Below are 143,759 nucleotides of genomic sequence, written 5' to 3'. Positions count from 1 at the left end.
CAGAATATTAGGGATCATTGAAAGAAAGCCATCTAAATGTATGCATATTCACCTCCGTTTCAGCACCAATCCTGTAGATTATTTAGGGTAAGGAAAGTATTTATGAATCACAAAAAAACAGGTTTGGAAAGCCTTTACACGCAAAATATTGATCCTGAAAGTTGCCATATTCAAGTTCAATCTATGAGATATTGGAAGGTGAGAAAATTGTACAATAGGGGTTCAAGAATATTCCTATAAATACATTATCCCTTACTAATCATGGATTTGTAGCCTAATGACTGATCCAGTAATCATGAACCGTGCACCAGGTTTAAACTGCTAAGTGTGGTCTCAGTTCCATAATGATTTAATTAGGCTACATGTCCCAAATTATTGCAGAACGTAAGCCTGATATGAGCCACTAATGCTAGCGACTCAGGAACAATTTACAAGGACGTGACAGAGGAAAGAAAGGTCAATAGAATGGCAATGAAGGATGAGAAATGTAGGCTACAAATTGAAAGAAACTAACACTAAAGTGACAGTTACAAATGAATGTGGGTATTACTGGCAGTGGCTCCAGATTTAATGGATAATATTTAACATTATAAACTGTAAAAATAAAAAATAAACTGAGAAAAGCCTGGGCATATAATTAAAACATTCTATAGTGCATAAATCAACTTGGTAGGACATAGGCCTACAATTAACATTTTGAATAACGACACAGACATTTTTAGGTAGGCTGCATTTTCATGAACCCTAAGCACCTGTGGAAAAAAATTGATTGGGAGCGCATAAACCGCACAAAAGTAAGAAAACAGTGCTTTAATGAACTTAATTAGCCTATTTATTTATTTTTACGTGATCCAACTGTTACTAATGATCCTCAGCAACAAGCACACAGCCATGACAGTGTTTACAGAGGAAGCAAATGAAGGTAAACAAAACAATGTAATTAAATGGAATGATTATGTAGGCTATACCAAATGAAGGGAACTAACAGTAAATTGGCAGTTGGATATGTGTGGTTATTAGGCCTACTGACTGTAGATACTGATAGTGGCTAATATTTAACATGACAGAAATAGGAAACAGAAGGCCAGGGTAGCCTATAATTAAGACATTAGAGAGTGCCCCTCTCTGAAAGTTAAAAGGCTGTACAACTTCAATTCTGCATAAATGGCACAACATTTCATAAACTTTTCTGTGGGAAAGTTGATATGTAGATATGCTTCAGTACTGCCATATGACTGGTTTCACATTCGTCTCCAGCGATTATTAGGTCAAATAGATCTAGATGCTATTCTCAAACTTAAGGGAATTGCGTTCCATTTACGCGCGCTTAACTCTGGTCAGAATTCCCCCTATTATGCATCAGCTAGACTGCTAAATATAATATGCCGCTAGTTAGCTGCGTAATTGATTAATCTAACAGTTAATGTAATGTCTTAAACTTCGCAGCATACCCAATGATGTCTATAGGCTTACGCAATCACTGCAAATGGCAGATGTGCGCTTCCTGCGCACCGTTCCATATAAGCTATATCTCAAAGCCATAGCCTACCAGATACTTTGGTTAAAAAACGCTGCTCCAGCAGTCCATATTGAGAGTTGAGAAGTAAATGTAATACCTACAGAAAGCTGAGACCCTCCTCTCTCCAACAGTCACAACAGTAGGCCTATTAAACTGTCATTTTTTCGCAATTGCAATTTGAAATGTTGCAATCACAATGCATTTTACTCTCCTCTCCCACTCATTCAGAGCCCAGAGCGAGCGAGAGCGAGGTTTTGAGGATGGATGAGACGTTTCGGATAATAGCAGCGAGTCTATTTAAATATAAAAATGTGGAACATGAAATTGAATGTCATGGTCAATACACCTGCGTTTTCAGAATGCAACACTTTATAATTTTAACTAGAGCGCTGAGTATCAGGCTATTAGCAAGTTTGACAGGCTTCTAATGCCCATCAGAGCCATTCATTTACAGAGGGCAGTTTTGGAGTAGCCTAGTTACCGTGATTCAGGGGGGTAATACTGGGCCCTCTCTCCCGTGTGGACCTTTAGGTGCATCTTCAGTTGGTGCTGGTGGGAGAACCTCTTCTCACACTGGGGGCAGCTGTAGGGTTTCTCCCCTGTGTGGACCCTCTGATGCCTCTTAAGGTTGCAAGTCTGGGCAAAGCTCATGTGACACTGGCTACAGCTGTAGGGTTTCTCCCCTGTGTGGACCCTCTGGTGGATCTTCAGGTTCCAAGCCTGGGAGAAGCGCATTTGACACTGGCTACAGCTGAAGGGTTTCACCCCTACGTGGACCCTCTGGTGGACCTCCACCTTCTGGGGGCAGTTGAAGCCTTTGTTACAGAACATGCAGAAGAACCGTTTCTCTTTAGTACCGCCTGATGTTGCTCCCCCTTCCCCAGCCTGGACTCTAGCCTTGTCGTTTGAGTTCAATACCTGATCGAAAAGGATGCGGCCGTGCGAATCGGAAGGTGCCATCAACGTGGTCACTGGGTCGCGATCCCTGAGCGCGTGTAAAGGGGAGTGGGTTGCGATATTTGGATTTGGCTCTAAGCTTTCCCTGTAGTCTAAAAAGTCACTGGTGTTGCCCTGCGAGTGTCCTTCTCCTAAGTGAGTCTGGTCTGCATTCCATGTCAGAGGATCGTCACCCTCCTCTTTCACAGTCACCTCATCTACAACCAGACCATCCCCTTTCTTATCTAGGAACCCTTCAGAGTATACACTACTACTGTACTGGTTCCAGTCCCCTCTTATTGGATTAGTATCTAAGCCCACAGGCACGTCACCAGGTATCATCCCGGTCTCTGTAGCGTATGAACAGGTCGGATCATTGCCAGTCTGTAACGCGTCACCTGAATCCTGATGGCTCGGGTTACCGTAAAGTAAATACTCTGAGCGGGGAGTAGGAGGACAGCCCAGTCTCCTCAGCCTCGTTAAAGTCTCTGTCTCAGACTTGTGGACGGCGTTCGGCGTTCTACTGATGTCCCTGGGCTGCGCTGGGGTGGTGGTGGGGTCCTCCGTGACTATATGGGGCGCTCCAGTCTGGATGTCGCTGCCGTGTTGTGGATCCTTCTCTCCTTCAGACCTCTCCTGCTTGACTCCAGGACCTGCAGCCTCTGTATCTGCAGACTGACACAATAGGAGAGGCTATTATTGTTACATGAGTTGAATTAGATTAAAATGTCATAAGGAAGTCTCACAAGCTCCCCTATGGACAGGGCTGTGCACAGACCCCACAAAATGCCTCTGAAGCTAAAATAAATAAGCCTATTTATTTCTGCAACAACTCACTTACTCATCACAAATTGCAAGAAAGCTAGTTACAGTAACTCCTAAAGCGATGACTGGCATTGGGAAAAGAGGTTGGGCTATCAGCTGATTATTGATGTTGATGATTGATGTAAATCTGCTAGTTAGTTATCTTGATTCATTTTACTGATTGGGATTTACCTCTGTATTTCTGCCTCTCTCAGCTGCTAGTATCAGCCAACCAGACCGAATATTGACGATGATGTAGGCCAAATCATGTGTGATCAAGTGTTAATAAAATGTTATGCTGCTGTGGCACTGTTGATATTTAATAGCAATCTCCGTACAGGGCAGACTTGGTAATAGAAGCAACCGGGCGTGCGCAATCTCCGTACAGGGCAGACTTGGTAATAGAAGCAACCGGGCGTGCGCAATCTCCGTACAGGGCAGACTTGAAATAGAAGCAACCGGGCGTGCGCAAGCTCCGTACAGGGCAGATCAACAGGCACAACCAATGGGGGGGGGGGGGGGCTTGACAACAACTTGGGTTCCCGAACAACAATGACCAACAAATATTTTGGAGGAAATTATACCACCACCCAAAAAGGCATTTTGGAGACTGGAAGGGCAAAGGGACATGTGCTCTGCACAGGTAGAGCCCTATCTGTGCACATGCCTGCTTATGGCAGATACATGAGGATGTACATGTAAGCAAGTGAATAGCTGAGGGGAGCCTTTCTGAAATAAACAGGCCACATTTCATTTACTCATTTTCAATTCAACATTATTTCACTAACCTCTATCACAATAACGTGCTGGGTTGAGGTTCCACTTCCCTCATCAACAGTGATTGGTTGGTCATCTCTCCATGTATTGTGTCCCGCTGGCTTCACAAAGCTCCTGTGGCCTCCAGTGAGATGTCCTTCACCTGAAAGAGTTATTGGGGGAAAAGAGGTGCATAGGTTAGCTACTGTCAATGCTCAACACTATATAGTGAATGTAATGTAACACTTCTCATAAGTTATTGATATAGGCCTACTGTTTATTGATCTATGTATTATGTTCCATGCATCATATTGTTTTCAATGAGTAAATAATAGGAAATGCAGTAAATCAAGAATCTGGTTAGAATATGATATTGTGTCTTTGCGCAAGTTAGATAAGTAATCAGGGCCTTCTGCAAATTGTACCTCTTGCCATTCCTCTGTATCGGTCGACGAGCTTGACACTACTGGGACGACTGGCGAGGACGCGCTCCCGTGCTACCTTCAGTTCTTGTAGCTGTAATTTCCTCCGCAATGCCCTGTTTTCTTTCTGGCTTTGAGTTATTTCCAAACGAAACACTGCATAGTCGTCGTCTACGAGTTTACAGATCTCTGCCACGGCTGCATTCGCTAGCACCTCCATGATGGAGGCGATTTGAGTGTGGAAAACCATACAGTTAGCCATAGCTAACCTTAGCAGCTAGCTAGCGTCACCTATATACTATCTATCAACCAAGTCGTCTCCAACGCAAATTAAAGACTACATGGGGTAAGTATGTGATGCTGTGCAGTTAAAGTTAGTCATATTTTGAATTCCATGGTGTTAATAATCGTCTAAATAACAACAAGAAAAACGCTAACGTGGAAATAGTTATTGGTCATGGTTTACTTCCGTTTACACTGAAGAGAAAGGATGTTATTGGTTGGCGCCATAGCTCAAAGGGTGTGGCTAAATGAAAAGGATGTGCGTGCTGTTCTTTGAATTTTACATTAGACATCAAATCTCCTATTCATAATCAGTATCTTTCAAGCTCAGAACAGAAAAAATGACTAGCTGGAACTCGTCTGAGCGGTCGGCTATGAATGCCCGCACCCACTAGTACTAAAGTTGTATTGATTTAATTTTATGAATGAAGAACAGTAAGAAAAAAATATATGCAGGTGCATCACTACTCCCATTGAAGATATATTACTGAATGTAGGCTATTTCTACCTGACCTTGTTCCCCCATCTTTAGTCCACTCAGCAGATCAATGCTCTCTGGTTCATCTTCTATTGTCTCCTCTTTGACTGGCAGCAGATCAGGCTTCCCATCCTCCATGTCTACTGACTGTAAGAGATACAGAGTGAGAGGATGTTGGATCAAGAATGATATGAGCACCCTGCTATGGATCATCTTCTGATTGTGCAATGAGGGATTGCTGTGATTACTATGCAAACATGTTAATTGATATGATACTTTGCAAATGTGTTAGTTGATTTGATTACTTGACACTCTTTAATGGTTTGATCATTCAAAGGCATGTACAGACTTAAGACACATTTAATCACGACCTGGTATCCACAAAGTATCTCAGAGTAGAAGTGCTGATCTAGGGTCAGGTTCCCATCTGTCTGCATAGTCTTATTTATTATTATCTAAAGGCACTCCTGCTCAGAGTTTTTTCTCTATTAGTCTACACCTACTGTTTATGAAGCATGTGACAAATTACATTTGATTTGATTTTGAGTCCACAGTGGACTCACCTCAGTGAGACTGTGTGTGGTCCTGTGCTGCTCAGCTGGTTCCTCTGTGGGTTCAAGAGGAGGTGTAGTCTGGTTGTCCTCCATGACCATGGTCCCCTCAGGGTTCCCCAGACCCTCCTCACACCCTCCTTCACCAGCAGCACCTCTTCCCCCAGGAAGAGTCAGGTGATATAGATTACACAGAACAACACTCCCTCAGGTACGTACACACACACACACACACACACACACACACACACACACACACACACACACACACACACACACACACACACACACACACACACACACACACACACACACACACACACACACACACACACAGATAATAACCACACTTTCAACATGGAGTGTTTACCCATCCCCACTACTTTTGAGTACTATACTGTTACAGAATGACTTCATTGTTGTTAAACTATCATGGCGGACATAAATGATGTTGAGTCAGCTAAATGATGTATGAGTCAGCTATGATAAGTCAAAAGCCAGACAAACCTGACTATTTATGTGTACAGTAGGTGTTTGTTAATGTGTGGATATGTGTAGGTACATTTAGTAAGTCTATAATGGTTGTCGGGTATATGCAGAATAGGGTGAGATCAGATGATGTACAGTGAGGGGAAAAAGTATTTGATCCCCTGCTGATTTTGTACGTTTGCCCACTGACAAAGAAATGATCAGTCTATAATTTTAATGGTAGGTTTATTTGAACAGTGAGAGACAGAATAACAACAAAAAAATCCAGAAAAACGCATGTCAAAAATGTTATAAAATGATTTGCATTTTAATGAGGGAAATAAGTATTTGACCCCTCTGCAAGACATGACTTAGTACTTGGTGGCAAAACCCTTGTTGGCAATCACAGAGGTCAGACGTTTCTTGTAGTTGGCCACCAGGTTTGCACACATCTCAGGAGGGATTTTGTCACACTCCTCTTTGAAGATCTTCTCCAAGTCATTAAGGTTTCGAGGCTGACGTTTGGCAACTTGAACCTTCAGCTCCCTCCACAGATTTTCTATGGGATTAAGGTCTGGAGACTGGCTAGGCCACTCCAGGACCTTAATGTGCTTCTTCTTGAGCCACTCCTTTGTTGCCTTGGCTGTGTGTTTTGGGTCATTGTCATGCTGGAATACCCAACCACGACCCATTTTCAATGCCCTGGCTGAGGGAAGGAGGTTCTCACCCAAGATTTGACGGTACATGGCCCCGTCCATCATCCCTTTGATGCAGTGAAGTTGTCCTGTCCCCTTAGCAGAAAAACACCCCCAAAGCATAATGTTTCCACCTCCATGTTTGATGGTGGGGATGGTGTTCTTGAGGTCATAGGCAGCAATCCTCCTCCTCCAAACACTGCGAGTTGAGTTGATGCCAAAGAGCTACATTTTTGTCTCATCTGACCACAACACTTTCACCCAGTTGTCCTCTGAATCATTCAGATGTTCATTGGCAAACTTCAGACGGGCATGTATATGTGCTTTCTTGAGCAGGGGGACCTTGCGGGCGCTGCAGGATTTCAGTCCTTCACGGCATAGTGTGTTACCAATTGTTTTCTTGGTGACTATGGTCCCAGCTGCCTTGAGATCATTGACAAGATCCTCCCGTGTAGTTCTGGGCTGATTCCTCACCGTTCTCATGATCATTGCAACCCCACGAGGTGAGATCTTGCATGGAGCCCCAGGCCGAGGGAGATTGACAGTTCTTTTTTGTTTCTTCCATTTGCGAATAATCGCACCAACTGTTATTACCTTCTCACCAAGCTGCTTGGCGATGGTCTTGTAGCCCATTCCAGCCTTGTGTAGATCTACAATCTTGTCCCTGACATCCTTGGAGAGCTCTTTGGTCTTGGCCATGGTGGAGAGTTTGGAATCTGATTGATTGATTGCTTCTGTGGACAGGTGTCTTTTATACAGGTAACAAACTGAGATTAGGAGCAGTCCCTTTAAGAGTGTGCTCCTAATCTCAGCTCGTTACCTGTATAAAAGACACCTGGGAGCCAGAAATCTTTATAATTGAGAGGGGGTCAAATACTTATTTCCCTCATTAAAACGCAAATCAATTTATAACATTTTTGACATGCGTTTTTCAGGATTTTTTTGTTGTTATTCTGTCTCTCACTGTTCAAATAAACCTACCATTAAAATTATAGACTGATCATTTCTTTGTCAGTGGGCAAACGTACAAAATCAGCAGGGGATCAAATACTTTTTTCCCTCACTGTATACTAAAGAGTCTCAATTTAAGTCCCATTTTGTGATGTGTTAAATACACCATATGAAAATCACACATACACGTTTCAATTAAAAATCTGCATGAACTTGTTAAACTGCATTAATAGGCATGAAATCTAGAAATATAAATAGGCATTTGTGAACTTCATATAGCCTACACAGTACAAAAAATATTTAAGACTTTTTAGGTTTATATACAATTCCTAAATGCAACATTCTACCCAGGAATATTCAACACTAAAATCTGTTAATCCATTATTCCAAATGAATCTTTTTATCACTTTATGTCACGATCGTCGTAATAATTGGACGAAGGTGCAGCGTGAGTAGCGTTCCACATTATTTATTAAAGTGAAAACTTAGAACAAAACAAATAAAGAAACAACGAACCGTTACTACAGAGGTGCTACGTGCACTAACTCAAAACAATATCCCATAAAACACAGGTGGAAAAAATGCGTCTTAAATATGATCCCCAATTAGAGACAACGATTCCCAGCTGCCTCTAATTGGGAATCATACAAATAAACTAGAACCCCACATAGAAATAATAAACTAGAATACCCCCCAGTCACGCCCTGACCTACTTCACCATAGAGAAACAGTGTCTCTCTATGGTCAGGGTCGTGACAGTACCGTCGCCGGAAGCTCTGGACTGGGAAGGCGCAGTGGAGGCCTGGTGCGTGGAGCTGGCACTGGACGCACTGGGCTGTGGAGGCGCACTGGAGACCTGGTGCGTAGAACCGGCATTAATGGTACCGGTTCGATGACACACCTCACACGGCAAGTGCGGGGAGCTGGCACAGGATGCACTGGGCTGTGGAGGCGTACTGGAGACCTGGTGCGTAGAACCAGCATCAATGGTACCGGTTTGATGACAAACTTCGCATGGTGAGTGCGAGGAGCAGGCACAGGACGTACCGGACTGGGAAGGCGCACTTGAGGGAGAGTGAGAGGAGCAGGCACAGGACTGGGGACACGCACTTCAGGGGGAGTGTGAGGAACAGGCACAGGACGCACCGGACTGGGGACATGCACTTCAGGGAGAGTGCGAGGAGGAGACACATGACATACCGGACTGGAGAGGCGCACTTGAGGCCAGAAGCGTGGAACCGGCACAGGTTGCACCAGACTGCTAACCGGATCCTCTGGTCGGATGTTGAGCAGAACACACTTGCACAACATCTCTCTCATCTCACTCACTCCCAACTTCTCCATTGCCTCCTTGACAGTCTCTGGCTCTTCCCTCTGCTCAGTCGCCAGCTCCATGTGCCCCACCCCCAAAATAAACTTGGGTTGTCCTTGGGCTTTCTGTAGCCGCGAACCCCTGTCTTCGTCGCTGTCCTCCATTATCTCCTTCCGATGTCCAGAAATCCTTCACCTGGTGAACACGCTGCTTGGTCCTGGTTTGATGGGATATTCTGTCACGATCGTCGTAATAATTGGACCAAGGCGCAGCGTGAGTAGCGTTCCACATTATTTATTAAAGTGAAAACTTAAAACAAAACAAATAAAGAAACAACGAACCGTGACTACAGAGGTGCTACGTACACTAACTCAAAACAATATCCCATAAAACACAGGTGGAAAAAATGCGTCTTAAATATGATCGCCAATTAGAGACAACGATTCCCAGCTGCCTCTAATTGGGAATCATACAAATCACCAACATAGAAATAACAAACTAGAACCCCACATAGAAATAATAAACTAGAATAGTCCCCAGTCACGCCCTGACCTACTTCACCATAGAGAAACAATGGCTCTCTATGGTCAGGACGTGACACATCTGTTGATGTAAAAAGGGCTTTAAAAATACATTTGGTTGATTGATTCTGCAGACAACAATGAAAAAAAAAATATTTAAAGGGGAATTGCTAAATGTATGTAGATCAAAACATTTAATAAAAACATGTTTGTGAAATGCTTACTTACAGGCCCTTCCCAACATTGCAGAGAGAATAATATAAGAAGTATATGGAATAAATACAAAATGAGTAACCAGATATTCTAAACTAAGTGTTTTGATAACTTTCAAATGTAGTATCAGGTCCATGTAGAATAAATAACCCTTTACATAAATCAAATAACATTTTATTTGTCACGTGCCGAATACAACAGGTGTAGACTTTATTGTGATACGCTTACTTGCGAGCCCTTTCCCAACAATGCAGAGATAAAAATGGAGAACATTTTGAAAAAAAGAAAATGGTAACACAATAAAATAACAGCGAGACTATATACAAGGAGTACCGGTACTGAGTCAATGTGCAGGGATATGAGGTAGTTGAGGTAATATGTAGGTAGGGGTAAAAGGGACTAGGCTAGATGGATAAGGATAGATAATAAACAGAGTAGCAGCGGCGTATGTGAAGAGTGTAAAAGTGTGTTTTGTGTGTGTTGGAGTGTAGTAAATGTCAGTGTAGTATGTGTCAGTGTGTGGGTAGAGTCCAGTGAGTGTACATAGAGCTGGTGCAAGAGGGTCAGTGACTCAGTGCAAATAAAAAGGTGTCAATGCAAATAGTCAGGATATGGAAAGATAAACAAAGTGCTCGATCCTCGTATATAATCCAATGAACAGAAATAGGATAGCACTCCTGTAAATAAACTTAACGACACGTAGGGTAGAAGATGGGGCTAAATTACTTCTCCAAAGAGAGACATATTGGATAGTCCGCTTGGGCACTCTTGCCCCAGCAGGCCTGAATGAAGAATGTTATTTTTCGTTGTATGTTTTTGTAGTAGTATATAAATAGGCCAAACATTTAGGAAATGACATCATTACTGAAGAAGAGCTCATACCCGAAATGTTCGTGCTGCAATAAAAATTGTCAGGGTAGCCACTTGACTAACTGTTCAGCAGGGCTTTCCTCTGACATCGCTTGGAATAAAGGTCCTGGATGGCAGGGAGCTCGACCCCAGTGATGTACTAGGCCGTACGCACTACCCTCTGTAGCGCCTTACGGTCAGATGCCAAGCAGTTGCTTGGGCGGTATGTAAATCAGAGTGGCTCCATGGTGTCTGGGATGATGATGTAGCAATGACCAGCCTTTTAAAGCATTAGGAAGTGATCTTCATGGTTACATTTAGGAATGGATGTGAATAGCAGTTGAACTGTTGTGGTTTTACAAGGCAAAAATATGCACAACTTGTGAACAGTAGTTAAAGCGTTATAAATATGCAATATAAATAGGATAAATACACATGAATGAATAACCATAGCATTACACTATTATAACAACTATAAACAGGGCTATTAACATAGCAGTATAACATTATCCTAAATAATAAACACTAGACAGAGAAACCAATTACTAAGACAGACAAGAGAAAGATTTCTGGCACTCTCTCCAGCCTGGTGAAGCTGGTGAATCTGCTGAGTTAAAGATCTGATCTGCCTGGCGCCACAGAGCCGTAAATTACAGTTCACAACAGCAACAGTAAGTGGCTACATTGAGAAGCGCCACGGTAGCATGCTCATACGACACTCTATTTACCAGTACAAGCAATAACAGTACACTTGTGCATAACCCCCTGTGCAACCAATGCAGTAGCAGGCACTTACACTGAACAAAAACATGAAAGCAACATGTAAAGTGTTGGTTCCATGTTTCATGAGCTGAAATAAGATCACAGAAATTTTCTGTACGCACAAAAAGCTTATTTCTTTCAAATTTTGTGAACAAATTTGTTTACATCCCTGTTAGTGAGCATTTGTCCTTTGCCAAGATAATCTATCCACCTGACAGGTGTGGCATATCAAGAAGCTGATTAAACAGCATGATCATTACACAGATGCACCTTGTTCTGGGGACAATAAAACACCACTCTAAAATGTGCAGTTTTTTCACACAACACAATGCCACTGATGTCTCAAGTTTTCAGGGAGCGTGCAATTGGCATGCTGACTGCAGGAATGTCCACCAGAGCTGTTACCAGATAATTTAATGTTAATTTCTGTACCATAAGCTACCTCCAACGTAGATTTAGAGAATTTTGCAGTATGTCCAACCGGCCTCACAACCGCAGACCACGTGTAACCACGCCAGACCAGGACCTCAACATCTGGCTTCTTCACCTGCGGGATCGTCTGAGACCAAAAACACGACAGCTGATGAAACTGTGGTTTTACACAACCAAATAATTTTTACAGAAACTGTCTCGGGGGAAGCTCATCTGTGTGCTCGTTGTCCTCACCAGGGTCTTGACCTGACTGCAGTTCGGCATCATAGCAGACTTCAGTGGGCAAATGGTCACCTTCAATGGCCACTGGCACGCTGTATGAGTGTGGTCTTCTCGGAATTAACTGGGAATTGACTGGTTTTCTGATCCACGCCCCTACCTTTTTTTGTAAGGTATCTGTGACCAACAGATGCATATCGGTATTCCCAGTCATGTGAAATCCATAGATTATGGCCTAATGAATGTATTTAAATTGACTGATTTCCTTATATGAACTGGAACTCATTAAAATCTTTGAAATTGTTGCATGTTGCGTTTTATATTTTTGTTCAGTGTATATATAGACAATATGCATAGCAGTATTGGCAACACACTTACATTACAGTTTGGTAGTATAGTAGAAAATATGTCTGCGAGCTTATCAAAATAACTTTAAGTAATTAGTGGTAATTATTATTATTACACACCATGTCAAACCCCCCAATAAGAACCCACGCAACTTACATTTCATTACATTACATTACATTTAAGTCATTTAGCAGACGCTCTTATCCACTGGATATCATAAGGTGCATTCACCTTATGATATCCAGTGGAACAACCACTTTACAATAGTGCATCTAAATCTTTTAAGGGGGGGGGTTAGAAGGATTACTTTATCCTATCCTAGGTATTCCTTAAAGAGGTGGGGTTTCAGGTGTCTCCGGAAGGTGGTGATTGACTCCGCTGTCCTGGCGTCGTGAGGGAGCTTGTTCCACCATTGGGGTGCCAGAGCAGCGAACAGTTTTGACTGGGCTGAGCAGGAACTGTGCTTCCTCAGAGGTAGGGGGGCCAGCAGGCCAGAGGTGGATGAACGCAGTGCCCTTGTTTGGGTGTAGGGCCTGATCAGAGCCTGAAGGTATGGAGGTGCCGTTCCCTTCACAGCTCCGTAGGCAATCACCATGGTCTTGTAGCGGATGCGAGCTTCAACTGGAAGCCAGTGGAGAGAGCGGAGGAGCGGGGTGACGTGAGAGAACTTGGGAAGGTTGAACACCAGACGGGCTGCGGCGTTCTGGATGAGTTGTAGGGGTTTAATGGCACAGGCAGGGAGCCCAGCCAACAGCGAGTTGCAGTAATCCAGACGGGAGATGACAAGTGCCTGGATTAGGACCTGCGCCGCTTCCTGTGTGAGGCAGGGTCGTACTATGCGAATGTTGTAGAGCATGAACCTACAGGATCGGGTCACCGCCTTGATGTTAGTGGAGAACGACAGGGTGTTGTCCAGGATCACGCCAAGGTTCTTAGCACTCTGGGAGGAGGACACAAGGGAGTTGTCAACCGTGATGGCGAGATCATGGAACGGGCAGTCCTTCCCCGGGAGGAAGAGCAGCTCCGTCTTGCCGAGGTTCAGCTTGAGGTGGTGATCCGTCATCCACACTGATATGTCTGACAGACATGCAGAGATGCGATTCGCCGCCTGGTTATCAGAAGGGGGAAAGGAGAAGATTAATTGTGTGTCGTCTGCATAGCAATGATAGGAGAGACCATGTGAGGATATGACAGAGCCAAGTGACTTGGTGTATAGCAAGAATAGGAGAGGGCCTAGAACAGAGCCCCGTTTCGATGCACGCACAACATTCAGGTATTCGGGTTAATATCCACAATAAAAAGTCCTCAGAAAAACATGTGTCTTCTTCCTTCGCATATTGATAACACTCTTTTGGATACTGGAACATCTTCACTGTAGCCAGGTCAGTATCAGGCAATACGAAGGACCATGAAAAAAAATGGTCTGAAAAGAAAAATCTGAGCGGTTGGCTGTGAATGCCCTCATCCGCTAGTACTTAATGCTGATTAAGGATCTGACTCACTACAGGCTGTCCGGCAAGAACAAGGCAGATGTTTTATTGGCTCTTGGTCACAACCACACATTACCACATAAACACAGACTAAAAGTGATCGTCATGGTTACAATTAGGAATGGACAGCAGTTGAACTGTTGTGGTTCTATAAGGCAAGGGTGTGCACAACATGTAAACGGTATTAGTTAAAGCGTTATAAATCTGCAATATAAATAGGCTATATACACTAGTCATTCAGAGTAACAGTTATTCCAAGATCCATTAGAAATAACCAAAGTGTGTGTGTGTTCCAAATGTGTGGTAGTGATGAAGAAAATGAATAAAAACCCTGAAAGAAGAAGCATCCACCTTGTTCTTACCGGGCATCCGGTAGAGCAGTGGTTCCCAAATGTTTTATTGTCCCGTCCCCCTTCAAACATTCAACCTCCAGCTGCGTACCCCCTCTAGCACTAGGATCAGCGCACTCTCAAATGTTGTTTTTTGCCATCATTTTAAGCCTGCCACATACACACATTATACGATACATTTATTAAACATAAGAATGAGTGTGAGTTTGTCACAATCCGGCTCGTGGGAAGTGACAAAGAGCTCTTATAGGACCAGGGCGCAAATAATAATAATAATAATATAATAATAATCAATCATTTTGCTCTTGACCTAGCCATCTTACATATAAAACCTTATTTGTTCATCAAAAATTGTGAATAACTCACCACAGGTTAATGAGAAGGGTGTCCTTGAAAGGATGCACATAACTCTGCAATGTTGGGTTGTATTGGAGAGTCTCAGTCTTAAATAATTTTCCACATTCCACATACAGTCTGTGTATTTAGTTTTCATGCTAGTGAGTGGAGATGGCTCCAGTATGAAGTTGGGGGGCCAGACACTGGTCTCTACACAATGAGAACTGTTTTTACAGCAGATACTGTCTGCTGTGAATTATAAGGCTCTTTCATACAGATCTTAACCTTGTGACCCATTCCATACATCTGTTGTTTGTCATGTAGACTGAAGGAGGATGGACTTTGCTATAAAATGCTGTGGCTCAAACCCGCTAGTTGAGTTCGCAGTGATCACCTCCAGGGGTGATTACCGACCAGCTCCGTTACTACAATAATTTAATAATAAAGCTGGATTGTTTTGAAGAAATCTAAAAGTCTCTTCTTTTAATGACAATAATTCCACCACAGTCATTGCGCACCCAACTCACTCAGGTGCTTCGCTATATCACATTTGACATTATCCGTAAGCTTTCGTTCATTTGTACACAAAAATCATACAATGATGGAAAGACCTGTGTGTTGTCTTTGTTAATGCAGACAGAGAAGAGCTCCAACTTCTTAATCATAGCCTCATTTTTGTCCCGCACATTGAATATAGTTGCGGAGAGTCCCTGTAATCCTAGATTCAGATCATTCAGGCGAGAAAAAACATCACCCAGATAGGCCGGTCGTGTGCGAAACTCGACAAGTGAAAATTATGGTCAGTGAAGTTCTTTAAGCTCGTCTCAATTAAAAAAAACGTGTCAATACTTTGCCCCTTGATAACCAGCGCACTTCTGTATGTTGTAAATGCGTTACATGGTCGCTGCCCATATCATTGCATAGTGCAGAAAATACGAGAGTTCATGGGCCTTGCTTTAACGACGTTAACCATTTTCACTGTAGTGTCCAAAACGTCTTTCAAGCTGTCAGGCATTCCCTTGGCAGCAAGAGCCTCTCGGTGGATGCTGCAGTGTACCCAAGTGGCATCAGGAGCAACTGCTTGCACACGTGTTACTACTCCACTATGTCTCCCTGTCATGGCTTTTGCGCCATCAGTACAAATACCAACACATCTTGACCACCAAAGTCCATTTGATGTCACAAAGCTGTCCAGTACTTTAAAAATATCCTGTCCTGTTCTCCTGGTTTCCAGTGGTTTGCAGAAGAGGATGCCTTCCTTAATTGACCCCCCATAAAAGTTAGGGACATATACCAGGAGCTGTGCTAGGCCCGCCATATCTGTTGACTCGCTTGTATGCGAAGCAGTAATTGTTTTAAATCATCTCCTGCCATGTCACTGATGCATCATGAAACAGTGTTGTTTGATGAAGGCATTGTCTGTATAGTTTTTATGGCCTTTCCCCCCAGCATTGTCCCAGCCATATCAGCAGCAGCAGGAAGAATTAAGTCCTCCACAATAGTATGTCCTAGCCACTCTGTAGCTCACCATATAAGACGCTTCTAGCCCCTTCTTATTAATGGTATCTGTTGCTTTTATACATGTGTTACTACTCTAAAGTCGTCTTAATTCTTGCTCAAAAAACTCCCGCGGCTTATTTTTCAAATTGCCATGTTTTCTTTCTAAATGTCTGCTCAAGAGTGAAGGTTTCATTGAGATGTGAGATAGCACTTTTGCTCATACACTACCGTTCAAAAGTTTGGGGTCACTTAAAATATCCTTGTTTTTGAAAGAAAAGCAAATTTTTTTACCTTTAAAGTAACATGAAATTGATCAGAAATACAGTGTAGACATTGTTAATGTTGTAAATTACTATTGTAGCTGGAAACGGCAGATTTTTTATGGAATATCTACACAGGCGTACAGAGGCCCATTATCAGCAACCATCACTCCTGTGTGACAATGGCACATTGTGTTAGCTAATCCAAGTTTATAATTTTAAAAGGCTAATTGATCATTAGAAAACCCTTTTGCAATTATGTTAGCACAGCTGAAAACTGTTAAAACTGGCCTTCTTTAGACTAGTTGAGTATCTGGAGCATCAGCATTTGTGGGTTCGATTACAGTCTCAAAATGGCCAGAAACAAAGGACTTTCTTCTGAAACTCGTCAGTCTATTCTTGTAAGGGGGCAGTAGCTCTTCAGCTGCATCAGATTCACAACTGTCAGTGTCCATGCTAGCTGGGCTAACAACACATGTGGAATTACTGATGCTAGCATTAGATGTGCTCGTGGAAGCAGAACAACTTGTGTCGTTGACTTGTGCAGGTGTAGTACTGCTGGTAGTAGCAGTACTACCAGTAGAGCTGGTATGTGTGTAGCTGGACACGGGCCTTACTTTTTTTTAACCATTTATCAATTTTCGAGCAAACGGAATGAGCAGCAGCTACGTTTGGCTACATACAGACCGTTGGTGGAATTCCCGCAAGAGAGTAACGGTTAATGTGATTGGATGTTAATTATTTGACTAGGCTACCTGTATTTGACATGGTGTTGTTATTTTGCTGAACACTAGATGGTTGAATTTTATTTTTGGCAGTGAAACGAGGCTACTCGAGTGAGAGAAAAAACCTCACCCAATGTATAGCCCCGTTGGAAAATATATAAATGGACTGTTTGATAATGTGAAAAAAAGTGTGTTAGCAAGAATGGAGTAGAAAATAATAAAATGCAATACAATAGAAATACTTTATTCCATCTACATTACCTCAGTAAGGTAAATATTCAACTGTCCATGTTCTAGCCAAGGATTACTCTCTCTCTAAAAACAGGTATTTACAAGCCTGTTTCAAATTATTAACAAAGGGTTAATGAGGGGTATGTGGTTAATTACCATCTTACCCCAAGACACTTCACAACTATAATATGCCAGCTAAGGAATGGTTCCCACATATCCCCTGCGTACATCTCAAGCCACACTGCTACGATTTCTCCCCATTGTGGACACTCCTATATCTGATAAGGCTAGTCAGGAAGGAGAAGCTCTTGTAACATAGTTTGCACTTCAAGGATCTCTCCTTGGTGTGAACAGTCTGGTGCCTTTTTACGTAGTTCGCCACAGCGAAGAGTTTCCCACACGTGGGGCAGGCGTACAGCTAATTGGCGTCGGTCCTAATACTTGGCCTCCCATGTTGTCACCCAATGACACCAGAGGTAGAAGCAGGAGCCACCACCCTTAGGTGGTTAGTCTTTGAGCTGCCTCCTTGACCTCTAGCTATTGTTTTGGTGTTGTTGTGATTGGGTACTGTGTTATAGGCTAGGTACCTCTTCTGGTGAACGCCTATCCAGAAGCTGTCTGTATTCATGGGGTAACAATGAGGTAGGTGAGTAATGCTAGATCCAGGCCTTCTATGAAGCCGTTCACCAGGCATTAGTAGACAGATTTCCTGATAGACTCCCCACAGCTGGAATTCCGTGATTTTAGTTGCAAGGCCATTTGGCCTTCAAGAGGTGCCCAATCTTCCAGGGCACCAAAGCCATCTGCCAGGGCACCAAGGACATCTGCTAGGGCACCAAGGCCGTTAACCAAAATAGCCAATTAAATTGATTTGAAAACCAAAAAACACTCGCTATTCTGTTAAGAAAAACATAAGTGTATGTAAATGTACGTAAATAATTTGCCTGCAGGTCAAAGTGTACGTGATAGCCTATGCGTATTGGCTACAGCCTGTCATATCCAGACCGATGCTGACATGAGGGAACCCCTGAAAATGTAGCCAAACTTTAATGAGACTTTTAATTACACATTTTATATATATATAGGCTAAACACCAGTCATGTTTGACAAATATAATGTAGGATCATTATTAATATCCAAAGGCCTGATTCTGTCGAAAATACTTGAGGCATTGTTTGTTCCGACAGGAAAGAAAGGCCAGTGCCTGTTGTGCACTGCAACATCACCCACATGGCAATCTGTATATTAATTTGAAACTATGTAACCGTAAATGTAACTGTTTAAAACCTGGACGTTTTTTTATCATTTTATGAGGCATGTCTTACCATTTTCCAACCATAGGAATGTCAAGGGGGATTATTTTATAAACACTTCCTCATATCCCATTGAAACCAGTAGGGCCTATTTTTCTCATGTTCTCAACTTTCTTTCCTTGTCCAGCAGCCAAAGACACAATCCTAGTCATATTAACAACCCATGCTTGTTGTTGCATCTTTAGATCTTCCCTCTTTCTAAATAATTTTTTAAGGATATTTTCATCCCTGTCATATGAAACCACTTGCATTTGCAGTGTACTTTTGAGAATGGTGTTTTCCTACTAATTGCATTTTGGAACATTCACGGTTATAGCCTACGCATTGCTGCGTTCATAATGTGAAGAAATAGCCTAATAGTTTAGCAAGATTTTATACTAAACCTTCTGATCTGTTGCATAAGTCTCATTGCTTTTAAAAGGGTTTTTGATGTACAGGGGTTGTATTAATTTGAGATCTATCACATCCCACAACATGTTCGGAATATATCTTTCTCGCACAGAAGGACAAGCTGACCAATAGAATAAGTCAACTTTAGTACTATGGGGGATAGTAGATTGACATAGGCTGTTCGTTGGGCCTACTCATCTTGTTGGCTGACGAAAAGTAAATGTAAACAGTTCTAGCATCTTCAATATGCGCCTTGGACACACGCCATTGCATCCCAGATGTGTCTCTCTGATGACCACCAGGACTGAGGTTGTTCAGTCCACCTGTCCACAGGTTGTGTTCTGTGTGGTGGTTGTTGTGGAGTCTGCCCCTCCTGATCTGGGGCCAGGGTTTGTGACCAGCCGATTCAGAGGTCCGGTCTCCCCCGCCAGCAACACCGTATATCAGCAGGTCCTCATGGACTGCAGACTGTAAACACAAATTGTACAGAAGAGCATATAGAGGTTTATATCAGAAACTCTTTGCTGTAGAAACATGATATTTTAAAATCACAGTCAAGCCCATCTCTAACACTGTGATTTAAGTACATAACAATAACGGATCCATTGGAGTTTAATGTAAAAAATGTCCATATGTGAATTAAGTATAATGTTTTGGTTTGACTGAGATAAGGAATACTCAGTCCCTGCAATGACCCAAAAATAACCAAGTCAGTCAGCAGAGTCCATTGTGTATTTAATTTCAACAAAATTGTCATTTACTCACATAATGTAGAATTACACAGAAGTAGAATAACTGTTCTCACTGTGGTTACAGTTTTATTTTTTGTAAATCTGGTACCCACACTTTGATCAAATGAATTTTAGAATACTTTGGAAAAGGTTCAACAATTCACACATCTTCATGTCAAGTAAACATGAATTAAGGCACTCATTTCCTCATTATAAAACACCAGCATCAGACATAATACAGGTTGTCACTTTTCACCAGTGAAGCATTTTTACAGACACCATCACCATATCCTCTACTCTGCCTCATCATTGGGGAGAAGGGCCATGGTCAGGGAGGTGACCAAGAACCCGATGGTCACTATGACAAATCTCTAGAGTTCCTCTGTGGAGATGGGAGAACCTTCCAGAAGGACAACCATCTCTGCAGCACTCCACCAATCAGGTCTTTATGGTAGAGTGGCCAGACAGAAGCCAATCCTCAGTAAAAGGTACATGACAGCCCACTTGGAGTTTACCAAAAGGCACCTAAAGACTCTCAGACCATGAGAAACAATATTTTCTGGTCTGATGAACCCAAGATTGAACTCTTTGACCTGAATGCCAAGAGTCATGTCTGGAGGAAACCTGGCACCATCCCTACAGTGAAACATGTTGGTGGCAGCATCATGCTGTGGGGATGTTTTCAGCAGCAGGGACTGGGAGACTAGTCAGGATCGAGGGAAAGATGAACGGACCAAAGTACAGAGATTCTTGATGAAAACCTGCTCCAGAGCGCTCAGGACCTCAGACAGGGGCAAAGGTTCACCTTGAAACAGGACAACGACCCTAAGCACACAGCCAACACAATGCAGGAGTGGCTTCAGGACAAGTCTCTGAATGTCCTTGAGTGGCCCAGCCAGAACCAAGACTTGAATCCGATTGAACATCTCTGGAGAGACCTGAAAATAGCTGTGCAGCAATGCTCCCCATCCAACCTGACAGAGCTTGAGGTGCCCCGAGTGGCTCAGCGGTCTAAGGCACTGCATCTCAGTGCAAGTTGCGTCACTACAGTCCCTGGTTCAAATCCAAGCCTTATCACACCCGTCCGTGATTGGGAGTCCCATAGGGTGGTGCACAATTGGCCCAGCGTCGTCCAGGTTTGGCCGGGGTAGGTTGTCATTGTAAATAAGAATTTGTTCTTAACTGACATGCCTAGTTAAATAAAGGTTAAAAAAAAATATTACAAAAAATTAAGAGCATCTGCAGAGAAGAATGGGAGAAACTCAACAAAGTACTGAGTAAAGGGTCTGAATACTTATGTAAATCTGATATCAGTTTTTTATTTTTAATACATTTGAAAATAATTTTAAAAAAAAAAGTTTTTGCTTTGTCATTATGGGGTATTTACTGTGTGTAGATTGATGAGGGGGAAAACGATTTAATCAATTTTAGAATAAGGCTGTAACTTAACAAAATGTGTAAAAAGTCAAGGGGTCTGAATACTTTCCGAATGCACTGTTTTAGACCATGCATTTAAGCTATGCATGGTCTACATTATCAGATGTGCTACTAGCAAGAAGCATTATTACCTGTAGCCCAGAGGCATAGTTGCTATAAAATGTACATAGGCTGAAGCATTTTTTAACAAATGCCAAAACTGCTTTGAAAATACATTTGACAAAACTGCTTTCAAAAGTGTTTTCCTGCGATTGCATTAAGAATTGTTGTGCATTGACTGCTTGTCAGAATATATGTAGCCCTCCCATTGCGCTTTAAACTTGAATGAGCCTCGAGAGGAATATTTATCTGGCATAGAAAGGGAAGGGGGCGGGTGGGATATACCGAGTCAGTTGTACAACTGAAAATGTGGCATTTAACCCAACCCCTCTGAATCAGAACACACAAGGTAAACAGGTACAGTGCTTCATTTGAGCCGGATCCTGCCAGACCAGGATCCGGAACCTCTCGGTTTAAGACTGTTTTGTCCCGGAACATATTTGGCAGGATCCGGTACCTCTTTTGTCATGGATTTTTCTCTCTCAATTGCCTCTTTGTTTATTCTCCTGCCCCCACAAAAAAAAACGTTATGTGAAAAAGTACATTTTCAGGAGGGGTCTAATGTTCTAAGAGTTGATTTGGGTTGGGCCGGCCCGGGTTTAGAGTTTGAGCAACATTGTAACCTATGTTTGAGACCAACGCTTGGCGGTGGCTGTGTGAGAAGCGCGCCTGTATCTAACTAGAATGAGATTCAATTTCTATGATCTCTCGCTCTTGGCTCTGATAGACATGAGCCTGCAACTCATCTCTCCAGCGTTGCACTTCATAATTTATTTCCTTATAGAATCAAAGCTACGCGAAGGGTTCTGGAGGAACTGCAGCACGACTGATAAATTGAAATAGATTTGCCGAAGTTATAGAATTACTGCTGTTTGTTCAAAAATAAACGAAATCATTCAGAATAGCCTAATACACCATGAAAATGTATATAATTTACCAACAGAGGATCATTGGCTTCTTTTTTAAATAGCCTAGCTGTGGATTGTACCCCAATAACAAAGAATAGCCTATAGTCGGGAACACGCGGCAAATCTGTCAGTGAAATATCAGCACGCAGACCAAACAGGCCTTAAAACCTCTTAGGGATAGGGGGCGGTATTTTCACGTCCGGATGAAAAGCGTGCCCAGAGTAAACTGTCTGCTATTCAAGCCCAGAAGCTAGGATATGCATATTATTAGTAGATTTGGATAGAGAACACTCTGAAGTTTCTAAAACTGTTTGAATAATGTCTGTGAGTATAACATAACTCATATGGCAGGCAACCTGAGAAAAATCCAACCAGGAAGTGGGAAATCTGAGGCTTGTAGTTTTTCAAGTGATTCCCTATCCAATATACAGTGTCTGTGGGGTCATATTGCACTTCCTAAGGCTTCCACTATATGTCAACAGTCTTTAGAACGTTGTTTCAGGCTTCTACTGTGAATGGGGAGCGAATAAGAGCATATGGAGTCAGGTATCTGGAAAAAAAGGCATGATGAGCTCAGTAACGCGAGCTGAGTTCATCTTCATTCCTAAAGAGAAAGGAATTGTCCGGTTGGAATTTTATTGAAGATTTATGATAAAACATCCTAAAGATTGATTCTATACATCGTTTGACATGTTTCTACAAACTGTAGTATAACTTTTTGGACTTTTCGTCTGGACTTAGTAAGCGCACGCCTTGCATTTGGAATAGTGAACCTAACGCGCGAACAAAATGGAGGTATTTGGACATAAAGATGAACTTTATCGAACAAAACTAACATTTATTGTGGAACTGGGATTCCTGGGAGTGCATTCTGATGAAGATCATCAAAGGTAAGTGTATATTTATAACACTTTTCTGACTTCTGTTGACTGCACAACATGGCGGGTATCTGTATAGCTTCTTTTGGTGTCTGAGCGCTGTACTCAGATTATTGCAAAGTGTGCTTTCGCCGTGAAGCTTTTTTTAAATCTGACACAGCGGTTGCATTAAGGAGAAGTGTATCTTTAATTTTGTGCATAACACTTGTATATTTTATCAAAGTTTATGATAAGTATTTCTGTAAATTGATGAGGCTCTCTGCAAAGTCACCGGAGGTTTTGGAGGCAAAACATTACTGAACATAACGCGCCAATGTAAAGTGAGATTTTTGGATATAAATATGAACTTTATCGAACAAAACATACATGTATTGTGTAACATGAAGTCCTATGAGTGCCATCTGATGAAGATCATCAAAGGTTAGTGATTAATTTTATCTCTATTTCTGCTTTTTGTGACTCCTCTCTTTGGCTGGAAAATGGCTGTATGTTTTTTTGTGACTAGGTGCTGACCTAACATAATCGTTTGGTGTGCTTTCGCTGTAAAGCCTTTTTGAAATCGAACACTGTGGTTGGATTAATGAGAATCTTACCTTTAAAATGGTGTATAATACTTGTATGTTTGAGGAATTTTAATTATGAGATTTTTGCTGTTTTGAATTTGGCGACCTGCACTTTCACTGGCTGTTGTCAAATCGATCCCGCTAAAGGGATTTGATCCGTAAGAAGCAATATTTCAAACACAATCGAGGGAAAACACAGGTTGGAAAGCAATGGCTCCTGCTGAAAAGAGAAGACTTTTCTGTATGCTACCAAAATATTTGATCAACTTCCAAATATTGTTTTACAAAAGAGAGAAAAGCTTTTGGCATGAGCGCATCGACAATCACCAGCGAGTGACCTGTGCATCATTGGGTGAGTCAATGAAACTGGAAAGCATTTTAAGGACTATAATTTCCTCCTCATATTGTAGCCTACATATTGTAGCCTATATACACACCTAGGCCTAAGCTATTGATGGATTCAAGACAAGGTGGCTTTTATTGATCTCAGATTCTCGGTTTGACAGTGACAAAGTAGCCTGCCATTTAGATAATTTGTGCAGAATTAAAAAAGATTCTGCCAAAGTCTCCAGTCATGTAAATTACGTAGAATTGCATGAAATGCGTTTATAAAAGGCCAACTTTTTCTCGGACCCTAGGCTACTAAAAATGTTCCCCGTGTGTGCAACTTCTATAAGTGCTTCTACTCTACTGCTCCATGCAACTACTCAAATGCGATGATATGCATGCAATGCTTTATTATAAAGGTGTTTTTTTCCCCCTCATGCGTTCTGGTATCTTAGAACTCCCCAGGTCACCCCCCTCTAGGGCTCACTTTGTTCTGGCACCTCCAAATTTACAAAGTAGGCACTGAATAGGTACACTATTCTACTATTGGACTGTCTGATTTGGTTTTAATAATAACAACATTACATGGAAAAAAATAGTAGCACTGGACAGTAACATCCTGAGTGATGAAGTAGAGCCTTTGAATTACTTTTCCAGCAGCTACAGTAAGCTACACACCACTGTCTGAGTTGAGAGCGCTGCTGAGGTGCCCTTTACAGACCATTTCATCCCTTCCATCTGAACATTGGAGTGTCATCAACAATCATGCATGTCAGTTCACTGCACACAGTTTAACAGAGAATATGCAATATTTGGGAAAATATTTCGATGAACAAACATGCTTCTGTCTGTATTAGGCTATGTCATCTCCAAACCAGAATCCATATGACTGAAATCCATGGCAGTGACTGAGAACTTTATGGAACTAATGTTATACATGGGCCATGTGCTTTTTCTGCTGGTGTATACTGAGGTATCTCCTCTCTGAGAACCTCTTCCCACAGTGCGTACAGATGAACGGCCTCTCTCCAGGTTCATCTTCAGCTGGTGGGAGAACCTGTTTTCACACTGGGGCAGCTGTAGGATTTCTCCCCTGTGTGGACTGTCTGGTGCCTCTTCAGGTTGGAAAAGTGGGAGGAATTGGCCCTGCACAGATGGCAGCAGAATGATTTCTCCCCTGTGTGCATCCTCTGGTAGATCTCCACCTGTTTGGTGAAACTGAAGGCTTTCTCACAGAATGAACACGGGAAGCGCTTTTCTTTACTACTGGATCTACTGATAGCATTACTACTACTGTAATTTGTGTAGCAATTTAGTGTTGAGGCACTGACATTGTCTGAGGTCTTGTTTAACATAAGGAGAGTGTGAGGAGGATGAAGGCCAGGGAGTGTCTGTGTTGTCTCAGGATCCATGTTCCAGTTGATAGATCCTATAGAAGGCAGGCTGAAGGCAGCACCTGTTAGGGGGTTAACCTGAGGTGCCATCAGTCTCTCTGAATCACAACTATAGGAGCAGGATGGAGCATCTTTAGCCGAGTCAGTATCTGTTCTCTCCCCCTGCATACGGACACCACCCCGTCCCCGCAGACCAAATCTACGCCTCGCCCTGGTACTCAGCCGTCTTTTGTCATGGAAACTAAGTTCAGTTGTTGTTTTGTGTTCGACTGTTTCTGGTTGTGGTGTTGATACCCAGACCAGAGTTGAGGACGCTGTCTCATCCACTGACTCCCACTATGTCGCTTCTGGTCCTGGCCTGCTCGGGGGAAGTCGTCCCCTGGGCCCTTGGCTGCACCCATCTGGGTCTGGGAATCCAAGATGGCCACCCAGTCTCCTCTTTTAGTCTCCAGACCAACACCATCAGAGAACTCTACATATACAGTTGAGTCAATGTTTGTTTTAGTATCTAAACAAGTTTTATTCATTTCATTGTATGCCCATTAGTAATATAATAACATATGCCATTTAGCAGATACTTTTATCTAAAGCGACTTAGTCATTCATGCATACATTTTATGTACGGGTGGCCCTGGGAATTGAACCCACAACCATGACTGTGCAAGTGCCATGCTCTACCAACTGAGCCATACGTACAGTGCCTTCAGAAAGTATTCATACCGCTTGACTTATACCACATTTTGTTGTGTTACTGCCTGAATTCAAAATGTTTTAATAATTTATTTTCTCACCCATCTACATACAATACCCCATAATGAATGACAAAGTGAAAACTGTTTGCAAATGTATTGAAAATGAAATGCAAAAATCTAATTTACATAAGTATTCACACCCGAGTCAATATTTGTATAAGCACTTTGGCGGCGATTACAGCTTTGAGTCGTCTTGGGTATGTCTGTATCAGCTTTGCACATCTGGATTTGGGGATTTTCTCCCATTCTTCCTTGTAGATCTTCGAAAGCTCTGTTAAGTTAGATGGGGAGCTGCCGTGAACAGCAATCTTCATGTCTTAACACAGATTTTCAAATATGATTCAAGTCTCGGCTTTGGCTGGGCCAATCAAGGACTTTCACATTCTTGTTCTGAAGCCATTACAGTGTTGCTTTGGCTGTATGCTTGTAGTCATTCTCCTGTTGGAACGTAAATCTTCGCCCCCAGTCGAAGGTTTTTTGCATTCTGAAGCAGGTTCTCATCAATGATTTTCCTGTATTTGGCTCCATTTATTGTTTTCTCTATCCTTACCAGTCTCCAGGTCCTGCCGCTGAAAAGTAGCACCATAGCATGATGCTGCCACCACCATGCTTCACAGTAGGGATGGTGTTAGAGGGGGGGAAGAGTTGTGCCTGGTTTTCTCCAAACATAGCACCTTGGATTCAGGCCAAAGAGTAACATTTTTGTCTCATCAGAACACAGAATCTCAGTCTTTCACATGCCTTTATGCCAACTCCAGGTGTGCTGTCATGTACCTTTTTCTCAGGAGTGGCTTCCGTCTGGCCACTCTCCCATAAGTCCCAAATCCCAACTCTGCAGTTCTGTCAGAGTGGTCATTGGGTTCTTGGTCACCTCTCTGACCAAGGTCCTTCTTACACGGTTGCTCAGTTTGGTTGGACGGCCAGCTCTAGGCAGAGTCAGGGTACTTCCATATGTGTTCTTGGAAACGTTCAACACTCTAGAAACTGTATTATAACCTTCCCCAGATATACGCCTCATCACAATTCTATCTTGGAGATCTACGGGCCGTTCCTTGGACGTCATGGTATAGTTTCTGCTCTGACATGCACTGTCAACTGTGGGACCTTACACAGAGTGTACAAAATATTAGGAACACCTCTTTCCATGACATGGACTGACCAGGTGAATCCAGGTGAAAGCAATTTGCCCTTATTGATGTCACCAGTTAAATCGACTTCAATCAGTGCAAATGACAGGGAGGAGACAGGTTAAAGAAGGGTTTTTAAGCCTTGAGACATTAATTGTGTACATGTGCCATTCAGAGGGTAAATGTATCAAGAATGGTCCACCACCCAAAGGACATCCAGCCAAAGACGGGTCACTGATGAAACGGAGGCAAAGGAGGCTGACACAAATTGTGCAGCACAACAGACTGGCTAGTGTGAGTCAACTAACAGTCCAGTACAACATTGGTGCCCAAATAACCACAAAATAATAAACAGCTCATAGTACCTTGACACAAAGGGATTATGGCAGCTGACAAACTTACAGAGTTCCACTTCTTTCAGCAAAAAACAAGAAACTGCGGCTGCAGTGTGGCAAAGAACAAAAACACTGGAGAATGTGAAAAACATTGCCTGGTCTGATGAATCCCTGGTTCCTGCTGTTTCACACTGATGGAAGGACTAGGGTATGGAGAAAACCACGAGTACATGCATCCATCATACCACGTGTCAACATTGCAGACTGGTGGTGGTGTGATGGTGTGTTTTCATGGCACACATTTAGGCACTTGATAAAAGCGGAGCAACGTTTGAATGCCACAGGATATCTGAACATCATCGCCAATCAGGTGCATCCCTTCATGTCAGCAGTATATCCATCTGTGAATAGATTTTTTCCCAGCAGGATAATGCCCCAGCCACAAGGCTAGGATTGTCCAGGAATGGTTCCACAAACATGACAGCGAATTCAACTTACTGCAGTGGCCTGCCCAGTCACCAGATCACAATCCAAGTGAAGATCTGTGGGATGAGATGGAACGAGCTATTCAGAGTAGAGATCAACTTCCAGCCAACTTGACACAACTGTGGGAAGCATTGGAGTCAACATGGGCCAGCATCCCTGTGGAACACTTTCGACACCTTGTTGAGTCCATGCCCTGACGAATTGAGGCTGTTCTGAGGGCAAAAGGGGGTGCAACTCAGTATTAGGAAGTTATACTGTTTTGTACACTCAGTGTATATAGACAGGTGTGTTTCTTTCTAAATCATGTCCAAACAATTGAATTGGCCACAGGTGGACTCCAATCATGTTGTAGTGACATTTCAAGGATGATTGAAGGAAATTGGATGCACCTGAGCTCAATTTGGAGTGTCATAGCAAATGGGTGTGAATACTTATGTAAATGAGATATTTCTGTATTTCACTTTCAATAAATGTGAAAAATACTAAAAACGTGTTCACTTTGTCATTATGGGGTATTGTGTGTAGATGTGGAATAAGTCAAGGGGTATGAATACTTTCTAAAGACACTGTATATTAAGTTCTGTATATGTATTTCTCCCTTACCTTCCTCCCCCATCTTTAGTCCACTCAGCAGGTCAATGCTCTCTGGTCTGTCTTCAATTGGGCATGGTCCCACGCTTAAGACAAACTGGACCCATATCCACAAAGTGCTGATCGAGGATCAGTTCCCCACCTGTCTACATAGTCTTATTCATTATGATCTAAAAGGCTAAATTTATCCTAGATCAGCACTCCGACTCTGAGAGGCTTTGTGGATATGGACTAGAGGTTGACCGATTATGATTTTTCAATGCCGATACCGATTATTGGAGGCCCCAAAAAAGATACCGATTAATCGGCCGATTTTTATATATATTTGTAATAATGACAATTACAACAATACTGAATGAACACTTACTTTAACTTAATATAATACATAAATAAAATCAATTTAGTCTCAAATAAATAATGAAACATGTTCAATTTGATTTAAGTAATGCGGTTTAAAGAAAAAGTGTTGGAGAAGAAAGTAAAAGTGCAATATATGCCATGTAAAAAAGCTAACGTTTAAGATCCTTGCTCAGAACATCAGAACATATGAAAGCTGGTGGCTCCTTTAAACATGAGTCTTCAATATTCCCAGTTAAGAAGTTTTAGGTTGTAGTTATTATAGGAATTATAGGACTATTTCTCTCTATACCATTTGTATTTCATATAATTTTTACTATTGGATGTTCTTATAGGCACATTAGTATTGCCAGCCTAATCTCGGGAGTTGATAGACTTGAAGTCATAAACATATGCAAACGCAGGTAAGTGCTGTTTGAATGAATGCTTAGGAGCCTGCTGCTGCCTACCACCATTCAGTTAGACTGCTCTATCAAATCATAGACTTAATTATAATATGATAAACACACAGAAATACGAGCCTCAGGTCATTAATATGGTAAAATCCGGAAACTATAATTTCGAAAACAAAACGTTTATTCTTTCAGTGAAATACAGAACTGTTCCGTATTTTATCTAACGGTGGCATCCCTAAGTCTAAATATTGCTGTTACATTGCACAACCTTCAATGTTATGTCATAATTATGTAAAATTCTGGCAAATTAATTATGGTCTTTGCCAGGAAGAAATGGTCTTCACACAGTTCGCAACGAGCCAGGCGGCCCAAACTGCTGCATATACCCTGACTCTGCTTGCACAGAACGCAAGAAAAGTGACACAATTTCCCGAGTTAAAACAAATTCATGTTAGCAGGCAATATTAACTAAATATGCAGGTTTAAAAATATATACTTGTGTATTGATTTTAAGAAAGGCATTGGTGCTTATGGTTAGGTACACATTGGTGCAAGGACAGTGCTTTTTTTCACGAATGCGCTTGTTAAATCATCACCCGTTTGGCGAAGTAGGCTTTGATTTGTTGATAAATTAACATGCAACCCCTTTGATTATATGCAATGCAGGACAAGCTAGATAAACTAGTAATATCATCAACCATGTGTAGTTAAAACCTCTATGGGCTAGGTGGGACGCAAGCGTCCCACCCGTGGTGCACTCCATCAACAGCAGGTGCATTTCAAGAGCGGCAAATTTGAATCCAAATAAATGTCAAAATTCAAATTTTTCAAACATACAACTATTTTACACCCTTTGAAAGATAAACATCTCCTTAATCTAACAACGTTTTCCGATTTTAAAAAGGTTTTACGGCGAAAGCATAAATTTAGAGTATGTTAGGACAGTACATTTACAAGAGTTGTGTGTAATGTTGTGCCAATTCAAAGACAGGCGTCACCAAAACCATAAAATCAGCTAAAATTATGCACTAACCTTTTACAATCTCCAACAGATGACACTCCTAGGACATTATGTTAGACAATGCATGCATTTTTAGTTCTATCAAGTTCATATTTATATCCAAAACCAGCGTTTTACTGTGGCGTTGATGTTCAGGAAATCGTTTCCCTCCAATAACCGGCATTCAAGTCAGCACCACAAATTAAATAATTAAAATTAGAAAACATTGGTAAAATATTATATTGTCATTTAAAGAATTATAGATTTACATCTCTTGAACGCAATCAACTTGCCAGATTTAAAAATAACCTTACTGGGAAATCACACTTTGCAATAATCTGAGCACTGCGCCCAGAAAAATACGCGTTGCGATACAGACTAGCCGCCATGTTGGGGAGATCTAAAATCGAAAATACTATGTAAATAATCCATTACCTTTGATTCTCTTCATCAGATGTCACTTCCAGGTATCACAGGTCCATAACGAATGTAGTTTTGTTCAAAAAAGCTCATCATTTATGTCCAAAAATCTCCGTCTTGTTAGCACATGATCTAAGCCCGCCGGACTTCACTTCATGAACGAGGGGAAAAAATATATTTACGTTCGTTCAAACATGTCAAACGTTGTATAGCATAAATCATTAGGGCCTTTTTTAACCAGAACATGAATAATATTCAAGGTGGACGAATGCATTCTCTTTTATAACGTATTGGAACGAGGGTACCCAACATGAACTCGCGCGCCAGGTGTCTAATGGGCCATCATCGTTCCATGGCTCTTGTTCGGTCAGATCTCCCTCCAGAAGACTCAAAACACTTTGTAAAGGCTGGTGACATCTAGTGGAAGCAATAGGAAGTGCCAAAATATTCCTCAGCCCCTGTGTTTTTCAATGGCATAGGTTTAAAGGTAATACAACACATCAGGTATCCACTTCCTGTCAGAATCTGTCTCAGGGTTTTGCCTGCCAAATGAGTTCTGTTATACTCACAGACACCATTCAAACAGTTTTAGAAACTTTAGGGTGTTTTCTATCCATATATAATAAGTATATGCATATTCTAGTTACTGGGTAGGATTAGTAACCAGATTAAATCGGGTAAAAAAAATTATCCAGCCGTGCAAATACTGCCCCCTAGCCCTAACAGGTTTAACTAGTGATTATGTTAAGATTGATTGTTTTTTATAAGTTTAATGCTAGCTAGCAACTTACCTTGGCTTCTTGCTGCACTCGCGTAACAGGTGGTCAGCCTGCCATGCAGTCTCCTCGTGGAGTGCAATGTAATCGGTGTCCAAAAATGCAGATTACAGATTGTTATGAAAACTTGAAATCGGCCCTAATTAATTGGCCATGCCGATTAATCGGTCGACCTCTAATATGGACCCTGACCTAATACCATTCAGACAGTAGTTCACAGTGGGCTCACCTAAGTGAGACTGTGTGTGGTCCTGTGCTGCTCAGCTGGTTCCTCTGTGGGTTCAGGAGTTGTTGTATGGTTGTCCTCCATGACCATGGTCCTCTCAGGGTTCCCCAGACCCTCCTCATACCTCATTCATCAGCAGCACCTCAGGACCCTCCTCCTCCTGGAAGAGACAGGTGATACAGATTACACAGACATACACTCCCTCAGTTACGTACACACAGATAATAAACACACTTTCAACATGGAGTGTTTACCCATCCCCACTATGTTTGAGTCCAATACCGTAGTTACAGAATGACTTCATTGTTGTTAAATCCATCATGGTGGACGTAAATATGTTATGGGTAAAAACAAGTCAGCTAAGTCAGCTGTCAAAAGTCAGACAAATGTGACTAAACTATTTTGACGTATACAGTAGGTGTTTGTTAGTGTGTGTGTGTGTGTGTGTGTGTGTGTGTCAGAAGGTAGGCATATTTAGTGTATACAGTGAGGGGAAAAAAGTATTTGATCCCCTGCTGATTTTGTACGTTTGTCCACTGACAAAGAAATGATCAGTCTATAATTTTAATGGTAGGTTCATTTGAACAGTGAGAGACAGAATAACAACAACAAAAATCCTGAAAAACGCATGTCAAAAATGTTATAAATTGATTTGCATTTTAATGAGGGAAATAAGTATTTGACTCCTCTGCAAAACATAACTTAGTACTTAGTGGCAAAACCCTTGTTGGCCACCAGATTTGCACACATCTCAGAAGGGATTTTGTCCCACTCCTCTTTGCAGATCTTCTCCAAGTCATTAAGGTTTCGAGGCTGACATTTGGCAACTCGAACCTTCAGCTCACTCCACAGATTTTCTATGGGATTAAGGTCTGGAGACTGGCTAGGCCACTCCAGGACCTTAATGTGCTTCTTCTTGAGCCACTCCTTTGTTGCCTTGGCCGTGTGTTTTGGGTCATTGTCATGCTGGAATACCCATCCACGACCCATTTTCAATGCCCTGGCTGAGGGAAGGAGGTTCTCACCCAAGATTTGATGGTACATGGCCCTGTCCCTTTGATGCGGTGAAGTTGTCCTGTCCCCTTAGCAGAAAAACACCCCCAAAGCATAATGTTTCCACCTCCATGTTTGACGGTGGGGATGGTGTTCTTGGGGTCATAGGCAGCAATCCTCCTCCTCCAAACACTGCGAGTTGAGTTGATTCCAAAGAGCTCCATTTTTGTCTCATCTGACCACAACACTTTCACCCAGTTGTCCTCTGAATCATTCAGATGTTCATTGGCAAACTTCAGACGGGCATGTATATGTGCTTTCTTGAGCAGGGGGACCTTGCGGGCGCTGCAGGATTTCAGTCCTTCACGGCATAGTGTGTTACCAATTGTTATCTTGGTGACTATGGTCCCAGCTGCCTTGAGATCATTGACAAGATCCTCCTGTGTAGTTCTGGGCTGATTCCTCACCGCTCTCATGATCATTGCAACTCCACGAGGTGAGATCTTGCATGGAGCCCCAGGCCGAGGGAGATTGACAGTTCTTTTGTGTTTCTTCCATTTGCGAATAATCGCACCAACTGTTGTCACCTTCTCACCAAGCTGCTTGGCGATGGTCTTGTAGCCCATTCCAGCCTTGTGTAGGTCTACAATCTTGTCCCTGACATCCTTGGAGAGCTCTTTGGTCTTGGCTATGGTGGAGTTTGGAATCTGATTGATTGATTGCTTCTGTGGACAGGTGTCTTTTATACAGGTAACAAACTGAGATTAGGAGCACTCCCTTTAAGAGTGTGCTCCTAATCTCAGCTTGTTACCTGTATAAAAGACACCTGGGAGCCAGAAATCTTTCTGATTGAGAGGGGGTCAAATACTTATTTCCCTCATTAAAATGCAAATCAATTTATAACATTTTTGAGATGCATTTTTCGGGATTTTTTTGTTGTTATTCTGTCTCTCACTGTTCAAATAAACCTACCATTAAAATGATAGACTGATCATTTCTTTGTCAGTGGGCAAACGTACAAAATCAGCAGGGGATCAAATACTTTTTTCCCTTACTGTATTGGTTATAAAGCGCTGTTGGGATGTAGAATAGGGTGAGATCAGTTACCATCTTACCTCAATTAGCCACGAAATCCCTAGTTTGAAAGTGACAAACAGTTTTCTGGAAGCTGTGCTGCGCCATTTTCCCTACATTTCTCCCCACGTGGACCAGCCCCCTAGCAAATCGAGATCCAGCCAATGATATTCACCCCCTCGATGTTTTTTGAGTGATAGCTAGCAAGAATCACACACAGCAGAACAAGAGAGAGAGCAATGACGTGAATTGAACATACACTATATACACAAAAGTATGTTGACACCCCTTCAAATTAGTGGATTTGGCTATTTCAGCCACACCCGTTGCTGACAGGTGTACAAAATTGAGCACGCAGCAATGCAATCTCCATAAACAAACATTGGCAGTTGAATGGCCTTACTGAAGAGCTCAGTGTCATTCATTATGGCACCGTCATAGGACGCCACCTTTCCAACAAGTCAATTTGTAAAATTTTTGCCCTGTTGGAGCTGCCCCGGTCAACAGCAAGTGCTGTTATTGTGAAGTGGAAACGTCTAGGAGCAACAACGACTCAGCCGCGAAGTGGTAGGCCACACAAGCTAACAGAACGGAAAGCTTAACGCTACAGCATACAATGACATTCTAGATGATTCTGTGCTTCCAGCTTTGTGGCAACAGTTTGGGAAAGGCCCTTTCCTATTTCTGCATGACAATGCCCCCGTGCACAAAGCGAGATCCATACAGAAATGGTTTCTTAAGATCGGTGTGGAAGAACTTGACTGGTCTGCTCAGAGAACTGACCTCAACCACATCGAACACCTTTGGGATGAATTGGTACACAGACTGTGAGCCAGGACTAATCGCCCAACATCAGTGCCCGACCTCACTAATGCTTGTGGCTGAATGGAATTAAGTCCCCGCAGCGATGTTCCAACATGGAAAGCCTTCCCAGAAGTGGAGGCTGTTATAGCAGCAAAGGGGGGACCAACTCCATATTAATGCCCATGATTTTGGAATGAGATGTTCGACAAGCAGGTGTCCACATAATTTAGGTCATGTGAGGTAGTACGCAATTTTCGGGGACCACTTCTGGCTCGTGGGCTACTTTCAGAAGAACTGGCTAAAAAGAATAATGAAAGTCTTAGAATTAAAAGTCCCATTTTGTGTTTATTAAACAAACAAGTTTTAAATACTCCATATGAAAACCACAAATACACGTCTCAACTAAAAATCTGCATGAACTTGATAAACTGCATATATTTTCTCATTAAAAGTGTCTTGGGGGAAAAATTAAGTAGTTGAATGGAAGTAATGAAATCGGAATTTGTGAACATCATATAGCCTACACCAGGACTCTCCAACCCTGTTCCTTCGAGAGCTATCGTCCTGTAGGTTCACTCCAACCCTAATCTAGCACAACTGATTCTAATAATTAGCTGGTTGATAAGCTGAACCAGGCTCGATACAAGTAGGGTTGGAGCAAAAACCTACAAGAGACCCCTGGCCTACACAGTACAAACACAATATGTAGCAGGCTTTTTAGGCTTATAAACTGTATGCCTTATATAATCAGAAAATGTCTGGTTGCAATATTCTACCCAGGAATATTCAACACTGAAATGTGTTACTCTCGTTATTCCAAACACATCTATGGATCTATTCTGCTGACAACAATGAAAATCAATCTTTGTCTTTAATACAGGGCTTGATCTAAACGTCAGAAGCCATCGGGTGGAATGGTTACTTTCTATATTATAGAGTGGAATGGTTTTTTTGCTGGTGTATCCTGAGGTAGCTCCTCTCTGAAAAACTCTTACTACAATGCGTACAAGCAAACGGCCTTTCTCCCGTGTGGACCTTCAGGTGCATCTTCAGCTGGTGCTGGCGGGAGAACCTTTTCTCACACTGGGGGCAGCTGTAGGGTTTCTCCCCTGTATGGACCCTCTGGTGCCTCTTCAGGTTGCCAGCCTGGGCAAAGCTCATGTGACATTGGGTACAGCTGAAGGGTTTTACCCCTGTGTGGACCCTCTGGTGCCTCTTCAGGTCACCAGCCTGGGCGAAGCGCATGTGACACTGGGTACAGCTGAAGGATTTCACCCCTGTGTGGACCCTCTGGTGGATCTCCACATTCTGGGGGCAAGGGGAGTGGGTTGTGACATTTGGATTCATCTCTAAGCTTTCCCTATAATCTAAGAAATCTCTACCTTGTGAGTGTCCTTCTCCTGAGGGAGTCTCGTCTACATTCCATGTGGGAGGAGCGTCTCCCTCCACTTTCACAGTCACCTCATCTACCACTATAACCTCCCCTTTCTTATCTAGGGACCCTTCAGAGTATACACTACTACTGTACCGGTTCCAGTCCCCTCTAGACAGATCATTCTGTGTCTCTAAACCCAAGGATATGTTGCCAGGGTCCATCTCTGTAGCGTAAGAACAAGACAGATCATCACCTCCAGTGTCTAACGTGTCACCATCACCACAAGAATGAACCATCCCCTGGCTCTGGTAAAATACTGGTAGGTATTCTGAGCCAGGAGCAGGAGGACAACCCAGTGGCCCTAGTCTCTCTGGGTCTGATCGGTGGTCAGATCCTGTGCGTAAGAGCCTGTGTGTTACAGTTAAAGTCTCTGTGTCTGTCGCTGACTTGAGGATGGCGTTCGGCGTTCCACTGACCTCCGTGATGCTGCGTCGAGTCCTGACCTGCGGTGCGACGAAGGTGGCGAGGTCCTCCGTGGCTACAGGGAGCGCCACTCCAGTCTCTGCACCCGTCTGGATGTCTCTGCTGTGTCTTGAGTTCTCCTCTCCTTCAGTCTTCTCCTGCTTGACCCCAGGTCCTGCAGCCTCTGCTGACTGACACAAAAAGAGAGAAGGTTATTACCTGTACAGTGGAATTGGATAACAATGTCGTAGGGCTCTCACATGCTGAGGATGTACATGTAAGCAAATTAATAGATGAGGGAGCCTTTCTGAAATAAAAGGGCAATGTTTGACGAACTGTCATTTTCAATGTCACACTATGACACAAACCTCTATCACGATAACATGCTGGGTTGAGGATCCACTCCCCTCATCTATAGCTATGGGTTGGTCATCTCTCCACGCATTGTGTTCCGCTGGCTTCACAAAGCTCTTAAGGCCTCCAGTGAGATGTCCTTCACCTAAGAGAGTGATTGGGGAAAAAGGGGTGGTTAAGTTAGGTACTGTCAATGCTCAACGCTATATTGAACACTGTTTACAATTGGCAAGGATGTAAGGTAACACTTCTCATAACGTCAAGATATACTATTGATGGATTGATTATGTTCCATGCATCATATTCTTTTAATTGAGTATGATAATAGGAATCTCAGTAAATCAACAATCTGGTTAGAATATGATATTGTCTTTGTGCAAGAATCATTTGTTCTTCATTGACCTACCTGGTAAAAAAAAAAAAGCTAAACAAAAAAAAAGCTAGATAGCCTACACCAGGACTCTCCAACCCTGTTCCAATCCGATCCTATTCCACCTTTGATTCCCATCCTTGTGATTGAATAACGACTGGTATTCAAACTCATTAAAAAAGGAGAAATGTTCCAAGACCCAATTCTACGTAACACAACTGAACACATGCACAGAGGGGAAAGGGGCGATAGCCTCAGACTTCTGCAAAATGTACCTCTTGCCATTCCTCTGTATCGGTCGAGGATCTTGACACTACTGGGACGACTAGTGAGGACGCGCTCTCGCATTGTCTTCTCTGCGCGCTCCCGTGCCACCTTCAGTTCCAGTAGCTGCAGTTTTCTCCGCAATGCCCTGTTTTCTTTCTGGCTTTGAGTTATTTCCAAACGAAACACTGCATAGTCGTCGTCTACGAGTTTACATATCTCTGCAACGGCTGAATTCGCTAGCACCTCCATGATGGAGGCTAATTGAGTGTGAAAAACCATACAGTTAGCCATTGTTAGCTAACGTTAGCAGATAGCTAGGTAGCGTTACCTAGATAACATCTATCAACCAAGTCCTATTTCCAACGCGAATCAAACATTACCTGGGGAAAGTATTAATCATATTTTGAGTTCCAAGGTGTTAAAACAGGTCTAAATAACACCAATAAAAATGCTAACGTGGAAAATATTCTTGGTTACTGTTCTTTTCCGTTTACACTAAAGAGAAAGGATCTTATTGGTTGGCGTAATAGCTGAAAGGGTGTGGTTAAAGTGATACGTAATCCTCGCTGTTCTCTGAAGTACTGTACTGGTTATTACATAATGGCGTCTTTCTGCAAGCACACACTCAGCCATGTTGGTCAAAGCCCAAGGTGAAATTGTAAGAGTTTTGGATAAACGAGAAAAAAATCAGGTCGTCTGTGGTAAACACAGGTTTTAGGAGATCTTATACGTCTTCTATGAGATGTTCTTCATCAGCCAACGTAACTTTTTGTGAATTTTGAAGCATTTGAGATGTTAAAACATTTATGTAATCAACGCACGCACATAAAGACTTCACAATTCATAAAGGTAATATTAACTGACTGATATTATCTCATGGGTCGTTCCATGTCATTTCAGCAAGCCATTTTAGGCTGTCCTGAAATCGTTTCTGTAGTTAGAAACAAGATTACCATTCCTGCAACATTATTTTGATGAAATATAATTTGAAATTAAAGCAATTGATGGCACCCAAATTGGCCATTTTAATTTATAGGACTCATATAATATTCAATAAACATAGTACCTAACATCCGATTTGAACCCAACTTTTTTTCTAACTCTAACCACGTTTCCATCCACAGTTGTATTCGAGTAAAATTATACCATATAAAAAAAATCACAACAGCTGTGATGGAAACAGGAAGTTTCGGTACAATTTTATAATTTTGTATTTATTTATTTATTTCACCTTTATTTAACCAGGAAGGCTAGTTGAGAACAAGTTCTCATTTGCAACTGCGACCTGGCCAAGATAAAGCATAGCAATTCGACACATACAACAACACAGAGTTTCACATGGAATAAACAAAACATACAGTCAATAATACAGTAGAACAAAAGAAAACAAAAAGTCTATATACAGTGAGTGCAAATGAGGTAAGTTAAGGCAATAAATAGGCTATGGTGGCGAAGTAATTACAATATAGCAATTAAACACTGGAATGGTAGATGTGCAGAAGATGAATGTGCAAGTAGAGATACTTGGGTGCAAAGGAGCAAGATAAATACATAAATACAGTATGGGGATGAGGTAGGTAGATAGATGGGCTGTTTACAGATGGGCTATGTACAGGTGCAGTGATCTGTGAGCTGCTCTGACACCTGGTGCTTAAAGCTAGTGAGGGAGATATGAGTCTCCAGCTTCAGAGATTTTTGCAGTTTGTTCCAGTCATTGGCAGCAGAGAACTGGAAGGAAAGACGACCAAAGGAGGAATTGGCTTTGGGGGTGACCAGTGAGATATACCTGCTGGAGCGCGTGCTACAGGTGGGTGCTGCTATGGTGACCAGTGAGCTGAGATAAGGGGGGACTTTACCTAGCAGGGTCTTGTAGATGACCTGGAGCCAGTGGGTTTGGCGACGAGTATGAAGCGAGGGCCAGCCAACGAGAGCATACAGGTCGCAATGGTGGGTAGTATATGGGGCTTTGGTGACAAAACGGATGGCACTGTGATAGACTGCATCCAGTTTTTTGAGTAGAGTGTTGGAGGCTATTTTATAGATGACATCACCGAAGTCGAGGATCGGTAGGATGGTGAGTTTTACGAGGGTATGTTTGGCAGCATGAGTGAAGGATGCTTTGTTGCGATATAGGAAGCCGATTCTAGATTTAATTTTGGATTGGAAATGCTTAATGTGAGTCTGGAAGGAGAGCTTACAGTCTAACCAGACACCTAGGTATTTGTAGTTGTCCACGTATTCTAAGTCAGAGCCGTCCAGAGTAGTGATGCTGGACGGGCGAGCAGGTGCGGGCAGTGATCGATTGAATAGCATGCATTTAGTTTTACTTGCATTTAAGAGCAGTTGGAGGCCACGGAAGGAGAGTTGTATGGCATTGAAGCTCGTCTGGAGGTTAGTTAACACAGTGTCCAAAGAGGGGCCAGAAGTATTCAGAATGGTGTCGTCTGCGTAGAGGTGGATAAGAGAATCACCAGCAGCAAGAGCAACATCATTGATGTATACAGAGAAGAGAGTCGGCCAATTGCCGACAGATCATTTGTTCGTTTAACATGGTGGGATCTTTTTGTGTCATTAAAATGAATTATACCAGGAAATGCGGCAGAAACAACTTTATGCACAAATATTAATATAATAACTATCATAACAAAGTAAATTCGGAGTCACGCGATGATATGGTGTGTGGTCCTCCCACTACGTCTCGGGAAACCATGCAGTTTATTAAACTACAGATTAAATAAATTATACTGAACTTCACAGGGTGGTGAAAGTGCACAGTGATACAGTAAATTTGAATAACAAATACAAATATTCTGGCTCTTATCCATAATAATATCGTCATGTAGACTCACTAGCCTACTCGCACTGTACGTAAATCCGAGACACTCCAAATAGTATGAAATGTTACGTTTCTTATGGTATGTATTCATGTGTGGATTTCTATCACCCATTTCTTGTGATATGTTATGAATGACATGTTATGAATTTGCAAAAACGTACACTACCGGTCAAACGTTTTAGAATACCTACTCATTCAAGGGTTTTTCTTTATTCTTTATTTGGGTTAGGGAAAGGGTTAGCTAACATGCTAAGTAGTTGCAAAGTAGCTAAAAAAGAATAAGTAGTTGAAAAGTTGCTAATTAGCTAAAATTGTCTGTGATAATATTTGAATTCACAACCTTTGGGTTGCTAGACGTTCTGGTTATATGCCCACCCATTGCCTTAAGTAACCATCTGGTTACTGTAACCATACCAAAAGTAACACATCATACTAAATGGGGTGTCTCGGATTTACTTACAGAATAATACAAAATGCTCTGAAACCAGGTAGGTATACATTATCAGTTCTCTATGTCTTACAAGTAGTATGGAGTTTTATTTATTTTACCAGGCAAGTCAGTTAAGAACAAATTCTTATTTTCAATGACAGCTTAGGAACAGTGCCTTGTTTAGGGGCAGAATGACAAATTCGTACCTTGTCAGCTCGGGGATTTGATCTTGCAACCTTTCGGTTACTAGTCCAACGCTCTAACCACTAGGCTACGCTGCCGCCCCAGTTGTGGCATGGAGTATTGTTTCTTCATCCTATGTAATGTATTACTGAATTTGCTGATGTTTTTTTCCCCCTCTTCTGAGAAATTAGTCAGTAACCACGTTTCCATCCAACCATTTCATGCAGATTAATTACCTGACGCATGAAAAAATAAACTACGGGCTGATGGAAACATAAAATGCCGATACAATTTTATTAATGCCGACAGACAATTTATTCCTTCAACATGGTGGGATCTTTTTGTGTCAGTTAAATAAATTATGTGAGAAATGGCGGTGGAAACACCTTTATGCGCAAATATTGATATAATAACTATCATATCGAAGTAAACTTGGAGTCATCGATGATATGTTGTGTTGTTGTGTTGTCACTACGACTCGGGAAGGCATGTAGTGTATTAGCAGTGGTGGAAAAAGTGCCCAATTGTCATACTTGAGTAAAAGTATAGATACCTTAATAGAAAATGATTCAATTATAAGTGAAAGTCACCCAGTAAAATACTACTTGAGTACAATGATACAGGTATTTGGTTTTAAATACACTTAAGTATGAAAATGTAATTGCTAAAATATACTTAAGAATTGAAAAATGAAGTACAAATGATTTCAAATTCCTTATATTAAGAAAACCAGACAGCACCATTTTCTTGTTTTTTAAATTTACAAATAGCAAGGGCCACACTCCAACAATCAGACATAATTTACAAATGAAGCATGCGTGTTTAGTGAGTCCACCAGATCAGAGGCAGTGGGCATGACCAGGGATGTTCTCTTGATACGTGCGTGAATTGGACCATTTCCCTGTCCTGCTAAGCATTCAAAATGGAATGAGTACTTTTGGGTGTCAGGGAAAATGTATGGAGTAAAAAGTACACTATTTTCTTAAGGAATGTAGTGAAGTAAAGTAGTCAAAAATATCAATAGTAAAGTAAAGTACAGCTACCCTCCAAAACTACTTAAGTAGTACTTTAAAGTATTTTTTACTTAAGTACTTTACACCAATGTTTGTTAGTCTACAGATTAAATAAATGAACTTCACAGAGTGGTGAATGTGCAAGGGAATGAGCATCATGCTCCTTTCCAATAAATATTGAGGGTCTTATTCTGGTGAGAAATTCTGGTGTCTGTAACCATTTAGAGATAGCCTACTTAAAACAAGTTGTTGTTTCATTTTATTATAATTGTATTAATTATTCATCGTCTTTTTAGGTCTTATCAATAGCCTAGCGAATTTAAACTTTCTTATTGACAACATTTGGCATATCCATGGCTCAGACATAATTAATGCATTTCAGTGTGAATGCTATGTTTAACATTATTAACTGGGTGGTTCGAGTCCTGAATGCTGATTGGCTGACAGCCGTGGTATATCAGACCATATACCACGGGTATGGCAAAACACTTATTTTTACTGTTCTAATTCCGTTGGATAAACAGTTTATAATAGCAATAAGGCACCTCGGGGGTTTGTGATATATGGCCAATATACCACGGCTAAGGACTGTATCCAGGCACTCCGCATTGCATCACGCATAAGAACAGCCCTTAGCCATGGTATATTGGCCATATACCACACCCCCTCGGGCCTTATTGCTTAAATATATTTCCATATCGAAACCATGCAATTACTCAGAACAATGTGGACTGCAAACATGTTAAACATATTTAGCAAATATGGCATAGGCCTACATTGAATTATTTTTGTTTCTGTAGGCTATTTAACAAACTAGGCTATAACGGTCTAACGTTAGAATTGGAGTTGATGAGAATGCAATACATAAAAGACCATAAAAACACAACTTGAAGCAACCACATATTTAGCCATGGAGTACGTTCTGATTGGCCAGTGAAGGGTCGTCACTACTTACCACAGATCCAAAGTCATAAACCCCTCTCTATTTCTACAATTTGTCTTCTTAAAATCTGATTTTAAACCTAACTCTAATCTTAATCACACTGCTAACCTTTTGCCTAACCTTAAAGCTGCAATATGTAGCTTTTTGTGCTACCCCACCAAATTCACATAGAAATGTGAGTTATATATATGTCATTCACATCGAAAGCAAGTCTAAGAATCTGTAGATCTGTTCTATGTGCGCTGTTTCTATACTTCCCATTCTTAAGTTTCATTTTTGTGTCTTACTTTCGGTTTCATACACCAGCTGAAAATACAATATTTTGGGTTATTGAAAATATATTTCACAGCAGTTTAAATGGTACAATGATTCTCTATGTGCCAAAACAAGCAGTGTAAACTGAAATTAGGCAAACTATTACAATTTTCACAACCAGGAAATGGCAAAGCGATTTCTGCATATTGCACCTTTAAATTAAGACCAAAAAGCACATTTCTGTTTTCATTCATTTTTACAATATAGCCAATTTTGTTGTGGTTGTGGCTAATGTAACTAGTGACAACTGGGGTCAAGCCTCAACACCTACATCTTGTTTATTCATCAAAACCCAGCCTTTTCACACCAGCTACTGTGCCCATAATTCCAACTGTGAAATAAAATAAATATTTGACACACCCCTGAACCTATAGCACTACCACCCCAGCCTCGCTAAGATTTACCATTAGGTTTGTTAAAATAGAGCCCCATATCTACTATGATCAGTATCTTTCAAGCTGAGAGCAGACTTTTTTTGTTGTTGAACAGTATCTTAGCAAGCAAATAATAGAATTAATGACTTTATTCCATCTACATCACCTTAGTAAGGTAAATATTCAACAGTCTTTGTTCTAGCATAGGTTTACTGTCTCTGTAAAAACAGGTATTTGTTTAGGCCCGTTTCAAATGACAAGCTAACAAAGTGTTAATAAGGGGTATGTGAGTAATTACCTTCTTACCCAAAGACCCTTCACATGTACATCTCAAGCCACACTGCTACGATTTATCCCCATTGTGGACACTCCTATGTCTGAGAAGGCTACACAAGAAGGAGAAGCTCTTGTAACATAGTTTGCACTTGAAGGACCTCTCCTTGGTGTGAACAGTCTGGTGCATATTCACAGTACACATCAGTAAAGTGCTTACCAAACATGGGGTAGGCGTACAGCTTGTCGGCCTTCCTAATGCTCGACCTCCCACGTTGTGACCCAATGACACCAGAGGAGGGAGAAGCAGGAAACACCACCCTCAGGTGGTTAGTCTTTGAGCTCCCTCCTTGACCTCTAGACATTGTTTTGGGTGTTGTTGGGATTGTGTGCTGTGTTGTAGGCTAGGTAACTTTCGTGTCCATATGTGAATTAAATATGTTTTGGTTCGACAGAGAACTGAAACTCAGTCCCTACAATGATACAAAAATAAGCAAGTAAGTCAGCACAGAGTCAATTTTGTATTTAATTTAAAACAAATAGTCCTACACTCATAACGTGAAGTTCAGTACTTTTATTGCACAAAATGTTACATGTGACAAGTAAAAAGAAAACAAGTAGAATAACTTTTCTCACTATGGTAACACTTTACCGTACATCTAGTACCCTCGCTTTGATAAAATACATTTTAGAATACTTTGGAAAAGGATAAAACATTACATTGCACACAAACAGGACAAGGTTGTCACTTTACATCAGCGAAGCACTTTTACAGACACCATATCATCTACTCTGCCTCATCACACTCATTTCCTCAGTTTACCTCCTCGAGTTCCCTACTACATCCCAAACGAACTAGTACTAAATCATCAAATCAAATTATATTGGTCACATACACGTGTTTAGCAATGTTATTGCGGGTGTAGCGAAATGCTTGTAAATGCTTGCACTACATTACATGTCCCTATACTCTAGACATGGGTCGTGTGCATTTTCTGCTGGTGTATCCTGACGTGTCTCCTCTCTGAGAACCTCTTCCCGCAGTGCGTACAGGCGAGCGGCCTCTCCCGTGTGGACCTTCAGGTGCACTTTCATATTGTGCTGGTGGGAGAACCTTTTCTCACACTGGGGGCAGCTGTAGGGTTTCTCCCCTGTGTGGACCCTCTGATGCCTCTTCAGGTGGGTCGATCTGGAGAAACGGGCCCGGCACAGGTGGCAGCCGAACGGTTTCTCCCCTGTGTGTATCCTCTGGTGGATCTCCACCTGTTTGGGGAAACTGAAAGCTTTCCCACAGAACGAACACGGGAAGCGCTTTTCTTTACCGATTCCGTCTCTACTACTGTCATTTGTCAATGGGCTTGTGTAGCCATTTAGTGTTGAAGCATTGTCTGAGGTCTGGTTTAACTTAAGGAGAGTGTGAGGAGGATGAAGGCCAGGGAGTGTCTGTGTTGTCACAGCGTTCATGTTCCAGTTGATGGATCCTATAGAAGGCAGGCTGAAGGCAGCATCTGTTAGGGGGTTAACCTGAGGCTCCATCAGTCTCTCTGAATCACAACTATAGGAGCAGGACGGAGCATCGCTAGCCGAGTCTGTGTCTGTTCTCTCCAACCGCATACGGACACCTCCCCGTCCCCGCAGACCAAATCTACGCCTCGCTGTGGTCTCAGCCAGTCTGTTGTCATGGAGACTAAGTTCAGTTGTGGTTTTGTGTTCGGCTGTTTGTTTCTGGTTAACAGTGTTGATCCCAGGCCCAGAGTTGAGGACGCTGTCCCATCCACAGACCTCGACTATGTCGCTACTGGACCTGGCCTGCTCAGTGACGTTCTCCCCTGGGCCCTTGACTGCACCGGTCTGGCAATCCAAAATGGCCGTCCAGTCTCCTCTGTTAACTTCCAGCCAACCACCTGCAGGAAGAGTTAATAAAACAGAATATAAGAATATTTGGAAGATAAATACACAACGCAGAGAATGAGCGGACGAGAGTAAATAGTTGGTCTTCAGTTCAACAGCTGCTAGAATCTGTGGAATGTCAGTCCTGCACTCAGAGCTACGAGTGCCATGTTTTCAATGGTCTGTACATCGAGTCTGGAGCAGGATACTTGTTATTTGGCCATTGGCCCAGTTGTACGGCAAGGACTTCTGATTGGTCAACCCCACGCTAGGGTGGAGGGTTATGAATGGCCTCCTGTTCCTTTGTTCTGTGGAGAAAAGCTGAGGACAGGGGAGACTGAACATCTACCTCCCAGCAAAACATCTATGATTGGTCCTCTTTGAATAAACCTATTTGTCTCGCCGATTTGCTTTGGGGTTTGTGTTATTGAAGAATAACATCAACTGCTAACAAGACTTTACAAACGTGGCAGAGAAAACATAACGTTATGACTATAACTACTGTTCCCTGAAGGAGTGAAACTGGATTTATTCCCTAAATTTAATACCGCTCTTCACCAAGCCCAGGAATGGGCAATGCAGGGCCAAACGGGTGTTGTACCTAATTTCTCTCCTTCAGGGAACAGTATTATAGACATAACATTACATTCCCTTTCAGTCAGTCCAATTCGGAATAGCATACTATGGGGAAATATAATCACGCCTTAAGCCGACCCCAACAGATACTAAATGAAACAGCTCATGGCAGACCACCCACAGCGTGCTGCCTAGTTATTTCCCATCCCAGCCATAAGCACATTGTGGGCTACACTGGAGCAGTGACATCCAAGCGATTTTTTTTTTTTAAAGTGTGGTGATGCCCAACTCGCCGTGGCACAAATATCTCCTCTAGTCAACCTTTTAACCTCTCTGGTATCATTGGGACGCTAGCGTCCCACCTCGACAACAGCCAATGAAATTGCAGGTCGCCAAATTCAAACAACAGAAATCCCATAATAAAAATTCCTCAAACATACAAGTATTAAACACCATTTTAAAGATAAACTTCTTGTTAACCCAACCACAGTGTCAGATTTCAAAAAGGCTTTACGGCGAAAGCACACCATGCGATTATGTTAGGACAGCGCCTAGCCACAAAACACCATACAGCCATTTTCCAGCCAAGGAGAGGACTCACAAAAGTCAGAAATTGCGATTAAATTAATCACTTACCTTTGATGATCTTCATCTGGTGGCACTCCCAGGACTCCATGTTACACAATAAATGTTTGTTTTGTTCGATAATGTCCCTCTTTATGTCCAAAAACCTCAGTTTTGTTGGTGTGTTTAGTTCAGTAATCCAAAAGGCACAAAGCGCGCTCTCAACACCCAGACGAAAAGTTTTTAAAAGTACAATAAAAGTTCGTAGAAACATGTCAAACGATGTTTAAAATCAATCCTCGAGTTGTTTTTGTCATAAATAATCAATAATATTTCAACCTGACAAAAGCTTCATCAATAGAAAAGCAGAAACAAGAAAAGGCACGCTCCCGATCACACGCTGGACTCATGTCTGGAAATTTCCACTGTCCATTCACTGAAAGTGCTGCATCTCCCGCATTTTTCAGAGTAAAAGCCTGAAACAATGCCTAAAGACTAGCCACATGTAGAAGAAGCAATAGAGATCGTGAACTGGGTCCTAAGTCTTTGTATGGTGGAAAAACAGCCTTTCAAAATAATAGTACTTCCTGGATGGATTTTCCTCAGGTTTTCGCCTGCCATATCAGTTCTGTTATACTCACAGACATTATTTTAACAGTTTTGGAAGCTTTAGAGTGTTTTCTATCCAAATCTACCAATTATATGCATATCCTAGCTTCTGGGCCTGAGTAGCAGGCAGTTTAATTTGGGCATGCTTTTCATCCAAAATTGCTAATGCTGCCCCCTACTCTAGTGAAGTTAAACAATGCCCAATATGCTGCCAGACCCCTTGTCAAGTAGGAGCTGCCACAGCTAGGTAACCCTTGCCGCTATATGCCAGGGAGATAGCCTCCACAACCCAGTGGGAGAGAGAGTGTTTAGAGAGCGCCCTGCCGCGAGCTGGATTAGCAACACATACAAAAAGCTGGTCACATAACTGGATATCCCAGGTCAGTTCAAAGTACGTGCGTAAATCCCACACCGGACATGTAACCTCTTTTGCTTTTCAGAAGCAAAATGAGGAAGCGAAAAGGGAAATAGCTCAAAAGCTAAAAGGACCTGTAGAACATGACTTTCAGGGCGAAGGCCGCATTGTCAACCTTTGCCGCCCAGGGCGAACTGAGTCCAAGAAGAGTGTACGGATAACGCGTGGAAGTCCCCAACAAGTTTAACTGAGGCCAAAGCCATGAGTATAGATCTTTTGTAGAAGAGGATCTTCAGATCCACCGACTCCAGAGGCTCAAAGAGGGCCGCACATAGTGCCTCCAAAACCAGAGCCAAGTCCCATGTGGGCACAATAGGTTTAGAGACCAGTCTGAGACGACGTACAACTTTCAGGAACCGCACAATCGGGGGGTGGGCCCCCAGTGAGGCTCCGTCAATTCCCACATGACAGGCTGAGATGGCGGCCATGTACACTTTTAATGTTGAGAATGCCCACCCCTGCTCGAAATGCTCCTGTAGGAACATAAGGATGTCCCTCAAAGAGCACTGATAAGGAACAAGACCTTTATCTAGGCCCCAGAATTCAAACACTAACCACTTATATGCATACAGCCCTGTTGTGGAGAGCACCCTTGCAGACTGAATGGTAGCAATAACATTTGGCGGTAAACCTCTAGCCATCAGATTGGCCCTCTCAGGGGCCAGGCCCATTGAACAGAATATCCGGCCTCCCGTGCCAAACCTGTCTGTGTGCCTGGGACAAGGCCACTGGTGCACCAAAGCGATTGTTTCCAACTGGGCACTCTGGTCCCTCAATGACAAAAATAGATGACACTGTGCGTTTTCCGGCAATGTTGACCCTAATCTCCACTCCTGAGTGCCAAGTACACCGTCAGAAGTTACAGGTAATTGATAAGCCAGGCACTATGACACTGTCCGTACTTTCCGAATTGAGTAACCCATCGCACAGCACGCCCCCACCCCTGGGGGGATGAGTCTGTTGTGACCACCTTGCGGGACAACACCTGGGTCATGAGAACCCCTTTTGCGACAGTAGCTGGGGATCCCTCCACTGGGCCAGTGCCCAAAGGTATGTCGGGGACACTGGAATTGACCGGTTTAGGTGGCGAGATGCTTCCAAGCGTGTTGCTAGCACCCAGCACTGGAACAGCCGCATCAATAATAGTTTCAGGGGACTGACCACCATCATAGAAGCCATCATCCCCAGTAGGCGCAGGAACTGGTGAAAACGTACTGTGCGGCTCAACCGAATAAAACCTAGAGAATGAACATGGGGCACCAGCCTCGATGTGTGTAACACTGCTTGTTCCTTTGACTGCTATCAGCCAACTGTCTAGATAGGCCAACACCCTAAGCCCCTGATGGGTGCCTCCACCACCTGTGAAAAGACGCGAGGCGAGAGGGACAACCCTAACGGGAGTACCAAAAACTTGTAGGCTATCGCCTCATAATGGAACCTCAGGAACTTTGTGACTGGGGTACATGGGCACACGAAAGTACGCATCCTTTAGGCCGATAGTGGGTGAACCAATTGCCTGGACACATGGACAGTAAGAGCCACTGGTTTGTGAGCATTTTGAACTTGCGAACTCTGAGATGCTTGTTCAGGGCACGCATGTCTAGAATAGGGCTTAAACCACCGTCCCTTTTCGGAACCAGGAAATACAGACTGTACCACTGTCCTGTACCACTGTCCTGGGCTTCCAACAGAGGAACCATTCGTTCTGCCTGTTTCTGGAGCAGGGAGGATATTTCCTCCCTTAATACTGGCACTGAGGCCAGAGGAACAGTTGACGTGATGATGCCGCAAAAACGTGGGTGGGGATTCGTACAACGAGTTGTAGCCTGACATCAGTATTCGCATGATCCAGGGCAGATCAGGCAGCGAGTCTCCAGTAAAGTGCCATTTGAGGAGGCATGACGCCCCCAGTAGTGGCCGGGGAAAAATATGTTTCCACCACACTCGACAAACTTGTGGCTGAATGTGGAGGGACTGTTTTATTGAACTCACATGTGGAATACACTCTTAACATCCGCAAACAATGGGGTTGAAACAATATGTTTAGGTGGAAACGTTTGCCTGAAGTCTCCTTTCCTGCGGCTTGGCAGGACCATGTCGCCCCTGGAAGCGGTGCGGCGCTTGTGCCAGGCAGATTGGTGTTGCGCCTGTCAATCAGGCCGGGTTGGACCTGGTGCTGGGCCGGGCCCCTGGGACAGCCCGCTTAGCATCCCCAAAGAAGGGAGAAAAGTACGCCACGCCTCTTCCTGGCCTTGAACCAGCCCTGCATGGCCTCCAGGGCCAAACCAAATAACCCCGGAGGACAAATCGGCTCAGAGGTACATTTGTCTGTCCCGCTCTCTCAGAAAACGTCAAAGATGACAGTGTGCCACCACAGTAGCGCCCCTGCTCTTGCTGAGATCCAGAACGGTGCACCGGGACGTAAACAGAATGAAGTTGGCCGTAACACAAATCTCATCCAGGAGGATGAGGGCTCTCCTGCAGCCAAGGCCATGCCAAGCTCTGGCAGCAACTCTGTCTGGTAGACCTGCAGTAGAGTTATAGACAACAGGGATCAGCCACCCCCTCAGTGCAATACACCTTATCCAGCTGAAAAACGACAATGCTTGTTAGGGAGCGTAGGATTCGCATTAGCACACCCTTGTTAGCCAACAGGCTAAGTAGCCAGGTAGCTTGCTATAGACTGGAGGCGTGTGCACCAGCCCCACCCAATCCATCCCCTCCAGATCCATCAATGGGGCACACCAATGCAACATCAGCTGAGCTGAATGCGGGTTGGACCAGGTTGTCATCAATTCTTCAACGAAATCCAGAAACAGGGGCCGGTGGTGCTTGACTGTGGCAACCACAGGGGGCTGATACTTCCCACCGAACCTTGACTTTGCCACAGGTGTGAACATGGCCACTTCAACTCCAAAATGTATAGCCACCCTGCAGCACAATTCTATGAACAATGCGTTGGATACCAGGGTTATCCCGCTACTCACATAACGTTAGGGGGTGGCTGTCCGGGAACTAAGTCCTCTTCCGAGAAACTCCTGGAGCGTCCAGAACACCATGTCATCCGAAACCTGTGTCCTGTATGTCATCATGGGAGACAAACCAGCCGGCTCACTATCTCCTAGCTGGGAGGCTAGTTCCACCAAAGCCCCAAATCTCTCTCCGTTTCCTGCACCTCAGTCCCAGGCATCCAGCATCCGGCATCCGGGAAAGGAAAGTTGCCATCGGTAACGCCAAGCTTTCTCAAGAATGCGACATGTCTTGCCATGGAGTTTGCACGCAGTATGTGGCAATGCTCACACAGACTGGTTCAAGCGAGGGCCGCCTGAGCGTGTTCCAAGCCGAGACAAAATACACATAAATCGTGAGAATCTTTCAGAGAAATAGTATAACTGCATGACTGGGTGAATGAACACATCATCGCGTCGTCCGCTTTCTTAACCGTTTTAGTCATTTTCTTCCAGCAAATTGAAGAATAACTAATTGTTTGTGATTAGGAAACTTGTGAGAACAAATACAAACTAAGCACACAATAATGGGACAGTTTAGTTGGCGCAACGTAAGTCTCATTTTCCAATTGTTTGTTTTATTATCGTGAATCGTTCCTGTTCACACCGAGATGAAGAGCAGAATAATTGAAGGAAGGAATCTGTGCCTCATGTTTATCACCTGTGGAAGGCGGGGCTTCCAGCGAGGCACGGATTTCATTGGCCTTGTCAGGTGAGATTGTAGATTTTCAACCAAAGTCGCGAGAGTGCGACTCCCCATAGTATGTTGCACCGAAGTTGACTGACTGAAGGGAAACTCATACATATTTTGAGTCAATTAACTGGTCAAGTTCATACATTATAATGTGTGTTTTTGTATACAAACATAAGTTGTATTAATTTCATTTTATAAAAGAATAATAACCAGTTGCATCACTATTCTATATGTAGGCTATATGTATTACTAATCACATTGAAGATCTATTACTGTATGTAGGCTATATGTATTACTATTCCCATTGAAGATCTATTACTGTATGTAGGCTATATGTATTTCTCCCTTACCTTGCTCCCCTGTCTTTAGTCCACTCAGCAGGTCAATGCTCTCTGGTCCGTCTTCTATTGTCTCCTCTTTGACCAACAGCAGATCAGGCTTCCCATCCTCCATGTCTACTGACTGTAAGAAATACAGAGTGAGAGGATGTTGGATCCAGAAATCTGATATGAGCACCCTGCTATGGATCATCTTCTGATTGTGTAATGAGGGACTGCTATGAGTACCATGCAAACATGTTAGTTAATTTTATACTATGCAAATGTATTAGTTAATTTAATTTGCCGTAATTTCCAGACTATTAAGCGCACCTGAATATAAGCAGCACCCACTGAATTAAAAAATATATATTATTTTGAACATAAATAAGCTGCACATGTCTATAAGCCGCAGGTGCCTACCGGTACATTGAAACAAATTAACTTTACACAGGCTTTAACGAAACACGGCTTGTAACAAAAATAAATAGGCTTTAACAAAACACGGCTTGTAACAAAAATAAATAGGCTTAACGAAGCACGGCTTGTAACAAAAATAAATAGGCTTTAACTAAAATAAATGGGCTTTAACGAAACACGGCTTGTAACAAAAAATACAAAATTAGCAGTAAACAGTAGCCTACCAAGAAAGTAATTGGTCACCATCTTCCTTCTCCTGTGCACTGAAACCATCTCCTTCGGTGTCGGAGTTGAATAGCTTCAGAATTGCTTCATCCGATATTGGATCGTTTTCATTGTCGCTCTCGTCACTTTCATCCGGAGGCAAATCCCCCGCTGAGCCCTCTTCAACACGCAGGAGTCCAGCCTTTCGAAACCCGTTGATGATAGTGGATTTTTTGACAATGCTCCACGCTGTCTGGACCCACTGGCAGACTTGACCATAAGTTGCTCTTCGCATGCGGCCCGTTTTAGTGAAGGATTTCTCCCCACTTGTCATCTAAGCCTCCCGCTGAACACGGAGCGCCACCTTAAATGCACGATTTACACTGATGTCGAGTGGCTGCAAATACTTTGTTGTGCCCCCAGGAATCAGGGTGATAAAATGACTACCGTAATCAGAATGATGGGAAGTTTGAGAGCGCTCGATTTAATCTAAACAGTAAACAAAAATAGTTGTTTGACCTTAACCCGTTTGGCAATTTCATTGCTCTAATGAAAGCTTCATGCTGCCAAAAAACTGAGCACGTCACAGAATGTGTTTTTATTTTTTATTTTTTTTTAAATTTGAAAGCGGGAAAAATCCATATATTAGCCGCGTCATTGTTTAAGCCTCGACGTTCAAAACCTGGGAAAAAAGTTGCAGCTTATAGTCCGGAAATTACGGTACATGACGCTCATTAAAATGGTTTGATAATTCAAAAGGCACAGTCCCACACTTAAGACAAAATTCATCAAGACCTTGGGCTATATCCGAATAGAGTATCAAAATAGAAGTACTGATCAAAGATCAGGTCCCCGCCTGTCTACATAGTCTTATTCATTATGATCTAAAAAGCAAAACTGATCCTAGATCAGCACTTGTACTCTGAGAGGCTTTGTGGATGCGGAGGGTAGTGCGCAAGGCCCAGTACATCACTACGGCCAAGCTTCCTGCCATCTAAGACCTCTATACCAGGCAGTATCAGAGGAAGGCCCTAAAAGTTGCCAAAGACTCCAGCCACCCTAGTCATAGACTGTTCTCTCTGCTACCATACGGCAAGCCGTACTGGTGCGCCAAGTACAGGTCCAAAAGGCTTAACAGCTTCTACCCCCAAGCCATAAGACTCCTTAACAGCTAACCGAACTATTTGCATTGACCCCCCCATTTTTACGCTGCTGCTACTCTGTGTTTATTATCTATGCAGTCACTTTACCTCTACCTACATGTACATATTACCTCAATTACCGCTACTAACCAGTGCCCCCACGTATCGACTCTGTACCGTTACCCCCTGTATATAGCCTTGTTACTGTTATTTTATTGTTGCTCTTTAATTATGTTATTTTTCAATTTTCTTATTTTTATTTATTGTTTACTTAAGTTTATTTAGTAAATACTTTAACTTATTTTTTCTTAAAACGGCATTGTTGGTTAAGGGCTTGTAAGTAAGCATTTCACTGTTGTATTCTGCGCATGTGACAAATAAAATTTGATCTAATACCATTCAGACAGTAGTTCAGTGGGCTCACCTCAGTGAAACTGTGTGTGGTCCTGTGCTGCTCAGCTGGTTCCTCTGTGGATTCAGGAGGTGGTGTAGTCTGGTTGTCCTCCATGATTATGGTCCCCTCAGGGTTCCCCAGGCCCTCCTCCTCCTTCACCAGCAGCACCTCTGGACCGTCCTCCTCCTGGAAGAGAGCCATGATACAGATTACACAGACATACACTCCCTTAGGTACACACACACACACACACACACACACACACACACACACACACACACACACACACACACACACACACACACACGATGGATGGGCCATACTTGTGAATATTAGAAACAGTTTAAATTCAAACAAATGCTCTGTCACAATGTGCATCAGCTAATTAAAATCGCCAATTTACTTGCAAGTGATAGAACGCACTCATAGATAAACACACATTCAACATGGAGTGTTTATCCATCCCCACTATGTTTGAGTCCTATACTGTAGTTACAGAATGACTTCATTGTTGTTAAACCCATCATGGTGGACATAAATATGATGTGGGTAAAAATAAGTCAGCTATGATAAGTCAAAAGTCATCAAACCTGACTAAACTATTTAAGTGTACAGTAGGTGTTTCAGACCCCTTGCAAATGTATTAAAAATAAAAAACTGAAATCACATTTACATAAGTAATCAGACCCTTTAGTCAGTACTTTGTTGAAGCACCTTTGGCAGCGATTACAGCCTCAAGTATTCTTGGCTATGATGCTACAAACATTTGGGGAGTTTCTCCCATTCTTTTCATCAGATCCTCTCAAGCTCTGTCAGGTTGGCTGGGGAGCGTCGCTGCACAGCTATTTTCAGGTCTCTCCAGAGATGTTCGATCGAGTTCAAGTCTGGGCCACTCAAGGACATTCAGAGACTCGTGCCGAAGCCACTCCTGCGTTGTCTTGGCTGTGTGCTTAGGGTCGTTGTCCTGTTGGAAGGTGAACCGTCGCCCCAGTCTGAGGTCCTGAGCGCTCTGGAGCAGGTTTTCATCAAGGATCTTTCTGTAATTTGCTCCGTTCATCTTTCCCTTGATCCTGACTAGTCTCCCAGTCCCTGCCGCTGAAAAACATCCCCACAGCATGATGCTGCCACTACCATGCTTCACCGTAGGGATGGTACCAGGTTTCCTCCAGACGTGACGCTTGGCATTCAGGCCAAAGAGTTTAAATCTTGGTTTCATCTGACCAGAGAATCTGGTTTCTCATGGTTTGAGAGTCCTTTAGGTGCTTTTTGGCAAACTCCAAGTGGGTTGTGATGTGCCTTTTACTGAGGAGCGGCTTCCGTCTGGCCACTCTACCATAAAGGCCTGAATGGTGGAGTGTTACAGAGGTGGTTGTCCTTCTGGAAGGTTCTCCCATCTCCACAGAGGAATTCTAGAGCTCTGTCAGAGTAGCCATCAGGTTCTTGGTCACTTTCCTGACCAAGGCACTTCTCCACTTATTGCTCAGTTTAGTCAGACGGCCAGCTCTAGGAAGAGTCTTGGTGGTTCCCAACTTCTTCCATTTAAGAATGATGGAGGCCACTGTGTTCTTGGGGACCTTCAATGCTGCAGACATTTTTTGGTACCCTTCCCTAGATCTGTGCCTCGACACAATCCTGTTTCTGAGCTCTACGGACAATTCCTTTGACATCATGGCTTGATTTTTGCTCTGACATGCACTGTCAACTGTGGGACCTTATATAGACAGGTGTGTGCCTTTCCAAATCATGTCCAATAAATTGAATTTACCAGAGGTGGACTCCAATCAAGTTGTAGAAACATCTCAAGGATGACCAAATGGAAACAGGATGCACGGGAGCTCAATTTCAAGTCTCATAGCAAAGGGTCTGAATACATACGTAAACAAGGCATTAATGTTTTTCTATTTTTAATACATTGGCAAAAATGTCTAAAAACCTGTGTTCGCTTTGTCATTGTGGGCTATTGTGTGTTGATTGAAGAATAAACATTTTTTTTAGAATAAAGCTGCACACCCCCATCCACAGGGCTTTAGTGGAGCGGGTCGAGAGAGTCTCAATCTTGGTGTTCACACCACTAAGGAATTAACATGGTGCACACACACACCAAAACAGGCGTGAAGAGGGCACAACACCATTTCCCCCTCAGGAGGCTGAAAAGATTTGGAATGGGCCCTCAGATCCTCAAAAAGTTATACAGCTGCACCATTGAGAGCATCTTGACTGGCTGCATCACTGCTTGGTATGGCAACTGCTTGGCATCCAAACGCAAGGCGCTACAGAGGGTAGTGCGTACGGCCCATCACGTCGCTGGACCCGAGCTCTCTGCCATCCTGGACCTCTATACCAGGTGGTGTCAGAGGAAGGCCCTAAAACTTGTCAAAGGCTCCAGCCACCCAGGACTGTTCTCTCTGCTACCGCACGGCAACTGGTACTGATGCACCAAGTATGAAACCAACAGAACCCTGAACAGCTTCTACCCCCAAGCAATAAGACTGCTGTTACCTTGTACCCCTGCACATTGAATCGGTACTGGTACCCCATGTATATAGCAAAGTTATCGCTACTCATTGTGAATTTATTCCTCATGTTATTATCTTTCGATTATTTGTACATTTTTCTTTCTGCATGGGAAGGGCCTATAAGTAAGCATTTCACTGTTAGTCTACATCTTTTATTTACGAAGCATATTTAAATGTGACAAATAACATTTGATTTGTAGCTATATTTAGTAGGCCTTACGTGTAATGGTTATAAAGCGCTGTTGGGTGTATGCAGAATAGGGTGAGATCAGATGTGATGTGTACTAAAGAACAGTGGTGTAAAGTACTTAAGAAAACATAATTTCCGAATGCACTGTATATTGTGAACATCTCCCCTCTCCTGGACTTCCTGACGGGCAGTGCCCAGGTGGTGAGGGTAGGCACATCCGCCACGCTGACCCTCATCACGGGGCCCCTCAAGGGTGTGTGCTTAGTTCCCTCCTATACTCCCTGTTCACCCACGACAGCGCGGGCGTTTTTTTGCTTATCTGCACTTTACCATTTATATTTAACATCTTTTACTTTAATTCCACAACATTCCTAAAGAAAATAATGTACTTTTAACTCCATACATTTTCCCTGACACCCAAAAGTACTCGTTACATATTGAATGCTTAGCAGGACAGGAAAATTGCCAAATTCCCACATTGATCAAGAGAACGTCCCTGGTCATCCCTACTGCCTCTGCTCTGGTGGACGCACTAAATACGTGCTTTGTTTGTAAATTACTTTTGATACACAAGTGTATTTAAAACAAAATACTTTCACTCAAGTAGTATTTTAGTGGGTGACTTTCACTTGAGCCATTTTCTAGGAAGGCATCTTTACTTTTACTCAAGTATGACATTTGGGTACTTTTTCCACCACTGCTAAAGAGAGCCTCATTGAAAGTCTTAGAATGAAAAGTCCCATTTTGTGTTCATTAAAAATAAACATTTTGAATAGACCATATGAAAACCCACACACCGAACAAAAATATAAATGCAACTTGTAAAGTGTTGGTCCCAGGTTTCATGAGCTGAAATAAAAGATCCCCGTAATGTTTCATATGCACAAAAAGCTTATTTGTCTCATATTTTGTGCACAAATTTGTTTACATCCCCGTTAGTGAGCATTTCTCCTTTGCCAAGATAATCCATCCACCTGACAGGTGTGGCATATCAAGAATCTGATTAAACAGAATGATCATTACAAAGGTACACCTTGTGCTGGGGACAATAAAAGGTCACTAAAATGTGCCGTTTTGTCACAACACAATGCCACAGATGTCTACATTTTTGAGGGAGAGTGCGATTGGCATGCTGACTGCAGGAATGTCAACAAGAGCTGTTGCCAGATAATTTAATGTTCATTTCTCTACCATAAGCCACCTCCAACATTATTTTAGAGAATTTAGCACTACGTCCAACCGGCCTCACAACAGCAGACCATGTGTAAACATTGCCAGCCCAGGACCTCTGCATCTGGCTTCTTCACATGCGGGATAGTCTGAGAACAGCCACCTGGAAAGCTGATGAAACTGATTTGTGTTTCTGTCTGTAATAAAGCCCTTTTGTGGGGAAAAACAAATTCTGATTACCTGCACCTGGCTCCCCAGTGGGTGGGCCTATGTCCTCTAAGGCCAATCCATGGCTGCGCCCCTGCCTAGTCATGTGAAATCCATAGACTAATTTATTTATTTAAAATTGACAGATTTCCTTATATGAACTGTAACTCAGTAAAATCTTGGAAATTGTTGCCTTTATATTTTTGTTCAGTGTAAGTAGTTGAATGGAAGAAAAGAAATAGGCATTTGTGAACAACATATAGCCTACACGATATGTAACGAACTTTTTAGGCTTAAATATATCACACAATAGCTGGATGCAATATTCTTCAACACTGAAATCTGTTACTCTCCTTATTCCAAAGGCATCTGTGGATCTTTCCTGCTGACAACACTGAACATTAATCTGTCTTTAATGCAGGGGTTGATCTCAATGTTAGAAGCTATCGAGTGGAATGGTTACTTTCTATGTTATAGAGTGGAATGGTTTTTCTGCTGGTGTATCCTGAGGTAGCTCCTATCTGAGAACTTCTTTCCGCAGTACGTACAGGCAAATGGCCTTTCTCCCATATGGACATTCAGGTGCATCTTCAGATGGTGCTGGTGGGAGAACCTCTTCTCACACTGGGGGCAGCTGTAGGGTTTCTCCCCTGTGTGGACCCTCTGGTGCCTCTTCAGATTGCAGGCCTGGGCAAACCGCATGTGACACTGGGTACAGCTGAAGGGTTTCACTCCTGTGTGGACCCTCTGGTGGATCTCCACCTTCTGGGGGCAGCTGAAGCCTTTGTTACAGAACATGCAGAGGAACCGCTTCTCTTTACCGCCTGTTGTTGCTCCCTCTCCCTGAGCCTTGGCCCTTTGGTCCTTCGAGTTCAATACCTGATCGAAAAGGACGCTGCTGTCTGAATCGGATGGTGCCATCGACGTGGACACTGGGTCGCGATCCCTGAGTGCGTGTAAAGGTGAGTGGGTGGTGACATTTAGATTTGTCTCTAAGCTTTCCCTATAGTCTAAAAAGTCACTGGTGTTGCCCTGCGAGTGTCCTTCTCCTAAGTGAGTCTGGTCTGCATTACATGTCAGAAGAGTGTCGCCCTCCACTTTCACAGTCACCTCATCTACAACCAGACCATCCCCTTTCTTACCTAGGAACCCTTCAGAGTTGACACTACTACTGTACTGGTTCCAGTCCACTCCAATTGGATTAGTCTGTGTATCTAAGCCCACAGGCACGTCACCAGGTATCATCTCTGTCTCTGTAGCGTATGAACAGGATGGATCATTGCCAGTCTGTAACGTGTCACCTGAGTCCTGATGGGACAGAACCGTCCTCGGGCTTGGGTTACCATAAAGTAAATACTCTGAGCAGGGAGCAGGAGGACAGCCCAGTTGCCCCAGCCCCATTAAAGTCTCTGTATCTGTCTCTGACTTGAGGACGGCGTTCAGCGTTCCACTGACCTCCGTGATTCTGCGTCGGGTCCTGGGCAGCTCTGGGGCAGTGGTGGGGTCCTCCGTGGCTACAGGGGGGGCCACTCCAGTCTGGATGTCTCTGCTGTGTCGTGGGTCCTCCTCTCCTTCAGACCTCTCCAGCTTGACCCCAGGACTTGCATCTTCAGGCTAACACAAGAAAAAAGGAGGTAATTACCGATACATGAGTAGAACTGGATAACAATGCCGTAGGGAAGTCTCACAAGCTCACCTATGGCAGATAAATGAGGATGTACATGTAAGCAAGTGAATAGCTGAGGGAAGCCTTACGAAATAAACTGGCCACATTTGACATACAGTGATTTTGATGTAATCAGGGTCTAAAATTAACACCCACCAATTGCGTGTAGATTTTGACATTGGCGGGTAAGAATGTCTAATTCACCTGCTACGTTGGTGGGTGGTCACACTCAGGGCTCTACAGTGCAAGCATTTCATAAAAATAGTCAAGTAAAGTATGGCACAAGTGCAAGTTGTGATTTAAAGCTAAATAAATGCTGCAGTAGCTGTTTTGAAAGTATTTCTGCAGTTTTGTTTCATATCTGGTAATGCACAAAAAAAATCTGAATTCAAACGTTATAGCTACCCCACCTTGCAAAGCAACACTGCCTGTCTGGGGTGCTGTGGGCGAAGTGCTGAAGGATTCGTTTTTAGAAGCAATGCGCTCAGCCTTAAATGTTGGTCTAATTTACTCAAAAGTCTACTAAAATGAGACTTTGTCCTTGTGTTTGTCTATTTACATTGTTTTGTTCACAAGCTAGGTTGCTTTCAATGTTTGAGTTTGCTTCCACTGCTAGCAAAAAGAGACGACATGGTAGGTCTCTACTAGTGAGATAGTAACAGGGACACTTGCCTGTGACAAAGGTAACCTTAAAGGGGCAACTAAACATTTTTGCCTCTACTATGCATGCTCATCTGTTTTTTTTTTTTTTTTTAAGGCGGCGGCAAAAATATTTTGGCTGGTAAATTCAATTTTTTTTTTTTTAGATCTGAGTGGCTGTTAGATTAAAGCTTTTATTATTATTTTTTTTATCTACCTGCCACAATGCCTGGTATACAAAAAAAGTATGTTTTAGGCCCTGGATGTAACACTATTACACTAACCTCTATCACGATAACGTGCTGGGTTGAGGTTCCACTCCCATCGTCAACAGTGATTGGTTGGTCATCTCTCCATGTATTGTGTCCTGCTGGCTTCACAAAGCTTCTGTGGCCTCCAGTGAGATGTCCTTCACCTGAGAGAGTGATTGGGGGAAAAGAGGTGCAATAATGGTCAGCTATTGGTTAGCTATTGTAAATGCTCAACGCTATATTATACACTGAATGTACAAAACATTAAGAACACCTTTCTAATACTGAGTTGCACCCCCTTTTGCCCTCAGAACAGCCTCAATTCAAGGGGTCGAAAGCATTCCACAGGGATGCTGGTCCATGTTGACTCCAATGCTTCCCACAATTGTGTCAAGTTGGCTAGATGTCCTTTGGCCATTCGTGCACGGTGTCAATAGACTCAATTATTAATTAGATAATAATTCAATATCTTAATTTAAGATTATACTAAATGAAGCGAACTCAGATTTGTACAATAGTCCCATACACTACCGTTCAAAAGTTTGGGGTCACTTAGAAATGTCCTTGTTTTTGAAAGAAAAATAAATAAATTGTCCATTGAAATACAATGTAGACATAGTCATTTACAACATTAACAATCGTAGCTGGAAACAGCATACTTTTAATGGAATATCTACATAGGCGTAGAGGCCCATTATCAGCAACCATCACTCCTGTGTTCCAATGGCACGTTGTGTTAGCTAATCCAAGTTTACAATTTTAAAAAGGCTAATTGATCATTAGAAAACCCTTTTGCAATGATGTTAGCACAGCTGAAAAGTGTTGTTCTGACTAAAGAAGCAATAAAACTGGCCTTCTTTAGACTAGTTGAGTATCTGGAGCATCAGCATTTGTGGATTCGATTACAGGACTCAAAATGGCCAGAAACAAAGAACTTTCTTCTGAAACTCGTCAGTCCATTCTTGTTCTGGGAAATGAAGGCTATTCCATGCGAGAAATTGCCAAGAAACTTAACCTGTTATGGCTAGGGGGCAGTATTTTCACGTCTGGATAAAAAATGTACCTGATTTAATCTGGTTACTACTCCTGCCCAGTAACTAGAATATGCATATAATTATTGGCTTTGGATAGAAAACACCCTAAAGTTTCTAAAACTGTTTGAATGGTGTCTGTGAGTATAACAGAACTCATATGGCAGGCAAAAACCTGAGAAGATTTCATGCAGGAAGTGGCCTGTCTGACAAGGTGTCGTTCTTCTTGTCTCTGTTTATTGAAGAGTGAGGATCTTAGCTGTCCCGTGACACTTCCTACGGCTGCCATAGGCTCTCAGAAGGCGGCAAAATGCTGAATCGTGGCTTTGCAGGCTCTGGCTGAAAAAAAGTAGCGCGTTTGGGTAGTGGCTGGTTACAGTACTGTGAGACTCAGGCTCGTGCCTGCGTCGACCGAAAGCTTTGTTTTCTTTCCTCTGTTTAGCTAAATGGACATTCCCGGTCGGAATATTATCGCTTTTTTTACGAGAAAAATGGCATAAAAATGGATTTTAAACAGCGGTTGACATGCTTCGAAGTACGGTAATGGAATATTTAGATTTTTTTGTCACGAATTGCGCCATGCGCACGACCCTGATTTACCATTTCGGATAGTGTCTGGGACGCACGAACAAAACGCCGCTATTCGGATATAACGATGGATTATTTTGGACCAAACCAACATTTGTTATTGAAGTAGCAGTCCTGGGAGTGCATTCTGACGAAGACAACAAAAGGTAATCAAACTTTTATAATAGTAAATCTGATATTGGTGAGTGCTAAATAGCTAGCCCGTGATGGCTGGGCTATGTACTTAGAATATTGCAAAATGTGCTTTCACCAAAAAGCTTTTTTAAAATCGGACATATCGAGTGCATAGAGGAGTTCTGTATCTATAATTCTTAAAATAATTGTTATGCTTTTTGTGAACGTTTATCGTGAGTAATTTAGTAAATTGTTAGCAAATTCCCCGGAAGTTTGCGGGGGGTATGCTAGTTCTGAACGTCACATGCTAATGTAAAAAGCTGTTTTTTGATATAAATATGAACTTGATTGAACAAAACATGCATGTATTGCATAACATAATGTCCTAGGTGTGTCATCTGATGAAGATCATCAAAAGGTTAGTGCTGCATTTAGCTGTCTTCTGGGTTTTTGTGACATTATATGCTAGCTTGAAAAATGGGTGTCTGATTATTTCTGGCTTGGTACTCTGCTGACATAATCTAATGTTTTGCTTTCGCTGTAAAGCCTTTTTGAAATCGGACAGTGTGGTTAGATAAAGGAGAATCTTGTCTTTAAAATGCTGTGAAATAGTCATATGTTTGAAAATTTGAAGTTTTTGTATTTTTGAGGAATTTGTAATTCGCGCCACGCCTATCATTGGATATTGGAGCAGGTGTTCCGCCAGCGGAACGTCTAGATGTAAGGTTAAGATCTCGTACAACGCTGTGTACTACTCCCTTCACAGAACCACGGTGCACAACTGAGCAAGACGACAAGTACATTAGAGTGTCTAGTTTGAGACAGACGTTTCACAAGTCCTCAAATTGCACCTTCATTACGTCAACAGTGAAGAGGCAACCCCGGGTTGGCTTGATATTAAAAGACCAATATGGGATACATGATTTTAGGTCATTCAGAATGCGTCACGGTTTCTCATTTTTCACACATGGACGCCTTTCCTTCAATGGGCGGGCCGTTTGGAAATGTTTGGGCAAAATGTAAGTATACCCACTTCTCCAAGCACCACTACACAACTGGAGATACTATTTATAGATCGAGTGATTATGTTCCATGCATCATTGTTTTCAATTAGTAAATAATATAGTGTCTTTGTGCAAGATTCTGTAGCAAGCTAAGTAATCAAGATAATTATTGCATACCATCTCAAAATTGACCAAGACCAAATTCTGGTTAACACATCCAAATTCATGTTTAAAGGGGACCCCACCACCCACAAAATGTACCTCTTGCCATTCCTCTGAATCGTTCGAGGATCTTGGGACGACTGGCGAGGACGCGCTCTCGCATTGTCTTCTCTGCGCGCTCCCGTGCCACCTTCAGTTCGATTAGCTGAAGTTTCCTCCGCAATGTCGTGTTTTCTTTCTGGCTTTGAGTTATTTCCAAACGAAACACTGCATAGTCGTCGTCTACGAGTTTACAGATCTCTGCCACGGCTGCATTCGCTAGCACCTCCATGATGGAGGCTATTTGAGTGTGAAAAACCATGGCCATTGTTAGCAGCTAAATTAGCGTTACTTACTAGATAACGTTAACATCTATCATCCAAGTCCTGTCGCCAACGCGAATGAAATATTATCTGGGGTAAGTGTTTAGTGCTGTGCAGTTAAATTCGTCATATTTTGAATTCCATGGTTGTTAAAATGTCTAAATGACAAAAACACAAACGTGAAAATTGTTCTTGACCATGTTTACTTCCGTTTACTTAGTCTTTGGAATTTGGTTAGCGTATCGTATCCAAATTGTAGGTGCATACACCGCCACCTACAGTCCTGGAGTGTCAGGCCAATCATAGCCTACCTACATAAAATGATCGTACTTAGTCCTTGTCCTCTAAGAAAGTTACATATGGCCGTAGACACCTACACTCATTAAAAACCCATTACCCCATTCCACTACTTTTACCCTATTGTCTCCTGCACCATACCAACGGACTGGGAGGACAGGACACCACCCCTCATCACACCCAGTAAAACTCTTATGAAGTCAAATCTTATACCCAAATACATCTCTGCAGCTGCCACCACATCCATTTTCTGTGATTTACTTTCCATTTCTGTGGTACAGTTGATAACCATCGCTAAGAAGCCAACCTTACTGAAGCATAACTCACTCGTTACCCTATCCCTCTGTACTGGTACAACTCGATTACCCACTGGGATCCTCTTCCACTTTTTTCACTGCCTCAGCATACTACACCCTCTGCATTAGTCTGATTCTGGCCACTTCAATTTGCCTATTTTGCACCAGACACATCCAAACCCCAGCAAGATGGGCACCCCTACAGTTAACACACAACTACACAATCCACTGTCCCATGCCCTCCTGCACACTTCCCACAACTTGGAATCTCCCTCCAACACACTGCTGCATCTAAAACAATGCAGTGGATTTGGCACATGAAACAATGCAGTGGATTTGGCACAAAAGCTCTAACAGGATAACTGATATATCCTAACATGACTGCCGGGTAGAGACTGACTCAAAACTCAAAAAAGGACTGACAGTGACTCCTCTTTCACCACCCTCCCCACCGGGTCTATGACGCACCAAATGGCGGGCGTCACAAACACCCGGAATCTAAAACTTCAATTGCTCCAGCGCCACACTTAACGCTACCCCAGAAAATCACTCCTTTCTATGATGCCCTCTTCCTAAGAGCAAAGCAAGAAACTGATCTTGACCCAAGTTGCGTGACACGGAGTGCCTGCTCCCTCTGGTCAGAAGAAACACAAACAAATATCACAAGTTCACTACAGGTTACCTTCACTGATTCAACTGCACCCAACTCCTTTTACACTGAAGAGAAAGGATCTTATGGGTTGGCCTCATTGCTCAAAGGGTGTGGCTAAAATAAAAAGTTATGCACGCTGTTCTTTGAAATACAGTACTGTTTATTACATTACACATTAAATGTCCCGTTATGTTCGTCACTACTTACCACAGTCAAAATCATAAACCCTGCCTATTTTTACAATTTCTGTTCTTAAAATCAGATTTAAACCTATTAACCTTAACCACACTACTAACCTTAAGCATAACCCAGGAATATAAATAAATATGTGAATGGTGCGTATAGACAGTATATGAATAGAACAGGCTTGTAGAACAGTAAATACGGTGCATTCGGAAAGTATTCAGACTCCTTCCCTTTTTCCACAATTTGTTACGTTACAGCCTTATTCTAAAATGGATTTAATGATCCCCCCCCCCCCCCTCTTTAATCTACACACAATACCGCATAATGACAAAGTGAAAACAGGTTTAGACAAACAGAAATACCTTATTTACAGTTGAAGTCAGTAGTTTACATACACCTTAGCCAAATGCATTTAAACTCAGTTTTTCACAATTCCTGACATTTAATCCTAGTAAAAATTCCCTAATTGACATCATTTGACCCAATTGGAGGTGTACCTGTGGATGTATTACAAGGTCTACCATCAAACTAGGTGCCTCTTTGCTTGACATCATGGGAAAATCAAAAGAAATCAGCTTAGACCTCAGAAGAGAAAAAAATTGTAGACCTCCAAGTCTGGTTCAGCCTGAAGCTACCACATTCATCTGTACAAACAATAGTACGCAAGTATAAACACCATGGGACCACACAGCCGTCATATCGCTCAGGAAGGAGACACGTTCTGTCTCCTAGAGATGAATGTACTTTGATTTGCACATTTCGCACCAATCTCAGAACAGCAACAAAGGACCTTGTGAAGATGCTGGAGGAAACGGGTGCAAAATAATCTATATCCACAGTAAAATGAGTCCTATATCGGCAGAACCTGAAAGGCTGCTCACCAAGGAAGAAGCCACTGCTCCAGAACTGCCATAAAAAAGCCAGACTACGGTTTGCAACTGCACATGGGGACAAAGATCGTACTTTTTGGAGAAATGTCCTCTGGTTTGATGAAACAAAAATAGAACTGTTTGGCCATAATGACCATCTTTATGTTTGGAGGAGAAAGGGGGACGCTTGCAAGCCGAAAAACACCATCCCAACCGTGAAGCACGGGGGTGGCAGCATCATGTTGTGGGGGTGCTTTGCTGCAGGAGGGACTGGTGCACTTCACAAAATAGATGGCGTCATGAGGCTGGAAAATTATGTGAATATATTGAAGCAACATCTCATGAAATCAGTCAGGAAGTTAAAGCTTGGTCGCAAATGGGTCTTCCAAATGGACAATGTCCCCAAGCATACTTCCAAAGTTGTGGCAAAACGGCTTAAGGACAACAAAATCAAGGTATTGGAGTGGCAATCAAAGCCTTGACCTCAATCCCATACAAAATTTCTGGGCAGAACTGAAAGCGTGTGCGAGCAAAGAGGCCTACAAACCTGACTCAGTTACACCAGCTCTGTCAGGAGGAATGGGACAAAATCCATCCAACTTATTGTGGGAAGCTTGATGAAGGCTACCCGAAACGTTTGACCCAAGTTCAACAATTTAAAAGCAATGCTACCAAATACTAATTGAGTGTATAAACTTCTGACCCACTGGGAATGTGACGAAAGAAATAAAAGCTGAAATAAATAATTCTCTCTACTATTATTCTGACATTTCACATTCTTAAAATAAAGTGGTGATCCTAACTGACCTAAGACAGGGATTTTTTATGAGGATTAAATGTCAGGAATTGTGAAACTGAGTTGAAATGTATTTGGCTAAGGTGTATGTAAACTTCTGACTTCAACTGTATACTAACAGCCCTATGAAACCCTTTTTAAAGACAAGATAACACAATACAAAATAAACCAGGGCAATTTATATGCAAATGGTATTATGGCAGCCATATTGGATTTTGGACACCATATTGAATTTGAGGCTAAATCCATGGAGGCCCCAAAGATAATCTTTGGTGGCTTGACTTAATTACAAGACTAGGAGCTAAAGATACAAAATCCTTCAAGCAACCTCGCACCCCAAAAAATCTAATTTCCGATATCTGAGACCACTTGTTTTGAGCAGATTACAATAGCCCAAACATTTAAAAAAAAAACAAAAAAAAAACATAACTGTCTTTTTGTCAGGCAGGACCATACAGCACTGAATGAGAGCACATATGACTTGGAAAGTCTTAATCAGCTATCAAAAAGTAAAGCTTACATTCATCATACATATTCATAGTTGACATTTCCATCTATTGTATCTCTGTGTTTTACAGGTCTATATTTCTTAGATGCATTAAGATATCCTAATGTTGTTTATGTAGGTAGAACTACTATCTAAAAAATGTGGGGGGCTTGCCACTAGCCTATTATATTCATTATGATCTAAAAGGCTAAACTGATCCTAGATCAGCACTCAGAGGCTTGGTGGATACGGGCCCTGACCTAATACCATTCAGACAGTAGTTCAGTGGGCTCACCTCAGTGCTGCTCAGCTGGTTCCTCTGTGGGTTCAGGAGGAGGTGTTCCCCAGACCCTCCTCACACCCCTCCTTCACCAGCAGCACCTCTGGACCCTCATCCTCCTGGAAGAGACAGGTGATAGACATACACTCACACACACACAGAGCTAAAACACACTTTCAACATGGAGTGCCTACCCATCTCCACTACATTTGAGTCCTATACTGTAGTTACAGAATGACTTCATTGTTGTTAAACCCATCATGGTGGACATAAATATGATGTGGGTAAATATGAGTCAGCTATGATAAGTCAAAATTAGACAAACCTTAAACTATTTATGTTTACAGTAGGTGTGTGTGTGTGTGTGTGTGTGTGTGTGTGGGTGGGGATATTGGTTATAAAGCGCTGTTGGATGTATGCAGAATAGGGTGAGATCAGATGTGATGTATACCAAAGAGTCTCAATGAAAGTCTTAGAATGAAAATTCCCATTTTGTCTTTATTAAACATAAGTGTTAAATACACAATATTAAAACTACAAATACACGTCTCTCTGCGTGCCTGGCAGACATCTCAGCTTAATGTCGGCGCAGCACCTCAAGCTCAACAAGGAGCTGCTCTTCCTCCAAGGGAAGGCCTGCCCGCTCCAAGACCTCTCCATCACGGTTGACAACACCACATTGTCCTCCTAGAGTGCAAAGAACCTTGGTGTGACCATGGACAACACCCTGCCATTCTCTGCAAAGCAGCGACTCGCTCCTGCAGGTTCATGCTCTACAACATCCGTAGAGTACGACCCTTCCTCATACGGCGCAGGTCCTAATCCAGGCTCTTGTCATCTCCCGTCATGACTACTGCAACTCTATTGGCTGGGCTCCCTGCTTGTACCATCAAACCCCTGCAACTTATCCAGAACACTGTAGCCCGCCTGTGTTCAACCTTCCCAAGTTCTCCAATGTCACCCCGCTCCTCCAGTGGCATCCAGTCGAAACTCGCATCCACTAAGACTAGGGTGCTTGCCTACGGAGCAGCAAGGGGAACTGCTCAAACCCTACATCCCAACCTGACCACTGTTCTGCCACGTCTTGTCTCTAGGCCGTCCCACACCTACGAGGGATCAGCTCCCGCTCAGCCCAATCAAAGCTCATTTCTGTCCTGGCACCCCAATGAAAGAACCAGCTTCCCCCTGAAGCTAGGACACCAGAGTCCCTGCCCATCTTCTGAACATTTCTGAAACCCAATCTCTTCAAAGAGTATCTTAAATGAATCCCATCTTAAATGAAGTGTTAAACACATCAAAATATATTTTATATTTGACATTCTTCAAAGTAGCCACCCTTTGCCTTGATGAGAGCTCTGCACACTCTTGGCATTCTCTCAACCAGCTTCATGAGGTAGTCACCTGGAATGCATTTCAATTAACAGGTGTGCCTTCTTCTTAAAAGTTAATTTGTGGAATTTTCTTTATGCGTTTAAGCCAATCAGTTGTTGTGACAAGGTAGGGGAGGGTATATTTGGTAAAGAAAACAAGTCCATATTATGGCAAGAACAGCTCAAATAAGCAAAGAAAAATGACAGTCCATTGTTACTTGAAAGACGAAGGTCAGTCAATCTGGAAAATTTCAATAACTAGTGCTTGATGGTTTTCGCAAAAACCATCAAGCACTATGATGAAACTGGCTCTCATGAGGACTGCCACAGTAAAGGAAGACCCAGATTTACCTCTGCTGCAGAGGATAAGTTCATTAGAGTTAACTGCACCTCAGATTGCAGCCCAAATAAATGCTTCAGAGTTCAAGTAACAGATACATCTCAACATCAACTGTTCAGAGGACTGCATGAATCAGGCCTTCATGGTCGAATTGCTGCAAAGAAACCACTACGAAAGGACACCAATAAGAAGAAGAAACACGAGCAATGGACATTAGACCGGTGTAAATCTGTCCTTTGGTCTGAGTCCACATTTTTGATTTTTCTTTCCAACTGCCGTGTCTTTGTGAGACGCAGAGTAGGTGAACGGATGAAATCCGCATGTGGTTCCCACCGTGAAGCATGGAGGAGGAGGTGTGATGGTGCTTTGCTGGTGGCACTGTCAATGATTTATTTAGAATTCAAGGCACACTTAATCAGCATGGCTACCACAGCATTCTGCAGCGATATGCCATCCCATCTGGTTTGGGCTTGGTGGGACTATCATTTATTTTTCAACAGGACAATGACCCAAAACACACTTCAAGGCTGTGTAAGGGCTATTTGACCAAGAATGAGAGATGAGTGCTGTGTCATTCGTCCAGCCTGAAGAGGCACCAGAGGATCCACGCTGGAGTGAAATCCTATGATATGATAGTCCCGCCAAGCCTCCACAATCACCCAACCTCAACCCAATTGAGATGGTTTAGGATGAGTTGGACTGCAGAGTGAAGGAATAGCAGCCAACACGTGCTCAGCATATGTCGGAACTCCTTCAAGACTGTTGGAAAAGCATTCCTCATGAAGCTGGTTGAGAGAATGCCAAGAGTGTGCAAAGCTGTCAAGGCAAAGGGTGGCTACTTTGAAGAATCTCAAATATATTTTGATTTGTTTAACACTTTTTTGGTTACTACATGATTCCATGTGTTATTTCATAGTTTTGATGTCTTCACTATTATTCTACAATGTAGAGAATAGTAAAAATAAATAAAAAACCTTGAATGAGTAGGTGTGTCCAAACTTTTGACTGGCACTGTATATGTTTATATATGCCACATATGACACAATGGCTGAATGCAATATTCTACCCAGGAATATTCATCACTGAAATGTGTTACTTTTGTTATTACAAAGGCATCTGTGGACCTTTTGCCCTGACAATGAAATAAAAATTAATCTTTGACTTTAATGTAGGGTTTCAGGTATAGAGTGGAATGGTTTTTCAGCTGGTGTATACTGAGGTAGCTCCTCTCTGAAAACCTCTTCCCGCAGTGCGTACACGCAAACAGCCTTTCTCCCGTGTGGACCTTCAGGTGCATCTTCAGCTGGTGCTGGTGGGAAAACCTATTTTCACACTGGGGGGCAGCTGAAGGATTTCACTCCTGTGTGGATCCTCTGGTGCCTCTTCAGGCTGGACGAATGAGAGAAGTGCATATGACACTGGGTACAGCTGAAGGGTTTCACCCCTGTGTGGACCCTCTGGTGGATCTTTAGGTTGCCAGCCTGGGCAAAGCGCATGTGACACTGGGTACAGCTGAAGGGTTTCACCCCGGTGTGGACCCTCTGGTGGATCTCCACCTTCTGGAGGCAGCTGAAGCCTTTGTTACAGAACATGCAGAGGAAAGGTTTCTCTTTACTATTACCTGATGTTCCTCCCCCTCCCTGAGCCTGGGCCCTTTGGTCCTTTGAATTCAATAGCTGATCGAAAAGGACACGGCTGTGGGAATTCGAAGACCCCATTGATGTGGACACTGGGTTGCGATCCCTGAACGCGTGTAAAGGGGAGTGGGTGGCGACATTTGGATTCGTCTCTAAGCTTTCCTTATCTAAGAAATCTCTGCCTTGTGAGTGTCCTCCTAAGTGAGTCTGGTCTGCATTCCATGTCAGAGGAACACCTCCATCCACTTCATCTACGACTATAACCTCTCCTTTCTTATCTAGGCACCCTTCAGAGTATACACTACTACTGTACCGGTTCCAGTCCCCTCTAGACAGATCCGTCTGTGTCTCTAAAGACAAGAGCATGTTGCCAGGGTCCATCTCTGTAGTGTAAGAACAAGACGGATCATCACCACCAGTGTCTAAGGTGTCACCATCTCCACGGGAATGAACCTGGCTCTGGTGAAATACCGGAAAGTACTCTGAGCCGGGAGCAGGAGGACAGCCCAGTGGCCCCAGCCTCTCTGAGTCAGATCCTGTATGTAAGAGCCTGTGTGTTAAAGTCTCCTTGTCTGTCTCTGACTTGAAGACGGCGTTCGGCATTCCACTGACCTCCGTGATGCTGCGTTGGGTCCTAGGCGGTGCTGGGGTGGAGTCCTCCGTAGCTATAGGGGACACTCCAACCGCTCCAGTCTGGATGTTTCTGCTGTGCCGTGGATCCTCCTGTCCTTCAGCCTTCTCCAGCTTGACTCTAGGACCTGCAGTCTCTGCATCTGCAGGCTGACAAGAAGAGAGGAGGTTATTACCGGCACATGAGTTTAATTGGATAACAATGTTGCAGGGAAGTCTCACAAGCCTCCCTATGGCAGATAAATTAGGATGTACATGTAAGCAAGTGAATAGCTGATGGAAGCCTTTCTGAAATAAACGGGCCACATTTGATTTACAAATAACTGGAATCTTTTTATGCAACACTATTACACTAACCTCTATCACGATAACGTCCTTGGTTGAGGTTCCACTCCCCTCATCAACAGTGATTGATTGGTCATCTCTCCATCTATTGCGCCCCGCTGGCTTAACAAAGCTGCTGTGGCCTCCAGTGAGATGTCCTTCACCCGAGAGAGTGATTGGAGGAAAAGAGGTGTTTAGGTTTGCTACTGTCAATGCTCAACACTATATTGTACACCATTGACATTGTCTAGAATTGGCAAGGATGTAAGGTAACACTTTGTATAACTTCTTGATATACTATTTATAGATTTATGTTCCATGCGTCATATTGTTTTCAATTAGTAAATAACAGAATGTAGTAAATCAAGAAAGTCGTTAGAATATGATAGTGTCTTTGTGCAAGATGGGGAATTATCCAAAAATTGACCAAGACACAATATTGGTTAACACATCGTAAGTCACAAATGCGCAGAGGGGAAGGGGGCGACAAGCCCCGCAGCTAGGCCCTCTGAAAAATGTACCTCTAGCCATTCCTCTGTATCGGTCGAGTATCTTGACACTACTGGGACGACTGCCGGGGACGCGCTCTCGCATTGTCCTCTCTGCGCGCTCCCGTGACACCTTCAGTTCCAGAAGCTGTAGTTTCCTCCGCAATGCCGTGTTTTCTTTCTGGCTTTGAGACATTTCCAATCGAAACACTGCATAGTCGTCGTCTACGAGTTTACAGATCTCTGCCACGGCTGCATTCGCTAGCACCTCCATGATGGAAGTTATTTGAGTGTGAAAAACCATACAGTTAGCCATTGTTAGCTAACGTTAGCAGCTAGATAACATCTATCAGCCAAGTCCTGTCTCCAACACGAACTAAACACTACCTGGGAAAAGTATGTGATGCTGTGCCGCTAAATTAGTCATATTTGGAGTTACATGGTTTAAATAAAGGTCGAAATAACAACAAAAACGCTAACGTGGAAAATGTTTATGGTCACTGTTCACTTCCGTTTAAACTGAAGAGAAGTGATCATATTGGTTGGCGTCATAGCTCAAAGGGTGTGGTTAAATGAGAAAGTTACACGCGCTGTTCTTTGATTTACTGTGCTGCATATAGATGGTAGCTCATGCAGTCACGAAAGCTGCGCGTTTCCAAGGGGCAAAAGTCAGCCTGTTGTTGTGATTCTGGAGCTGTTGGTTAACCAACAACTGCAACAATGTATTTGAGATACGACAAGTGCACATTGTACAAATGTATTTATGTTTTCAATAAACATTGGAGACAAAATATACCTTACATGTTGTCAACAATCTAAGCCAAACCTATCTGTTTTGCTCCGTTATTGTGCATGTGTCGGTTTTGTTGCTAAACAACCAATCCATCTATTACTTACACATCAAATCTCCTAAGATCACTATCTTTCAAGATGAGAGCAGACTTGTTTAAAAAGAACAGTGTGTTAGCAATAATATAATAGAAAATAATGACTTTATTCCATCTACACCTCAGTAAGGTAAATATTAAACTGTCCTTGTTCTAGCCTAGGTTTATTGTCTCTCTAAAAACAGGTATTTATACAAGCCTGTTTCAAATGACAATTTAACAAAGGGTCAATAAGGGGTATGTGGTTAATTACCCTCTTAACCCAAGACACTTCACACGATAACCATAATATGTCAGATAAAGAATGGTTCCCAGTTATCCCATGTGTACATCTCAAGCCACACTGCTACGATTTCTCCCCATTGTGGACACTCCTATGTCTGATAAAGCTACTCAGGAAGGAGAAGCTCTTGTAACATAGTTTGCACTTGAAGGGCCTCTCCTTGGTGTGAACGGTCTGGTGCTTCTTCATATAGTTCTCATCAGTGAAGCGCTTCCCACGCATGTGGCAGGCTTTCGGCTTATCGGTGTCCGTCCTAATACTCGCCCTCCCATGTTGTGACCAAATGACACCAGAGGTGGTAGAAGCAGGATCCACCACCCTCAGGTGGTTAGTCATTGAGCTCCCTCCTTGACCTCTAGCCATTGTTTGGGTGTTATTGGGAGTGTGTGATGTGTTATAGGCTAGGTATCTCTTGTGGTGAACGCCCATCCTGACCCTGTCTGTATTGGTTGGGTAACTCTGAGGTAGCTGAGGAAGGCTAGAACCAGGTCCAGGCCCAGTCTTTGTATGAACCCATTCACCAGGCATTAGATGAGATCCTGAAGGAGAAGACAGACTTCCTGTTAAGTCTCCCACCACTCTCTGTGAATCCTGAAGCCCAGAGTGACCTGCTCTGTTTATTATGGATACTGTGGTGTTAATATCATAGTATCAGGAGGGACTATCAGCTTCCTCCCTCCACTGACCGTGAAGAGAAGGGTCTGGGCTGCAGACTGGATCCCTGATTGGAGCCTCTGGGTATATCTATTTGAATTCAATCCCTTTTTGACAGCACCCTTTTTGATTGAAATGAAACCTTCCATACATATTTGCCCAATGTAGAAGTGCTCAGAAAGTGACTTTTTGGACCTGAATGCCAAAACATTCTCAAGAGGTTTGGAACCAGTTCAGGGAACAGAACCGAAAACCGGAAAAGAACGAAACAGAACCGGGAACAAAAGTGATCTCTAGTGTTCCGGAACAGAACAGTGATCTAGGGTTCTGATTCGTCTGAGCTCAGTCCCTGCAATGATACATAAATAACCATGTCAGTCAGCACAGAGTCAATTTTGTATTAAACTTTTACAGACACCATCACACCAACCATCACCATGTCATCTACTCTGCCTCATCATACTCATTATTTCCTCAGTTCACCTCATCCAGTTCCCCACTACATCCAAAACCAACAGAATTAACTGCAAACAAACTACCATTACATGTCACTATACTCTATACATGGGCCGTGTGCATTTTTACTGGTGTATCCTGAGTTTGATCTTCTCTGAGAACCTCTTCCAACAGTGGGTACAGGCAACGGCCTCTCCCGTGTGGATTTTCATGTGTATATTTAGAACCTCTTCTCACACCGGGGTCAGCTGTAGGGTTTCTGTCCTGTGTGGACCTTCTGGTGCCTCTTCAGACTGGACGAGTGGGAGAAACTGTCCAGGCACAAGTGGCAACCGAATGGTTTTTCCATCGTGTGCATCCTCTGGTGGATCTCTACCTGTTTGGGGAAACTGAAGGCTTTCCCACAGAACGAACATAGGAATCATTTATCTTTGGCGCTGCCACCTTTACTGATTCTTTCTCTACTACTGTCATTTACCAATGGGCTTGTGTAGCCATTTAGTGTTGATGAACTGGCATTTGTCTGAGGTCTGGTTTAACATAAGGAGAGTGTGAAGAGGACGAAGGCCAGGGAGTGTCTGTGTTGTCGCAGGGTCCATGTTCCAATTGATAGAATCTATAGAAGGCGGGCTGGCCATGGTCTCTACCAGTCTGTTGTCATGGAGACTAAGTTTGGATGTTTTGTGTTTGACTGTCTGTTTCTGATTGTGGTTAACAGTGTTGTACCCCAGCCCAGAGTTGAGGATGCTGTCCCATCCACTGACCTCCAGTTCTGGTCTGTTCGGTGATGCCGTCCCCTGGGCCCTTGGCTGCACTCGTCTGAGTCTGGAAATCCAAGATGGCCACCCATGTGGCAAGAATCGTGCAAGCAAACAGGCGGGCCACAAATAACAGCGCAGTACAACAGTGGTGTGCAGAACGACATCTCACAACGCATAACTCGTCGATCCTTGTCACAGAGTGGCTATTGCAGCACCGGGTTCCACTCCTATCAGTTAAAAACAAGATGATGCTCCAGTGGGCACACCATCACCAACACTGGAGGAGGGAAAAACATTGCCTGGTCTGACTAATCCCGGTTCCTGTTGCTTCATGCTGATGGCAGAGTCAGGATTTGGTACAAGCAGTATGAGTCCATGGACCCATCCTTCCTGGTGTCAACGGTACAGGCTGGTAGCGGTGGTGTAATGCCGGCCAGTCTGCAACAGCTGCGCGATGCTATTGCGTCAGCATGGACCAACTTCCACGTGGAACGTTTCCAACTTGTAGAATCCTCGCTCCATAGAATTCAGGCTATTCTGGAGGCAAAAGGGGGTCCGTCCCGGTACTAGATGGGTGTACCTAATTGACTGGCCAGTGTCCTGTATGTCTCCCTTACCTTGCTCCTCCCATCTTTAGTCCACTCAGCAGATCAATACTCTCTGGTCAGTCTTCTATTGTTTCCTCTTTCACCAGCAGCAGATCAGGCTTCCCATCCTCCATGTCTTCTTCATGTGCCCTTGACCCAGGCACTCAACCCTAATTGCTCCTTTAAGTCCCTTTGAAGCTACAGCAACAAGATATCAATTTGTTTTTGCTGTTCTCCAAATTGCATTTTAGAGTTTTAAATTGTGTAGAAATGCAGTAAATAAGCTTAACTATTATAGAAATTCCATGGCCATGGTTCCCCAGACCCTCCTCACACCCCTCCTCCTTCACCAGCAGCACCTCTGGACCGTCCTCCTCCTGGAAGAGACAAGTGATACAGATTACACAGACATACACTCCCTCAGGTATGTACACACTCCCTCAGGTATGTACACACGCACAGATAAATACCCTTTCAACATGGAGTGTTTACCCATCCCCACTACGTTTCAGTCCTATACTGTAGTTCCATAATGACTTCATTGTTGTTAAACCGATCATGCTGGACATAAACATTGCTGTGGGTAAAAATAAGTAAGCTGTGATAAGTCAAAAGTCAGACCAACCTGACTAACTATTTTGACGTGTACAGTAGGTTTGTTAGTATTATTTAGTTATTTGCTTATAAAGCGCTGTTTTGTGTATGCAGAATAGGGTGAGATCAGATATGATGTATGTTAAAGGGAGTCTCAATGAAAGTCTTAGAATTTAAAAGTCACATTTTGTGTTTATTAATCATAAACACGTTTGAAATACACCATATGAAAACCACGTCTCAACAAAAAATCTGCATGAACTTAATAAACTACATAAATTCTCATTAAAAGTGTCTTGGGGAAAAAACTAAAGTAGTTGAATGGAAGTAATGAAATAGGCATTTGTGAACATTATATAGCCTACACAGTACAAACACAATATATAAGACTTTTTAGGCTTATATATCTACCATGTCTGGTTGCAATATTCTACCCAGGAATATTCAACACTGAAATCTGTTACTCTTGTTATTCCAAATGCATCTGTGGATCTTTTCTGCTGACAACAATGAAAATGTACCTTTGTCTTTAATGCAGGGTTTGATCTAAACGTCTAATGAGTGGAAAGGTTACTTTCTATGTTATAGAGTGGAATGGTTTTTCTGCTGGTGTATCATGAGGTAGCTCCTCTCAGAGAACCTCTTCCCGCAGTGCGTACAGGCGAACGGCCTCTCTCCCGTGTGGACCTTCAGGTGCATCTTCAGGTTGCCAGCCTGGGCGAAGCGCATGTGACATTGGGTACAGCTATAGGGTTTCTCCCCTGTGTGGACCCTCTGGTGCCTCTTCAAGTCACCAGCCTGGGCGAAGCGCATGTGACACTGGGTACAGCTGAATGGCTTCACCCCTGTGTGGACCCTCTGGTGCCTCTTAAGGCTGGACGAGTGGGAGAAGCGCATATGACACTGGGTACAGCTGAAGGGTTTCACCCCTGTGTGGACCCTCTGGTGGATCTCCAACTTCTGGAGGCAGCTGAAGCCTTTGTTACAGAACATGCAGAGGAACCGTTTCTCATTACTATTGTCTGGTGTTGTTCCCCCTGCCTGCGCCTTGGCCTTTTGGTCCTTCGAGTTCAATACCTGATTGAGAAGGATGTTGCCGTGTGAATCGGAAGGCCCCGTTGTCGTGGACACTGGGTCGCGATCCCTGAACCCGTGTAAAGGGGAGTGGGTGGCGACATTTAGATTTGTCCCTAAGCTTCCACTGTAATCTAACAAATCTCTGCCCTGTGAGTGTCTGTCTCCTAGATGACTATCTGCATTCCATGTGGGAGGAGCGTCACCCTCTACTTTCACAGTCACCTCATCTACGACTATAACCTCCCCTTTCTTATCTAGGCACCCTTCAGAGTATAGACTACTACTGTACTGGTTCCAGTCCCCTCTAGACAGATCATTCTGTGTCTCTAAACCCAAGGATATGTTCCCAGGGTCCATCTCTGTATTGTAAGAGCAAGACGGATCATTGCCAGTCTCTAACGCGTCACCTGCATCTCGATGGGAATGAACTGTCCTCGGGCTTGGGTTACCGTAAAGTAAATACTCTGAGCCAAGAGCAGGAGGACAGCCCAGTGGCCCCAGCTCCAGTCTCTCTGGAGTCTGGTCCGTGGTCAGATCCTGTGTGTAAAAGCCTTTGTGTTACAATTAAAGTCTCTGTGTCGGTCTCTGACTTGAGGACAGCGTTCAGCGTTCCACTGTCCTCTGTGATGTTGGCTTTGGTCCTGGGCTGGGGCGAGGCGGTGAGGTACTTCGTGGCTAAAGGGGATGCCACTCCAGCCGCTGCTTCAGTCTCGATGTTTCTGTTTTGTTGTGGGTCGTCTTCTTCAGTCCTCTCCTGCTTGACCAGAGACGGTCCTCCAGGACCTGCAGCCACTACATCTACAGACTGACACAAGAAGAGCTGAAGTTATTACCGGAACATGAGTTGAATTGGATAACAACGTCAGACTGAAGCAGCGGCTGGAGTGGCATCCCCTTTAGGTGACTGTGGCCAGTTTATTTTGGGGCTCCCGAGTGGCGCAGTGGTCTAAGGCACTGCATCTCAGTGCTTGAGGTGTCACCACAGACCCTGGTTCAATTCCAGGCTGTATCACAATTATTATTTTTTTATTTTTTTATTTGCTAACATGTACATCCTAAATTATAGCTTGTGCGACATGTTAGCAAATGAAAAAAATAAAAAATAATAATTAATCCTTTATTTAACAAGGCAAGTCAGTTAAGAACAAATTCTTATTTACAATGACTGCCTACCCTGGGACAAACCCTAACCCGCACGACGCTGGGCCAATTGTGCACCGCCCTATGGGACTCCCAATCACGGACGGTTGTGATACAGCCTGGAATCGAACCAGGGTCTGTAGTGACGCCTCAAGCACTGAGATGCAGTGCCTTAGACCACTGCGCCACTCGGGAGCCCCAAAATAAACTGGCCACATTTGATGTACTGTCATTTTTTTATGTTACACTATGACACTAACCTCTATCACAATAACATGCTGGGTTGAGGTTCCACTCCCCTCATCAACAGTGATTGGTTGGTCATCTCTCCATGTATTGTGTCCCGCTGGCTTCACAAAGCTCCTGTGGCCTCCAGTGAGATGTCCTTCACCAGAGACAGTGATTGGGGGAAAATAGGTGGTTAGGTTAACTACTGTCAATGCTCAACTCTATATAGTACACTATTGACAGTTTTGACAGGGTCGTGTCCGAATGCCCATACTTGCGTCCTAAATAGTATGCCGTTTGAGTATGCAAAAACAAAGTGTAATAGTATGCGACATTTAAAAAAATCTAGTATACTTGAAATATTAATTTCGTCTTTGACAACAGCTGATCATTTAGATAAGGGGATGCGCTACCGAAATCAACGAATAGCGTGAAACAACCTAATCGCGCGTGACGCATTCACAGTATGCGAAAATAGAATGTTTTATAGTATGTGAATTTTCAATAATCGAGATGGTTTAAATGCCAGGATGTTATACTCATCTCAGCTCTTTATCTAGTAGAATTAGATGCACACTTTTCCATAATGCATTGGAAGAGGTGAGCTGAGAGTGATTTGCCCTATTTCTCTTTCAGTAGCCAAACAAGTAGGCTACTTAATTGGGAAGATGTAGATTTTGTTCTCATTAATAATTTGAGTATTGAATCGTAGGCACTATATCGTTGAAAACAGAAGTATTTTTTTTTCACCCAAAGAGAATTTCTGTTTTCTCATTGAAAAGTGTTTCTTGTTCTCTTGGCCATCGTCAGAGCTTTTAAACTAAATACTACACCATCTTTTGATTTCTGAACGTGCCGGCACCGGGGATTCGGGATGTGACTGCGTTACTTATGTCATGTTAATTAGGCCTTTTGATTTTAACATATAAATTGTTTTAGTTTTGCAGGCTAGGCTACCTATTTAATGTATTGATGAAGCCTTACCAGTGATTCTGATCTCGTTCCCAATGATCCGTGCTTAGTTTTATGTTGCTGTCCAGGGGTTCTGAATTTGCGATGCATCCGACTGTCCACGTTTTTCTGTGCAATAGCCTTTTTATTTGAACATTTGATGTGTGTACTAGGTTATTTCATTTATATACGGTGCATTCGGAAAGTATTCAGACCTCTCAACTTTTTCCAAATTTTGTTACGTTACAGCCTTATTCTAAAATGTATTTAAAAAACGTTGCCCTCAATCTACCCATAATGACAAAGCGAAAACAGGTTTAGACATTTCTGCAAATTTATTACAAATAAAAAAACTCCCAAAGGTGCTTCAACAAAGTACTGAGTAAAGGGTCTGAATACTTGTGATATCAGTTTTTTATGTTTAATAGATTTGCAAAAAAAATACCCGTTTTTTTTCTTTGTCATTATGGGGTATTGTGTGTAGAACGAACGCCGCAGCCCGTCTGATGTTCAACCTTCCCAAGTTCTCTCACGTCACCCCGCTCCTCCGCTCTCTCCACTGGCTTCCAGTTGAAGCTCGCATCCGCTACAAGACCATGGTGATTGCCTACGGAGCTGTGAAGGGAACGGCACCTCCATACCTTCAGGCTCTGATCAGGCCCTACACCCAAACAAGGGCACTGCGTTCATCCACCTCTGGCCTGCTGGCCCCCCTACCTCTGAGGAAGCACAGTTCCCGCTCAGCCCAGTCAAAACTGTTCGCTGCTCTGGCACCCCAATGGTGGAACAAGCTCCCTCACGACGTCAGGACAGCGGAGTCAATCACCACCTTCCGGAGACACCTGAAACCCCACCTCTTTAAGGAATACCTAGGATAGGATAAAGTAATCCTTCTACCCCCCCCCCCCCCCATAAAAGATTTAGATGCACTATTGTAAAGTGGTTGTTCCACTGGATATCATAAGGTGAATGCACCAATTTGTAAGTCGCTCTGGATAAGAGCGTCTGCTAAATGACTTAAATGTAATATAAATGTAGATTAAGGGGAAACAAAACCCAATTTCATCAATTTTAGAACAAGGCAGTAACGTAACAAAATGTGGGGTGTGAATACTTTCCGAATGCACTGTATGTTACAGCATTTTGGTTTCACTAATTCATATGTTGAAATGGAACCTAATTCTGTTTCTGTCTTCAGTTTGAAATAGGATAGATGGGCTATGGCAGGGGTATGCGCCCCTGTTCTTGGAGTGCTGCAGGTACTGATATGTTACGTTTCGTATGGTATGTATTCATTTGTGGATGCCGTTTTGTTGCTAACCTTACTTTGCTACCTGCCCACTTTACGGTTTTTACTTTTTAATTACCGTTTATATTTTTAGTTTTTCCCTCGCTCAACTTTTTCACTCCGGACGCTTTATTTGGACGTGGTTCGTCAGGACCTCCACCAGCCGAAGCTAAGTAGTAACATTAACATGTGCCTTCTAAATTGCAGTCGCTGTACTCATAATATACAGGAGAACGATCGCTGTGCTGTAAACCCAGATTCAGACGCAATCGTTAGGCAAGGGTAATTTAATTGTAGGAAAGGATGAAACAGCGTCTGTGCCACCAATAAGTACAGATAGTAGTATAAATCCCTTCTCACAAGTTCCCGCAACCGGACAATTTTCTTATGGCTTCTGGAAGGAATTGCTGTGGGAATGCTCAACCGGTGTCGCTCATTCAGCCGACAGAAACTTTCAACCGGTTCTCCCAATTAAGCAGCGAGTTGGAGTCAGAGGCCGAGCCTTCTCTAGTCCTCCCGTTACGGGGTCTGAGACGCCGAAGCCTCCCACCGTTAGCTCTGACAAATTGAAAACCCTAGTCATTGGCGACTCCATTACCCGTAGTATTAGACTTAAAACTAATCATCCAGCCATCATACACTGTTTACCAGGGGGCAGGGCTACCGACGTTAAGGCTAATCTGAAGACGGTGCTGGCTAAAGCTAAAACTGGCGAGTGTAGAGAGTATAGGGATATTGTTATCCACGTCGGCACCAACGATGTTAGGATGAAAGAGTCAGAGGTCACCAAGCGCAACATAGCTTCAGCGTGTAAATCAGCTAGAAAGATGTGTCGGCATCGAGTAATTGTCTCTGGCCCCCTCCCAGTTAGGGGGAGTGATGAGCTCTACAGCAGAATCTCACAACTCAATCGCTGGTTGAAAACTGTTTTCTGCCCCTCCCAAAAGATAGAATTTGTAGATAATTGGCCCTCTTTCTGGGACTCACCCACAAACAGGACCAAGCCTGGCCTGTTGAGTGACGGACTCCATCCTAGCTGGAGGGGTGCTCTCATCTCATCTACGAACATAGACAGGGCTCTAACTCCTCTAGCTCCACAATGAAATAGGGTGCAGGCCAGGCAGCAGGCTGTTAGCCAGCCTGCCAGCTTAGTGGAGTCTGCCACTAGCACAGTCTGTGTAGTCAGATCAGCTATCCCCATTGAGACCGTGTCTGTGCCTCGATCTAGGATGGGCAAAACTATACATGGCGGTGTTCGCTTTAGTAATCTCACTGGAATAAAAACCTCCTCCATTCCTGCCATTATTGAAAGAGATTATGATACCTAACATCTCACAATAGGACTACTTAATGTTAGATCCCTCACTCCAAAGGCAGTTATAGTCAATTAACTAATCACTGATCATAATCTTGATGTGACTGGCCTGACTGAAACATGGTTTAAGCCTGATAAATGTACTGTGTTAAATTAGGCTTCACCTCCTGGTTACACTAGTGACCATATCCCCCGCACATACCGCAAAGGCGGAGGTGTTGCTAACATTTACAATAGCACATTTCAATTTACAAAAAAATACGACCTTTTCGCCGTTTGAGCTTCTAGTCATGAAATCTATGCAGCCTACTCAATCACTTTTTATAGCTACGGTTTACAGGCCTCCTGGGCCATATACACCGTTCCTCACTGAGTTCCCTGAATTCCTATCGGACCTTGTAGTCATGGCAGATAATAATTCATATTTTTGGTGACTTTAATATTCACATGGAAAAGTCCACAGACCCACTCAAAGGCTTTCGGAGCCATCATCGACTCAGTGGGTTTTGTCCAACATGTCTCCGGACCTATTCACTGCCACAGTCATACTCTGGACCTAGTTTTGTCCCGTGTAATGCATGTTGTGGATCTTAATGTTTTTCCTCATTAATCCTGGACTATCGGACCACCATTTTATTATACGTTTGCAATCGCAACAAATAATCTGCTCAGACCCCAACCAAGGATCATCAAAAGTCGTGCTATAAATTCTCGGACAACCCAAAGATTCCTAGATGCCTTTCCAGACTCCCTCCGCCTTCCCAAGGACGTCAGAGTACAGAAATCGGTTAACCACCTAATGGAGGAACTCATTTTAACCTTGTGCAATACCCTAGATGCAGTCGCACCCCTAAAAACAAAAACCATTTGTCTTAAGAAACTAGCTCCCTGGTATACAGAAAATACCTGAGCTCTGAAGCAAGCTTTCAGAAAATTGGAACGGAAATGGCGTAAAACCAAACTGGAAGTCTTCCGACTAGCTTGGAAAGACAGTACCGTGCAGGATCGAAGAGCCCTCACTGCTGCTCGATCACCCTATTTTTCCAACTTAATTGAGGAAAATAAGAACAATCCAAAATGTATTTTTGATACTGTCGCAAAGCTAACTAAAAAGCAGCATTCCCCAAGAGAGGATGGCTTTCACTTCAACAGTGATAAATTCATAAAGTTATTTGAGGAAAAGATCATGATAATTAGAAAGCAAATGACGGACTCCTCTTTAAATCCGCGTATTTCCTCAAAGCTCAGTTGTCCTGAGTCTGCACAACACTGCCAGGACCTAGGATCAAGGGAGTCACTCAAGTTTAGTACTAGATCTCTTGACACATTGATGAAAATAATCATGGCTTCTAAACCTTCAAGCTGCATACTGGACCCTATTCCAACTAAACTACTTAAAGAGCTGCTTCCTGTGCTTGGCTCTCCTATGTTGAACATAATAAACGACTCTCTATCCACCGGATGTGTACCAAACTCAATAAAGGTGGCAGTAATAAAGCCTCTCTCGAAAAAGCCAAACCTTGACCCAGAAAATGTTATTTTTTAAACTTACCGGCCTATATCAAATCTCCCATTCCTCTCAACAATTTTAGAAAAAGCTGTTGCGCAGAAACTCACTGCCTTCCTGAAGACAAACAATGTATACGAAATGCTTCAGTCTGGTTTTAGACCCCATCATAGCACTGAGACTGCACTTGTGAAGGTGGTAAATTACCTTTTAATGGCGTCAGACCGAGGCTCTGCATCTGTCCTCGTGCTCCTAGACCTTAGTGCTACTTTTGATACCATCGATCACCACATTCTTTTGGAGAGATTGGAAACCCAAATTGGTCTACACGGACAAGTTCTGGCCTGGTTTATATCTTATCTGTCGGAAAGATATCAGTTTGTCTCTGTGGATGGTTTGTCCTCTGACAAATCAACTGTAAATTTCGGTGTTCCTCAAGGTTCTGTTTTAGGACCACTATTGTTTTCACTATATATTTTACCTCTTGGTGATGTCATTCAGAAACATAATGTTAACTTTCACTGCTATGCAGATGACACACAGCTGTACATTTTGATGAAACATGGTGAAGCCCCAAAATTGCGCTCCCTGGAAGCCTGTGTTTCAGACATAAGGAAGTGGATGGCGGTAAATGTTCTACCACTTAAACTCTGACAAAACAGAGATGCTAGTTCTAGGTCCCAAGAAACAAAGATCTTCTGTTGGATCTGACAATTAATCTTGATGGTTGTACAGTCGTCTCAAATAAAACTGTGAAGGACCTCGGCGTTACTCTGGACCCTGATCTCTCTTTTGACAAACATATCAAGACTGTTTCAAGGACAGCTTTTTTCCATCTACGTAACATTGCAAAAATCAGAAACTTCTTGTCCAAAAATGATAGAAAAATTCATCCATGTTTTTGTCACTTCTAGGTTAGACTACTGCAATGCTCTACTTTCCAGGCTACCCGGATAAAGCACTAAATAAACTTCAGTTAGTGCTAAACACGGCTGCTAGAATCTTGACTATTGATCATACACTGCTCAAAAAAATAAAGGGAACACTAAAATAACACATCCTAGATCTGAATGAATGAAATAATCTTATTAAATACTTTTTTCTTTACATAGTTGAATGTGCTGACAACAAAATCACAGAAAAATAGTCAATGGAAATCCAATTTATCAACCCATGGAGGTCTGGATTTGGAGTAACACTCAAAATTAAAGTGGAAAACCACACTACAGGCTGATCCAACTTTGATGTAATGTCCTTAAAACAAGTCAAAATGAGGCTCAGTAGTGTGTGTGTGGCCTCCACGTGCCTGTATGACCTCCCTACAATGCCTGGGCATGCTCCTGATGAGGTGGCGGATGGTCTCCTGAGGGATCTCCTCCCAGACCTGGACTAAAGCATCCGCCAACTCCTGGACAGTCTGTGGTGCAACGTGGCGTTGGTGGATGGAGCGAGACATGATGTCCCTGATGTGCTCAATTGGATTCAGGTCTGGGGAACGGGTGGGCCAGTCCATAGCATCAATGCCTTCCTCTTGCAGGAACTGCTGACACACTCCAGCCACATGAGGTCTAGCATTGTCTTGCATTAGGAGGAACCCAGGGCCAACCGCACCAGCATATGGTCTCACAAGGGGTCTGACGATCTCATCTCGGTACCTAATGGCAGTCAGGCTACCTCTGGCGAGCACATGGAGGGCTGTGTGGCCCCCCAAAGAAATGCCACCCCACACCATGACTGACCCACCGCCAAACCGGTCATGCTGGAGGATGTTGCAGGCAGCAGAACGTTCTCCACGGTGTCTCCAGACTCTGTCACGTCTGTCACGTGCTCAGTGTGAACCTGCTTTCATCTGTGAAGAGCACAGGGCGCCAGTGGCGAATTTGCCAATCTTGGTGTTCTCTGGCAAATGCCAAACGTCCTGCACGGTGTTGGGCTGTAAGCACAACCCCCACCTGTGGACGTCGGGCCCTCATACCACCCTCATGGAGTCTGTTTCTGACCGTTTGAGCAGACACATGCACATTTGTGGCCTGCTGGAGGTCATTTTGCAGGGCTCTGGCAGTGCTCCTCCTGCTCCTCCTTGCACAAAGGCGGAGGTAGCGGTCCTGCTGCTGGGTTGTTGCCCTCCTACGGCCTCCTCCACGTCTCCTGATGTACTGGCCTGTCTCCTGGTAGCGCCTCCATGCTCTGGACACTACGCTGACAGACACAGCAAACCTTCTTGCCACAGCTCGCATTGATGTGCCATCCTGGATGAGCTGCACTACCTGAGCCACTTGTGTGGGTTGTAGACTCCGTCTCATGCTACCACTAGAGTGAAAGCACCGCCAGCATTCAAAAGTGACCAAAACATCAGCCAGGAAGCATAGGAACTGAGAAGTGGTCTGTGGTCACCACCTGCAGAACCAATCCTTTATTGGGGGTGTCTTGCTAATTGCCTATAATTTCCACCTGTTGTCTATTCCATTTACACAACAGCATGTGAAATGTATTGTCAATCAGTGTTGCTTCCTAAGTGGACAGTTTGATTTCACAGAAGTGTGATTGACTTGGAGTTACATTGTGTTTGTTTAAGTGTTCCCTTTATTTTTTTGAGCAGTGTATTACTCCAGTGCTAGCCTCTCTACACTGGCTTCCTGTTAAGGCAAGGGCTGATTTCAAGGTTTTACTGCTAACCTACAAAGTATTACATGGGCTTGCTCCTACCTATCTTTCCGATTTGGTCCTGCCGTACATACCTACGGTCACAAGACACAGGCCTCCTTACTGTCCCTCAAATTTCTAAGCAAAAAGCTGGAGGCAGGGCTTTCTCCTATAGAGCTCAATTTTTATGGAATGGTCTGCCTATCCATGTGAGAGACGCAGACTCGGTCTCAACCTTTAAGTCTTTGTTGAAGACTCATCTCTTCAGTAGGTCCTATGATTGAGTGTTATCTGGCCCAGGAGTGTGAAGGTGAACGGACACGCACTGGAGCAACGAACCGCCCTTGCTGTCTCTGCCTGGCCGGTTCCCCACTCTCTACTGGGATTCTCTGCCTCTAACCCTATTACAGGGGCTGAGTCACTGGCTTACTGGTGCTCTTCCATGCAGTCCCTAGGAGGGGTGCGTCACTTGAGTGGGTTGAGTCACGGACGTGATCTTCCTGTCCCGGGTTGGCGCCCCCCCCCCTTGGGTTGTGCCGTGGAGGAAATCTTTGTGGGCTATACTCAGCCTTGTCCCAGGATGGTAAGTTGGTGGTTTGAAGATATCCCTCTAGTGGTGTGGGGGCTGTGCTTTGGTAAAGTGCCTGTTTGGCCCTGTCCAGGAGTATCGTCGGACGGGGCCACAGTGTCTCCCGACCCCTCCTGTCTCAGCCTCCAGTATTTATGCTGCAGTAGTTTGTGTTGGGGGGCTAGGGTCAGTCTTGTATCTGGAGTATTTCTCCTGTCTTATCTGGTGTCCTGTGTGAATTTAAGTATGCTCTCTCTAATTCTCTCTCTTTCTCTCTCTCTCGGAGGACCTGAGCCCTAGGACCATGCCTCAGGACTACCAGGCCTGATGACTCCTTGCTGTCCCCAGTCCACCTGGCCGTGCTGCTGCTCCAGTTTCAACTGTTCTGCCTGCGGCTATGGAACCCTGACCTGTTCACCGGACGTGCTACTTGTCCGAGACCTGCTGTTTTCAACTCTCTAGAGACAGCAGGAGCGGTAGAGATACTCTGAATGATCGGCTATGAAAAGCCAACTGACATTTACTCCTGAGGTGCTGACCTGTTGCACCCTCGACAACCACTGTGACTATTATTATTTGACCCTGCGGGTCATCTATGAACATTTGAACATCTGGGCCATGTTCTGTTATAATCTCCACCCGGCACAGCCAGAAGAAGACTGGCCACCCCTCATAGCCTGGTTCCTCTCTAGGTTTCTTCCTAGGTCCTGGCCTTTCTAGGGAGTTTTTTCCTAGCCCCCGTGCTTCTACACCTGCATTGCTTGCTGTTTGGGGTTTTAGGCTGGGTTTCTGTTCCCCACTTTGTGACATCAGCTGATGTAAGAAGGGCTTTATAAATAAATTTGATTTGAATTACCCATTTCGTATGATATGTTACATATTTGCAGAACTTACAATATGTTATGAATTTGCAAAACATATATGTTACGAATTCTAGCTAGGGGGCTAACGTTACCTAGGCTAGGGGTTAGGGTTAAGAGTTAAGTAAAAGTGTTAAGGTTAGGGGAAGGGTTAGCTAACATGCTATGTAGTTGCAAAGTACCTAAAAAGTAGTAAGTAGTTAAAGTTGCCAATTAGCTAAAATGCTAAAGTTTTCCGTAATGAGATTCAAACTTGCAACCTTCGGGTTATCCGACTAAACTTTTTGCCTTAAGTAACCATCTGCCTTATGTAACCATACCAAACATAACATATCATACTAATTTGGTCTCCCGGATTTACATTTACTATGTTACATCTAGTCTATGAGACCAGGCTGACCCCTGGGCTACAGTGTAGGTCGAATGTGACAAGTTTCCTATAACCAGCCTGAGTAGGCCTATAACTCTATTCCTATTATATTTAGAGGAATTCATCGATTTGGAAATTAGCCATTATCAGGTTGGTTAATGTAATGTCTGTTGAATTTGTAAAAATCCAACCGCACTCAGCCCTGCCCCACCTACTCAGCCAGTCATGAGTAGCTACTGCGTTGCGGCCGTTGCATACTGCATACTTTTTTACTAATGGTACAATGGTACTTGCTAAATAGTATGCCACGATGAGTACACTGTTTGCAGTTTAAGTATGGGTATTCGGACACAGCCACTGTCTAGAATTGGCACTGATGTAAGGTAACACTTCGCATAACTTCTTGATATACTATTTATAGATTATGTTCCATGCATCATCTTATTTTCATTGAGTAAATAAAAAAATATGGTTAGAATAGGATGTGTCTTTGTGCAAGATTGCTAAGTAATCAGGGGAATTATTGCATACTATCCCAAAACTGTCAAAGACCCAATTCTGGTTATCTATGTGGTTAATAACGCATCTAAAGTCACACATGCGCAGAGGGGAACGGGGCAACAGGCCCAGAAGCCTCGTCGTCCTGCTAAATGTACCTCTTGCCATCCCTCTGTATTGGTCGAGGATCTTGACACTACTGGGACGACTGGCGGGGACGCGCTCTCGCATTGTCCTCTCTGCGCGATCCCGTGCCACCTTCAGTTCCAGTAGCTGTAGTTTCCTCCGCAATCCCCGGTTTTCTTTCTGGCTTTGAGTTATTTCCAAACGAAACACTGCATAGTCGTCATCTACGAGTTTACAGATCTCTGCCACGGCTGCATTAGCTAGCACCTCCATAACGGAGGCTATTTGAGTGTGAAAAACCACACAGTTAGCCATTGTTAGTAGCTAGCTAGCGTTACCTAGATAACATCTATCAATATTTTGAGTTCCGGGGTTAATACATGTCTAAATAACAACAAAAACGCTTAACGTGGAAATTGTTCTTGGTCGTTCTTGATTCCGTTTACTTGGCGGTCTTAAACGCTTAAGGTGCATGCCGCCACCTACTGTGCTGGAGTGCGTGGTCAATCACGATTCTCAAAGCTACTTTGGTAGAAAAGAAAACAAACCCATAAAAATAAATCCTCATACTACTAAGAAAATAAAAAAGAGCCCTACTAACTTCCAACAGACCTTCTCCCATCCTCCAAACCCCTTCCAACCCCCCCCAACCTTAATGACCCGACACTTAAATATCTCCCTCTCCTCAACATACCAGTAACAATACAACACATGCTCCACTGTTACATCAACCATGCACTCCAGACGCATAGCATTATGCTTACTTAACACCAGCTCTAACTTCCTAATCTGACCTTTGAATCTTGGTCCATCGACCTTTCTTTAGAGGACATACAAATCCTGGGCCTTGGGCTCAGAGTCCCACCTCTTCTGCCACATATCTATCAAAATGGCTCTGATCTTACATTTGACCTCACCTCTACCCAGTGGTAGAGTTAATCTGTTTGTCTTCTACATACAGTATTTGAACGTCTAATTCAGGAATGTATACGCCTGTTCCTGTGCGACCACTATCTGGGTCGTTTACTTCTTCATGTGATTTTCCGGCAGACTGGACGCTTTGATGCATATTGCTGCTGTTCACAGGTCGGAGTGTGAATTGTACATTTTGGTCCCAAAAAAAAGAGAAAAGGGGATACATTTAAATTGCACCACTATCTAACCCTGCACCTATATGCTATCCCCCTAAACCCACCACCCCATCCCAATACTTTGGCCCCGAGAGATCCTACATCAGGCCGCTGGTCTGGGAGGATGGAACCCCTTCCCTCAAAACTCCCTGTAGGTCTTCTGTACTAAAATCTCTCATACCCAAATATTTCTCTGCTGCTGCAACTACCACATCTATCTTTGATTTCTGTGATTTCCGCTCCGTCAGTGCGGTGCAGTTGATCACCATGGCTATAAACGCAAGACATCCAACCTTTCTAAAACGTATCCTCTCTGGATCTCTTTCATTCACTCTTAAGTTATTGTCTAACTTGTTGGGGAAGTGGTCAAAGTAGCTGATTTGTGTCAAAAGTTGAATGTTGGAAGGCATGTCACAATGGGCCCTTTAGAATGCTGAGGGAATCCAATGAAAGTAGATGGACAAAAAGCTTAATAATTTAAAAAGTATAAAATATATCAAACACTTGTTTTAAAGTATATGACAACTGTAATAATAGAGAACAGAAGACGAGGCACTGAAGTTAAGTAAATGAAAAATATATATATTTCACAAGGTATTTGGAAAATAGGGGGATGTTCATGAAGTCCTCTCTGGGCTGGAGGAGGATCAGTGGGTAGAGGGACTCTCTGCCTGGAGCACCTCTGACCCCAGGGTGGACACACGTTAACTGAGCATAGCATGCTGTACATCTGAAATTCATTATTTGAAATGCAAATGTAGACCTTTCCTTTTATTTTGACTTGTTTCTATGCTAATGAAGACAGAACTAATGCAAGCAGTGAAATGTGATACCAATGTTTTGGTCAAGATTCATACCTGGGAGATGTCTGAAGTGAAAATGCAATACACTGGGTTGTGATAGCGTTAGTATCTCTGTAGCACATCTGAATGGAAGCAAGTTTGTGGTTGAGAAATGAACACTGGATCCAGCAGGGTATTACTTTCTGTGGTTGCAGCTTGTATCAACTGTGCGTAACCTCTCTCGTAAAACAACGTCAAGATGGGCTTGTCGATCTGGACAGCAGATCCTTGTGGAAGGAGTGTGTGTACTGGTCTCAATGATTTTGTGACTTCTTACCTGTAGAAAACAAAAATTGTGGCACTTCTAACAGACTGAGTCAGCAGGGCTATTAATCCAAAGTGAGACCAAATGTTGCTATGGTAACCAGGGAAAGCTCACCAACGAAGTTACATGAGTGGGAAGTTAGTTCAATGAAAGCAGTTGATGAGGTTACTAAAACAGCTCTCTATCCTTTTATTGGTAGAAACTATTCCTGTTCTGATTTCATATTTGAAAAGCAGAGGAAGATTTCCTACACTAACTTTTTGTCTAACTTCTTGGGAAAGTGGTCAGAATTTGTTGTTAATTTTTTTTTTATGAGGTTACCAAAACAACTGTATCGTTAAATATTTTTGCTCCGATTTCATATTTGAATAGCAGAAAAGTAGAGGAAGAGTTCAAACACACTTTTTGTGAAAGTGGTCAAAGTAGCAGATTTCTGTCAAAAGTTACATTGTTGTTTACAGTGAATATAATAGAATGTTGGAGGTCATGATGTCACAATGGACCCTTTAGAATGTTGAGGAAATCCCATGAAAGTGGATTTCCAATGCCTTGCAAAGAAGGGCACCTATTGGTAGATTGGTACAAATAAAAAAAGCAAACATTGAATATCCCTTTGAGCATGGTGATGTTATTAATTACACTCTGGATGGTGTATCAATACACCCAGTCACTACAAAGAAACCGGCGTCCTACCTAACTCAGTTGCCGGAGAGGAAGGAAACCGCTCAGGGATTTCACCATGAGGCCAATGGTGACTTTAAAACAGTTACAGAGTTTAATGGCTGTGATAGGAGAAAACTGAGGATGGATCAACAACATTGTAGTTACTCCACAATACTAACATAATTTACAGAGTGAAAAGGAAGCCTTTACAGAATAAAAATATTCCAAAACATGCATTCTGTTTGCAACAAGGCACTAACATAATACTGCAAAACATGTGGCAAAGCAATTAACTTTTTGTTCTGAATACAAAGTGTTATGTTTGGGGCAAATCCAATACATCACTGAGTACCACTCTACATATTATCAATCATAGTGATGGCTGCATCATGTTGTGGGTATGCTTGTTATCTTTAAGGACTGGGGAGTTATTTCAGGATAAAAAATATATTGAAATGGAGCTAACCACAGGCAAAATCCAAGAGGAAAACCTGGTTCAATCTGCTTTCCACCAGACACTGGGAGATTAATTCACCTTTTAGCATGACAACCTAAAACACAAGGCCAAATCTACACTGGAGTTTCTTACCAAGAAGACAGTGAATGTTCCTGAGTGGCCAAGTTACAGTTTTGAATAAAATCTACTTGAAAATCTATGGCAAGACCTGAAAACGGTTGTCTAGCAATGATCAACAACTACTTTGAAAGAGATTGAAGAATTTTTTTAATAATAAATGGGCAAATGTTGCACAATCCATGTGTGGAAAGCTCTTAGAGACTTACCCAGGAAGACTCACAGCTGTAATTGCTGCCAAAAGGTGCTTCTACAAAGTATTGACTCAGGGGTGTGAACACTTATGTAAATGAGATATTTCTGTATTTCATTATCAATACATTTGCAAAAATGTCTAAAAACATGTTTTTGAATTCAGGCTGTAACACAACAAAATATGGAATAAGTCAAAGGGTATGAATACTTTCACTGTATATTCCGGACTCTGACAAAGCTCGTACTAATATTTCTTAATTTCTACTTATATATATAAAAATATATATTTTTAAACATTTATTTAACTAGGCAAGTCAGTTAAGAACAAATTCTTATTTAAAATGACGGCCTACACCGGCCAAACCCGGACGACACTGGGCCAATTGCGCGCCGCCCTATGGGACTCCAAATCATGGCCGGTTGTGATACAGCCTGGATTCGAACCAGGGTGTCTGTAGTGACACCTTTAGCACTGAAATGCAGTGCCTTAGACCGCTGCGCCACTCGGGATTATGTGTGTATCGTTTTGTATTAATTACTGCACTGTTGGAGCTAGAAACACAAGCATTTGGCTGCACCTGCGATAGCATCTGCAAATCTGTGTATGCGACCAGTGAACTTTGATTTGATTAGATTTGTTAAAGCGCTGTCGGGTGAATGCAGAATAGGGTGAAAACCACAAATACACAGACCTCAACTAAGAATCTGCATTAACTTGATAAACTGCATTCATTTTCTCATTAAAAGTGTCTTAGGAAAAAAATTCAAAGTTGGTGAATGAATGTATAAAATAGGCATTTGTGAACATCATATAGCCTACACCAATGGTCACCAACCAGTCAATCTTCAAGGCATTCCACACCAAACATTTCTGTAGAAAAACCGACGATAAAGGCTGTGATAAAGGCTTGCGCTCCTTTTTAAAATCGTATTTGTGTTGCGCTGTTGGCGGTAGGTGCTGTCACCGGTTAAGCAAAGTTTTCCCATTTTGAACCATTTCATTTGTCTGAAAGGACAAACCTACCAGGCGGACCGAGAGATCTGTGGCTAAATCGAGTGTGCCTACTGCACTAGCCAATCGGATAGCTCAAATCACTGTGCCTACAGAGCTTCCACAGTAAAGTTTGATACTAGTCTACGTAACACTTAACTTTTAAAACCATGACCACAGAGACTGTCAAAGAATACAGTAAAAAGCTGCTGTTTTTATGAGTGAGTTAGTTCATGTAAAAAAAAAAAATCTGCACCAATGCAAAACATAAAATGCTTTTCTCTACTACTTCCACTCGCGATGCAGCTGCAATGAATGAGTAGCCAAGTGTATTGCTAGCACTGCGTTTTTTACTATTATTAGTCCATCGTCGTGTCTATTTTAAGAGGAATATTTCACTTTCTCTGGTCATAGGAACATTAATTTGTGCATGAGGCAGATGCGGTGGGACTCGAGTTTCGCCATCAGGTGGAAGACGGTGTCCCCTCTCTCTGGTCAGCCTCACCAGAGGAAAGGTAGGAGAGAGCAGTGACTGTGAGAAGTGGACCCTCTGCTGTTCTCTCCCTCCCTCCACTGAGACTAATGCTGTGTTCAAAACAAGTGGGAACTCTGAAAGAATTGAGATCCAACTGGAAAAAATAGTTTTGAACGGTCATGAATTCCAAGTCAGAAACTCTGGCATCTTTCTAGACCTCCGACTTTCCAACCTGAAGATCACTGACATCATGATTTGAGCTCGTTTTTTCCCCGAGTTCCCATTTGTATTGAAAGCATCATGAAAATCAGATGCAGGTACCATCAGTCCAGTAAAATAAAAAAGCAAATTATTTCAATTTATGCTTAGCAAGTTGCTACACCAACTGATCTATTTTGTAAACAAAGCTTGAGTTTTGAAATATGGTCTGAGAAGAACAATATTGGCAGGCCAGGCATATAGCCAGTATGCTGTGATAATGTATTAGGCCTACTGCACAAACCTCATTCCTACAGAACTGTTAAGTAATGTTTAAAAAAAATCTGAGTGATAGATCAGTGAAAGTGATCTTGAATAGGTTGGTGACCACTGGCCTACACAGTACAAACACCATTCTTTTTTTTAGGCACAATGCCTGGATGCAATATTCTACCCAGGAATATTCAACACTGAAATCTGTGACTCTTGTTAATCCAAATGTTCTGCTGACAACAATGAAAGTTAATCTTTTAATGCAGGGTTTGATCTAAACGTCAGAAGCTATCGAGTCAAATGGTTACTTTCTATGTTATAGAGTGGAATGGTTTTTCTGCTGGTGTATCCTGAGGTAGCTCCTCTCTGAAAATCTCTTCCCGCAGTGCGTACAGGCGAACAGCCTCGATTCAGTGTGGATCTTCAAGTGCATCTTCAGATGGTGCTGGTGGGAGAACCTCTTCTCACACTGGGGGCAGCTGTAAGGTCTCTCTCCTGTGTGGACCCTCTGGTGCCTCTTCAGGTCACCAGCCTGGGCGAAACACATGTGACACTGGGTACAGCTGAAGGGTTTCTCCCCTGTGTGGACCCTCTGGTGCCTCTTCAGGTTGCCAGCCTGGGCGAAGCGCATAGAACACTGGGTACAGCTAAAGGGTTTCACCCCCTGTTTTTTGCTTGATGTTGCTTCCCCTCCCAGAGCCTGGGCTCTAGCCCTGTCTTTTGAGTTCAACGCCTGATCCAAAAGGGCGCAGCCGTGTGAATCAGAAGGCCCCATTGACGTGGACACTGGGTCGCGATCCCGGAACGGGTGGATGACGTTTGTATTTGTCTCTAAGCTTTTCCTGTAATCTAAGAAATCTCTGCCTTGTGAGTGTCCGTCTCCTAGGTGACTATCTGCATTCCATGTTGGAGGAGTGTCGCCCTCCACTTTCACAGTCACCTCATCTACCACTATAACCTCTCCTTTCTTATCTAGGCACCCTTCAGAGTATACACTACTACTGTACCGGTTCCAGTCCCCTCTAGACAGATCAGTCTGTGTCTCTAAATCCAAGGATACGTTGCCAGGGTCCATCTCTGTAGCGTAAGTACAAGACAGGTCATCAACGCCAGTGAATAACACCTCACCATCTCCACGGGAATGAACCGTCCTCTGGACCTGGTGAAATATCGGTAAGTATTCTGAGCCGGGAATAGGAGCACAGCCCAGTGGCCCCAGCCCCAGTCTCTCTGGGTCTGACCTGTGGTCAGATCCTGTGTGTAAGAGCCTGTGTGTTACAGTTAAAGTCTCAGTGTCCGTCTCCGACTTGAGGACAGCGTTTGGCGTTCCACAGACCTCCGTGATGCTGGGTTGGGTCCTGGATGGCGCTGGGGCAGTGTCCTCCGTGGCTACAGGGGGTGTTCCAGTCGGTCCAGTCTGGATGTCTCTGCTTTGCTGTGGGTCCTCCTCTCTTTCAGTCCTCTCCTGCTTGACCCCAGGACCAGCAGCCTTTGCATCTGCAGACTGACACAAGAAGAGAGGAGGTTGTTACCAGTAAATTAGTCAAATTGGATAAATGTTGTAGGGAAGAAAGTTTCACAAGCTCCCTTATGGCAGATAAATAAGGATGTACATGTAAGCAAGAGAATAGCCGGGCACATTTGATTCACAAAGTAACTGTAGTTTTTTTATGTAACACTATTACACTAACCTCTATCACGATAACGTGCTGGGTTGAGGTTCCACTCCCATCGTCAACAGTGATTGGTTGATCATCTCTCCATGTATTGTGTCCCGCTGGCTTCACAAAGCTCCTGTGGCCTCCAGTGAGATGTCCTTCACCTGAGAGAGTGATTGGGGGAAAAGAGGTGGTTAGGTTAGCTAATGTTAGCTAATGCTCAACGCTATATTGTACTCTATTGACAGTTTTGACACTGACTATAATTGGTAAGGATGTAAGATAACGCTTCTCATAAATTATTGATATACTATTTATTGAGAAATGTATTATGTTTGATGCATCACAATGTTTTCATTGAGTCAATAATAGGACATGCAGTAAATCAAGAATTTGATAAGAATATGGTTAGAATATCATATTGTGTCTTTACTCAAGATAGCTAAGTAATCAGGCAAATTATTGCATACTATCAACAAAATGACCAAGACCCAATTCTGAGTAACACATCTGAACACATGTGCAGAGGTGAACGATGCGACAGGCACGGAGCTCTATATGAACCGCGACAGGCTGCACAAGCTCGGCCTTCTGCAACATGTACAGTACCTCTCGCCATTCCTCTGTAGCGGTCGAGGATCTTGACACTACTGGGACGACTGGTGAGGACGCGCTCTCGTGCCACCTTCAGTTCCAGTAGCTGTAGTTTCCTCCGCAATGTCCTGTTTTCTTTCTGGCTTTGAGTTATTTCCAAACGAAACACTGCATAGTCGTCGTCTACGAGTTTACAGATCTCTGCCACAGCTGCATTCGCTAGCACCTCCATGATGGAGGCTATTTGAGTGTGAAAAACCATACTGTTTGCTATTGTTATGCGTTAACTAGCTGGCTAGCGTTACCTCGATAATAGATAACATCTGTCAACCAAGTGCTGTAAGTATGTGATGTTGTGCAGTTAAATTGTTCATTTTGAGTTCCATGGTGTTAATAAACGTATAAATAACAACAATTCTAACGTGGAAATTGTTCTTGGTCGCTGTTCTTTTCCGGTTACACTTCTTCTTTGGGTTTTATGTCGAACTACACGCAAAAGGTGTATTGTCGCCACCAACTGTGCGGAATGAAATAAAACATCACAAAATACTAAATTAATTTGGATAAAAATACTGACTACCCGAAAATCTCTCAACATGATCCTTTCTTCATCTGTTTAAATCAGCAATCCATGTCTGATCCCTACACAGGCTCAGTCAGCAATAACCCTTGTAAATCTTCCGGTGTGAATTACTAAAGACCCAGATACTTTTCCTGCTGCAGCCACAATGAGTTCCTTTCTACTTGAGCTGTGCAGTTTCACAGCTGCAATGAAAGCCACAAAATCCACTTTTTTTTTTTTTTTTTTACATACAGCAAGTCTGGTTCTCTTGGTTGACAAATAGGCCTATTGACTATGAGCATTGGTGCATCAACTACAGTACCATTTCTTCAACTTCACTTGCTCACTCAATTATTTTGATTGCCTCCGCATAGGAGCTCTGATGTACCGCCCTAACTTTTGCCACCTCAACCTCCTTCACCCTTACAGGGCACTCCACGAACTCTGGGCCATGATCCCAACCACAATTGCAACAAGGCCATTCTTCACTCCGATCTGTATACTCCACCCGTCTGCACACACTTGAAACATGACCATATCCTATACAATTTTTACACTAATGTTTTGGTGATAAAAGCTCTTGCTGCGTAACTCATATACCCCAGCTTCACATGCGTAGGGAGGTGCTCATCATCAAAAAACAATAGAACCGACTAACTTTCTTCCAATCTTCTTTCCACCATGCAGGTCAAGCGATGGGCACTAACCACACCTGGGATTCCTGTCACAAGGTTTTCCTCCTAAACTTCCATTGACACCCTGGAGACACCCTACTCCGGAGTTCAAAGCACGATACTTCAGGTGACTCGATTCTTGTGAGACCCACTGCCCTCTCCCTCTGTTCCTCAGACACAAAATGAATTAAGCCCACTCCTGGTCACTCTGATTGAACTTTTACCAACATACGATTCACCCTCTTCGAGACCCCGAACGGATATCCCAGATAAACATCACCATCATCAAAAAATCTCATCCCAACAAGAAACTGTTGTCCATTCCTCTCCTTCAACTCCACTCGAAGCACTTTTCATTTCAAACTCGGTATTCACTTCTGCCATCACTGACCTCTGTTTACTTCTTCTATGATATCATGGCGGTCCGCAAACAAACATTAGCTCAACATTTCTAAATCCTCCTACCTAAGAAATTCTAAGAAAATAAAAAAGAGCCCTACTAAGTTAAAATAGACCCTCCCCCATCCTCCAAATCCCTTCCAAACCCCGTTCAGCCTCAATAACCCTATACATCGACCATACACTTCAGACACAAACCATTCACATGCTTGGCAATCAGATGTAATGTACTAGGCGCTATCGGGCAAAAACCACCTCTTCCTTCCTAATCTGACCTTTGAATCTTGGTCCACCGACTTTTCTTCGGAGGGCATATAAATGCTGACACTTGGTCTGAGTCCCATCTCTTCTGCCACACATCAATCAAAATGGCTTTGATCTTACATTTGGCCTCACCTCTACCCAGTGGAACATTAATATCTGGTCTACAATTTCAATCCCTTCCACAACCGAATGGGCTGGGACCCAGCAGAATCTCACTACTATACCTAGGTTCTCAATTCTCCATAATAATATTAATGCCTCCAATAGTACATCACTCCTATTCGATTTGCCAGATGATAAACTATTCAATACAGATAGGGAATCTGAGCATACTATAATTCTGACAGGTTGTACATCCTCCACAGTTCAACTGAGTATACTGACAGTTCATCTGTTAGTCTTCTGCACATCAAATTTAGGAACGTAAACACCTGCTCCTGTGCACCTACTATCTGGGTCCTTGGATCCATCTGTGAAAAGCCGTAAAAATGCATAAAAACTAATACCAATGTAATTGTCAACCAGTTTCCCTATATCACTGATTTCTGACCTATCTTTTCTTTTCTCTACCAAGGTTAGTTCAACAACAGGATCTAGGAGTAACCACTGAGGAACATCCCCTATCACCACAGAAGGGCCAACCTCCAACTCCCTCAGACCACTCATCAGCAAGCTGTCCAACCAAAACCACTGCCTTGTCTACTAGTATATTCCCAACAGTCATCTAGAACAGTAGCAGTGGGATGGTCAACCTCACAGCCTTTCAGCCTAACCCAATAAGCTAATGACCATTTTTTACACTGAATATCCAAAAGCATCTCACCTACCTCCACTAGTAAGGCACATACAGATGTTGATTTAAATGCACCAATACATATCCTTAAAGCTATATACTGGATTCTGTCCAGCTTCTGAAGCCAAGTCTTCGCCTCTGTTCCATAAACTATACACCCGTAATCAATTGTCGTTCTGATCAGAGCTCTATAAATATACATCAACGATTGTCTGTCAGCACCACATTCATAACCAGAGACCGAGCGCATAAGATTCACCACTTTCTTACACTTTGTTTCAACATTTGACATGATATTTCCATGTATATCACTTATTGAACCATAGACCCAAATATTTGTACTTAGAAACCCTCCCCATAGGCTGTCCGTACAGAAACAACTGTATATTATCAGCAACTTTCTTCTTAGAGAAGAGCATACAGCAAGACTTTCGCCACTGACAATTTAAAACCCCAGTCAATTGACCATCTTTCAAAATCCACTATAGCTTGTTGAATAGATTTGGTCACATGAGAGATATTCCTTGCCCCCTTCCAAATAGCTCTATCATCAGCATATAGGTAAGCCCAAATATCCCTACCTACATTCAAAAACACATCGTTAATCATAATATTGAACAAAATACGACTGATAGCACTGCCTTGAGGAATACCATTGTCAACTCCACAGGCATCAGATAAAATTGATCATATTTTAACTAAAAAATAGCGATTAAATAAGAACACAAACTCAGTTGTATATTCTCCAACCAATACCAAGTCTATCCATCTTAATCACATTGTATTGTATGTCTTTTCAATGTCAAAAAAGACAGAAGCCATTACTTCATGACCAGAGTTTTTTCAACTTCATTGCTCACCTTTACTAATGCATCCAAAGTAGATCTACCTTTATGGAATCCACTTTGCCATTGACTCAATAAAAATCTATGTTCCAGGAAATATGACAATCATCAGTTCACACAATTTAGAGATCAGTGCTATTGGTCTGTAACTATCAGCACATGAAGAGTCCTTACCAGGCTTTACAAAAGGTAATATTACTGCACGTTTACAAACAGAAGGTATAACCCCCTCACTCCAAATCGTATGAAATAATCCAGGCAGAACATGTATGACCTCATCAGGTAGATGCTTAAACATTCCATAGCACAACTGATCATGACCTGGGGCTGTATATCCAGAGCCTATTAAGGCTGAACACATCTCATGTGTGGTAAAAACTGCATCCAAAGAAGAGTTAACAGTATCCCTTTTCTTATACACATTAACATGAGCATTTAAAATCTCACACCGGTGTTGCTTATATACAGTTGAAGTCGAAAGTTTACATACACTTAGGTTTGAGTTATTAAAACTAGTTTTTCAACCACTCCACAAATTTCGGCAAGGCGGTTAGGACATCTACTTTGTGCTTGACACAAGTAATTTTTCCAACAATTGTTTACAGACACATTATTTCACTTATAATTCACTGTATCACAATTCTAGTGGGTCAGAAGTTTACATACACTAAGTTGACTGTGCCTTTAAACAGCTTAGAAAATTCCAGAAAATTATGTCATGGCTTTAGAAGCTTTTGATAGGCTAATTGACATCATTTGAGTCAATTGGAGGTGTACCTGTGGATGTATTTCAAGGCCTACCTTCAAACTCAGTGAGTCTTTGCTTGACATCATGGGAAAATCAAAAGAAATCCGCCAAAAATTGTAGACCTCTACAAGTCTGGTTCATCCTTGGGAGCAATTTCCAAACCCTGAAAGTACCATGTTCATCTGTACAAACAATAGTATGCAAGTACAAACACCATGGGACCACACAGCCGTCATACTGCTCAGGAAGGAGACGCGTTCTGTCTCCTAGAGATGAATGTACTTTGGTGCGAAAAGTGCAAATCAATCCCAGAACAACAGCAAAGGACCTTGTGAATATGCTGGAGGAAACAGGTACAAAACTATCTATATCCACAGTAAAACGAGTCCTATATCGACATAACCTGAAAGGCCGCTCAGCAAGAAAGAAGCCACTGCTCCAAAACCGCCATAAAAAAGCCAGACTACGGTTTGCAACTGCACCTGGGGACAAAGATCGTACTTTTTGGAGAAATGTCATCTGGTCTGATGAAACAAAAATACAACTGTTTGGCCATAATGACCATCGTTATGTTTGGAGGAAAAAGGGGGAGGCTTGCAAGCCGAAGAACACCATCCCAACCGTGAAGCACAGGGGTGGCAGCATCATGTTGTGGGGGTGCTTTGCTGCAGGAGGGACTGGTGCACCTCACAAAATAGGTGGCATCATGAGGATGGGAAATTATGGGGATATATTGAAGCAACATCTTAAGACATCAGTCAGGAAGTTAAAGCTTGGTCGCAAATGGGTCTTCCAAATGGACAATAACCCCAAGCATACTTCCAAATTTGTAGAAAAATGGCTTAAGGACAACAAAGTCAAGGTATTGGAGAGGCCATCAAAAAGCCCTCACCTCAATCTTGATGAACATTTGTGGGCAGAACTGAAAAAGCGTGTGCGAGCAAGGAGGCCTACAAGGAGGCCTACAAACCTGACTCAGTTACACCAGCTCTGTCAGGACCCAACTTATTGTGGAAGGCTACCCGAAACGTTTGACCCAAGTTTAACAATTTAAAGACAATGCTACCAAATACTAATTGAGTGCATGTAAACTTCTGACCCACCAGGAATGTGATGAAAGAAATGAAAGCTGAAATAAATCATTCTCTCTACTATTATTCTGACATTTCACATTCTTAAAATAAAGTGGTGATCCTAATTTTTACTAGGATTAAATGTCAGGAATTGTGAAAAACTGAGTTTAAATGTATTTGGCTAAGGTGTATGTAAACTTCTGACTTCAACTGTACTTCATCCTAAGTAACTCCACTATGTACCCTAGCAAATGTCTTCCCCAACAAGTCAGCTTTGTCTTCATCAGTTACAGCCATTTTTTGACCCACAACAAAAACTGGAATTCGAGTGGACTTGCTTCTTCCAGTCATCTTCTTTAACATATACCATACATCCCCCGCTGAGTAAATAATAATTTGTCCTTAACTGACTTGCCTAGTTAAATAAATACAATAAAAAAAACCTGTCTCTTGTAGAGCAGAACTGTCTCCATGCATTTCTCTTGCCAGACTTAATGAACCTACATACTAAAGCTTTCTTCCTTTGGAAACCAAATAGATTCTCAGGATTCATATTTCTACACAACACTCTGTAAGCCCTATTTCTTTCTCAAATAGCCGCAGTGAACTCTTCAGTCCACCAAGGAATCACCTTCCTTTTCTCACCCACTTCAGTCACTGGCACATGCCTTCGGAAAGTATTCAGACCCCTTGACTTTTCCACATTTTGTTACATTACAGCCTTATTCTAAAATGGATTAAATAAAACAAACCCTCATCGATCTACACACAATACCCCATAATGACAAATCGAAAACATGTTTTAGAAATTTTTGCAAATTACAAATTAAAAACAGAAATACATTATTTACATAAGTATTCTGACCCTTTGCTATGAGACTCGAAATTGAGCTCAGGTGCATCCTGTTTCCATTGATCGCTCTTGAGATGTTTCTACAACTTGATTGGAGTCCACCTTTGGTAAATTCAATTGATTGGACATGATTTGGAAAGGCACACACCTGTCTATATAAGGTCCCACAGTTGACAGTGCATGTCAGAGCAAAAACCAAGCCATGAGGTTAAAGGAATTGTCCGTAGAGTTCCAAGACAGCATTAGTCTGAGCGGAGGGAAGGAAAGAGCAGCAGAGGGTGTCTGCCTCTCATGGTCCCTGCTCTCTCCTTTTCTCTGGTGAGACTGACCAGAGGGGACACTGTCTTCCACCTGATGGCGAAACTCGAGTCAAAACTCCTATGATGATGGCGAAATTCCTATGACCATAGAAAGTTAAATATTCCTCGATATTAAAATACGACGAGGTACTAATAATAAAAACGCAGGCCTATCACTTTGCCTACCCGGCGCACATGGCTTCTGAATCTAGTGCACCAACAGCGCAACACAAAAACAAACAGAGCACCATCCTTTATCGTTGGCTGTTCTACAGAAATGTTTGGTGATGGACTAGGAATGCCTTAAAGATCGACCAGTCGGTTGTGATCGACCGGCTGGTGACCACTGTAATAGACTGTTTACTGCAAACAGCTTGAGGTCAAGGACTGTAGACTAAATACACTGACGTACACTCCCCTACATATTTATTTGGACATTGAAGCTAAAACTTTTAATTTGGCTCTATACTCCAGCATTTTGGATATGAGATCAAATGTTTCATGAGGGGATTATGTTGTGCCCAATATAAATTAATGGTAAATAATGTATTATTTTGGTGTCACTTTTATTGTAAATAAGAATATCGTTTGTTTCTGAACACTGCTACATTCATGTGGATGCTACCACGATTGCGGATAATCATGAATGAATCGTGAATCGTCAAAGGCACAAAAAGCATACCCCTAAGACATGCTAACCTCTCACCATTACCAATAACAGGGGAGGTTAGCATTTTATATCATACCCCTAAGACAGGCTAACCTCTCACCATTACCAATAACAGGGGAGGTTAGCCATTTTATTTTGAGTGGGGGTATGATATTTATGCCTCTGTAACCTTCTCATTCTTACATATCTCCAGTTGGCTGCCCGAAAATTGGCAGTTTGGTGCACGTTTTTAAGGACACACCTCATATTTCCACCCTCCCCTCCCAACTCAGCGAAAGCGAGTTGATGTTAAACAGGTAAATTAGTCAAAGTCAAAATTGCCAACGAGCAATAGAGCCCTTAATGTCTTATTCAGCCGGCTGTGTCCCACCCGTAGCCTTGTAAAGATGGCCTCCTCGCTCCTGTCGTCCTCCCCAGCTTTCCTCTGTAGCCTACTTGGAATACATGCCTAACCTTATTGTCTATAAGCAGTTCCACTGTTCCTGCCATCTCTGCACCACCACTGTCCATATCAGTCCCTTAGCCTCTGCCTTGCTCATGGGCACCTCCTCTCTCCTAAGGGCCTGTCTAGCTAGCACATCTACTTCCTCATTCTCTTCCACCCCCACATGGGCGGGGACAAAAGCCAAATGAATCTAAAACACCCATCTGTCTCCCCGGGAATTAATTGGAATACCTCATATAGCATGTCATGTCTCCTCCATGATCTGAAGGACTTCCCTCATCAATACTGCACACGAGTCAGAACACACAACAACCTTCCCCATTGCAAGGACAACAGTACTGCCAGCAGCTCTGCCGTGTATACAGCCAGTTGGTCTCTGTGATACGTCTGCTGATTGCCCTCCCACGATCTTTCACTACAAGTGTGGTGGATAAATTACCATAAATGACCTGAAATGAATGGCTGGCTAGATCCCATCAGTGGCAAGGACAGAAACCTATAGGTTTGAAGGAAGCCAATGAAACCAAGGCCAATTTCAATTCTAAATGATAAACAAGCAGAGTCAACATGTCAACAGGTTTGATCACCTATTTAAAAATGTTTGGTACATAAAGAAACAGGTACCACATAATGTTGGGGTATATTTGTTATGAATAGAACATTGGAAAAAACAAATTGAGGGAAAATACAGTGTTACACTTCACTGACAGTGTTTCGGTTATGCCAGCACACCAAACATCAAGTCTGTATCATCTGAGAATGTGAAAGGACACAGAAAGAAAACTCTCAGCCCAAGACACTTCACATGATAACTATAATATGTCAGCTAAAGAATGGTTCCCAGACATCCCCTGCGTACATCTCAAGCCACACTGCTACGATTTCTCCCCATTGTGGACACTCCTATGTCTGGTAGACCCAGGTCTAGGCCTTCTATGAACCCAGTCACCAGGCATTAGACAAGACCCTAAAGGAGAAGACAGACTTCCTGTTAGACTACCACCAGGGGGGTCTCCCACCACTCTCTGTGAATGCTGAAGCCCAGGGTGACCTGCTCTGTTCATCATGGATACTGTGGTGTTTGTATCATAGGAACAGGAGGGTCTATCAGCCCCATCCCTGCACTGAGACTGTGAAGAGAAGGGTCTGGGCTGCATAATGGATCCTCTGTCTCTCTGATGACCACCAGGACTGAGGTTGTTCAGTCCACTGGTTGTGTTCTGTGTGGTGGTGTCTCTGTCCCTCGTAGTTCGGTCCAGGTTGTGACTCGGCAAGGAAGAGCGACGGCTCCTGATCCAGGGTACTGATCCGGGGCCAGGGTTTCTGACCAGCCGATTTAGAGGTCCAGTTTCTCCCTCCAGCCATTGGAGTTTATTATAAAAAAATACCCTCGCTTTGATAAAATACATTTTAGAATACTTTGGAAAAGGTTCAACATTACACTCATCTTTATGTTCTTATCTCCATCTTTCTTTATCTTAACTTCCTGTCAAGTAAACATGAATTAAGGCACTATCATTTCCTCATTATAAAACACCAGCATCAAACAACATGACAGGTTGTCAACTCTTCATCAGTGAAGCATTTTTACAGACACCATCAGCATACCATCTACTCTGTCTCATCATACTGATTCTTTCCTCAGTTCACCTCCAGTTCCCTACTACATCCTAAACCAACAGAATTAACTACAAACTAACTAACTAGTACTACGTTACATGCCAAATACTCTATACATGGGTCTTGTGCATTTTCTGCTGGTGTATCCTGAGGTAGCTCCCCTCTCCCATGTGGACTCAGGTGCATCTTCAGCTGGTCCTGGCGAGAGATCCTCTCCTCCCACTGTTGGCAGCTGTAGGGTTTTTCCCCTGAGTGGAGTCTGTGGTCCCCTTCAGGCGGTGCTGGTGTGTAGTGCTGAGTGATTACTGCTTTTTGAGGTCGGTTTGGTTTCGGTTCGATTATTGTACGTTTTTAGGCCTATTTGATGACTTTATTATTTCATTCCAAGTCATCATCTCTATAGAGATGCCTATGCTGTCTGACAAAAATCACAATCTTAATAGTTCCTCAAAGTAAATAAGGCATACTTTTATGACTGAATACCAAATATCAATCTTAGATCATGCATTTTCAGGTAAAGCAACTGCTCTCGATCACGCCTTCTTTTGTCTCTCTCCGTCTCAGACCGGACAAGTAGGCACGCAATGGATTATGGTCATTGTGGTTAATTACCACGTTTTCTGCGCTAAACTACGAAGAATATTGTCCTGTTGGAAACTACAACTCCCTACTATATTGCACAATTTGGGCTTGATCTGACTTCTCTAGAGAAACTGCTGCATTGCGCTCACAGAAAAAAAACGAATGGAATTCAAATAATTGAACCAACATCAGTCAATTAATTGTTTAAAAACTGAAAAAGGATCTACATTTCTGTTAATTGCGCAGTACTACTGGTTGGAGAGCCTGTTCTCACACAGGCGGCTGCCAAATTCTTTCTCCCCCGTGTGCATCCTCTGGTGGATCTCCAGCTGTTTGGTGAAACTGAAGGCTTTCTCATAGAACGAACACAGGAAGCGCTTCTCTTTGCCACCGGATCTACTGATAGCGTTACTACTATTGTCATTTGTCAATGGGCTTGTGTAGGTATTTAGTGTTGAGGCACTGGCATTGTCTGAGGTCTGGTTTAACATTAGGAGAGTGTGAGGAGGATGAAGGCCAGGGAGTGTCTGTGTTGTCACAGGGTCCATGTTCCAGTTGATAGATCCTATGGAAGGCAGGCTGAAGGCAGCATCTGTTAGGGGGTTAACCTGAGGCTCCATCAGTCTCTCTGAATCACAACTATAGGAGCAGGATGGAGCATCGCTAGCCAAGTCTATGTCTGTCCTCTCTCGCCACATGACACCTCTCCATCGACCAAATCTACGCCTCACTCTGGTCTCAGCCAGTCTGTTGTCATGGAGACTAAGTTTGGTTGTTGTTTTGTAGTCAACTGTGTTTCTGGTTGTGGTTAACAGTGTTGTTCCCCAGCCCAGAGTTGAGGATGCTGTCCCATCCACTGACCTCCACTATGTCACCTCTGGTCCTGGCCTTCTCAGTGATGTCGGCCCCAGGCCCTTGGCTTCACCGGTCTGGGAATCCAAGATGGCCTCCCAGTCTCCTCTGTTAGCCTCCAGCCAACCACCTGCAGGAAGAGGTTCGAAAATAGACTTTACAAACATGGCAGAGAACATTCTACATGTGGAGATTTTTTAGTCAAGTACCTGGTGAAGTTCATCCATTATAATGTGTGTTTTTTATGTAGACATAAGTTGTATTGATTTCATTTTATGAATGAAGATATTACTGTATGTAGGATATATGTATTTCTCCCTTACCTTGCTCCCCCATCTTTAGTCCACTCAGCAGATCAATGCTCTCTGGTTCATCTTCTATTGTCTCCTCTTTGACCAGCAGCAGATCAGGCTTCCCATCCTCCATGTCTACTGACTGTAAGAGATACAGAGTGAGAGGATGTTGGATCAAGAAATCTGATATGAGCACCCTGCTATGGAGCATCTTCTGATTGGGCAATGAGGGATTTATATGAGTACTATGCAAACATGTTAGTAGATTTTATACTATGCAAACGTGTACATTGATTTGATTACTTGAAACTCTAATGGTTTGATCATTCAATGACATGGTCCCACACTTACAGATCCACAAAAGCAAAATTCACTTTTCTTTGCTGAAATATGATGGCCAGAGCTTACCATGATGTTGTACAACGATTTACGTCAATAGGTCCTCATTTTTGTCAAAGTATGCCATATTTGGGCTTGAAATAGAAAATCTGAAGTTGGGCATTCTTGGAAATCCGTGACAATTCTGTGTCTTTCCTATGAGATGAAATGCAAATTATTTTCAGGATATGTTTCTTTTCAGGCCTGGGTTTTATTTCAACGTTACCACCGACCAGCATGGCATTGTTTATTAATTAGAAACACCTGCAAAGCTCTACCAATCCGTGAGTCGCGACTGAGCTGAGCCAAACATTTTAACCCAAAATGATCATAATCCATTGATAAATTATAACACATGTATCTATTTTGTATTAAAAAAATAACCATATGGCCATTTTAGAAATGTTATAATTGCGTGATATGATTGCATTTTGCAACCCCCCTCCCCCGAGATAAATGGTTTTGACCACTAAAGTTGTGCTTCACTACACGCTCCAATGCTTTGATTGGTGCAGCTAAAAAAACACAAGTGTCTATCCTATAATGAAAAGGCACCCACAAAAATTCAAGGAACTTGTTTATGTATTTTGTTGTGCTTGTTGTTACATTTGTATTGGTGTTTCATGTCCGATACGCTCAGGGTGTTGTTGCTTGTCATTTGGGCGTGCATCATGAGCAAAGTCATTGTAGCCTATAATTTCACTTCCCCTGTGAGAACCATGATCATTGGATTTGACTTTGCTGTACCGCAGCCGAATAGCCTGCTCGCAGCCTAACAAAGGTTGCACCGTGTCCATTACGGTGTAGAAAAACGCATCTTGAACTGTTCTACAGTTATCCATATTAACCGGAGCTTAAGCTTATTCTTTCAAATGATTTCTAGGGCAAACTCACGGCCACAATTTTTGGAAGATGTCAAAACTTTGGAGATAACAACAGATGGCGATGTCAAAGACTGATTTCCCCTATCCATTTTATGTTTTCCCTAAATGCTTATTACAAATCCGTCCCCAGAACCAGCCATAGCCTAGCCAGCTGGCTAATCCTTTGAATACAGTGTAGTTAAGATAACATTAGCTAGCTAGATAAGGTTAGCATGTTAGCTAGCTACACTGACAGCTGTCAGTGGCCTATTTGTTGTTGTTTCTCCACTCAGTCTGGAAATCACCACTGCATCATTCTTCAGAGGTGGAACCTAAACAAGCATTTCCACTCTAGGACAGGAATTACATCGAAATAGGGGCAGCATTGCCCTCTTGTGGTGCCCTTTAAGACAAAATGAATCAAGACCTAGGCTTGTATCCACACAGAGTCTCAGAGTATGAGTGCTGATCTAAGATCAGGTCCCCACCTGCATATAGTCTTATTCATTATGATCTAAAAGGCAAAACTGATCAGAGCCTAGATCAGCACTCCTACTCAGAGGCTTTGTGGATATGGGCCCTGACCTAATACCATTCAGACAGTAGTTCACAGTAGGCTCACCTCAGTGGGACTGTGTTTGGTCCTGTGCTGCTCAGCTTGTTCCTCTGTGGGTTCAGGAGGAGGTGTAGTCTGGTTGTCTTCCATGACCATGTTCCCCTCAGGGTTCCCCAGACCCTCCTCACACCCCTCCTCCTTTACCAGCAGCACCTCTGGACCCTCCTCCTCCTGGAAGAGAGGTGATACAGATTACACAGACATACACTCCCTCAGGTACGTACACACAGATAATAAACACACTTTTAAAATGTGTTTCCCCATCTCTACTACATTTGAGTCCTATACTGTAGTTATAGAATGACTTCACTGTTGTTAAATGCATCATGGTGGACATAAATATGTGGGTAAAAATAGTCAAAGGTTATCATCAGACAAACCAGACTAAACTATTTGATGTGTACAGTAGGTGTTTGTTAGTGTGTGGGTATGTGTAGGTATATTTAGTAAGTGTATATTGGCGTCTGCTAAATGACGTAAATGTAAAATGTTATAAAGTGCTCTTGTGTGTATGTAGAATAGGACGAGATCAGATGTGATGTATACTAAAGAGAGTCTCAATGAAAGTCAGAGTGAAGTCCCATTTTGTGTTTATTAAACATAAACAAGTGTTAAATACACCATATGAAAACCACACATACACGTCTCAACTAAAAATATGCATGAACTTAAAAAAATTAAGTAGTTTAATGGAAGTAATCAAATAGGCATTTTTAGAACATATATCCTACACAGTACAAACACAATATGTATCAGACTTTTTAGGCTTATATATCACACAATGTCTGGATGCAATATTCTACCCAGGAATATTCAACACTGAAATATGTTACTCTCGGTATTCCAAATGCATCTGTGGATCTTTTCTGCTGACAATACTAATGATTATTTCTCTTTAAAGCAGGATTTGATCTAAACCTCAGAAGCTATGGATTGGAATAGTTACTTTCTATGTTATAGAGTGGAATGTTTTTTCTGCTGGTGTATCCTGAGGTAGCTCCTCTCAGAGAACCTCTTCCTGCAGTGTGTACAGGCAAATGGCCTCTCTCCCGTGTGGACTTTCAGGTGCATCTTCAGTTTGTCCAGGCGGGAGAACCTCTTCTCACACTGGGGGCAGCTGTAGGGTTTCTCCCCTGTGTGGACCCTCTGGTGCCTTTTCAGGTCTCCAGCCTGGGCGAAGCACATGTGACACTGGTTACAGCTGAAGGGTTTCACCCCTGTGTGGAACCTCTGGTGAATCTCCACCTTCTGGAGGCAGCTGAAGCCTTTGTTACAGAACATGCAGAGGAACCGCTTCTCTTTACTATTGCCTGATGTGGCTCCCCCTCCCTGAGTTTGGGCTCTAGTCCTGTCGTTTGAATTCAATACCTGATCGAAAAGGCTGTGTGAATCGGAAGGCCCCATCGATGTGGACACTGGGTCCCGATCCCTGAGTGCGTGTAAAGGGGAATGGGTCGCGACATTTGGATTTGTCTCTAAACTTTCCCTGTAATCTAAGAAGTCTCTGCCTTGTGAGTGTCCGTCACCTGGGTGACTATCTGCATTCCATGTGAGAGAAATGTCACCCTCCATTTTCACAGTCACTTCATCAACGACTATAACCTCCTCTTTCTTATCTAGGCACCCTTCAGAGTATACACTACTACTGTACCGGTTCCAATCCCCTCTAGACAGATCATTCTGTGTCTCTAAACCCAAGGGCATGTTGCCAGGGTCCATCTCTGTAGAGTAAGAACAAGACGGATCATCAACACCAGTGTCTAACACATCACCATCTCCACGGGAATGAACCGTCTTCTGGCTCTGGTGAAACACCGGTAAGTATTCGGAACCGGAAGCAGGAGGACAGCCAAGTGGCCCCAGTCTCTCTGGGTCTGATCTGTGGTCAGTTCCTGTGTGTAATAGCCTGTGTGTTTCAGTTAATGTCTTGGTGTTGGTCTCTGACTTGAGGGTGGAGTTCGGCATTCCACTGACCTCCGTGATGCAGTGTCGGATCCTGGGCTGGGCAGGGGAGGTGGGGTCCTCCGTGGCGACAGGGGGCGCACCAGATGCTGCTCCAGTCTGGATGACTCTGCTGTGCCATGGGTCCTCCTCTCCTTCAGACCCCTCCAGCTTGACCCCAGGACCTGCAGCCTCTGCATCTTCTGACTGACACATGAAGAGAGGAGTTTATTACCGGTACATGAGTTGAATTGGATAACAATGTCGTAGGGAATGCGATCTAACCTCTATCACGATAACGTGCTGGGTTGAGGCTCCACTCCCCTCATCAACAGTGATTGGTTGGTCATCTCTCCATGTGTTGTGTCCTGCTGGCTTCACAAAGCTCCTGTGGCCTCCAGTGAGATGTCCTTCACCTGAGAGAGTGATTGGGGGGAAAGAGGTGGTTAGTTTAGCTACTGTCAATGCTCAACAATATATTTATTGACACTGTCTAGAATTGGCAAGGATGTAAGGTAACACTAAGCATAACTTATTGATATACTATTTATTGATTGATGTATTATGTTCCATGCATCATATTGTTTTCATTGAGTAAATAATAGGAAATGCAGTACATCGAGAATCTGGTTAGAATATGATATTATGTCTTTGTGCAAGATAGCTATGTAATCAGGGGAATTATTGGATACTATCCAAAAACTGACCAAGACCCAATTCTTGAACACATGCGCACAGAGGGGACACATGAGCAGAGGGGAACGGGGCGATGTGCCCTGAGCTGAGCTGTGATGCCCATTCACATCGTGACGTATTTTACTAGGCCATACGTCATCTTCACGCAATCTCGTTCCACCCCTTCACGGAGACAATGGCTTTTTCTCCGCAATTTCAATCAGGCAAATGAGGTTTACAGGTGGATCCCAACATGTGTAATGTGATAAAAACAAATTATGTTAGCTGTGCAAGACATTTTATAGATAAAATAAGTAGCGTTCTTAAATATCGTTCTTAAATGTGTGCATGCTTTTCTCCTCTGAAAATACAATAACTTGAGTTAATTTCTATAAGCAATCACATAGAGAAGTGCGATTAGACAATTCCTAAAACACTTTAGTCCTCACCTTTGTGCACAAAACATCAATTGAATTATATAAAATATATATATATAAAATCACTCACAGCAAAAGATATTAACATTTTGTATTCACCCAATGTCTGCCATGTTTTTGGATGACGTCGTCGCTGCTCCCTATGTGCTAGTGCGCATGTGATGTTAGTCTGTATAAACCGGGAAAACTACGGTCAGACATTTTAGATGCAGTCTCCAGTTCTTATTATACGTCAGTGATTGACACGCTCCTCGACCACTTGGTTTCCGGATCACAGGGGAGAGAGACAACGATTATGGAAATACTGACAAGATACACATCTCTCCGCCCTAAAAATGGGAGTTGTTGTCCACAAAGCGGCACGGAGGGCTGTCTAGCTCCCGACTATCCTTTCTTTGGATTGGTGGATACGTCTCATTATTGTAATCCTTTTTTGAATATTCGATGAGAGTTGTTGACGTCAACCGCCAGTATTCAATGGAGAGAGAAGCTACGCTAATAGCCTCATTACATTTATAATAGCCATCTCGAGGCAATTACGATATAAAATGTTTTTTCCCCCCCCCGGTTGCCGGGATGTCACGTCGTACTTACACTCGTAACACCTTAAGCATTACGAACTTCTATTCGACCAAATAAAACTCACGCAGCAAATAAGGCATAACATTTTTTGTTGGCAAAATTCAACACAATCATTGACCTCCCTACAAAAACTCATTGCTTGGTGGGCGGAAATGATAAAACGCCACCTGCTGAAGGGTGACAGATTTTCCTCGAGTTGGGCCTCTCTCTTCCTCCCTGTGTCAGGTGCCAAGCAGTTGCCATACTAAACTGTGATGCAGCCAGTCAAGATGCTCTCAATAGCGCAGCTGTAGAACTTTGAGGATCTGAGGGCCCATGCCAAATCTTTTCAGTCTCCTGAGGGGGAAGAGGCATTGTCGTGCCTTCTTCACAACTGGGTTGGTGTTTGTGGACCATGATAATTCCTTAGTGATGTGGACACCGAAGAACTTGAAACTCCACTACATTGACTCCTGTCAATGAGAATGGGGGTGTTTTGGGCCTCCGTTTCCTGTTGTCCACAATCAGGTCCTCTGTCTTGCTAACGTCGAGGGAGAGGTTTCCAGGTCACTGACCTCATCCCTATCCTGTAGTGTTGTCACGGTACCAACATTTTACAAATGATACCAGGCCAAGTATCGCAATACCACGGCAGAAAAATTCAGTGGACTAGCGTCCTGTTCGCCCCGTCCCCTCCAATGCTTGTTCCCGTTTTCTAAACCTTATACCAAGGATGAAATGATATACAATGTATCAACTTTGCTCACTCTCTGAGCTGCTCCAATGTATCAAATGTAACAACAGATAACTGATCAGGGACTGCATCCCTGCTCAGCATCACAGCTAAATTCTATTTTAAAAAATGGAGGAAAAGATGAGCATTAAGAGCAGACGGAGAGAAGCAGTTAAGTGATGGTTGGAATGGGATTGGCTGATTACAAGAGACTAGTTGCTAAATTCCTCTTGCCACTACACTATATATGACTGGGTAAATAACTATTTTGAGTTAATGTGGACCCAGTGACTCAGACTTGACCACTTCGAGTCCCAGTGCCCGAGTCCTGGTCCGACTTCAGCCACAGCAACTCGTGACTTGACTTGTGACTTGAGCACAGGGGACTCAAGGTTTAGTGACTCTACTACATCACTGGGCGAAACACTACTCTCTCTCGCTATGCGCGTCTATGTGTATTTTTGTTTCGTATGTAATGTGTATTATCTATGTAGCCTGAATTAGGAATTTACATGGACAGATAATTCTTTTATAATCAGGGGTGAAAGTAGATTTAATGTATTCCCGGTATGGACGAGCTTAGTCATAGAATTAAATATAGAATCGCAGTCGTAAAGATTTGCTTTTTAACTTTTAAAATGTAATACATTTTATTGTAGTATAAACACAACCAGTCATGTTTTCATCTGATCAGTGGAGGCTCATCAGGAGGAAGGGGAGGACCATCCTCCTCAGTGAATTTCATAAAAAAATTTAAACCTGAAAAAAAGTTTTAATTTTAAGATAAAACGATACTAAATATATTCACATCTTACCAAATAATTGATTATAAAACACTGTTTTGCAATGAAGGTCTACAGTAGCCTCAAGAGCACTCTAAGGTAGCACCATGGTGTAGCTGGAGGACAGCTAGTTTCCATCCTCCTCTGGGTACATTGACTTCAATACAAAACCTAGGAAGCTCATGGTTCTCACCCCCTTCCATAGACTTTCACAGTAATTATGACAACTTCCGGAGGACATCCTCCTACCTATCAGAGCTCTTGCAGCATGAACTGACATGTCCGCCCAATCAAAGGATCAGAGAATTAATCTAGTACTGAAAGCATAAGCTACAGGTAGCTAGCACGGCAGTGCATAAAATGTGTTGAGTAGTTGACTCAAAGAGAGAAAGACAATAGTTGGACAGTTTTGAACAAATACATTTCTTCAAAAATGAAGGAGAAGCAAGAAAGAGATTTAGTATTTTTTCCCCATTTTCACTTAGCGAATGCAGCTAGCTAGTTTAGTCTACTCAAACACCCAGCTCAAATAGCGAGGGGTGCCATGTTAGCTAGCTGGCTATGGCTAGCCAACGCTAACATTCCCAAGTCAAGGTAAGCTTTTGGTTTTAATTTAATGCCACCGGGGCCCGCCAGTGTAACTGCTAAACTTCTTGCTAACTGTACTGCATGATTGTAGCGGGTTTAACGCGTTAGTTCTAGTAGCTATGTTGACAACGATGTAGGCTGTGTGTAGCGGTTATGATATGAAGGTTTGGCTTGGAAAGGTTTTGTTGTCTGGTCACACAGCCTGGGTCACAGACAGCTGATGTGTTGTACACTAAAGCCTGCAAGCAAAGCGTGTAGATGCGAGAAGTAATTAACGAGCAGTGATCATGCTGTTTGTATGCGGCTGCTATGAAAGTGAACTGTGTTTGCGTGTGATCAGGGGTGTATTTGTTCTGCCGATTCCGTTGAAAAACGTTTCTTCAACCAAAGCAAACGATACGGGGATAAACATACCTGAATTTGTACAATAGAAACTCTCGTTTGCAACTGTTGGATTAATGATTACACCCTAGATCAGCTAGATGCAGGCAAGAGTGTGCAAGGTGGTATTGAATGTGTCACTGTCTGTCACCTTGATTACTCAAATGTTTCGACCTATGCACCTACATTGTAAACTTTCATTCATAGGCAAGGTTGTAGCAACCTCATGATGGGTGTAGGGAAAATTTGAGTATCATGTAGTAACCTAAACCTATCGAAGTTACATTGAGCAGGGTGAAAGGAATATGAATGACAGTCACCCAATATGCTATAAAATAAATAAGGCAATGCTCAACAGTTTCCCGTGTGTATCAAGAATGGTCCACCACCCATTGGACATCCAGCCAACTTGACACAACTGTGGGAAGCATTGGAGTAAACATGGGGCAGCCTCCCAGGGGAATGCTTGACACCTTGAGTCCATGCCCCAACAAATTGAGGCTGTTCTGAGGGCAAACATTTGGAAGGTGTTCCTAATGTTTTGTACACACTGTATATGTTTGTCATATTTCTGCTGTTGGGAAGAGAATAGGATGTTATGCAGAAAAAGTTGTTGGTAGGACAAGGCTATGTATATGCACATGGAAGTCAGTGATGTATGTTTACTGTAGGTTAATGAGGCAATACAAATGTGATGTGACTAAAATGAAAGGGCATTTAGTTGACTAAAATGGCCCACTGTTTTCGTCATTTTGACAATAACTAGACTAAATCATTATTCAAACGACAAAAATGTGACTTCATTATATTTTATAAGACTGAATGATATATTTGTCAAAATGACTAAGACTAGATTAAATCTAACATTAACACTACTCCGCCTGCTAAATGTACCTCTTGCCATTCCTCTGTATCGGTCGAGGATCTTGACACGACTGGGACTGGCGGGGACGCGCTCTCGCATTGTCCTCTCTGCGCGCTCCCGTGTCACCTTCATTTCCAGTTTCCTCCGCAATGCCCTGTTTTCTTTCTGGCTTTGAGTTATTTCCAAACGAAACACTGCATAGTCGTCGTCTACGAGTTTACAGATGTCTGCCACGGCTGCATTTGCTAGCACCTCCATAATGGAGGCTATTTGAGTGTGAAAAATCATACAGTTAGCCATTGTTAGCAGTTAGACGTTCTAGGTATCGCTAGTCTAGGTAACGCGCTTGCTAGCTATCAACCAAGTCCTGACTCCAATGCGAATTAAACACTACCTGAGATAACTAATGTAATGTTGTGCAGTTAAATTAGTCATATTTTAAGTTCCATGGTGTTAAACGTCTAAATAACAACAAAAACGCTTTCGTGGAAAATGTTCTTGGTCTCTTTTCACTTCCGTTAACACTGAAGTAAAAGGATCTCATGGGTTGGCGTCATGGTGCAAAGGGTGTGGTTAATTGAAAAGTAATGTGCGCTGTTCTTTGAAATACTGCTTATCACACATCAAACATCCTATTAATGATCACTATCTTTGAACTAGCCTAGGTTTACAGTCTCTAAAAACAGGTATTTACACAAGCCTGTTTCAAATGACAAGTTAATGAGGGGTATGTGGTTAATTACCCTCTTACCCCAAGACACTTCACATGATAACTATAATATTTTAGCTAAAGAACGGTTCCCAGAAATCCACTGCTACGATTTCTCCCCATTGTGGACACTCCTATGTCTGATCAGGTTAGTCAGGAAGGAGAAGCTCTTGTAACATAGTTTGCACTTGAAGGGCTTGCAGACTAGTGGTAGGCTTGATTACCAACAACGACGAGACGGCCTACAGGGAGGAGGTGAGGGCCCTCGGAGTGTGGTGTCAGGAAAATAACCTTGCACTCAATGTCAACAAAACAAAAGAGATGATCGTGGACTTCAGGAAACAGCAGAGGGAGTAGCCCCCTATCTACATTGACAAGACAGTAATGGAGAGGGTGGAGAGTTTTAAGTTCCTCGGCGTACACATCACGGACAAACTGAAATGGTCCACCCACACAGACAGTGCGGTGAAGAAGGCGCAGCAGCGCCTCTTCAACCTCAGGAGGCTGAAGAAATTCGGCATGTCACCAAAAACACTCAAACTTTTACAGATGCACAATCGAGAGCATCCTGTCGGGCTGTATCACCGCCTGGTATGGCAGCTGCTCCACCCATAACCGGAAGGCTCTCCAGAGGGTAGTGAGGTCTGCACAACGCATCACCGGGTGCAAACTCCCTCTCCTCCAGGACACCTACACCACCCGATGTCACAGGAAGGCCTAAAAAGATCATCAAGGACAGCAACCACCCGAGCCACTGCCTGTTCACCCCGCTATCATCCAGAAGGCGAGGTCAGTACAGGTGCATCAAAGCTGGAACCGAGAGACTGAAAAACAGCTTCTATCTCAAGGCCATCAGACTGTTAAACAGCCATCACTAACATTGAGTGGCTGCTGCCAACATACTGACTCAACTCAAGCCACTTTAATAATGGGAAAATTGATGTCATCAATTTATCACTTGCCACTTTATATTATTTATATTAGATAATGTTTACATAACCTACATTACTCATCTCATATGTATATACTGGAATCTATACCATCTACTGCATCTTGCCATCTTGATGTAATGTATCACTAGCCACCTTAAACAATGCTGCTTCTTTATATGTTTTCATACCCTACAATACTCATCTCATATGTATATACTGTACTCCATACCATCTATTACATCTTGCCTATGCCTTTCGGCCATCACTCATTTATATATTTTTAATGTGCATATTCATTCCTTTACACTTGTGTGTACAAGGTAGTTGTTGTGGAATTGGTAGATTACTTGTTAGACATTACTGCATGGTCGGAACTAGAAGCACAAGCATTTCGCTACACTTGCATTAACACCTGCTAACCATGTGTATGTGACAAATAAATTTGATTTTGATTTGCTGTGAACGGTTTGATGCGTCTTCACATAGTTTGCATGGGCGAAGCACTTCCCACGCGTAAGGCTTGTCTGCGTCAGTCCTAATGCTCAACTTCCCACATTGTGACGCAATGACACTAGAGGTGGTAGAAGCAGGATCCACCACCCTCAGGTGGTTAGTCTTTGAGCTCCCTCCTTGACCTCTAGTCATTGTTTGGGTGTTGTTAGGATTGTCTGCTGTGTTATAGGCTAGGTACCTCTCGTGGTGAACACCCATCGTGACCCTGTCTGTATTCGTGGGGTAACTATGAGGTAACTGAGGAAGGCTAGACCCAGGCCTTCTATGAACCCAGTCACTAGGCATTAGATGAGACCCTGAAGGAGAAGACAGATTTGCTGATAGAGTAGTGGGAGACACCCCTGGTGGTAGTCTATGTGAAGGCTGAAGCCCAGGGTGACCTGCTCAGTTCATCATGGATACTGTGGTGTTTGTATCATAGGAACAGGAGGGTCTCTCTCTATCAGCCCCAGGCCCTGCTTCATCCCTGCACTGAGACTGTGAAGAGAAGGGTCTGGGCTGCAGACTGGATCCCTGACTGGAGCCTCTGTCTCTCTGATGACCACCAGGACTGAGGTTGTTCAGTCCACCTGTCCACTGGATGTGTTCTATGTAGTGATGGAGTCTCTGTCCCTCGCGGTTGGGTCCTGGTTCTGACTCGGAAAGGAAGAGCGCCGGCTTCTGATCCATGGCCCTGATCCGTTGCCAGGGTTTGTGACCAGCCACTTCATAGGTCCAGTCTCTGCTGCCAGTAACACTGGATATCAGCAGGTTCTCATGGACTGCAGACTGTAAACAAATATTGTTCAGAAGAGCATATAAAGGTTTATATAAGAAACCCTTTGCTGTACACACAGAAACATGACATATTATACAATGTTAACCACAGTGAAGCGTAACTAACACTGATTCAAGAACCTAACAACATGGAGCTATTGGAGTTTATATATATAAAGGTCCAAACAGTCTCTGCAATGATACAAAATGACCAAGTTAGTCAGCAGAATCAATGTACCGGTAGGTTTTAAACAAAATGGCAGAATCATTTTTATTGTACAAAAATGATACGTGACAAGTAGAATAACTTTTCACTATGGGAACACGTGACCATTTCTGTAAATCTGGTACACTCGCTTTGATCAAATTAATTTTAGAATACTTTGGAAAAGGTTCAACATTATATTACACACAGCTTCATGTCAAATAAACATGAATTAAGGCACTATGATTATCTAAAACACCTAAAGGGACAAAGTTTGTCACTTTATCACTTTAGCATTTTTACAGGCACCATCACAACAACCATCATCTACTCTGCCTCATTGTACTCATTCTTTACTCAATTCATCTCATTCAGTTCCCAGCTATGTCCAATACCAACAGAATGAACTACAAACAAACTAACTAGTACTATATTACACAACACTACCAACTGGATACAAACTGGTTAAATCAACATTATTTCAATGGATTTTGACGTGGAATCTACGTGGAAAATACATTGGATTTGAAAAAAGTCAAACATAAAAAAAAACATTTTTACCTTTGAAACAAAGTTATCTTCAACTTATTATCCACTTTAAGAAAAAATACTATAGGCTAGAGAGTTGATCTATCTACAAGCCCAGCCCTGCTTAGCTATTCGTCATTGACTATTACCAACGTGCTATCGTTAGAATGATTGTTGAGAAATGTCCACTTAATAGATTCATTGTTGCTATGGATGTCATTCTAAAGGGTAGGTTAAACAGAGCAAATGAAATGTAACCCTTCTTCATGAATCATATATCATCAATGATGCTATTTAGGCCTATATAGCATTTGGAACGTCATCAACAGCTATTGTTTCAATTCAGCCCAGTGTTAAAGTAAAAATAGACAATAAAAATAGGCCTGCTTTGGTTGGTTTCAAATGGAATCTAGAAGTTAATATATATGTTGGATCAACAGTGAAGAGGCGACTCTGGGATGCTGGCCTTCTAGGCAGAGTTGCAAAGAAAAAGAAACATCTCAAAATGGCCAATAAAAAGAAAAGATTAAGATGGGCAAAAGAACACAGACACTGGACAGAAGAACTCTGCCTAGAAGGCCAGCATCCCGGAGTCACCTCTTCACTGTTGACATTGAGACTGGTGTTTTGTGGGTACTATTTAATGAAGCTGCCAGTTTAGGACTCGTGAGGCATCTGTTGCTCAAACTTGACACTCTAATGTACATGTCCTCTTTCTCAGTTGTGCACTAGGGCCCTCCCACTCCTCTTTCTATTCTGGTTAGAGCCAGTTTGCGCTATTCTGTGAAGGGAGTAGTACACAGCGTTGTATGAGATCTTCAGTTTCTTGGCAATTTCTCGCAAGGAATAGCCTTCATTTCTCAGAACAATAATAGACTGAGGAGTTTAAGAAGAAAGTCCTTTGTTTCTGGCCATTTTGAGCCTGTAATCGAACCCACAAATGCTGACGCTCCAGATACTCAACTAGTCTAAAGAAGGCCAGTTGTATTGCTTCTTTAATCAGAACAACAGTTTTCAGCTGTGCTAACATAATTGCAAAAGGGTTTTCTAATGATCAATTAGCCTTTTAAAATGATAAACTTGGATTCGCTAACACAAAGTGCAATTGGAACACAGGAGTGATGGTTGCTGATAATGGGCCTCTGTACGCCTATGTAGATATTCCATAAAAATAAAAAAGAATCTGCCATTTCCAGCTACAATAGTCATTTACAACATTAACAAAGTCTACACTGTATTTCTGATCAATTTGATGTTATTTTAATGGATAAAAATGTGCTTTTCTTTCAAAAACAAGGACATTTCTAAGTGACCCCAAACTTTTGAACGGTAGTGTATGTTGGCAAACGTTTTATCAAAGAAATAAGGCATGAGAACCCGGGAATCACTGTGTGATAACTAGCTCCTAAGAGCTGTTTCCCCAGCCCTTGGCTTTGCCTTGAGCATAAGAACAGCCCTTAGTCGGGAGTTATCGCAGGATAATTCCAGGGTTCTCATGCCTTATTGCTGAAACAACATCTAGGTTGCTAAGAGAGATATCCGTATAGTCAGCACCAATTTCCAGTTAAGATAGTTGTTTTATGAGATCGCCAGTGTCTCAAGTATGATGGCAATTCCACCACTACAGGACAGCCAGCCTATAGTGGCCACTAGATCTGCACTATCGTCTAGGATTGATGTGCATTCCCGGTAATACACTCGTTTCCCCTGTGGGCTCGTACATAAAGCGTCCCCCATTCAGGCTGCAAAGGCGGGGGGGGGGGGAATATGTGTACTGACACTTAACAAAACATTTTCCACCACTATTTTCAGACACCTTAGGATGTTTGTTACACACTTGGCTGAATGCCAAGTATGTAACATCTTAAGTTGTCCAAAAATAGTGGTCATTTGGTAGTGCTATTAGATCAATCACAGTCATAACACATTAAGTTGTTGTATAAATAAACAATATCAGTATTCCCATTTGAACTTTAGTGTGATTTTAAATGGTTGAAAGCTCAGTGATAACACATAGGTTAACTAAACCAAAAATCTGACAGATTTTTCCATTGGAATTTGGTTTTAGATGGTTGAAAGCATAGTGGTAACACATTGGGAACAAACTTTTAGCTGTCATTTTGAGTAAGTGAAAATAGATCAATGTATATACCAAATATTACCCAATTCTACATGTTGAAATGACGTGGTGTACCCAGTGGGTATACACTATTCATGGGTCATGTGCATTTTCTGCTGGTGTATCCTGAGGTAGCTCCTCTCTGAAAACCTTTTTCCGCAGTGCGTACAGGTGGACGGCCTCTCTCAAGTGTGGACCTTCAGGTGCATCTTGAGATCGTGCTGGCGTGAGAACCTCTTCTCACACTGAGGACAGCTGTAGGGTTTCTCCCCTGTGTGGACTCTCTGGTGCCTCTTCAGGTTGGACGATTGGGAGAAACTAGCCCTGCACAGGTGGCAGCGAAATGGTTTCTCCCCTGTGTGCATCCTCTGGTGGATCTCCATCTGTTTGGGGAAACTGAAGGCTTTCCCACAGAATGAACACGGGAAGCGCTTTTCTTTACTACTGGATCTGCTCATAGCGTTACTACTACTGTCATTTGTCAATGGGCTTGGGTAGCTATTTAGTGTTGAGGCACTGGCATTGTCTGAGGTCTGGTTTAACATTAGGAGGTTGTGAGGAGGATGAAGGCCAGGGCGTGTCTGTGTTGTCGCAGGGTCCATGTTCCAGTCGATAGATCCTATAGAAGGCAGGCTGAAGGCAGCACCTGTTAAGGGGTTAACCTGAGGCTCCATCAGTCTCTCTGAATCACAACTATAGGAGCAGGACGGAACATCGCTTGCTGAGTCTGTTCTCTCCCGCCACATACGGACACCTCCCCGTAGCTGCAGACCAAATCTACGCCTCGCCCTGGTTTCAGCCAGTCTGTTGTCATGGAGACTAAGTTTGGTTGTTGTTTTGTGTTCGACTGTCTTTTTCTGGTTGTGGTTAACAGTGTTGTTCCCCAGCCCAGAGTTGAGGATGCTGTCCCACCCACTGACCTCCACTATATCGCCTCTGGTCCTGGCCTGCTCAGGGATGTTGTCCCCTGGGCCCTTGGCTGCACCCATCTGGGTCTGGGAATCCAAGATGGCCGCCCAGTCTCCTCTGTTAGCCTCCAGCCATCCACCTGCAGGAAGAGGTTAGAAAATATACTTTACGAACATGGCAGAGAGAACTCTATGTATGTAAACATAAGTTATATTGATTTAAGAAAAAACAATCCAGGCAAATTTCTTATCCCACTTAAGATCTATTTTTGATATTTGGTATTTTATTAGGAAAAGCATTCCAAGTGAAGCTGGTTGAGAGAATACCAAGAGTGTATAAAGCTGCATTACTGTACGTAGACTATATTAATTTCTCCTTTACCTTGCTCCCTCATCTTTACTCCACTCAACAGATCAATGCCCTCTGGGGCGTCTTCTAATGGCTCGTCTTTGACTAGCAGCAGATCAGGCTTCCCATCCTCCATGTCTACTGACTGTAAGAGATACAGAGTGAGAGGATGTTGGATCAAGAAATATGATATGAGAACCCTGCTATGGAGCATCTTCTGATTGGTAAATGAGAGATTGCTATGAGTATTATACAAACATGTTAGTTGATCTGATACTATGCAAATGTGTTAGTTCATTTGATTACTTGACACTTTTTAATGGTTTGATAATTCAAAGGCATGGTCCCACACTTAAGACAACATTTACATTTACATTTTAGTCATTTAGCAGACGCTCTTATCCAGAGCGACTTACAGTAGTGAATACATACATTTAATTTCATGCATTTTTTTTTGTTTGTAGTACTGGCCCCCCGTGGGAATCGAACCCACAACCCTGGCGTTGCACACACCATGCTCTACCAACTGAGCTACAGGGAAGGCATGAACATGTATGAAGACCTGGGCCCGTATCCACAAAGAGTCTCAGAGTAGGAGTGCTGATCTAGGATCTTTCCATATAATCTTATTCATTATGATCTAAAAGGCTAAACTGATCCTAGATCAGCACTCCTACTCAGATGCTTTGTGGAATTCGGCCTGGCCTAATACCATTCAGACAGTAGTTCACAGTGGACTCACCTCAGTGAAACTGTGTGTGGTCCTGTGCTGATCAGCTGGTTCCTCTGTGGGTTCAGGAGGAGGTGTAGTCTGGTTGTCCTCCATGACCATGGTCCCCTCAGGGTTCCCCAGACCCTCCTCCTCCTTCACCAGCAGCACCTCTGGACCTTCCTCCTCCTGGAAAAGAGAGGTGTTACAGATTACACAGACATACACTCCCTCAGGTACATACACACAGATAATACACACAGATAATAAACACACTTTAATGATGGATGGGCCATACTTGTGATCATTAGAAACAGTTTAAATTCAAACAGTTGATCTGTCACAAAATGTGCATCAGCTTATTAAAATCATCAATTTACTTGCACGTGATTTGTAGCTGGAATGTAGCTGGTCTCATCAGATAACCTGGTACACATTAGCCCTATGCTAAACCTCACCAGATGACTGATTATTTCCTGGAACAAAATTCCACATCAGCCTATCAAAGATCTTAGACTTTATATCCCCCAACAAATTGTATTTCTTAAAATAGGTCAACCCTGGCCACCACAGTGATATTTTAAACCTACAAATTGGTCTGTAACAACATACGCCAATATTGCATTGATGCATCCTTGACAAGGCTACTAGCTGTTAGTACTAATGTTAGACAATGTTCAGCAATAAAGATGTAGGAGGATTATACAACATGTACGTTTATATTCATATAGTACCAGTCAAAAGTTTGGACACCTACTCATTCCAGGGTTTTTTCTTCATTTTGAATTTTTTCTACATTATAGAATAATCGTGAAGACATCAAAACTATGAAATAACACATGGAATCATGTAGTTACCAAATCAAAATATATTTAATATGAGATTATTTAAAGATGCCACCCTTTGCCTTGATGACAGCTTGGCACATTCTTGGCATTTTCTCAACCAGCTTCATGAAGTAGTCACCTGGAATGCATTTCAATTTACAGGTGTGCCTTCTTAAAAAGTGAATTTGTGGAATTTCTTTCCTTCTTAATGCGTTTGAGCCAATGAGTTGTGTTGTGACAAGGTAGGGGTGGTATACAGAAGAGAGCCTTATTTGGAAAAAAGACCAAGTCCATATTATGTCAAGAACAGCTCAAATAAGCAAAGAGAAACGACAGTTCATCATTTCTTTAAGACATGAAGGCCAGTCAATTCCAGCAAATTAAGAACTTTGAAAGTTTCTTCAAATGCATTCGCAAAATCCATCAAGCGCTATGATGTAACTGGCTCTCATGAGGACCACCACAGGAAAGGAAAACCCAGAGTTACCTCTGCTGCGGAGGATAAGTTCATTAGAGTTAACTGCACCTCAAATTGCAGCCCAAATAAACGCTTCAGAGTTCAAGTAACAGACACATCTCAACATCAACTGTTCAGAGGAGACTGCGTGAATCATGCCATCATGGTCAAATTTATGCTTAGAAACCACAACTAAAGGACACCAATGAGAAGAGACTTGCTTGGGTCAAGAAACACAAGCATTGGGCATTAGACCGGTGGAAATCTGTCCTTTGGTCTGATGAGTCCAAATTGGAGATTTTTGGTTCCAACCGCCGTGTCTTTGTGAGACGCAGAGTAGGTGAACGGATGATGTCCGCATGTGTGGTTCCCACCGTGAAGCATGGTGGTGGTGTGATGGTGCTTTGCTGGTGACAATGTCAGTGATTTATTTATAATTCAAGGCACACTTAACCAGCATGGCTACCACAGCATTGTGCAGCAATACACCATCCCATCTGGTTTGCGCTTAGTGGGACTATCATTTGTTTTTCAACAGGACAATGACCCAACACACCTCCAGGCTGTGTAAGGACTATTTGATCGAGAAGGAGAATGATGTAGTGCCGCATCAGATGACCTGGCCTCCACAATCACCCAACCTCAGCCCATTTGAGATGGTTTGGGATGAGTTGGACCGCAGAGTCAAGGAAAAACAGCCAAAAAGTGCTCAGCATATGTGGGAACTCATTAAAGACTGTTGGAAAAGCATTCCAGTTGAAGCTGGTTGAGAGAATGCCAAGAGTGTGCAAAGCTGTCATCAAGGCAAAGGATGGCAACTTTGAAGAATCTCAAATATAAAATATATTTTGATTTGTTTAACACCTTTTTGGATACTACATGATTTCATAGTTTTGATATCTTCACTATTATTCTACAATGTAGAAAATTGTAAAAAGAAAGAAAAACACTTGAATGAGTAGCCCAAACTTTTGACTGGTACTGTACATTGTTTTTAAAAAAGTCGAAGACACTCGTGGTCTTGTCAAATAGTTGTAATTTACCCTTACTGCAATTACTAATTGGTAGTGTGATCCACTAAATGCACATTTAATTTGAGGAAAAAGCGCTCCACTGTGGGCTCTCAACTCAAATAATGGATATGTGAAAAAGTCGATTATAAAAATGCATCTAAAACATTGTAAATGTAAGCCTACAATTCTTTGTATTATAGCCTATAGTAGCAACGACTATTTATGTAGCAGTGCCAGTAGCCTGTGTGTCGGTCAGCAACAGGGACAAGCTACTCATAAAATGTATTGGTAATCTTCATTTACAAGGTTTTGCCTGCACTTCTCCTCTTCACACAATTAGTGTAAGCCTAATATCTAGCTTCTTACTTTCAGTCGTCTCTATGACTATGAACACACCCTGAAAGCAGTGAATGGTCTTGTGTTACAACCTTATTAATAGGCCTACAGGGTGCAGTAGGATGCGTTGATCAGTTGATTGACAGGTGTATTGTAGAACAGGGCCGGTCCAAGGCATAAGCGGCTTGCGCCCCATGGCAAAATGTGTAGAATTACAGCAACTTGAAAACTGAAATTCTCTCTGCCGTCAAAGGACACAAAATGTTTTGCCGTGAGGTGGTGGGCCCCCCAAACAAATCTTGCTTAGGGCCCCCCAACCAAATCTTGCTTAGGGCCCTCAAAAGCTAGGACCGGCCCTGCTTTAGAAGATAAACAATAAACTTTCCTCTAGTGTGGATGCTCGCCAATGTGGGTTTGAGTCCGGACTCGTGATCAACTTTTGTAAAATAACTAACACTGTTACTGCAATACTGCCATCTGTAGGAAGATCATGAGAGTGCTTGACTTTAAGGTCGCTCTTATGCGCGTGTTTGTTCACCTCAATCTACATCAACATTTATAATTGGCTGATGCAGAACTTGTTCCAGGAAATAATCACTGTCATCTGGTGAGGTTAGCATAGGACTAACGTGTGGAAGGTTATCTGATGGGACCACCTACAATGTAACCTACTACTGCGTGCAAGTAAATTAATGATTTTAATTGGCTAATACATTCAATTTAAACGGTTTCTAATGTTCACAAGTATGGCTCCGGAGTGTTTACCTATTCCCACTATGTTTGAGTCCTATACTGTAGTTACAGAATGACTTCATTGTTGTTAAACCCATCATGGTGACCATAAATATGATGTTGTAGGTAAATATAAGTCAGCTATGATAAGTCAAAAGTCAGACAAACATGGCTAAACTACCTTGTACAGTAGTTGTTAGTGTGTGGGTAGGCACATTTATTTATATTGAAGTGTATAATGCTTATAAAGCGCTGTTGTGTGTATGCAGAATAGGGTGAGATCAGATGTGATGTATACTAAAGAGAGTCTCAATAAAAGTCTTAGAAAAGTCCCATTGTGTTTATTAAACAAACAAATGTTAAATACACCATATGAAAACCACACATACACACGTATCTCTGCGTACCTGGCAGACATCTCAGCTTGGATGTCTGCCCACCACCTCCAGCTCAACCTTGACAAGATGGAACAGCTCTTCCTCCCGGGGAAGGCCTGCCCCGCTCCAAGGTTCATGCTCTACAACATTCGTAAACTACGACCCTTACTCACACAAGTGGAGCAGGCCCTAATCCGAGCAGTTGTCATTTCCCATCTAGACTTCTGAAACTCTGTTGGATGGGCTCCCCTCTTGTGCCATCAAACCCCTGCAACCTATCTAGAACGCTGCAGCCCGCCTGGTGTTCAACCTTCCCAAGTTCTCCCATGTCACCCCGCTCCTCGGCACACTCCACTGGCTTCCAGAAGAAGTTCGTATCCACTTCAAGACCATGATGGTTGCCTACAAAGCAGCAAGTTGAACTGCCCCTCCCTACCTTCAGGCTATGCTCAAACCCCACACCCCAATCCAAGCACTCCATTCTGCCACCTTTGGTCTCTTCACCATCCCACCCTTACGAGTGGTCAGCTCTCGCTCAGACCAGTCAAAGCTCTTCTCTGTCCTGGCACCCCAATGATGGAACCAGCTTCCCCCTGAAGCTAAAACATCAGAGTCGCTGTCAAAAAAGAATGTGTCTTCCTACTAGCACTGACTTTGCTGATAAGTACTTTATTTAGGGAAATGTACTTGCTACGACTGTGTTATGTGGTTGTTTAACCCAGCTTTCTTAAAATGAATGCATTAACTGTAATTCACCGTGGATAAGAGTGCCTGCTAAATTACTAAAATGTACATTTAAAATATGTCTCAATCTGTATGAACATCATATAGCCTACACAGTACAAACACAATATGTAACAGACTTTTTAGGCTTATATATGCCTTATATATCACAATGTCTGGATGCATTATTCTACCCAGGAATATTCAACACTGAAATATGTTACTCTCACTATTCTAAATGCATCTGTAGATGTTCTCTACTGACAATGAAAATTCATCTTTGTCTATAATGCAGGATTTGATCTAAATGTCAGAAGCTATTGAGTGGAATGGTTACTTTCTATGTTATAGAGTGGAATGTTTTTTCTGCTGGTGTATCCTGAGGTAGCTCGTCTCTGAGAACCTCTTCCTGCAGTGTGTACAGGCGAACAGCCTTTTTCCGTGTGGACCTTCAGACGCACCTTTAGCTTGTTCTAGTGGGTGAACCTCTTCTCACACTGGGGGTACCTTTAGGGTTTTCCTTGTGTGGACCCTCTGGTGCCTCTTCAGGCTGGACGAGTGGGAGAAGCGCATCTGACACTGGGTACAGCTGAATGGTTTCTCCCCTGTGTGGACCCTCTGGTGCCTCTTTAAGTCACCAGCCTGGGTGAAGCGCATGTGACACTGGGTACAGCTGAAGGGTTTCACCCCTGTGTGGACCCTCTGGTGGATCTCCACCTTCTGGATGCAGCTGAAGCCTTTGTTACAGAACATGCAGAGGAACCGTTTCTCTTTACTATTTCCTGATGTGGCTCCCCCTCCCTGAGCCTGGGCTCTAGTCCTGTCGTTTGAGTTCAATACCTGATCAAAAAGGACACGGCCGCGTGAATTGGAAGGCCCCATCAACGTGGACACTGGGTCTCGATCCCTGACTGTGTGTAAAGGGGAGTGGGTTGTGACATTTAGATTCGTCTCTAAGCTTTCCCTATAATCTAAGAAATCTCTACCTTGTGAGTGTCCTTCTCCTGAGGGAGTCTCGTCTACATTCCATGTCAGAGGAGCGTCGCCCTCCACTTTTACAGTCACCTCATCTAAGACTATAACCTCCCCTTTCTTATCTAGGCACCCTTCAGAGTATACACTACTACTGTACTGGTTCCAGTCCCCTCTAGACAGATCTGTCTGTGTCTCTAAACCCAAGGATATGTTGCCAGGGTCCATCTCTGTAGTGTAAGAACAAGACAGATCACTGCCAGCCTCTAACGCATCACCTGAGTCTCGATGGGAATTAACTTGAACCGCCCTCGAGCTCAGGTTATCGTAAAGTAAATAATCTGAGCTGGGAACAGGAGGACAGCCCAGTCGCCCCAGCCTCTCTGGGTATGACCTGTGGTCAGATCCTGTGTGCAAAAGCCTTTGTGTTACAGTTAAAGTCTCTGTGTCGGGCTCTGACTTGAGAACGGCGTTCGGAGTTCCACTGACCTCCGTGATGCTGCGTCGGGTCCTGGGCTGGGGCGCAGTGGCGGTGAGGTCCTCCGTGGCTACATGGGACGCTCCAGTCTGGATGTCTCTGCTGTTCCGTGGGTCCTCCTCTCCTTCAGACCTCTCCAGCTTGACCCCAGGACCAACAGCCTCTGCATCTGCAGACTGACACAAGAAGAGAGGAGGTTATTACTGGTAAATTAACAATATCTCAGGGAAGTTTCACAAGCTCCCATATGTTAGATATTTAAGGATGAACATGTAAGCAAATTAATAGCAGAGAGGAGCCATTTGATGTACTATAAATTCTAATGTTACACTGTGACAGTAACCTCAATCACGATAACGTGCTGGGTTGAGGTTCCACTCCCCTCATCAACAGTGATTGGTTGGTCATCTCTACACGCGTTATGTGCCGCTGGCTTCACAAAGCTCCTGTGGCCTCGAGTGAGATGTCCTTCACCTTAGAGAGTGATTGGGGGAAAGGAGTGGTTAAGTTAGGTACTGTCAATGCTCAATGCTATATATATATATTCTTTTTACAATTTAGTCATTTAGCAGACGCTCTTATCCAGAGCGACTTACAGTAGTGAATGCAAACATTTCATACATTTAATTTCAAGCATTTTTTGTTGTTGTTGTGTGTACTGGCCCCCGTGGGAATCAAACCCACAACCCTGCTGTTGCACACACCATGCTGGCGTTGCAAACACCATGCTCTACCAACTGAGCCACAGGGAAGCTATATTGTAGATCGTTGAAACTGTCTTGGATATAAGCTAACACTTCTTATAACTTCTTGATATACTATTTATTGTTCTATGCATCATGTTATTTTAATTGAGTTTGACAACAGGACATGCAGTAAATCCTGAATCTGGTTAGAATATAATATTTTGTCCTAGTGCAAGAAGCCTGGTCCCCCAAATGTGTTATATATATATATTTTTTTTTTGCAAGCTGGCAAGGTAAACAGGGTAAGTATTGCATACTATCCAAACACTGACCAAGATCCAATTCTGGGTCACACATCTGAACACATGCGCAGAGAGGAACGGGGCGACAGCCTCGGCCTTCGGCAACATCAAAATGTACCTCTTGACATTCCTCTGTATCGGTCGAGGATCTTGACACTACTGGGACGACTGGCGAGGACGCGCTCTCGCGCTGTCTTCTCTGCGCGCTCCCGTGCCATCTTCAGTTCCAGTAGCTGTAGTTTCCTCCGCAATCCCCGGTTTTCTTTATGGCTTTGAGTTATTTCCAAACGAAACACTGCATAGTCGTCGTCTACGAGTTTACAGATGTCTGCCACGGCTGAATTTGCTAGTACCTCCATGATGGAGGCTATTTGAGTGTGAAAAACCATACAGTTAGCCATTGTTAGCAGTTCTAGGTAACGCGCTTGCTAGCTATCAACCAAGTCCTGTCTCAAACGCGAATTAAACACTACCTGAGGTAACTAATGTAATGCTGTGCAGTTAAATTAGTCATTTTAAGTTCCACGCTGTTAATAAACGTCTAAATAACAACAAAAACGCTTTCGTGGAATGTGTTCTTGGTCTCTTTTCACTTCCGTTTACACTGAAGTAAAAGGATCTCATGGGTTGGCGTCATGGTGCAAAGGGTGTGGTTAATTGAAAAGTTATGCGCGCTGTTCTTTGAAATACGGTACTGCTTATTACGTTATACATCAAATCTCCTATTAATGATCACTATATTTCAAGGTCAGACCAGACTTGTTTAGAAAGAACACGGTGTCAGCAAGAATAGAGTAGAAAATGACTTTATTACGTCTACTAAGTAAAGTAACTATTCAGTTGTGCTTGAACTAGCCTAGGTTTACAGTCTCTCTAAAAACAGATTTACACAAGCCTGTTTCAAATGACAAGTTTACAAAGGATTAATGAGGGGTATGTGGTTAATTACTCTCTTACCTCAAGACACTTCACATGATAACTATAATATTTCAGATAAAGAATAGTTCCCGGATATCCCCTGCTTACATCTCAAGCCACACTGCTACAATTTCTCCCCATTGTGGACACTCCTATGTCTGATAAGGCTAGTTAGGAAGGAGAATCTCTTGTAACATAGTTTGCACTTGAAGGGCTTGTCCTTGGTGTGAACGGTTTGATGAGTCTTCACATAGTACGCATGAGCGAAGCGTTTTCCACATGTGGGGCAGGCGTACGGCTTGTCGGCGTCAGTCGTAATGCTCGACTTCCCACATTGTGACGCAATGACACTAGAGGTGGTAGAAGCAGGATCCACCACACTCAGGTGGTTAGTCTTTGAGCTCCCTCCTTGACCTCTAGTCATTGTTTGTGTGTTGTTGGTATTGTGTGCTGTGTTATAGGCTAGGAACCTCTCGTGGTGAACGCCCATCATGACCCTGTCTGTATTCGTGGGGTAACCATGAGGTAATTGAGGAAGGCTAGACCCAGGTCTTCTATGAACCCAGTCACTAGGCATTAGATGAGACCCTGAAGGAGAAGACAGACTTGCTGATAGACTACCACCAAGGGGGTCTCCCACCACTCTCTGTGAAGGCTGAAACCTAGGGTGACCTGCTCTGTTCATCATGGATACTGTGGTGTTTGTATCATAGGAACAGGAGGGTCTCTCTCTATCAGTTCCGTCTCTCTGATGACCATCAGGACTGGGGTGGTTTAGTCCACCTGTCCACTGCTTGTGTTCTATGTAGTGGAGTCTCTGTCCCTCGCGGTTGGGTCCTGGTTCTGACGAGGAAAGGAAGAGCAATGGTTCCTGATCCATGGTCCTGATCTGGTGCCAGGGTTTGTGACCAGCCGCTTCATAGGTCCAGTCTCTCCTGCCAGTAACATCAGATATCAGTAGGTCCTCATGGACTGGAGACTGTAAATAAAGATTGTTCAGAAGAGCATTTAAAGGTTTATATAAGAAACTCTTTCCTGTCCACACAAACATGACAAGACATAAAATGTTAACCACAGTCAAGCCCATCTCTAACACTGTGATTCAATAACCTAACAATATGGAGCTATTGGGAGTTTATTATATACACACACACACACACACACACACAGTGGGGGGAAAAAGTATTTGATCCCCTTGCTGATTTTGTACGTTTGCCCACTGACAAAGAAAGGATCAGTCTATAATTTTAATGGTAGGTTTATTTGAACAGTGAGAGACAGAATAACAACAAAAATATCCTGAAAAAAGCATGTCAGAAATGTTATAAATTGATTTGCATTTTAATGAGGGAAATAAGTATTTTACCCCCTCTCAATCAGAAAGATTTCTGGCTCCCAGGTGTCTTTTATACAGGTAACGAGCTGAGATTAGGAGCACACTCTTAAAGGGAGTGCTCTTAACCGCAGCTTGTTACCTGTAAAAAAGACACCTGTCCACAGAAGCAATCAATCAGATTCCAAACTCTCCAACATGGCCAAGACCAAAGAGCTCTCCAAGGATGTCAGGGACAAGATTGTAGACCTACACAAGGCTGGAATGGGCTACAAGACCATCGCCAAGCAGCTTGGTGAGAAGGTGACAACATTTGGTGCGATTATTCGCAAATGGAAGAAACACAAAAGAACTGTCAATCTCCCTCGGCCTGGGGCTCCATGCAAGATCTCACCTCGTGGAGTTGCAATGATCATGAGAACGGTGAGGAATCAGCCCAGAACTACACGGGAGGATCTTGTCAATGATCTCAAGGCAGCTGGGACCATAGTCACCAAGAAAACAATTGGTAACACAATACGCCATGAAGGACTGAAATCCTGCAGCGCCTGCAAGGTCCCCCTGCTCAAGAATACATATACATGCCCGTCTGAAGTTTGCCAATGAACATCTGAATGACTCAGAGGACAACTGGTGAAAGTGTTGTGGTCAGATGAGACCAAAATGGAGCTCTTTGACATCAACTCAACTCGCCGTGTTTGGAGGAGGAGGATTGCTGCCTATGACCCCAAGAACACCATCTCCACCGTCAAACATGGAGGTGGAAACATGCTTTGGGGGTGTTTTTCTGCTAAGGGGACAGGACAACTTCACCGCATCATTTGACGGGGCCATGTACTGTCAAATCTTGGGTGAGAACCTCCTTCCCTCAGCCAGGGCATTGAAAATGGGTTGTGGATGGGTATGCCAGCATGACAATGACCCAAAACACACGGCCAAGGCAACAAAGGAGTGGCTCAAGAAGAAGCACATTAAGGTCCTGGAGTGGCCTAGCCAGTCTCCAGACCTTAATCCCATAGAAAATCTGTGGAGGGAGCTGAAGGTTCGAGTTGCCAAACGTCAGCCTCGAAACCTTAATGACTTGGAGAAGATCTGCAAAGAGGAGTGGGACAAAATCCCTCCTGAGATGTGTGCAAACCTGGTGGCCAACTACAAGAAAAGTCTGACCTCTGATTGCCAACAAGGGTTTTCCCACCAAGTACTAAGTCATGTTTTGCAGAGGGGTCAAATACTTATTTCCCTCATTAAAATGCAAATCCTTTTATAACATTTTTGACATGCGTTTTGGGGGATTTTTTTGTTGTTATTCTGTCTCTCACTGTTCAAATAAACCTACCATTTAAAATTATAGACTGATGATTTCTTTGTAAGTGGGCAAACGTACAAAATCAGCAGGGGATCAAATACTTTTCCCCCCCACTGTATATATATATATAAACTCAGCACATTAAAGAAACGTCATCTCACTGTCAACTGCGTTTATTGTCAGCAAACTTAACGTGTAAATATTTGTATGAACATAAGATTCAACAGACAAACTGAACCAGTTCCACAAACATGTGACTAACAGAAATGGAATAATGTGTCCTTGAACAAAGGGGGTGAAAATAAAAAGTAATAGTCAGTATCTGGTGTGGCCACCAGCTGCATTAAGTAGTGCAGTGCATCTCCTCCTCATGGACTGCACCAGATTTGCCAGTTCTTGCTGTGAGATGTTACCCCACTCTTCCACCAAGGCACCTGCAAGTTCCCAGACATTTCTGGGGGGGAATGGCCCTAGCCCTCACCCTCCGATCCAACAGGTCCCAGACGTGCTCAATGGGATTGAGATCCGGGCTCTTCGCTGGCCATGGCAGAACACTGACATTCCTGTCTTGCAGGAAATCACGCACAGAACGAGCAGTATGGCTGGTGGCATTGTCATGCTGGAGGGTCATGACAAGATGAGCCTGCAGGAAGGGTACCACATGAGGGAGGAGGATGTCTTCCCTGTAACGCACAGCGTTGAGATTGTCTGCAATGACAACAAGCTCAGTCCGATGATGCTGTGACACACCGCCCCAGACCATGACGGACCCTCCACCTCCAAATCGCTCCCACTCCAGAGTACAGGCCTCGGTGTAACGCTCATTCCTTCAACGAAAAACGCAAATCCGACCATCACCCCTGGTGAGACAAAAACATGATTTGTCAGTGAAGAGCACTTTTTGCCAGTCCTGTCTGGTCCAGCGACGGTGGGTTTGTGCCCATAGGTGACGTTGCTGCCGGTGATGTCTGGTGAGGACCTGCCTTACAACAGGCCTAGAAGTCCTCAGTCCAGCCTCTCTCAGCCTATTGCAGACAGTCTGAGCACTGATGGAGGGATTGTACGTTCCTGGTGTAACTCGGGCAGCTGTTGTTGCCATCCTGTACCTGTCCCGCAGGTGTGATGTTTGGATGTACAGATCCTGTGCAGGTGTTGTTACATGTGGTCTGCCACTGCGAGGGCGATCAGCTGTCCGTCCTGTCTCCCTGTAGCGCTGTCTTAGGCAGCGCTACACAGTACGGACATTCACAGTACGGACATTGCAATTTATTGCCCTGGCCACATCTGCAGTCCTCATGCCTCCTTGCAGCATGCCTAAGGCACGTTCACGCAGATGAGCAGGGACCCTGGGCATCTTTCTTTTGGTGTTTTTCAGAGTCAGTAGAAAGGCCTCTTTAGTGTCCTAAGTTTTCATAACTGTGACCTTAATTGCCTACCGTCTGTAAGCTGTTAGTGTCTTAACGACCGTTCCACAGGTGCATGTTCATTAATTGTTTATGGTTCATTGAACAAGCATGGGAAACAGTGTTTAAACCCTTTACAAAGAAGATCTGTGAAGTTATTTGGATTTTTATGAATTATTTTGAAAGACTGAAAAAGGGACATTTCTTTTTTTGCCAAGTTAAATACAGAGACAGACAGACATAAGTCCAAACAGTCTGCAAATGATACAAAATAACCAAGTTAGTCAGCAGAGTCAATTTAGTATTTCTTTTCAACAAAATGGCATTAGAATCATTTTTATGATTGCACAAAACAATACATGACAAGTAGAATAACTTCTACCTATGGTAACCTCGCTTTGATCAAATTAATTTTAGAATACTTTGGAAAAGGTTCAACATTACACACAGCTTCATGTCAAATAAACATGAATTAAGGCACTATGATTATCTAAAACACCTAAAGGGACAAAGTTTGTAAAAATGATGAAAAGTGACACCATCACATCTACTCTGATTCATCATACTCATTCTTTCCTCAGTTTATCTCATCCAGTTCCCAGCTACATCCAACACCAACAGAATGAACTACAAACAAACTAACTAGTACTACATTACATGTCACTACCCACTGGGCACAAACTGGTTAAATCAATCTTGTTTCAACATCATTTGTCAAAGTATTTAGACATGGAATCTACGTGGAAAATACATTGGATTTGAAACAAGTCATGAATGTATAATTGTTTTTATTTTTACCTTTGAAACAAAGTCATGTTCAACGTAATATCCACTATAAGAAAAACATTTTTAAACAATAGTCTGGGCAGCACCTACTACTAGAGAGTTGATCTATCTACAAGCTCAGCCCTACTTTGCTTGATATTCATCATTGACTATTACTTTTAAAAATTCCCTGTCTTAGGTCAGTTAGGATCACCACTTTATTTTAAGAATGTGAAATGTCAGAATAATAGTAGACAGAATGATTTATTTCAGCTTTAATTTCTTTCATCACATTCCCAGTGGGTCAGAAGTTTAGTATTTGGTAGCATTGCCTTTAAATTGTTTAACTTGGGTCAAACGTTTTGGGTAGCCTTCCACAAGCTTCCCACAATAGGTTGGGTGAATTTTTGGCCCATTCCGAATTTTGGACCAGTCAGGTTTGTAGGCCTCCTTGCTCGCACACACTTTTTCAGTTCTGCCCACAAAGTCTTTTTTATGGTGGTTTTAGAGCAGTGGCTTCTTCTTTGCTGAGCGGCCTTTCACGTTGTGTCGATATAGGACTCCTTTTACTGTGGATATAGATACTTTTGTACCCGTTTCCTCCAGCATCTTCACAAGGTCCTTTGCTGTTGTTCTGGGATTGATTTGCACTTTTCGCACCAAAGTACATTCCTGAGTACTCCTTCCTGAGTGGTATGATGGCTGCTTGGTCCCATGGTGTTTATACTTGCGTATTATTGTTTGTACAGATGAACGTGGTACCTCTAGGCATTTGGAAATTGCTCCCAAGGATGAACCAGACTTGTGGAGGTCTACAATTTTTTTTTCTTGAGTTCTTGGCTGATTTCTTTTGATTTCCCATGATGTCAAGCAAAGAGGCACTGAGTTTGAAGGTAGTCCTTGAAATACATCCACAGGTACACCTCCAATTGACGACTCAAATGATGTCAATTAGCCTATCAGAAGCTTCTAAAGCCATGACATTATTTTCTGGAATTTTCCAAGCTGTTTAAAGGCACAGTCAACTTAGTGTATGTAAACTTCTGACCCACTGGAATTGTGATACAACGAATTATAAGAGAAATAATCTGTCGGTAAACAATTGTTGGAAAAATAACTTATGTCATGCTCAAAGTAGATGTCCTAACCGACTTGCCAAAACTATAGTGTGTTAACAAGACATTTGTGGAGTGGTTGAAAAACAAGGTTTAATGACTCCAACCTAAGTGTATGTAAACTACCGACTTCAACTATATATGTTGACAAATGTTTTATGAAAGAAATAAGGCATGAGAACCCGGGAATCACTGTGTGATAACTAGCTCCTAAGAGCTGTTTCCCCAGCCCTTGGCTTTGCCTTGAGCATAAGAACAGCCCTTAGTCGGGAGTTATCACAGGATAATTCCCGGGTTCTCATGCCTTATTGCTGAAACAACATCTAGGTTGCTAAGAGAGATATCCGTATAGTCAGCACCAATTTCCAGTTAAGATAGTTGTTTTATGAGATCGCCAGTGTCTCAAGTATGATGGCAATTCCACCACTACAGGACAGCCAGCCTATAGTGGCCACTAGATCTGCACTATCGTCTAGGATTGATGTGCATTCCCGGTAATACACTCGTTTCCCCTGTGGGCTCGTACATAAAGCGTCCCCCATTCAGGCTGCAAAGGCATAATTTTCCTCCTTAACTAGCTTTAAATGGTGAGCCGCGGGGGGTGGGGGGGGGGATATGTGTACTGACTAAATAAAACAACATTTTGCATCACTATTTTCAGACACCTTAGGATGTTACACACTTGGTCGACAACATCTTAAGTTGTCCAAAAATAGAGGTCATTTGGTAGTGCTATTAGATCAATCACAGTCATAACACATTAAGTTGTTGTATAAATAAATATCTGACATTGTATTCCCATGGTTGAAAGCTCAGTGATAACACAACTGACAACTAAACCAAAAATCTGACATAGATTTTTCCATTGGAATTTGGTTTTACTTTTCGATGGTTGAAATCATATTGATAACACATTGGGAATTCAACAAACTATTAGCTGTCATTTTAAGTAGTTGAAAATAGATTGGAATCTCATTGATCAATGTATCTACCAAGTATCTACCAAATATTACCCAATTCTACATGTTGAAATGACGTGGTGTACCCAGTGGGTATACACTATTCATGGGTCATGTGCATTTTCTGCTGGTGTATCCTGAGGTAGCTCCTCTCTGAAAACCTTTTTCCGCAGTGCGTACAGGTGGACGGCCTCTCTCAAGTGTGGACCTTCAGGTGCATCTTGAGATCGTGCTGGCGTGAGAACCTCTTCTCACACTGGGGACAGCTGTAGGGTTTCTCCCCTGTGTGGACTCTCTGGTGCCTCTTCAGGTTGGACGAATGGGAGAAACTAGCCCGGCAAAGGTGGCAGCCAAATGGTTTCTCCCCTGTGTGCATCCTCTGGTGGATCTCCATCTGTTTGGGGAAACTGAAGGCTTTCCCACAGAATGAACACGGGAAGCGCTTTTCTTTACTACTGGATCTGCTCATAGCGTTACTACTACTGTCATTTGTCTGTGGGCTTGTGTAGCTATTTAGAGTTGAGGCACTGGCATTGTCTGAGGTCTGGTTTAACATTAGGAGGGTGTGAGGAGGATGAAGGCCAGGGAGTGTCTGTGTTGTCACAGGGTCCATGTTCCAGTTGATAGATCCTATAGAAGGCAGGCTGAAGGCAGCACCTGTTAGGGGGTTAACCTGAGGCTCCATCAGTCTCTCTGAATCACAACTATAGGAGCAGGACGGAGCATCACTAGCCGAGTCTGTGTCTGTTCTCTCTCGCCACATACGAGCACCTCCCCATCCCCGCAGACCAAATCTACACCTCGCCCTGGTCTCAGCCAGTCTGTTGTCATGGAGACTAAGTTTGGTTGTTGTTTTGTGTTCGACTGTCTGTTTCTGGTTGTGATTAACAGTGTTGTTCCCCAGCCCAGAGTTGAGCACGCTGTCCCATCCACTGACCTCCACTATGTTGCCTCTAGTCTTGTCCTGCTCAGTGACATTGTCCCCTGGGCCCTTGGCTGCACCAGTCTGGTTCTGGGAATCCAAGATGGCCGCCCAGTCTCCTCTGTTAGCCTCCAGCCAATCACCTGCAGGAAGAGGTTAAAAAAGATACTTTACATATGGAGTTTGAGTCAAGTTCATACGTTAGTTATATTGATTTGATTTAATGAATGAAGAAAAAAACTATAGCCAGATGCATCACTATTCCCATTGAAAATCTATTACTGTATGTAGGCTATATGTATTTCTCCCTTACCTTGCTCCCCCATCTTTAGTCCACTCAGCAGATCAATGCTCTCTGGTTCATCTTCTATTGTCTCCTCTTTGACCAGCAGCAGATCAGGCTTCCCATCCTCCATGTCTACTGACTGTAAGAGATACAGAGTGAGAGGATGTTGGATCAAGAAATCTGATATGAGCACCCTGCTATGGAGCATCTTCTGATTGGGCTATGAGGGACTGCTATGAATACTATGTAAATGTGTTAGTTCATTTGATTACTTGACACTCTTTAATGATTTGATATTTCAAAGGCATGATCCCACACTTAAAACCTGTTGGGGCTAGGGGGCAGTATTGAGACATTTTGAAAAAAATATGTGCCCATTTTTAACTGCCTCCTACACCAACTCAGAAGCTAGGATATGCATATTATTAACACATTCGGATAGAAAACACTCTGAATTTTCTAAAACAGTTTGAATGGTGTCTGTAAGTATAACAAAACTCATATTGCAGGCAAAAACCTGTGAAAAATAAATTTTAAAAAATGTGAATTTTGTGACTGTACTATTTAGTGTCATTGTTTTATAGATACCATAGTGAGAAAGGATTCATTTCGCAACTCCTACGGCTTCCACTAGATGTCAACGATCTTTATAAAGTTGTTTGGAGCGTCTATGATAAACAGAGAGCAAATTAGAATGCAAGGAAGTTGACATGTCGTCACTTCATTTTTTTGCGCCTGCGCATAAATCTGAGAAGCGTGAGTTTGTCATAATTGTTTATCTAGACATAGGATTGGTTGTGTGAAAATATTACTGATGTTTAACGTTAAAAAAATTGACCAAAAGATTAATGCTAAACAACGTTTGACATGTTTGAACGAACGTAAATAGATTATTTACTAGGTTTTTTTAGCTTTTCGGCGTGATTTTACACCCCCCCCACCACGTTTTGTGGGAGCATAATGAACGCTAACTACTTGGTGTTATTTGGACATAAATTATGAACTTTGTCAAAAGAAACCACATTTGTTCCGGACCTGGGATTCCTGGCAGTGCCTTCTGATGGAGATAATCAAAGGTAAGGGGATATTTACAATGTTATTATCGATATTAGATGATGCTAACTGTATAGCATAGCTTATTGTTCTTAGCATAGCACCCCGTTTATTGCAAAATCTGATTTCCCAGTAAAGTTATTTTGAGATCTGGCCATTCGGTAGCAATTACGAGATGATAATATATTATTCTTTGAATGACAATATTATAATTTACCAATGTTTTCGAATAGTAATTTTGTTATGTTCACCGGAAGCATTTCAGAGAAGAAAAAAATCGGAATTTCACGCTACTGTAAAATGCTGTTTTTGGATATAAATATGAACTTGATGGAACAAAAAATGCATGTATTGTATAACATAATGTCCTAGGAGTGTCATCTGATGGAGATTGTCAAAGGTTGGTGCATAATTTTAGCTGGTTTCTGCTTTTGGTGACGCCTGACCTTGAATTGAAACTGGATGTTTGTACTTTTGTGGCTATGTACTGTCCTAACATAATCTAACTTTATGCTTTTGCGGTAAAGCCTCTTTGAAAATCGAACAATGTGGTTAGATTAAGGAGATGTTTATCTTTTAAATTGTGTAAAATAGTTGATTGTTTGAGAAATTGAAATTATTAGATTTTTGATGTTTTGAATTTCCAGCCTTGTTAGCAATCCCGTCTCGGGGTTCATTGCTAACCTGTAGCCCCAACAGGTTATTAATAAGACAACATGTATGAAGACCTGGGCCCGTATCCACAAAGAGTATCAGAGTAGGAGTGCTGATCTAGGATCTTTCCATATAATCTTATTCATTATGATCCAAAAGGCTAAACTGATCCTAGATCAGCACTCCTACTCAGATGCTTTGTGGAATACGGCCTGGCCTAATACCATTCAGACAGTAGTTCATAGTGTGCTCACCTCAGTGAGACTGCGTGTGGTCCTGTGCTGCTCAGCTGGTTCCTCTGTGGGTTCAGGAGGAGGTGTAGTCTGGTTGTCCTCCATGACCATGGTCCCCTCAGGGTTCCCCAGATCCCTCCTCACACCCCTCCTCCTTCACCAGCAGCACCTCTGGTCCCTCCTCCTCCTCCTGGAAGAAAGAGGTGTTACAGATTACACAGACATACACTCCCTCAGGTACATACACACAGATAATAAACACACTTTAATGATGGATGGGCCATACTTGTGATCATTAGAAACAGTTTCAATTCAAACAGTTGATCTGTCAAAAAATGTGCATCAGCTTATTAAAATCATCAATTTACTTGCACGTGATTTGTAGCTGGAATGTAGCTGGTCTCATCAGATAACCTGGTACACATTAGCCCTATGCTAAACCTCACCAGATGACTGACTATTTCCTGGAACAAAATTCCACATCAGCCTATCAAAGATCTTAGACTTTATATCCACCAACAAATTGTATTTCTTAACATAGGTCAACCCTGGCCACCACAGTGATATTTTAAACCTACAAATTCAAGGTCGGCTTTTGTTCCGTAACAACATACGCCAATATTGCATTGATGCATCCTTGACAAGGCTACTAGCTGTTAGTACTAATGTTAGACAATGTTCAGCAATAAAGATGTAGGTTATACAACATGTAAGTTAATATTCATTCATCGTTTTAACAAAAGGTTGAAGATGCTCGTGGTCTTGTCAAATAGTTGTAATTTACCCTTACTGCCATCATTAATTGGTGGTGTGATCCACTAAGGCAGTAAGCCCAGAGATGGCAAGGTACGATGGCCGCGAGTTCGAATCCCCCTCAGGGCAAGGATTTCATTTATGGAAATAGCGCTCCACTGTTGGCCCTCGACTCAAATAACGCATATGTGAAAAAGTAGATTATAAAAATGCATCTAA

General features: G+C 42.9%; 8 protein-coding genes across 12 annotated transcripts in view; all 8 read right to left on the bottom strand.

Moving 5' to 3' along the window:
* LOC106610106 (uncharacterized) overlaps window positions 1-4,909 on the bottom strand; it is a 5,634-nt gene extending 725 nt beyond the window's left edge. Inside the window, exons 1-3 of the mRNA XM_014209276.3 lie at window positions 4,441-4,909; window positions 4,048-4,178; window positions 1-3,130 (exon numbers count right to left, since the gene is read on the bottom strand). The exon at window positions 1-3,130 is cut by the window's left edge and continues 725 nt beyond it. Of these exons, the coding sequence (XP_014064751.3) occupies window positions 1,997-3,130; window positions 4,048-4,178; window positions 4,441-4,699 (1,524 nt within the window). The 5' untranslated portion in view covers window positions 4,700-4,909 and the 3' untranslated portion in view covers window positions 1-1,996. The remainder of the gene's footprint in view (window positions 3,131-4,047; window positions 4,179-4,440) is intronic.
* A 30,202-nt stretch (window positions 4,910-35,111) lies between these two features.
* On the bottom strand, window positions 35,112-64,338 carry LOC106610118 (uncharacterized). 2 transcript variants are annotated; one of them, XM_014209289.3, is made up of 7 exons: window positions 63,852-64,338; window positions 60,887-61,017; window positions 59,753-59,911; window positions 54,245-54,400; window positions 52,088-52,199; window positions 45,153-45,885; window positions 35,112-35,999 (listed from the first exon to the last, which is right to left on the bottom strand). In XM_014209289.3, the coding sequence occupies exons 1-7, from the start codon at window positions 64,117-64,119 to the stop codon at window positions 35,717-35,719; spliced, it is 1,842 nt and encodes a 613-aa protein (XP_014064764.3). In that variant the 5' UTR covers window positions 64,120-64,338; the 3' UTR covers window positions 35,112-35,716. The 2 variants fall into 2 exon arrangements, with proteins under 2 accessions (XP_014064764.3, XP_014064754.1); XM_014209279.3 differs by lacking the exons at window positions 45,153-45,885; window positions 52,088-52,199; window positions 54,245-54,400; ... (1 more) ...; window positions 60,887-61,017; window positions 63,852-64,338 and adding exons at window positions 36,992-37,122; window positions 37,623-38,130 and having other exon boundaries at window positions 35,112-36,814.
* On the bottom strand, window positions 56,867-59,743 carry LOC145881526 (uncharacterized). The gene has a single exon (XM_082978407.1). It carries the CDS (start codon window positions 59,696-59,698, stop codon window positions 58,769-58,771), a length of 930 nt encoding a protein of 309 aa, XP_082834533.1. The 5' UTR covers window positions 59,699-59,743; the 3' UTR covers window positions 56,867-58,768.
* Window positions 64,339-68,455: 4,117 nt separating the features above from the next.
* Window positions 68,456-77,063, bottom strand: LOC123744270 (uncharacterized). Its single transcript, XM_045723195.2, has 3 exons — window positions 72,800-77,063; window positions 72,312-72,436; window positions 68,456-72,104 (listed from the first exon to the last, which is right to left on the bottom strand). Exons 1-3 carry the CDS (start codon window positions 73,080-73,082, stop codon window positions 71,016-71,018), a joined length of 1,497 nt encoding a protein of 498 aa, XP_045579151.2. The 5' UTR covers window positions 73,083-77,063; the 3' UTR covers window positions 68,456-71,015.
* Window positions 77,064-77,160: 97 nt separating this feature from the next.
* On the bottom strand, window positions 77,161-90,077 carry LOC106610091 (uncharacterized). Its single transcript, XM_014209253.3, has 3 exons — window positions 89,592-90,077; window positions 79,466-79,590; window positions 77,161-78,870 (listed from the first exon to the last, which is right to left on the bottom strand). The coding sequence occupies exon 3, from the start codon at window positions 78,420-78,422 to the stop codon at window positions 77,571-77,573; it is 852 nt and encodes a 283-aa protein (XP_014064728.3). The 5' UTR covers window positions 78,423-78,870; window positions 79,466-79,590; window positions 89,592-90,077; the 3' UTR covers window positions 77,161-77,570.
* Window positions 90,078-92,548: 2,471 nt separating this feature from the next.
* Window positions 92,549-99,121, bottom strand: LOC123744268 (uncharacterized). Its single transcript, XM_045723188.2, has 3 exons — window positions 97,433-99,121; window positions 96,857-96,987; window positions 92,549-96,669 (listed from the first exon to the last, which is right to left on the bottom strand). The coding sequence occupies exons 1-3, from the start codon at window positions 97,677-97,679 to the stop codon at window positions 95,482-95,484; spliced, it is 1,566 nt and encodes a 521-aa protein (XP_045579144.2). The 5' UTR covers window positions 97,680-99,121; the 3' UTR covers window positions 92,549-95,481.
* Window positions 99,122-105,663: 6,542 nt separating this feature from the next.
* On the bottom strand, window positions 105,664-117,970 carry LOC123723913 (uncharacterized). 3 transcript variants are annotated; one of them, XM_082978406.1, is made up of 6 exons: window positions 117,239-117,970; window positions 112,473-112,603; window positions 112,221-112,394; window positions 110,253-110,417; window positions 108,420-108,531; window positions 105,664-108,226 (listed from the first exon to the last, which is right to left on the bottom strand). In XM_082978406.1, exons 1-6 carry the CDS (start codon window positions 117,507-117,509, stop codon window positions 108,111-108,113), a joined length of 969 nt encoding a protein of 322 aa, XP_082834532.1. In that variant the 5' UTR covers window positions 117,510-117,970; the 3' UTR covers window positions 105,664-108,110. The 3 variants fall into 3 exon arrangements, 2 of the variants coding, with proteins under 2 accessions (XP_082834532.1, XP_045578567.2); XM_045722611.2 differs by lacking the exons at window positions 105,664-108,226; window positions 108,420-108,531; window positions 110,253-110,417 and having other exon boundaries at window positions 110,820-112,394; window positions 117,239-117,968; XR_014393073.1 differs by lacking the exons at window positions 105,664-108,226; window positions 108,420-108,531; window positions 110,253-110,417; window positions 117,239-117,970 and adding an exon at window positions 113,370-115,944 and having other exon boundaries at window positions 112,153-112,394.
* Window positions 117,971-118,839: 869 nt separating this feature from the next.
* On the bottom strand, window positions 118,840-143,273 carry LOC106610090 (uncharacterized). Of its 2 annotated transcripts, XM_082978405.1 has the most exons (10): window positions 142,809-143,270; window positions 140,875-140,986; window positions 140,577-140,704; window positions 131,959-133,737; window positions 131,196-131,326; window positions 130,864-131,028; window positions 124,971-125,126; window positions 124,262-124,373; window positions 123,892-124,019; window positions 118,840-120,131 (listed from the first exon to the last, which is right to left on the bottom strand). In XM_082978405.1, the coding sequence occupies exons 4-10, from the start codon at window positions 132,239-132,241 to the stop codon at window positions 119,748-119,750; spliced, it is 1,359 nt and encodes a 452-aa protein (XP_082834531.1). In that variant the 5' UTR covers window positions 132,242-133,737; window positions 140,577-140,704; window positions 140,875-140,986; window positions 142,809-143,270; the 3' UTR covers window positions 118,840-119,747. The 2 variants fall into 2 exon arrangements, with proteins under 2 accessions (XP_082834531.1, XP_082834530.1); XM_082978404.1 differs by lacking the exon at window positions 118,840-120,131 and having other exon boundaries at window positions 120,365-124,019; window positions 142,809-143,273.
* Window positions 143,274-143,759: the final 486 nt, after the last annotated feature.

The sequence above is a fragment of the Salmo salar genome, chromosome 08 (genome assembly GCF_965601325.2).
Source record: "Salmo salar chromosome 08, fSalSal1, whole genome shotgun sequence".
Classification (NCBI taxonomy): Eukaryota; Metazoa; Chordata; class Actinopteri; order Salmoniformes; family Salmonidae; genus Salmo; species Salmo salar.
Note: the sequence above shows the minus strand (reverse complement) of the source record. Positions and strands in the feature narration are given on the sequence as shown.

What these genes read in the sequence shown, in the direction of transcription:
- LOC123744270 (XM_045723195.2), bottom strand. Translation starts at nt 73,082, where the DNA reads ATGGCTAACTGTATGGTTTTTCACACTCAAATAACTTCCATCATGGAG. An exon ending in ATACAGAGGAATGGCTAGAG is followed by an intron (nt 72,437 to 72,799) that starts GTACATTTTTCA and finishes TCTCGGGTGAAG; the next exon opens with GACATCTCACTGGAGGCCAC. An exon ending in AGGACGTTATCGTGATAGAG is followed by an intron (nt 72,105 to 72,311) that starts GTTAGTGTAATA and finishes TCTTCTTGTCAG; the next exon opens with CCTGCAGATGCAGAGACTGC.
- LOC145881526 (XM_082978407.1), bottom strand. Translation starts at nt 59,698, where the DNA reads ATGGGGCTGGGGCAACTGGGCTGTCCTCCTGCTCCCTGCTCAGAGTAT.
- LOC123744268 (XM_045723188.2), bottom strand. Translation starts at nt 97,679, where the DNA reads ATGGTTTTTCACACTCAAATAGCCTCCATCATGGAGGTGCTAGCGAAT. An exon ending in CTACAGAGGAATGGCGAGAG is followed by an intron (nt 96,988 to 97,432) that starts GTACTGTACATG and finishes TCACTCTCTCAG; the next exon opens with GTGAAGGACATCTCACTGGA. An exon ending in AGCACGTTATCGTGATAGAG is followed by an intron (nt 96,670 to 96,856) that starts GTTAGTGTAATA and finishes TTCTTGTGTCAG; the next exon opens with TCTGCAGATGCAAAGGCTGC.
- LOC106610091 (XM_014209253.3), bottom strand. Translation starts at nt 78,422, where the DNA reads ATGGACCCTGGGAACATATCCTTGGGTTTAGAGACACAGAATGATCTG.
- LOC106610118 (XM_014209289.3), bottom strand. Translation starts at nt 64,119, where the DNA reads ATGGCCATGGTTTTTCACACTCAAATAGCCTCCATCATGGAGGTGCTA. An exon ending in AGCACGTTATCGTGATAGAG is followed by an intron (nt 59,912 to 60,886) that starts GTTAGTGTAATA and finishes TTCTTGTGTTAG; the next exon opens with CCTGAAGATGCAAGTCCTGG. An exon ending in AGATCGACCCACCTGAAGAG is followed by an intron (nt 36,000 to 45,152) that starts GCATCAGAGGGT and finishes TGACCTGAAGAG; the next exon opens with GCACCAGAGGGTCCACACAG.
- LOC106610090 (XM_082978404.1), bottom strand. Translation starts at nt 132,241, where the DNA reads ATGGCTAACTGTATGGTTTTTCACACTCAAATAGCCTCCATCATGGAG. An exon ending in AGCACGTTATCGTGATTGAG is followed by an intron (nt 131,029 to 131,195) that starts GTTACTGTCACA and finishes TTCTTGTGTCAG; the next exon opens with TCTGCAGATGCAGAGGCTGT. An exon ending in CCCGACGCAGCATCACGGAG is followed by an intron (nt 125,127 to 130,863) that starts GTCAGTGGAACT and finishes TCTCTTTTCCAG; the next exon opens with GAGGAGGAAGGTCCAGAGGT.
- LOC123723913 (XM_045722611.2), bottom strand. Translation starts at nt 117,509, where the DNA reads ATGGCTAACTGTATGATTTTTCACACTCAAATAGCCTCCATTATGGAG. An exon ending in ATACAGAGGAATGGCAAGAG is followed by an intron (nt 112,604 to 117,238) that starts GTACATTTAGCA and finishes TCACTCTCTCAG; the next exon opens with GTGAAGGACATCTCACTGGA. An exon ending in AGCACGTTATCGTGATAGAG is followed by an intron (nt 112,395 to 112,472) that starts GTTAGATCGCAT and finishes TTCATGTGTCAG; the next exon opens with TCAGAAGATGCAGAGGCTGC.